Source organism: Capricornis sumatraensis, chromosome 10 (genome assembly GCF_032405125.1).
Source record: "Capricornis sumatraensis isolate serow.1 chromosome 10, serow.2, whole genome shotgun sequence".
NCBI lineage: Eukaryota > Metazoa > Chordata > Mammalia > Artiodactyla > Bovidae > Capricornis > Capricornis sumatraensis.
In genome coordinates, this window is record NC_091078.1 from 36037781 (window position 1) to 36155008 (window position 117228).

Here is a 117228-nt window from a genome sequence, read left to right on the forward strand (position 1 = left end):
GTTGAATATATTCTGAACAGCAGAATATTCACAAAGAATTGGCTTTGTGTTTATTCTGTTCTTTATTTCCAGTAGTCAAACTTAAAAATGTCTGTGTCTCCATCCAAGTAACACTGTTAACAGTCTGTTATGGAGAAGGAGAGCTAGAGAGCAAATGATGCTTAGGGCCGGTATCAGTAACAAAAATTTGTCAATGATTTTTAAATGTATTTAGCCTTGCCTAGCTCGGTGTGTCACCATCTATCATATGGAAGTGTCTGTGTGATGAATGACCCTTTCAATGTATAATTACAGTAGTTACTTAAGAATCCCCAAGACTCCAACTTCAATGTCATTGGTTTTAAGATTTTTACTTGCTATTGTTGTTGCTGTTCTGTTTTGGTCTAAAGGTGAATAAATACCTTCAGCAAAGGTGAATAAGTACCGTCCCCTACGCTACCCATTCAGACTCCCTGGCCTGCAGTGGGCTGGCTCAAGATTCTTTGAGGAGAATCTAGAAAACAGTTTCTGTTGGTTTTGTGTCTCTTTGCCCCTACTCCAAGTTTAGAAATTTTTGTTTGAGAAAACAAAAATGACATAAATACTTAACAGTTTCCATATTGATAAAATTTGAATGGGATTATATGGATTTATAACACCAGTTGGAAACATTATATACACAAAACTTACTATTTTAAAGTAAGCATTTTTAAAGGACTTTATTTTTGAATACAGTCTATGCAATCCTCTCTCAACCTGATTTTCTTTGGTGTTTAAATAATTAGTTCATACTTCTGTAAGCTTCCTTTTTCCTTTTCTTTTTTAGTTCTTTGTATATAAATGAACTTGCAACTTGTACCAACAGATGACTTTCTAAGTTCTAAACTGTCATTTTCTAAACCTGGGATTTAAATATCTTTAATATTTAAAATATTGATTATTGTTAAAGGTGTTAGTGTATATATAATGTGATTAATTTGGAAGGTTGCATCTGTGTAGAAGTAATGCGGGTATCAGTCTTTTATGAAGTAAATAAGTGCTCTTAAATCCACATCTTATCCTGCCAAAGTCTGAAATGTCTTCACTGATGGTTTAGTGGCATATTTGTGCTTAGTTGGTTCATTGTACTTAGTTGGTTCATCCCCCCTTTAAAAATATGTAGCTCTCCCTTGCAGGGATATGGTTGAGGGGGAGTAAGAGCTCACTAGTTATTTTCTTACCCAGTTTCTAACCCTTGTAGACCTGGAGTTTTCATGTTGTTGATGGTGGTGGTGGTATATTTTTGTTGAATAAAACAGACTGATTTGGTTGGAGCCTCCTCCACTTTTTGTTTTCATTTTTAGGGATACAAGTACTCTCTGGTGGGAAAGGGGGACCTTAAGGTAAATTTGTCTAAAAAGTTGAATATCTAGGTAATCTTGCTGGTAAATTAATAAGAATTATTCTTAGTGTTTTTCTAAGAAAATGTGAATGTTTTGCACTTTGTCTATTACTGTAAGTTTAAAAATCTTTTTGGTAGTGTTACTTCACCATTCTCCCAGTTAAAGTCTATTGTTCAAGTTCTATTTCCTGGAAAAAAATCTTTTGTCATTTCCATTTGTTTTCTTTACTGTGATTCGTTTCAAGCTTAGTTAAAATTGTGTCTTAGAGTGAGTTCTAGGAATTAAAAATTCTAGTTAGGGTAAAAAATTCTTTTAAAGGTTTTAACAAATCTTTCACTATCAAGAAAATAAACAAGTGAAGTAGTCTTAAGCTGAAATCTATTTGATTAACTTTACCATAAATGAGATTGTTGGGGGGAACCTACTTTTTTGTGTATGTGTATATTTCTTAAATGAATGTGATAGAAATCTCTGTTTTGTGAGCCTAGTGATGTTTCATGATCCCTGTGATATAAACTTTTTTCCAACTCCTACTTTTTATTGTGAAGTGATATTGGAGTACTGACTGCATTGTGACAATGCTTGGCTGGCAATACCTCTTGGCATTTTGTCTTTATCTCATCACCTAATTTAAAAATCCAGCACTTGATAATATAACTTGACAGAAATGATTGTACCAGCTGATAAAGTAATGAAAATGAAGAGAAGGAACATATTCCTTCCTTCAATAGCGTGAGTTTTTTTTCCCCTTAAGTGACATCTGTGTAAATTAGAAATACTCTGTATTAAAACTGATAAACTTAAATGTTTCTCTTGTGTTGATTCTTAGATTATGAGGAGGATCAGACAGAATATTAGAGTGGTTTTTTACAGTTTTGAAATTTGCTAAGTCAAACGTTTTATTTTGACACTTTAACGTTGTGAATTGTTCAATACTTGTAATCTCTGTATGTCTATGAAACACTGTGCCATATTCTCCAACTTTACCTAGGTGCCACTGTATATAAGCAAGGACAGCTATTTTGATCTCCATCAGCATTGCCTTCATCTGGAAATTTGGGAACAGTTCACAGTAAGCCTCCCAGCAGTTTTGCAAACTGAAGTACCTGCAGAAACCATAGCTATTCACCAAAATACACAGACTGGGTGCATGGTATCATGGAAATTATTCGGTAAAACAAAAACAACACAGACACATACCAGGTTTATGTGTATTCTATTTGAAGTAACATCTACAGGTGCAGCTTTGATTTTGAATAGAATTCCAAATGATTTGCTGTTGTACCCACAAGATTACAGAAAATGTGAATTAAAGTAAATGTTTCTGCAATCTTCCTATCCTGTTTTTTTTAAACCCCTTTTAAATGTTTCCTTTTATGAGATGAAAATTTGGTTATAATTGGTAGAGAATAGAGAAAATAAGTGGTCTGTGGTTGTTTCCTTTTTAAAATAATAATTGCAAGCATTGGCAGCCACTGTTGAAGGGCTTTGCATGGGTTATTTATCTTCTCAGGAGCCCTAACAGGTAGGTACAATTACTTCTCTGTTTTTAAATCAGAAAACTGAGGAGAAGAGAGTCTAAGTAATTTGTCCACAGTCACATTCTAGGTTGTGGGACTAGAACTTGAAACTAGAAAGTCTTACTCTGGTGCCTCTGCTCAGAATGTGGTATATTTGTGTTATTTTAGAAACTGGCTTATTACCAGTCAACTAAAACCTGGGGAGCTTTTAGTATCTTTTGACTGATACTGAATCTCATAAAGCTTTTTAAATATATTTTATTTAATTTTTTGAATAACTAATACATTCACATAGTTCAAAAACCAAAAAAAATATGAAAAGCTATACAGTGGAATGTCTTCTTTCTGTCTTTGGCCCGACTTTCCATACTGCACATCCTTCCCCCGCCCTTACCACAAATAACCTCTGTTCTTGGTTTCTTATATTTCCGTCTATACATTTTTAAGGCATATACAAACAAATACAAATGGAAAGTCTCATTTTTTCCTTCACTTTTACCCAAAGAGTGGTGGTATATACATACTGTTTGCTTTTTTTCACTTAGTTTTTCTTGGTAGTCTTCCCATGTCAATAGATAACTTAATCACACTTCTTTTTTTAAGGTAACTGCTTAGTATTCCATTATATGAAGGTACAGGGCTTCCCTCATAGCTCAGTTGGTAAAGAATCCATCTGCAATGCAAAGACTCTGGTTTGATTCCTGGGTCAGGAAGATCTGCTGGAGAAGGGATAGGCTACCCACCCAAGTATTCTTGGGCTTCCCTTGTGGCTCAGCTGGTAAAGAATCCGCCTGCAATGCGGGAGACCTTGGGTTCAATCCCTGGGTTGGGAAAATCCCCTGGAGAAGGAAAAGTCTACCCACTCCAGTATTCTAGCCTGGAGAATTCCATGGACTATATGGTCCATGGGGTCGCAAAGAGTTGGACACGACTGAGCGACTTTCACACTTCATACACTTCACACCTCACATATGAATGTACAGTTGTTTAGTTAGCCAGTCTTCTATTAATGGGCATTTGGATTGTTTCCAGACATTCTATATGTGCCATTTTACACATATGTAAATATGTACTTGTAGTCTAAATTCTTGCAAATGGAATTTTTAGGTCAAAGACCATGTACATTTGTAATTGTGAAAGATAGTAGTATATGCCCTCCACAGGAGATGGTTACCAGATGATACTCGTGTGCAATTTAAAACAATGCCTGCTTGCCCACAACCTGACCAACATGAGTATTATTAAAATGTTGGATTTTTGCTATCCTGATAAGATGCAAAATTATATATCAGTGTGTTTTAGTTTTTTCCGTATCACAGGTAAGGCTTACTACCTTTCATTTGTTTAAGGTTTATCGTTTATCTTAATTTCCTTTTGTGTTTGTATCTTTTCCCCATTTTTCTACTGCACTATTGATCTTATCAATTTCTAGAAGTGTTTTATTTGTCAGGGATATTAATCCTCTGGGGGCTTCCCAAGTGGCTCAGTGGTAAATAATCTACCTGCCAATTCAAGGAGATGTGAGTTTAATCCCTGGGTTAGGAAGATCCCCTGGAGAAGGAAATGGCAACCCATTTCAGTATTCTTTCCTGGGAAATCTCATGGACAGAAGAGTCTGGTGGGCTACAGTCCATGGGGTTGCAAAGAGTTGAACACTACTGAGCATGCACACCCTTATTAATCCTCTGTCTATAATAAGCTGTACAATTTTTTCCCAATATGTTGTCTATCTTCTGACTTTGCTTATGGTGGTTTTGTCATGGAATTTTTTTTTATTTTTATGCAGTCTAATTTATTGATTTTTTTAGTGACTTCTGGACTTTGATAGTTAAGAATGCCTTGTTCACAGCAATAATTCATCTATATGTTTTCTAGAACATTCATGGTTTTATTTTTTTAGATCTAAATTTTGATTCCTTGGAGTGTATCCTGGTATAAAGTGCAAATTAAGTATCCAACCTATTTTTCCCCCAGATGATTCCCCAGTTATTCCAGCACCATTCATCTTTTCCTCACTAGTTTGAGATGCTAGGTGTAATCATATCTAAAATTCTAGGTTCTCTATTCCATTGGTCTGTTAGTCCTGTACCTGTTCCACATTGTTTTAATTACTCAGGGCCTAGGTTTTAATAGCTACTGCATTCGTCCCCTCAGTCTCCCCCCACACCTCTTTAAAATAATTTTTTTTAAGCTGTTATTTGTTCCATTAATGCTTCAAAAAAAAAAATCCTTTAACATATGAATGATGCTAAAACTCTGCCCACCTCAAGTGTTTGGAGGGTTGCACTTTTAACCACAATATGTCACTGTCCTTTTGATACTTCACTTGATAAAAAATCTACTTTTTACTATCTGCTGTGTTAATCACATCAGTATTCTATTTGCCAGTGCCCAAACAGGTAAGGACAAAGAGACAGAAGATGCAGCTGAGACTCAGCTTCTAAGAATGATTTCAGAATGATCTTGCTATACAATCCTTACTTGCTTTTTTATTCCATTATGGATTCTTTGTACAAAAGTTAGATATCTGTCAAAGATTCATGAAAAAATAGGGAGGGGCCCTTAAATGAGTATTAAACTTATGAAATCTATATGCAGTGGATAAAAATGCAAGTGTAATAAGTCACCTTAAAAAACCCCAATAACTTGTCAGAATAGCAGGATCTGAGTATTCGCTCGCTCTTCTAGGAGCTGGACATATAGCAGTGAACAAAACAAATATCCCTGCCTTCAGGTAAATTCCATAACCTCACTGGGTTATATCTAGTTTATAATAAGAATATACCCAGAGAAAGAATACAGTTGACCCTTGAACAACATGGGTTGGAACTGCATGAGTCCACTTGGAAACACGTGAGTTTTCTTCAATATATACATAGGGGCTACAGCACTACCTAATGTGTGGTTGGCTCAATCTACAAATTTGGAACTACAGATACAGAGAGCTGACTATAAAGTTATACATGGATTTGACTCCCTGGGGCTCAGCCCCCACTAACCTTCATAATGTTCAGTAATCAACTCTATTTTAATAGAAGAGGAATAGGTAACATAGAAACTTGTCTAGTGGAGAAGGTACCCTCCATACCAAAATCACTGCAGACAGTGACTGCAGCCATGAAATTAAAAGACACTGGCTCCTTGGAAGAAAAGCTATGACAAACTTAGCATATTAGAAAGCAGAGACATCACTTTGCTGACAAAGGTTTGTATAGACAAAGCTGTGGTTCTTCCAGTAGTCATATATGGATATGAGAGTTGGACCATAAAGATGGCTGAGTGCTAAAGAACTGATGCTTTCTAATTGTGCTAGAGAAGACTCTGGAGAACCCCTTAGACAGCAAGGAGATCAAACCGGTTGATCCTAAAGGAAATCACCCTTGAATATTCACTGGAAGGGCTGAAGCTGAAGTTCCAATACTTTGGCCACCTGATGAGAAGAGCTGACTCATTAGAAAAGACCCTGATGCTGGGAAAGATTGAGGGCAGGAGGAGAACGGGCCACCAGAGGATGAGATGGTTGGATGGCATCACCGACTCAATAGACATGAATCTGAGCAAACTCCCGGAGATAGTGAAGGACAGAGAAGGCTGGTGTGCTGCAGTCCATGGGGTCGCAAAGAGTCGGACACGACTGAGCGACTGAACAACTGTGTGAATGAATCTTAGTGTCTGCTTAAAAGTGCCATCAATTTGTCACAGATCAATTAAAATCAATTAAAACAATCTACCTACCACCCTTGGTCAGGGCAGAGTCAGCATTCACCACACATCATTCTAATATCATTTAAGTTTTCTATGCTGATTTCCTTCACAGACCATATCACCAAATGGGTAAGTGTTCTGTCCTTTTTGACAGGTTTTCAGTCTGCAAGCCTGAAGCCCAGACTTTGGGCTAGTGAATGCACCAAGGGATAAACAGTGGCATAAACTGAAAGGTGCTGGTAAAACAGCATTTGTTTATGCTAAATGTACCCCGTTTATACTTCAGTTCATCCTTTCAAGGGTACTTATGACTGCAAAGAGACAGGACAGACTGTTGTAGCTTAGCAAGGTTCATGGGAAATAGAGGGTCAGAGTCAAGAAGGGTCAGAGTGACAGGAATCAGTGGAGAAAGAGGCAGATTTTGGAGGTCATACAAGATAAAAAGAAACAGGTCTACCTGAAGAGATCAGGCCACTCATCTGAAGTTTGGAGTGGGCTTTTAAAGTTCAGAGGGAGAATCTGTTCTACAGATGGGAGAGTCTAATATTCTGCATGGCAGGGCAGCCTCTGACCTGTCGAAAGAACAGATCAGAATTGGAGGCTAAAGAAGGAATGCTGGCAAGGAAAACAGAGGGGAGATCCAGCCACAGGTCAAGGGACAGAGAGAAGCAACCCAGCTTTAGAGAAACCAGGCAGATACCATTAGGAGCTCTTGCGTCAATGGGCTTGCACCTAAGGACTCTGGCTGCCAGGTCATCAAGTAGGGGTTTTAGTCTCAGAACCCCACTCGGAATGAGCCCACATCACTGCCCAGGTCCAGAAGACTTGAGTGACAGGAATGAGGAATGCACACAGTTATCTAGGTTGGGGGCACATGGACGACATTAGCTGATGTTCAGGTATTTTGACCCTTTAATGAAAGGGCTCTGCATACATGCCTGCTTAGGGCCAAGAGCAGGGTTAATGTAAGGACTGTGCTGACTGGACCCACAAATACCAAGCCCAGGGTTTAGCACATAGTAAGTGTTCAATAAACACTTAATTCCACTTCCTTACCCTCACTGTCCCTTAAAAAAATGTTAGAAGTTTCCTCACTTTAATCAGTTTGTTTGTAGTCTCAGAATTCCGCTATTTAGCTTGATCATTTCCAAAAGCTCCTCCACCTGCACTTTGAAAAGTCTTAGGTAATACTGTGCACCATTAACAATGCTTTTAATTAACAAAATTCTCACCTATATGGGATAAAAATTAGAAATACATATTAGATGTGTCTTTGATGAGCCTTATGCTAGTCTATATTTTATCATGCAGTAATCTAAAGCAAAGCAAGTTGTTTTTTTAAGTTTCTTGGAAATCTTGACAGCTTCAAATGTTTAGACCCATTTAGTTCTAATACAAGTTCATCTTTATTGTCAAAAAGTAAAAGCAATATTCTTGTAATACTTAACTATGTAAATGTAAATGAGAACCTTTTTCTCAGAGTACTTCTCACGCTCTAGGATTTACTAATTCTTACTCCTTTCCTCTTAAATAGGGGTTAATTGTTCAAGGCCAACAAAGAGCAGTTCTTTTGGATTTTGGTCGAGAAAAAATTGGGGGATACATTAGCAACTGTGCCTGATGTAAGCAGCTAAACACAATAGCCAGCATAGTCATTAACACTGCCTGACATATTCAAGAAAGAACTGGCATAGCTAAATGTGACTGACGTGTATATATTGTCAGAATCAAAACTTCTTAGAATTCACAGTTGTGTGTGAACACACTGGATGTTTTAATCATCAGCTCAATTAAATGGGTTCACTGTAGAAAGGGAAAAAAGCCAATGAAAGGTATCTACAGGCAGACCTCATTTTACTGTGCTTCACGTTACTGCACTGCAGATACTGCATTTTCTACAAATCGAAGGTCTGAGGCAAGCCTATGTGGCTCAAGTCTTCCAATGCCATTTTTCCAACAGCACTGGTGTCTCTGTGTCACATTTTGGTAATTCTCACAATATTTCAAATATTTTTCATTATTATTGTCATGGTAACGTGATCAGTGATCTTTGCTGAAGATTCAGATCATGGTTAACATTTTTTAGCAGTAAAATATTCTTAAATTAAGGTATGTGTATTTTTTTTATATAATGCTACTGTACACTTAAAAGTATAAATGTAATTCTTAAAAAAATGTAGACCATTGTTATTTATTGAATTTGTTACAATATCACTTCAGTTTTTTATGTTTTGGTTTTTTGGCTACTTGGCATGTGGAGTCTTAGCTCCCCAACCAGGGAATGAACCCTCACCCACTGCAGTGGCAAAGGCCTAACCACTGGACCTCCAAGGAAAATCCCTAATGTTTTATGCACTGGGAAACCAAATTTGTGATTCACGTTTTTGCAGTATTTTGCTTTACTGCAGTGGTTTGGAATCACACCTGCAATCTCCAAGGTCTGCCTGTACACAAACCAGTTGGCATTCTTTAGACAGTTAACTCCATAATTAATCCTACTGTGTATATTTCCAGTGGGTGCACAAGAATATTCATATGCGGCCTTTTAGTGCTGAATCAGAGTTAGCTAAATGATGGTACAAAATTTTTGGTGATACGGCCTCTATCCCATTCTTAAACTTTCACATTATGGGTGGGGAGGGGGTAATTTCATCATGTTGCCTTAAAACAAGAGGATGTTTGGGTATTTTAGAACCAATAATCTCCATTTCTTGTCTTCTTGTGACCTTTAGTATTTCACCGAGGAGTAGGGCTGTTAGTGTACTTGGAGCACAAGTAAAAAGAAATTTAAGGGAAACTTAATTTTCCTTTCCATACCATACGTGCAACATTTCAGAGTAAAAGTGATCATTTACTATGAGATAGAGTTTGTTACAATCACAGTTTTTGATATTCTGGATGTGTTTACAATTGTACTTCTTTTAAAAGGGAAGAGAACAGGCACTTAGGACATTTTTATCTTTTCCAATAAAAGTTCAAATAATACTAGCAGCTTAATCATAAAAACAGGCTATCAGTTAATGCTGAGTATTTCAATCTTCCTGCCAATAACAACAGAATAATAAAATATTTGTATGTCATAGGATGAATATAGGACTTGTATGATTTTAGTAATGTTTTAAAAAAATACATCTACCCTTCAATGACCTAATACTGCAGAACTGCATTACTTCCTGAAAGCATGACTTAGAGGATTTTTAAGCATTTTCTGAGTCTGCCTTTAAATTCTAAGTATCATTAACAAAAATAGTATGAGAAGTAGGGTGTTCTTAAAGCTATTTAGAATAACAGCTTATAATATTTTAAGGCAACCTGAATTATCAGTGCAAATTTTGCTTCACTGTAGAGTTTTCCCTGGCAGTAACTATTTTAAATATGTGACCCAAATTCTTCCACATATTGGAAAGCAAAGTTGTTGTGTGATTATGCAGGGTGAAGGTATCCCATACACAAGAAAAACCCTACTGTGATCCACTGAAAACTCAAAATTCTGATTTTAAATACCATCAGGGTAAGAAAAGCAGACTTGATCCCTATGAAGTCAATGCCCAGAGATAAGTTATTTCTGAAGGCCAAACTGGGAAGTAAGATATCAGAAATGGGTTTCTCCATGAGGACAGAACTTACTAAGTTCCTTTTCACCTGCCCCTCCCTCTGTCCCCAAATATGGTACTTTCTCTTTGGTAATAATACTTCCTCAACCATGTACAGCCTCTAATTATAGGCAGTTTTATACCTGCAGGCCATATATATATATATATATATATATATAGTCTTGGAGATCTTTAGAATGGCACTTATGGTTTCTGGAACATGGCGCTTTTCCATGACTTAAGAGGCAGGCATCATGCTATAGAATATTGCAATGCTACTATTAATATCTTTTTAAACAAGCAGCTTCCAGTAGGCTGCTTTCAGAGCTATTTAAAAATAAAAGGTATAATTTTAATATGGTTGGAAACGAAAATAAAACTGTTAGAATTCCACATAGATGTTCTGGCTCAAAGATGCAAGGATATCTGTTATTCATCCCCTCTTAAGAACTTCTTTGTTCAGTCACGAATGTTCAGTAAGCTGGAAAAGGTGCAGTCTTACTGAAGTTTCGAGGTAATGGCTATTAGATTTACTGGGCTGACAAACTATGCAAAAATCTCTGAATACAGAAGAGGAGGTTTAATAGTGTAAATCAATTCTATCCATGTTTCTAATGTTATCGACTTATCATTGGAGTGTGTACATCAGGACCCTGTTGAAAGGAGGATTAAATTTTGGAAAAATGTAGGAGATTCTTTGAGGAACCAACCATCTGTGCTTTTCAACACTGTAAGGAACCAACTACCTACTGTGTAGTCTGCTGACATTCTGCTGCATTATAAATTTCAACACTTGAGTTGCAATTGGCTTCCTAGACGTCAACTATACTTCGAGTCTAACAGAATCTTAGTGACCTGACGAGGTAAGGGTCTGAGGAATACTTTAGTCCAAAAGCCTTTAAAAAAAAAAAAACCATCAGACTATATACTGTATACTTTTAAAGTGAATTATGCATAAAAGTCTGTGCAAACTATGACGTATATTGCAATAATATTCTCAAAAAATCCTAGTATATTTTAGCATTAAGTTATATAAAATACATCTTTATAAAAGTACAGAATTTTTTAAAGTTTAAATTATACTCACGGAATAGGCAGCCAGGCTCACTTTTTAGTACTAAAATAAGATTTTATCAATCTAAATTATTGCTTAGTCCTATAGAGCCATCAGAAACCTGTAACAAATTCAAGTCCTATTTCTTAAGGAAACATGCCCTAAAAATTCAGCTGTCATTAAGTTAGTCTTTCTTAAACGTTTCAACTGAGGCATATCTTCCGTAAAACTGTTAACTGACGCTACCCATGGCTTGGTTTGTCAGGATCCAGAATTGAGTCTGGCTGTAAAGTTCCTACTTGTGCCAGGAAGCTGCTCGCTGTTTGTTGTCCCCAGTCGTAGTAGTCTGGAGCAAAACTTGAAAAGGAAAAGAGAGATTTCAGTGACTTGAAACATTATGCTGACTGCTGATGACATGCCTATTTTAGGTTGACAGAAGTGGGCTTCTATATAGATAATCCTAAAGCTTTTCAAAGTAGTTTCTTGAAGCTAGTTTTCCCACACAACTGTGCTAGCTATGCACAGTGGCTAGAAGACCTCCCACAAAAGTCACCTCAACTCTAAAGAGCCTGGAAGAGTAGTATTACTGATATACATAATAATACCAATCACTATGTATATCACAATGCTTTAGCCACAAATTGTATCTGAATCCTAATGGAGAGTCTAATTCACTACCAGTGTGTTTTTGGACAAACAACTTCTGTGCCTCAATGTTAATATCTGTTAGGATGGGAGTAATATTAGGAACTAACTTGTTGGGCTTTTGTGAGTTAATACCTGTAAAACTTTTAGAACATAACAGTATCTTAATATACGGTCACCACTCAATCATGCACGTTGAATTATTGGTGTTCCTATTACTATTTCCCTCTATATAATGGAAAGACTGGCAGGTGGAGGGTTAGGGCTGCTCCAGCAGACACAGGGGGACATAAATAGGGAGCCGGCACTGCAGGGCGTGACTGGATAAGAGGACAGTTTTAGGGAAGAGAGTTGGGTAGGACACCTTTGACCTCAGGAAGTCCTAGTTCTCCCTTCTTTATCTGTTCTTTAGACCTTCTGACTGGATGGATGGCTCTACTCTCTCTTTTTCCCTATCACCATCTTTTCCTCTATCTGACCGCATGTTTCCACTCCCTGGTCCACTGAGACAGTAAGGTATTCTCCCAGCTTTTCCTGAATTCTCCTGTGCCCACCATAAGGGCTCCTTTCAGACTTCTTATGAGGTTTTCTAAGGATTTTACTATTGGTAATGAAGAGCAGAAAAGCAAGCATATCCTCTCTTTATCATTTTACCCCAGGAGGAAAAGAATTTACCTTAAAATGTTAATGGCAGGTCTTTAAATTCACAAAGGATTACATAAGACTGGCTTTCACTGCAAAAAACCCCACTCGGCCTGAACCTGTCCTTTCATAGGAACAGCGGAGTGGTTCTGGAAGGACCAGCAGAGAGAAGAGAGGAGCTTGGCAAGCATGAGGTCAGCGCTTTAGCCCCAGAGTGAAAGAGGGGACAGGAGCACTGGGCAGTGGAGTGTGGCTGAAACGTCCCTGGGCTGGGGCGGGGGAACAGAGGGGAGACCAGGGGGCAGAGAAGGACCCAGGAGCGACCACACCTCCTGTTTGCAGACCATGACCACAACCACAACCTTGGCCTTGGCAGCCATGGGAAAGCGCATGGTCCCTGGAGGGAGGGTCTCGACGCTGGCTGCAATCAGTCTCACTACTCAGGTGTTCCCCCTCCTTTTTCTGTCTGCCTCACCTCCCAGCTCCAGGGTTTTAAGTAGATATTCTGTGCCACCCTCCCCCTGCCCCCATTTAGTTTGAATCTATCTCGTTGGCTCGGCCTTCAGCCCCCTAGCCATGCCCCTCTAACAGGAACTAGGTAGGGTCTTACCTTCCCTGAAGTCCCTGAGGGGCAATGTTCCAGGCAAGGTCATCATCACTGTCATATCTTCGAGGGTTGTCAAAGAAGTAAGATCTGGGACCGAATCCATGGCTGGGGACCATTCCAGGGTTTGTCTGGAGGGACAGTTTAATTGTTCAGTGTGCTTTCAGTCACTGTGCCTTGCACAAGGCAAAGCAAAACGTCCCTTTCTTTCTTGCAGGAGACTAAAGATGCATTCACCTGAGTGCAGGCACCTGTTCAGCTGGAGTGTTCATTTCAGTTGCTTTTATATTTGAGTATTAACTTTTTCTCTTAGTGGTATGCACAAAATCTTGCAGAGTTCTGCTTGAAGCAGTGAATTGTTGTTGTGTTAACTCACTCGGTCATGTCTGACTCTTTGTGACCCCACGGACTGTAGCCCACCAGGCTCCTCTGTCCATGGGATTTCCCAGGCAAGAATATTAGAGTGGGTTGCCTTTTCCTTCTCTGTGGGATCTTCCCAACCCAGAACCAGGGTCGAACCTGGGTCTCCTGCATCGCAGGCACATTCTTTACAGCCTAAGTCACCAGGGAAGCCCCACAACAATGAGTGATCACTGTTTCAATCTCTCACAGAAAAACCAGACAATACCCCAATCAGCCAAACTAGACAGTCCCAAATAAGATCTAAACCTGTATAATCATGTGGGCATTCACAGCAATGAATTAAAATAATGAAATGATGAAATTTTAAGAGTTTCTTAGCCAGTTTATACAATCTGCCTCTCCTGTTTCTGTCCCCAAGCTGAGTTTACCGCTTAAGAAAATCACAGTTACCCACAGGGCACTGCTTCTAGGACCCCACACGGATACCCAAATCCAAGGATGCTCAGGTCCCTTATATAAAATAACATAGTACAGTCAGCTCTCAGTCTATGCAGGTTCCACATCTGTGGATTCAATCTGGCCTTTGTTTGGCATCTTTGTCCATATCACTAGTGGTACATTTAAAAGTTAACCAAGAGAGTTTGAAAAACGGTTATTATAGGATGGGTATCTATATGTGAATTTCTGCTTTTCTAAGACTAATCTAGCCAAACATAGGAAGCAAAGCAGAACTTATACAAGGTGGAACACCTTCAACTTTACTGTTTGTAGCAGTTCAAGAATATCTCTACATAGAATGAAATTGAACCCTTACCGCACACACACATACAAAAGTAACTCAAAATGGATCTAAGACCTAAACATAGGAGTAAAAACTATAAAACTTTAAGAAGAAAATATAGGGGCAAATCTTCATGACCTGGCAAAGAAGTTTTAGATATGTCACCAAAAACAAACAACAAACCAAACAACATAATCTGGATTTCATCAAAATTAAGTATTTTTGCTTCAAAAGATACCATCAAAAATGTGAAAAGACAGCCACACAGAGAAAATATTTGCAAATCATGTATCTTACAAGAGACTTGTATCTAAAATATATAAGAACTCTTACAACTCAATAGTAAAAAGTCAACTCAATGCAAGAAGCTCAAATCAGGTGCTCTGTGACAACCTAGAAGGGTGGGAGATGGGAGGGAGGTTCAAGAGGGAGGGGACATATGTATACCTATGGCTGATTCATGTTGATGAATAGTAGGAACCAACCCAATATTGTAAAGCAATTATCCTCCAATTAAAAAAAATGTTTAAGTGGGCAAAGGATCTGAATAGCCATTTTTCCAAGGAAGATCTACAAATGGCCAAATAAATACATTTTAAAAATGCTTGACATCTGTAGTCATCAGTGAAATGCAAATTAAAAGCCAAAATGAGATACCTATCACAGTGTCCAGAATCAAAAAGCCAGATAACCAAGCACTGGGGAGGATGTAGAGGAAACTTCACTACTGGGAATAAAAACTCTCTGGCAGTTTTTCAAAAAAGTTAAACCTAGAATTACCAAATGACCCAAGCAATTGTACTGCTAGATACATACTGAAGAGACATGAAGACCTATGTTCAAACAGAAAATTGTAATGAATATTTATAGCAGCATTATTCTAACAGTCAAGAGGTGGAAACAACCCAAATGTCCATCAATGGATGGATAAATAAGATGTGGCATACCCACACTATGAAATACTGGCCATAAAAAGGGATGAGGTACTAACACATACTACAGTGTGGATGGACCTTGAAAACACTCTGCCAAGTGGAAGAGCCAGTGACAAAAAGTGGCATGCTATATGACCCCATCCTTATCAAAGTCCAGAATAGGGAAGTCTGTAGACACAGAAAGTAGATCAGTAGTTGCTTGGGGACAGGGGTATGGGGCATGGTAGATAAAGGGTATGACGCTTCTTTCTGAGTTGATAAAAAATGTTCTATGGTGGTGATAACTGCACATACCTGAATATATCAACAACCATTTAATTACACACATGAAATTGGTAAACCATTTGTTGTATGGAAATTATATCTCAATACAGCTGTTTAAAATATGTGTGTGTGTGTGTCTGTGTGTGTGTATACACACACACATATAAAATGGAGATTCTCAAACTTTACAGTGCATTCAAATCACTTGGGGTGGTTATTAACTTATTTAAAGTGTAGATTCCCAGAACCTACCCTGAGAGATTCTCAACTGAGTCCAGGACATGGCCTAAGCATCAATACTTAGACCAAGCAAGCACCCCTTGGGTCTCTGATGTGGATCCAAAGAGCCACACGTCTAGTACACTGTTACACTGGCTCCAGTGATGTCAAGTATAGAGGCTTGTTTATACCCACTGTGTTCTGGATACAAATGGTAGAGAACATGTTTTAAAAACACCCCACCTGCAGGATATGCTCTTTTAAAAGTCAGTGAGTATTAATTAAATTACAAGTTTCTCCCCAAAAGAATATCTGATTTTTGTCAAATTACAGAAGTTACAGATTGTTATTCAGTCGCTAAGTCATATCCAACTCTTTGTGACCCCGTGTGACTGCAGCACTCCAGGCTTCCCTGTCCTTCACCATCTCCTGGAGTTTGCTCAAACTCATGTCCATTGAGTGAGTGATGCCATCCAACCATCTTATCCTCTATCGCTTCCTTCTCCTCCTGCCCTCGATCTTTCCCAGCATCAGGGTCAAAGTTACAGATAGTAATAGGACTATTACTGAGTCATTAGGAATTTAGTTTCTTCTCCAAACCTTATTATGCCGAGCAAAGCCACAGTGTAGGACAGAATTAAAATCATGGACCTGAATTCCATTTCATGGTGGCGTACAAGGACGTGTGTTCATCTCTTCTTGCAAAAGCACCAAAATTGCAACTAGCTGTTGAAGAACCATTGATAGGAGGATGCCAGAATCCACCAGTAAAAGATACCCCACATCCAAAGACAATGAAGCCACAGCAAGATGGTAGGAGGGGTGCAATCACAATGAAATCAAATCCCATACCCTCCAGGTGGGTGACCCACAGACTGGAGAAGAAGAATACCAAAGAGGTTCTCTCACTGTTGTGAAGACTCTAAACCCCACATCAGGCTTCCCAGCCTGGGGATCCAACATAGGGACTGGGAATCCCCAGGGAACCTGGCCTTGAGGGTCAGCAGGATTTGATTATAGGACTTCCAGAGGACTGGGGGAAATAGAGACTCCAGTTTTGGAGGGCACAAACAAAACCATGCATGCACCAAGACCCAGAGGAGAGGGGCAGTGACCTCACAGGAGACTGAACCCAAACTACCTGCTAGTATTAGAGGGCCTCCTGTGAAGGCGTGGGCTCTCAGGGGCATACCACAGGGACGGGAGGCCCTGGAAGGTACCCCCTTGGCATAAACCCTCTTGGAGTTTGCCATTAACCTTACCATAGAGCCCTTAGACCCCAGGGCTGGGTCGCCTCAGGCCAAACAACTACCAGGGAGGGAGTGCAACCCCACCCATCATCAGATAATTGGATTAAAGCTTTACTGAGCAAGGCCCTGCCCACCAGAGCAAGACCTAGTTTTTCCCAGTTCCTCCCATCAAGAAGCTTACACAAGCCTCTTAGCTTCATCCATCAGAGGGCACACAGAAGAAACAAGAAGAAACACAGTCCCACAGCAGCTAAAACAAAAACCATAGTACAGAAAGCTAATCAGGATGAAAAAGCAGAAAGTTATGTCCCAGATGAAAGGACAAGATAAAACCCCAGAAAAACAACTAAATAAAGTGGACATAGGCAACCTTCCAGAAAAAAAAAAAATTCAGAATAATGATAGTGAAGATGATCCAGGATCTCTGGAAAAGAATAGAGGCAAAGATTGAAAAGATATAAGAAATGTTTACCTAAGACCTACAGGAACTAAAGAACTAACAAACAGATGAATAATACACTAGAAGGAATCAACAGCAGAATAATTGAGGCAGAAGAACCGATAAATGACCTGGAGGATAGAAAGGTGGAAATCACTGCCACAGAACAGAATATAGAAAAAAGAATGAAAAGAAGACAGTCTGAGAGACCTCTGAGACAACATTAAACAAACCAACATTGGCATTATAGGGGTCCCAGAAGGAGAAGAGAGAGAGAAAGGACATGAGAAAATATTGGAAGAAATAATAGCTGAAAAATTCCTGAACATGGGAAAAGAAATAGTCAACCAAGTCCAGGAAGCACAGAGAGTCTCAGGCAGGATAAACCCAAGGGGGAACACTCCAAGACACACAGTAATCAAACTGACAAAAATTAAAGTCAGAGATAAAATATTAAAAGCAACAAGAGAAAAACAACAAATAACATACAAGGGAACTCCCATCAGGCTATCAGCTGATTTCGCAACAGAAACTCTACAAGCCAGAAGGGAATGACATGACATATTTAAAGTGATGAAGGGGAAGAACCTACAACCAAGACTACTCTACCCAGCAAGACTCTCCTTCAGATTTGATGGAGAAATCAAAAGCTTTCCAGACAAGCAAAAGTTAAGAGAATTCAGCACCACCAAACCAGTTTTGTGACAAATGCTAAAGGAACTTCTCTAAGCAGGAAACACAAGAGAAGGAAAAGACCTACAGAAAATCAACCCAAAACAATTAAGAAAATGATAACAGGATCATACATATAGATAATTACCTTAAATATAAATGGATTAAATGCACCAACCAAAAGACATAGACTGGCTGGGTGGATGAAAACATGTGCATGTATGCACTTCCACTCACCACATCATTCTGCTTGATGCTCCCAAATTGTACATAATTATTTTATATTTTTACATTAGTCATGTTCCCATTATGGCTTACAATTATAATTATCTTTTGTTTTTTGTCTGGCTATTGATTGTGAAAACTGATAAACATCTTTTACCATTGTGATTATGTAACTATTACTCACTTAATACCATTGTATCATGATTGGTCAACAGAAAAATAACAGAACTCTCTGTCACCAAAAGTAGGATCTAATAGAAAAACCTATAATCACTTTTTAAAATCCAGATGCATATAAGAATTATCTTGAATGTTTTTGAAAAATACAAATGCTCAGTTACTGCTTTTTTTTCTCCAGAGCTCCAGATATGTTTCTAATGAGCAGTCATGCTTAAAAACATCTGGACTATATGACGATCTTTTACTTTTATCTAGTTTGTTTCACTTTTTCTATTTCATATTCAGTGCTCCCGTTTCATTTAGTTTATGTTCTCCAGTTTCTCCATCTCTTTTTTTGATGCTCTTTCTCAAGTCTTTATCAGGTATAGTAGAAAAGCTTTTATATACATAAATATAAATATGTATATATGTTAGAAAACTTATGAATTTTTGCCTAACTAAAAAAATTATGACATTTTGATTCTACTTGTTTGAGCTAGTATAAATAGAATGCTAGATTTCTAACTAAAAAATAGATAAGCAGCAAAGGTTTAATGTATAGCATAGGGAACTATAGTCAATATCTTGTAATAATCTATGATGGAAAATAATTCCAAAAATAATACATGTGTACTTGTAGAACCGTATCACCTTGCTGGGCACCTGAAACACTGTAAATCATCTATACTTCAATAAAATACATTAAAAAAAAAAATCATGGATCTGGGAGCCAGGATGCCTCAGTTTGAATTGGAGCTCTGTCCCCTACCAGCCATGATTCTGAGCCTCAGTTTCCTCATCTCAAAATGAGTATTATATTCATCTACTTTACAGAGTTACTGTGAGAATTAAATACTTTAGTATATTTTAAATGCTTAGAACAAGACCTAGCACATATAAGTGCTATACAGTTGTTAGCTATTTTTACCAAATACTGTATGTAATAATGCTTTTAACCCTGGCAGTCTTGCCCAGGGGTATTTTATGAACACTGGTGCTTCACCAAGCCAAACCTGATACTCAGATTTACCTGCTAATGAGAATTACTTCATGACTACAATATAAAACATGGGAAGGGCTTCCTATTTATGATTTTACATTGTTCATGCTGAACTAACTCTTTCAGGATGAATCAGGAGATAATGTCCTTTAGGGAATAAAGAATCATTTTCACTCATTAACACGCTACTGCAGATGAGCAGTTATCAGTGTGACCCAACAACTGCTGGATGTTCCCGGGATGCTTTCAAGGATCAGCAGGGTCATACCTATTTGCATAATTAGCATATTAAGAAGCTATTTACCTTTTCTATTGTGTTGACACTGGCACCAGTGATCCAAAAGCTGTAGTTAGCAAAACTGGTGCTGCTTGAGCACATTTCAAAGCAGTGAGCACATTTCAAAGCAGTGACACCAACTGTACTAGCAGTTACTGCGCTCTTCACCACTACACAGTCACAGTTTAAAAAAGATTCACTTAACAAAGCAGAAAAAACTGACTACTGTAATTTTATTGCAAGAAAAAGAACCTGTACAACTCTGAGTTACAGTTACTTTCTGCATGCAACATGACAGCTTCCTGACAACCATGACTTTTCAGCTGTGGACATTTGGCAGACACTCTTGCAAAAATGAATGAACTGAGCTGTAAGTTCAAGGAAAACATGTGACTATCTGTTTTCACTGATCAAATTTCACCTTTTAAGCAAACATTAAAGCTTTAGAAACCTTGTATTCTCCACCGTGAGGTTGACAGGTTCCCAATATTTGATTTTTCTGATGATCAGTGGTGAGATTAATGAATGAGATATTCTTCTTGTATAATGGAAATAGCACTTTTGAAAGATATGCATAAGTCAATAAACCAAAATTTTCCAAATGACCAATACATGACATGACAAAACCATGCATGGGTATAAAGATCCATTCAAAGTGCAAGGTAGATGGGGAGGAGAGAAGACGGCTGAGGAATAGGACAGGAATAGCACACAAATTCATCGAAAGATTATCTGAACGCTGAGCAAATATCAAAGTGCAAGGTAAACCGACAGATGTTAACATAGAAAACAACGTGAAAAGGTCACTGATACAGGTTTAAATTCCAAATTGCAGCTACGAAATCTTAAGAAATCATACCTCATTGAGTTTGGGTATATATTAAAAAATACATTTATATTAAAATGTGAGTCTTGATTTTCTTCATATACTTCAAAATAACATTTCACAATAGAAGCAGATAGGAGAATCCAGCTGTCTTCTAATAAGCCAGACGTTAAAAAGAGTCACAGAATTTAAACAATGAAGAAGAACTAAAGAACCTTTTGATGAAAGTGAAAGAGGAGAGTGAAAAAGTTGGCTTAAAGCTCAACATTCAGAAAACTAAGATCATGGCATCTGGTCCCATCACTTCATGGGAAATAGATGAGAAAACAGTGGAAACAGTGTCAGACTTTATTTTTGGGGGCTCCAAAATCAGTGCAGATGGTGACTGCAGCCATGAAATTAAAAGACGCTTACTGCTTGGAAGGAAAGTTATGACCAACCTAGATAGCCTATTAGAAAGTAGATTATGCTTTTGCCAACAAAGGTCCATCTAGTCAAGGCTATGGTTTTTCCAGTGCTCATGTATGGATGTGCGAGTTGGACTGTGAAGAAAGCTGAGCGCTGAAGAATTGATGCTTTTGAACCGTGGTGTTGGAGAAGCCTCTTGAGAATCCCCTGGACTGCAAGGAGATCCAGCCAGTCCATCCTAAAGGAGATCAGTCCTGAGTGTTCATTGGAAGGACTGATGCTAAAGCTGAAACTTCAATACTTTGGCCACCTGATGCAAAGAGCTGAGTCATTTGAAAAGACCCTGATGCTGGGAAAGATTGAGGACAAGAGGAAAAGGGGACGACAGAGGATGAGATGGTTGGATGGCATCACTGACTCAATGGACATGAGTTTGAGTAAACTCCGGGAGTTGGTGATGGACAAGGAGGCCTGGCGTGCTGTGGTCCATGGGGTTGCAAAGTCAGACACAACTGAGCGACTGAACTGAACTGAACTCTTCTCACTACTTTGCTTTGGAGAATATAGTTCTTTTTCATAAAATAATTATAGTAACACATTATGGGTTTATTTATAATTAATTAACAAATATTTTTTTAAATTACACATATACATACCTCCAAACTAGCTTGTTGGTGTACTCAATAACTTATCAATGTAACCCCAAATAGCCAAAGCAATCTTGAATAAAAAGAACAAAGCTGGAGTAGGCATCATGCCCCCCTGATTTCAAACTATTTTACAAAGCTATAGTAATCAAAACAGTATGATACTGGTATAGAAACAGACACAGATCAACAGAGCAGTATAGAGAGCCCAGAAAGAAACCTATGAATATATGGTCACAGCAATATGTGAACCGTGAACTTCCAGATATTCAAGCTGGTTTTAGAAAAGGCAGAGGAACCAGAGATCAACTTGCCAACATCCGCTGGATCATTGAAAAAGCAAGAGAGTTCCAGAAAAACATCTATTTCTGCTTTATTGACTATGTCAAAGCCTTTGACTGTGTGGATCACAATCAACTGTGGAAAATTCTGAAAGAGTTGGGAATACCAGACCACCTGACCTGCTTCTTGAGAAATCTGTATGCAGGCCAGGAAGCAACAGTTAGAACTGGACATGGAACAACAGACTGGTTCCAAATAGGAAAAGGAGTACGTCAAGGCTGTATATTGTCACCCTGCTTATTTAACTTCTATGCAGAGTACATCATGAGAAACACTGGACTGGAAGAAACACAAGCTGGGAATCAAGATTGCTGGGAGAAATATCAATAACCTCAGATATGCAGATGACACCACCCTTATGGCAGAAAGCGAAGAGGAACTCAAAAGCCTCTTGATGAAAGTGAGAGAGTGAAAAAGTTGGCTTAAAGCTCAACATTCAGAAAACGAAGATCACGGCATCTGGTACCATCACTTCATGGGAAATAGATGGGGAAACAGTGGAAACAGTGTCAGACTTTATTTTTTGGGGCTCCAAAATCACTGCAGATGGTGACTGCAGCCATGAAATTAACAGACAAGTTACTCCTTGGAAGAAGTTATGACCAACCTAGATAGTATATTCAAAAGCAGAGATATTACTTTGCCAACTAAGGTCCGTGTAGTCAAGGCTATGGTTTTTCCAGTGGTCATGTATGGATGTGAGAGCTGGACTGAGAAGAAGGCTGAGCGCTGAAGAATTGATGCTTTTGAACTGTGGTGTTGGAGAAGACTCTTGAGAGTCCCTTGGACTGCAAGGAGATTCAACCAGTCCATTCTGAAGGAGATCAACCCTGGGATTTCTTTGGAAGGAATGATGCTAAAGCTGAAACTCCAGTACTTTGGCCACCTCATGCGAAGAGTTGACTCATTGGAGAAGACTTTGTTGCTGGGAGGGATTAGGGGCAGGAGGAGAAGGGGACGACAGAGGATGAGATGGCTGGATGGCATCACGGACTCGAAGGACGTGAGTCTGAGTGAACTCCAGGAGATGGTGATGGACAGGGAGGCCTGGCGTGCTGCGATTCATGGGGTCGCAAAGAGTCGGACACGACTGAGCAACTGAACTGAACTGAACTGAAGTTACCACAAAGCAGTCAAGAACACACACTAAGGAAAGAATAGCCTCTTCAATGAATGGTGCTGGGAAAACTGGACTATAATCTTACATCATACACAAAAATTAACTCCAAATGGATGGAAGACTTGCATGTAAGACCTGAAGCCATAAAACTAGGAAAAAGGATTGGCAGTAAGTTCCTTGACATTCATCTTGGTGAGGATTTTGGGGTCTAACTCCAAAAGCAAAAGAAACAAAATAAAAAATAAACAAGTGGGACTACATCAAACTTAACAGGTTCTGCACAGCAAAGGAAAACCATCAACAAAATGAAAACGCAACCTACCAAATGGGAGAAAATATCTGCAAGTCCTAGACAAGATAAGGAGTTGATATACAACATATGTAAAGAACTCATACAACTCAATAGCAAAAACAAACTGTACCACTGCACACCTGTCAGAATAGCTACTATCAAAAAGAAAAGTGCTAGCGAGGATGTAGAGAAAAGGGAATCATTGTGTATTGTTGGTGAGAATGTAAATTAATGCAATCACTATAGATGTTCCTCAAAAAATTAAAAACAAAACTACCACATAATCCAGCAGTTCCTCTTTTGCATACTTATCTGAAGAAAATGAAAATATTAATTCAAAAGGATATACACATCCCCATGTTCACTGAAGCATTATTTACAATAGCCAAGATATGGAGACAACCCAAATGTCCACCAATGCATGAATGGAGAAAGAAAATGATATGCGCACACACAAAATATTCAGTCCTAAAAAGAATGAAACCTCCTGATAAACCACGATGGGAAAGAATGTGACAAAGAATACATATATGGATAACTGAGTCACTTCGCTGTACAGCAGAAATTAATACAACATTGTAAACCAACTATCCTACATTTTTTTTAAAAGAATGAAATCTCACTATTTGCAAAAATATGGTTGAACCTTGACAGCACTATGTTAAGTTAAATAAGTCAACCAGAAAAAGATAAAAAGAGATAAATAGCGTATCATTTCACTTATATAGGGAATCTAAAAGCAAACAAACCCCAAGCTCACAGATATAGAGAACAGATTGGTGGCTGCCTGAGATAGGAAGGAGGTGGGCGAAATGGGTGAAAGGAGTCAAAAGATACAAACTTCCAGTTATAAAAATGAATGAGTCATGAGGATTCACATACAGCATGGTGATGATAGTTAATATTGTACTGCATATTTGAAAGTAGCTGAAAGAGTAGATCTTCAAAGTTCCTATCACACAAAAATTTGTAAACTATGTGTGGTAACACATTAGTTGGACCTATTGTGATCATCTTGCAATATATATAAATACCAAATAATTACACTGTATACCTAAAACATTTATATCAATTATACCTCAACAAACAAATAACAACTAATAGTGTATCAGTGTAAAGTATCCTGAGGCCAAAAAGTTTGGGAACCACTGCTCTAGATAATACCCTAAACAGTAGATATATTCAAACACAAGAGCCAAGTAACTCCATATACACACAGGGTGTGTTAAGGCTGCATGTTTCCCTGGATAATGCGACCTGAGAGGACAGAGAGACTATCCATTTTATTCTGTCTTCATTTAACTCATTATTTACCAGGGAATTTTGTAGAAACTAAGGCCTGTGGCTGGCAATTTTTATTTTGGCCAGCCAAAAATTAATTCTGCTTTTTCACTAGCACTTTGTGGGTTGTTATATTCAGTAATTACACCTCTCACACCTGTAAAGTCTCCTCCAGCACCGTGAGCTTCATTTTCACTTTCCATATCAAAACCAATCACTTAGGCTTTCTGTCTTCTTTTGGGCCAATATTCACAACGTCTGAATCAGAACTGTATTTTGCCGAACTATCATCTTTTGAGACACTAGTATACAGGTCACTCAGATAATTAGAGACAGGATTTGCATAAAATTCACCAAAAAATTCTTCATTCAAAATTTCGAGATGCATCATTTTGAAAATTTTACAGTAATACATTTGCATTTATAATATACATAGGGTTGGAACAAAAATCTAATGAAGCAAAACGTGAATGATAATGACAATCATAAGCTATAGAAGGAACCCTTGATTAATTTTAAGCTCTAACAACTTGGCACAGTGATGGCAACTCTATCACTCTCTAAAAACATGCTGTCTCTGGCCAATAATGTTTGGGTAACAAAAGACATATTAATGCATCTCTGGTCAATAACGTGTTGATAAAATAGTACTTTGAATGACAGTCTTTCACTCCTTAGGGCTCAGATATCCAGTCTCTCCTTCAGACTGCCTTGGATTTGGGGAGTATAGTTGCTAAGCCTCTGACATACTAAGAAGTGGTGAGAAGGCTGTGGAAAGCCAAGGAGAAGCATAGAGAGCAGAGGGATTTTTGTTAAGAGGCTCCTCCCAGAAAACTTCAACTTCTTCAGAAAAGGAAGAAAAATAAGGCACTGGACTCTAGCCTAGAGTCCACTGCCCACTCTCCACATGTTTCTCTGCTACCAATGCGGAAGAATTTGAGTCTGACTTTACAGAACCCTCCAAGTGTTTCCAATGCCAGGAATAGTCAGCGGGGGCATCGAATTGCTGTTCTGAAGCTGAAAATGGCAAAAGGAGAGGAGACTGACCCTCAGATCTGGAAAATGGTGCCCACTGCCACTCTATCTTCAGGGGCTCATGGGTCAGGCTGCAGTTCTCCACCAAGCACCCCCTTCCAGTCTTACTTTTATTTTTTATTTTTTCCTATTCCTGGCTCACCAGTGACTATCCAGAGATGAATAAGAAAGAGACAAGATAAAATACAAGTTGGTCATGAAAACCAGTGTTTTCCTTGCCACCCACACTGCTTATGTTGACCAAAAACCATCACTCTACTTTTCTGTGGGTTTCTATGGTGGATCAGACGGTAGAGAATCTTCCTGCAATGCATGAGACCCGGGTTCGATCCCTGGGTCGGGAAGATCCCCTGGAGAAGGGAATGACAACCCACTCCAGTATTCTTGCCTGGAGAACCGGATGGACAGAGGGCTACAGTCCATGGGGTCGCAAAGAGTCAGACATGACTGAGCGAGTCTCACACACACATGTACGTTTCTGTGGGCTTCACAGATCAGTGATTCTCCCACTAGTTCCTCTGGGTGGAATAATCCATGGAGCAAAGCGTCCATGAGCTCCCTCACACTACCAGGTTTTGCATTTTCTGCCCCACTCCCATAAGGACATTTATATGAAGCTGGTTGACCAGAAATGCGACTGAGTTGGGGGAGTGATTTAAGCATTCTTCACAATAAAGTTGTCTTCCCTACCACCCCCTCCCCTAATCACCATCCAGCACGACACAGGGGTGAAGAGCTGAGTTACCATTCTCTCTTTTCCTTGGCTAAAATAAAAGCTTCTATATTTGGTTCATAGCAAGTCAAGTCAAGGCTCAAATACTAGTGAGGTAGCTGTTTCATTAGGAAAAAAGTTAATCACTATCTCCAGGATTCAAGATGCAATGTTTTTGGGTTTGTTTGGTTTTTTCTTGGTAAAATTAAACTGAAAAACAAATTTTCCTCAAAAGATAATGAATGGGAAAGAAAGTCTCAATTAAACAAAGGAACTTTTCATATCAGAATAAGATGGAAGAATCTATCAAAAATCAGAAAAAATTCCAACTGTAGGCTTTGTGATTAGAATTAGGAGATGTTTTCTGCAAAAGAATCCACCTACAATACAGGAGATTCCAGTTCAATTCCTGGGTCGGGAAGATCTGCTGGTGAAGGGATAGGCTACCCACTCTAGTATTCTTGAGCTTCCCTTGCAGCTCAGCTGGTAATCCTCCTGCAATGCAGGAGACTGTGCTTGATCCCTGGGTTGGGAAGATCTTGTGGAGAAGGAAAAGGCTACCCACTCCAGTATTCTGGCCTGGAGAATTCCATGGACTGTATAGTCCATAGGATCGGGAAGAGTCGGACACAACAGAGTGACTTTCACACTCATTTTCTGCAAATACAAAGTGGTTTACTTACCAGGTCCTTCGTAGAATTTCTGACTCGGAAGAAGTAGACTACTAAAGTGGTAGGTAAGAGTTCCCACACAAAGAGGACCACTCCAAACACTATGTATCCGGCATCTCCCAGCTGATTCTTCAAATCTGCCTGTTGAGAAGAGAGGGAGAAAATGGAGAGTCACCAGACTGAGGGCAGAGTAAGTTTGATTCAGTTCTAATATGGCAGAGACTAAATGTAATACAGTGTAATTTCTTCCCCCTAAAACATGCATGTTAAAATGAGATACTATTAATACTACTGTGCCAGGCCTTGGTGGTGGGGCGGGGGTGGGGGGGAGTTATTTAAACCATATAGGATGGATAATTTTAAAAACATTTTATTGACGTAGTTTTTGACTGTGCTGGGTCTTCATTAACGCACAGGGTTTCCTCTAGGCACGGAGAGTGGGGGCACTCTCCCGCTGTGGCGCTCGGGTTTCTCACTGTGGCGGTTTCTCTTGTAGAGCGCAGGCTCTGGGGCTTGCAGGCTCAGTAGTTGTGGCACACCCACTTAGTTGCTCCTTGGCACGGTGGGTCTTCTGGGACCAGGGATTGAATCCATGTCCCCGGCATCAGCAGGCAGATTCTTAACCACTGGACCACCAGGGAAGTCCCAGGATAGACAATTATCTTCTTCAAAATATTCAAAGACAGTAACTGCCAGTCTCTGATGCTTCATTCCTTCACCCTCCAGGAATGAATCTTCCTTACATCCAAATAAAGTCTCTAAGCTGACTTTTCTTCGACAACTGAATAATGATAATGTTCGGCTGCCTTCTCCCAATTCTTCTTTAAAATCACTTTTTGGCTGCACTATGTGTCATGCGGGATCCTAGTTCCCCAGCCAGGAATCAAACCCGCGCCCCCTGCATTAGAAACACGGAATTCTAACTACTAGACCACCAGGGAAGTCCCTCTCCTAATTCTTTTTTTTTTTTTTTAATATTTATTTATTTATTTGGCTGCACCAGTTCTTAGTTGCAGCATGTGAGATCTATCTAGTTCCCTCACCAGGATGCTGGCCTCCTGGAAGCAGATGGGGTGCAGCAGCGCTCTCCTTTCTGTAGGCCAGAGAGAGGGTGGGTGAGGCTATTTCTGGGCAAGTCTATCAGAAAGGCCGGCATTTCAAAGGAAGACAGAAACGTCATCAAACTATAAAGGGCCAATCCCCTAAATGGAATCCTCTCACCTTCTCTACCACATTGTGTTTAAAGTATTTGGATGCATGCTAAGTCGCTTCAGTCTTGTCCGACTCTTTGTGGCCTCATGGACTTGTACCCTACCAGGCTCCTCTGTCCATGGGATTTTCCAGGCAAGAATACTGGAGTGGGTTTGCCATGCCCTTCTCCAGGGGATCTTCCTGGCCCAGAGATGGGACCCAGGTCTCCGGCATTGGCAGGCGGGTTCTTTACCACTAGCGCTGCCTGGGAAGCCTTAAAGTACAGTATCCAAAACCAGTCTCGCTCCTCTTCAGAAAGATGACTCAAACTCTGCACTGAAACTCCACCCACACGTCTCAAAAGTGCGCTGTGTGTGCTTCTACCGTTCTGCACAAATAACCTGCAACTTGGGGCCATCTGCTTGCTCCTAGATTATTTTGGCTGCAACACATAGATCTAGGCATCTATAAACAAACAGCCACCCAAAATAACAGAATTGTGTTGTCTGTGATAAAAATTTGCGATATTTTAAATTCATTGTACTTATAAGCTCATACTTGAAAGAAGCATTGAAATAAGTATTTTGTTAAAACCAAATCCTTATTGTTTAATGGGGGGGAGAGTCTCAGTTTGGGAAGATGAAGACATTCTGGAGATGGATGGTGGTGATGGTTGCATGACACTGTGAATGTACTTTAATGCCACTGAACTGTGCACTTAGAAATGATTAAAGTAGTCAACTGTACCTACATGTTACCACGATAAAAATCCTCTGGGTATTATGAATAAGTCTCTATCACCGTTGAACGTTTAGATTTTTATGTATTTGATTTCTCACAACAGGGAAATTCTTCACCAGCGCCCTGCCCACCTTCCTCCCACCCTACATTTGTGCTGTTGGTTTGATTGGTGGTGATTATGACTATTGTGGTTTGAATCCAGTCTAACGCCTTGCACGAGCTTCTTACGGATTTCATCTTGCCCTCAGTTTTTGTTGTTGTTTTTTGGTAGAGTCTATCTATTTGAGCTGCACCGTGTGGGATTTTAGTTCCCTGATCAGGGATGGAAGTCCCCTGCCCTGGGAGGGTGAAGGCTTAACCACTGACCCACCAGGGAAGTCCCTGCCATCAGTTTTAACTTAGCACGGTTGTTTTCTTCTTTCCTCCAGAGTGTTAATTCAAGGTTTGAGCACTGTTTGGATTTTAGAGGTGGATTTGTCTATAGTTGGATATTCAGTGTTTAGCCAGGAGAATCTCAGGAGCATTTGCAACTCAAGCCCGTAAACTCCTACTATAGACACTTATATTTCTCTGCTGCCATGGCATCTCTGTGTGGCTCTTTTCTTCAGCGGACATAAACTTCTGCATGGAAGGATGGGTCTGTTCACTTTTGTGTGTCTGGCACTTTGTCCAGGGCGGGAGACAAAGAAATGATACTTTTCAAATTAGGGAATGCTGATTCATTCTCATTCTTTTTTTCCTTCTCTTTGTTTGGCCATACCATGCAGCATGTGGAATCTTAATTCCCCAACCAGGGACTGAACGCATGTCCCCTGCAGTGGAAGCGCAGAGTCTTAACCACCAGACAGCCCAGGAATTCCCCTCTCAGTCGTTTACATTTTGAGGTTTTGCGAACATGGATGCCATATTATATTTCATTACCTTTGTTCATTTGTTTACGAATTTCTAGAATACATTATAAAAAAGAAAGAGTTTCCTACTGAGATGTAAAGTGGGCTCTTTCTAACCCCCTAATATCCTTGGTCACTTTTGTCTACATTTCTTTCGCTTACTGCGCCATTAAAAAAACACTTCATCATTTTACGTGTTTTCTAACCTGAATACCATTCATTTTTATCTTTGAAAATTTCACCCTTTAATAAAATCATATTACATTTATATAAAAACACTTAAAAATTTTAAGTACCGCTTGACAAAAGCCCCAGAAAGTAGCAAGGAGAGGTGTGTCTGTTTTCTAATTTTCTCAGAAGACGTGTGAGCTGGAACAAGGCAGGTACTGTGATTCCATCTGACAGGTGAGGATGTAGACACCACCCAGTTAAGTGACTCCCAAGGTCACCCAGCTCTTCAGCAGCAAAAGCAAGGACCTGACAGCTCTCTGCCACACGGCCTGCTGCCAAAGCAAGGATCCAGTGCCCACTGACCTGGTCTGACACATTGTACCAGTCGTAATCAAAGGAATGGACATTCTTGCTCTGAGAGAACGACAAGATGAACAGGTTGTAGCAGGCCCGAGAGGTGTAGAGCAGGATGACGGTCACGCCAATGGCGGTCACCTGACACACGGAGGAGCCCTGTAAAAGTAGGAACTGTGAGCGGGGCCCCGATCCAGGCCCAAGACCACAGTCCCCTCCCCAGCATGGCCTCTGTTCAGAACTGCTAAACCCTCCCAGCTTCTCTTCCACTCTCAGACTCTCAACCCCACTGCAAGCCTCCCCTCACTCCACACCCACCCTAAAACTTCCAATTCTCTTCAGAGAGATGCTTCAAAACCTGAAAACATGAACTATTTGCCTAAGACCTCGGCTTGGAAGAGCAAGACAGTCAGATGACTTACTTGATTAAATCTCTAAGTGCCGCTGCTCAGCTCCAAGGATGCTCTGAGCTTATGAGCCCAGGACCTGCCCCCTGGCTTGGAAACAACAAAACCAGCTCAGAGGGATGCCAGCCTGGGGACAGTGGAGCTGTGGACAGTGGCTCTGGGTGGGGAGCATGTCTTCAAGACCCACCTGTTCTAGGCTGGGAAGGCGGGGGTCCCAATGTGATTCAGAGCTTGGGACTGTGTGAAAATTGGTCATCTGTGCCCCCACTAATGAAGCTATCAATGTCCAAAGTTAGCTAAATGACCTCTAACTGAAAACAGCTGTCATAGTGGTCATTTAGTCTCTAAGTTGTGTCCCACTCTTTTGCAACCCCGTGGACTGTAGTCCACCAGGCTCCTTTGTCCGTGGGATTTCTCAGGCACGAATACTGGAGTGGGTTGCTGTTTCCTTCTCCAGAGGATCTTCCTGACCCAGGGATCAAACCTGTGTCTCCCACACCGGCATGTGGATTCTTTACCACTGAGCCACCAGGAAAGCCCTGGTGTTAAAAACAGTTAACCAAAAAACTGAAATTCATTTTTGAAGTCACTAACTAAATCTAAGCTATTATTTTATTTTGCCAATGGTAGTCTATCAGATTGTTTGCACAGAGGTGATCTAAATCTGACAATCTGACAGTCTAAATCCCTCCTATGAAAACCACAATTCTGTTTTGTTTTGGCTGCACTACAAGGCATGTGGCATCTTAGCTCCCTGACCAGGAACTGAACTTGAGCCGTCTGCACTGGAAGCATGGAGTCTTACCCACTGGACCACCAGGGATGTCCCCATAATTCTGTTTTCAAAAAGCCTTGAATAGACCTTATACAGGAGACAGTGTAAATAATAAAGCTAAGGCAAAGTCAAGTATAAAATTTGTCAACATTTATCAATGAAAAAAGGACCCAGCCACACTAACTTTTCAGATTTTGCAAGAGCTCAGGCAATCACAGGATACCTTAATGTAGAAGGCTTTGTAATTTTGAAGTTGGAGGTACAGATTTTAATCTACTGATAGCTGCTAAAGACCAGGTATCTTAAGAAGCAGAGTGCTCAGGTCTTCAGACCAGCAACATTACAGCCACATGGGTTCCCTGGCAAGGATTAGGGTGCCACAGAATTTCAGAAGCAGAGGAGCTATGAAATCACTCAACTACCTTACATGTGAGAAAACCAAGGCTCAGTGGGCAATGTGCTGGTGGGCCAGGGTCCTGTGGCCAGTGGGAGCCCAGAGCATCTACTATGACCTCCGCACATCACCAGGCTCCTTAATGAGGGGGAACTGGGGACCAGGCTGGTGAGGGACACTTCAGAACCACTGTGCCAAGGAGCACATCTGCCCCTCTCTGTAACTCTGGGGGAAGGGAAGGAGAAAACAGGGACTCCAGGGCTGGGGGCGCAGCAGTGAAACCAGAGAATGTGCAGGGGCTGCCCTCTCGGGGTGTGGCCAGGCCACTCTAGGGGACTATTCTATCGTCTCTGCACATGCCCTGCCCGACCACTGCCTGCTTCTCCTACACGCATTCACACGACTCACCTTCCTGTGGACTTGCCCCCAGGCCCAGCTGGTGACTCTTCTTATCAAAGTGGTGGTGAGTGTCATGCCCCTCTGCTGGTTTCCCTGGTAACTAACAAGCCCATGCGTGCTCAGTCGCTTCAGTTCTGTCTGACTCTTTGTGACCCCATGGACTGTAGCCCACCAGGCTCCTCTGTCCATAGGATACTCCAGACAAGAATACTAGAGTGGGTTGCCATGCCCTCCTCCAGGCGATCTTCCCAATCCAGGGATCAAACCAGCATCCCAAGCATCTCCTGTATTGCAGACAGATTCTTTACCACTGAGCCACTGATCACACCTGACATCAGTTCCCTCTGCAACTGGTCGTCTTCCTTCCCGACCCCCGACACTGGAACGAAGGCCGCTACCATGTCCTGCTGCCGTCCACTGCACATGTGGAATGTTGCTCCATGACCGTGCTTCAGACGTGTAAGATCCCCGATCCATTAAGCCATCGCTGACTCCAGGCTCTTTCTTCAGTACTGAAACTGGGCATGCCCTGGCCTTGTAGGACTACGGGGTACAGCCCAACACACGGTCTGACTCCATCTCTGAACTGTCACCTTGAGAGGCCTGCTGTCCCGAACCCAAGGAGCAGCTCCCCCTGTTAAGGGGGACCCTCATAGGGGCACAGTCAAGGCAGGGGCGCACCTGGATCTGAGTGTCTCTGCACTACGACCCGGTGGTAAAGAGGACAGACCCCAGAGCCCGGAGCCAGGCTGCTGCGGCCACACCATGGCTCTGCATCTCCCGGCTTGTGTAACACGGGCTGAGCCTCTGATGTCTGGTGCCTCCATTTCCCTAGGTAGGTGACACCTACTCCCCCTGAATTTTGAAGGTTACAGTCCTACCTACATGCAGAGTGCTTATAAAAGGGCTAGGAACAAAAGGAATACGAGCTGTGTGTTTCTAACAACATTAGAGCCACAGTCAATGCCACAGGTCCTCTAAACTCTCACTTAAACCTCTGTTTCCAGAAACCAGAGATTTACCTCTCTGCACACCCCAGTAAACCTCGAGCCACCCGGAGTCAATTCTTCTCACAAAGTTCAATGAACTACACGGCTCTGTGTCTTGGCAACACCACCACAGCTAATCATTTGCAAGAGGTCAGGTGGGAGAGGCATTGGTTGATTTCTGTTTTCTGTTGCAAACCAGGGAATTCTTTTTGGTGGAGGTGAGCCTCACTGCACAGTATATGGGATCTTAGTTCCCCAACACGGGATAAAAACCTGTGCCCCCTGCATTAGGAGTGCCCAATCATAACCACTGGACTACCGGGGAAATCCCAGAAAGCTTAATGGCAGGATCTCAACCACGTGTCCGCCTTACCTTAGACTCCAAGTAAATGTTGGCCAAGGACATCTTGGAGATTTTGTAGAGGCAGATGGACAGGGAGACAGCACAGAGCACAAAGAGCGTGTCGTTGACGGCCACGCGCACGGACACGATCACTTTCCTCTCCCAGGTGCCCGTCTTGACCAGCACCGCACAGGTTAGGTTCACCAACAGGAAAACGAGGCTGATGAAGAGCGAGGCCAGGTAGAGGGGCAACCTGGGAAGGAAGAGAGAGAGGCTGAAGGCAGCCTTCCCCACAAGCTTCCTGTACATTCTGGATCAATCCCCAAGGAAACTGTGGCTTTTTGAGGGTTGTTCATTTGTTTGCTTGTTGGTTAAATGCTAGAAGCAGAACATGCCAAAGTTAACACTTAAGAGCTCGGAGTTTGGGGTTGGTAAATGCAAACTATTATATTTAGAATGGACAAACAAGGTCCCACTGCACAGCACAGGGGACTCTACTGAATATCATATGATAAATCATAATGGAAAAGAACATAAAAAAAGAATGTATACATGTGTATAACTGAGCCACTCGGCTGTAGCCTGGAGACTGGCGCACACTGTAAACCAACATTTATACTGTGATGAAAAAAGGGTTCGGACTTTGGAGGGTCCCCAGATTTAAATCAACTATGAACAGTGCCCTCGGGGAGGTCCTTTACCTGAGCCCTGCTTCCCCGTTCCCCGGAGGCTACGAGGATCAGAGGGGCTGTGTGGACGTGGGCTGATGCACGCGCTGCTCACAAGGATGGTAGAGCAGAGCCGGGCTCCGAGGCAGGGCTGGGATTCGGGAAAAGCACCAGCCATTCTGCACACTGAGAGCCTGGGCAAGGTGGCCCTGGGTGAGCCCTAGTGTCACCAGAAAACAGCCTAAATAACACCGACCTTGCAGGCTCTTCCTGAGGATTAGGTGAGACAATGTTTTAAAAGGGTTTTACCCCTCAAAGGCCATCAAGTCTGGACAGCACCCCTTTGCATGGGAACCCTCACTAGTAGTACAGCTATCCCCAAGCTTTTGGGCAACAGGGACCAATTTTGTGGAAGACAATTTTTCCATGGACCGGGGTCGGGGATGGTTTCAGGATGATTCAAGCGCATTTTATTTATTGTGCACTTTATTTCTATTACTATTACATCAGTTCCACCTCAGATCATCAGGCATTATTAGATCCTGGAGGCTGGGAACCCCTGCACTAGCCTTGGGGCAATGGTGGTGGCCATTTTTAACTTGCAGTTTCTCAGAGCTGCATGCTGCCTATGTGACCTGTGCAGGGTCTAGAGAGACACTTCTTACATTTACCAACATGGAGATCAGTTCAAGTTTCTCTCTAGAACTGTCCATATTGTGTTTACTTCAGGTAAGTATCACTCAAGCAGCAAATATTGGTTTGGCTCAAGAATAGACCATTCAGGTACTGATGAACCTATTTGCAGGGCAGGAATACAGACGCAGACATAAAGAACAGATCTGTGGACACAGCCGGGGATGGGAGAGGGTGGGAGGAATTGAGAGAATAGCATTAAAATGTATATATTAACATATGTAAAACAGATAGCTAGTGGGAAGTTGCTACATAGCACAGAGAGCACAACCCAGTTCTCTGTGATAACCTAGAGGTGCGGGATGGGATGGGGAGATGGGAGGGAGGTTCAAGAGGGAAGGGACATATGTATACTTATGGCTGATTCACATGTTGTATGGCAGAAACGAATACAACATTGTAAAGCAATCATCATTTAAAAATTAAAAAAAATTTTTTAAAGTCATATCCTACACTATTTTTTTAAACTTAACAAAAAAGACCATTTAAGTTGAATATGTTTGCATCTGCCCAAAGGGCTGCTGAGGCAAGGGGAGAGAATGGACATAGGGCATTAGCACAACATGTAACTCATGGTAAATTAGCCACAAAACCTTAAATTATGAAGGTTTTCATTAGCTCTCTATACGTTCCCAAAGTGATGGAGGGAATCAGGGGCTTAGAGAGAGACAGAGGCAGGACCAACTGGGAGTTACCAGAAATCTGCAATCTGCTTCCTCAAAAGCCCTATTTCTTATTGTTCTATTATTATCTGCTGTGCTTTTGTGAAGAACACAGTTTGGAAACATCTGGGACCTCTGGAATCAGCCCTACTGTTCTTGACCCCTTGCGGGTGTGTAGGCACACATTCTATCCATGTGACAACAATGAAGCTCCGGAAAAAAGCATAATATGGACGTTCAGCTTTTCCAAAGGACTCCTCCTGGGTGTTGTTTCAAATACTATGCTCTGTCCTGTCCGACTCTTTGTGACCCCGTGGACTGTAGCTTGCCAGGCTCCTCTGACCATGGGATTCATCAGGCAAGAATACTGGAATGGGTTGCCATGCCCTCCTGCAGGGGATCTTCTGGACCCAGGAATTGAACCTGTGTCTCCTATGAGGCGCCTCCTGCACTGGCAGGTGGGTTCTTTACCACTAGCGCCACCTGGGAAGCCCAAAAGTCTTTATTGAATTTGTTACAATATTGCCTCTGTATTATGTTTGGTTTTTTGATCACAAGGCTTGTGGGATCTCAGCTCCCTGACCAGGGATCGAACCCGCACCGCCTGAATCGGAAGGTCAAGTCTTAACCACTAAGGTGGATATAAATTCTTACTCCTCTTTCTTCACTGTGAAAACTCTATTGGACAGTGAGAGGGCACTGGGAACAGAGGAAGCAAAAGACAAGCAGGCCCCGCTTACCACCGCTTACCCCGCTTACGGTGCAGCCCCCACCCTGCTGGAGTGTGGCCCCAGCCACCCACTCAGCTTCTGCTCCCCCTCCTGGCCTCAACTGCTCTGCTTGCATCTGCTGGGTGTGGCCCAGACAGCAAGGGTCACAGATGCGACACCAGGCAAGTCCTCGGCTACTCAGGGCTGCTGTGCCCCCACATTTGTAACACAGAGCTGACCCCTCCTCTCCAGCCTCCAAGAGCTGCCGTGAGAACTCAAGGGACCCTGTGCTTCTCCTCCGATGTCACCCAGGGAAGAGTGAGGCCTCATCCTCACCCTCAAGAGCAACTTCTAGAAAAAGGTGTCTCTTCCTGCCTTATCACCTCCTCTGCAGGTACCCCCTGCTGGCCCCGCCTCCTCCCACTGTCTTCTCCCTGACCTCGAAGGTGTGACCCCCGCTCCATCCTTCCCCCATCTGAGCCTGTCTCTGGAGGCCCTTGGTCCCTCTTCCTCCTCTTCGTCTACCAGAGTGACGGTGTCCATGTCTCTCGGCACTGCATCCTCTTCTTCGGGAAATACATTCCTTCCTCCAGCCTCTGTCATAGCTCTTGTTCAGCCAAGTTCCAGAGCTCTTGCCTCAAACCACTGCCTCTGCCCAAATCAACTCACACTCCAAACAGCCTCTTTTGAGGCCCACACCCAAGCTCAATTCTTAATGTTCCCCCTCCTACCCCTCCCCAAGTTTTCCTAATACAATCATAACTCGGTATCTGCAAGGGACACCTTTCAGGCCCCCACAGCCAACACTGAAACCCAAAGATACTCAAGTCCCTGACAGAAAGCGCTGCAGTGCATGTCATCTAAGGCATATCGGGCCCCCCACCCTCTGTATCCACAGGTGTGGAATCCTTGGATTCCACAACGGAGTGCTGACTGTAAAGCATTGTTACTTTAAACTGACCTTCTTAGAATCAACAGTCTGGCAGAAACGTGAACTGAACTTCTCAAAAAGCAGTGAAGGGACAGACAAAGAGGACAGATTTGTGGTTGCTCAGAGGAAGGGAAGGATTGGGAGTCTGGGATTAGCAGACCCAACCTAGTATATACAGGATGGATAAACACCAAGGTCCTACCGCACAGCACAGGGAATTCTACTCAATATCTCGTGATAAAGCATAGAAAAGGACATGAAAAAGAAGCCATTCTGCTGTACAGCAGAAATTAACACAACATTATCAATCAACTATACTTCGATAAGTTTTTCTCTAAGTAGTGAAGGGAGAAAGCAAGATCAGATGAAAAAAACATAGCACACAAGTCTCATCACTTGTATCCTGGCCTGAGTACACTGTCACCTAACTTCCTGAACTTCAGCTTCCTGGGATGCAAAGGAGGATCAGAATATACACTTTCAGAACTTCAAATGAACAGTCTTTGTGAATTTAAGATGGTACCTGTTTAAATGGTGGCTCAGGCAGTAAAGAATCTGCCTGTAATGCAGGAGACCTGGGTTCGATCCCTGGGTTGGGAAGATCCCCTAGAGAAGGGAATGGCGACCCACTCCAGTATTCTTGCCTGGAGAATTCCATGGACAGGGGAGCCTGGTGGGCTGCAGTCTATGGAGTTGCAGAGTCAGACACGACTGAGTGACTAACGCTTTCCCTTTCAACGTGTTTAAATAAAATATAATAGGAATATAGTTTTACATATTTGTAAAGTAATAAAATAATTAAAATTTCACTTTGACTCCAGAAGGTAAGAGGCCAAAGTCTCCTTCCCAGAAATGTGTGCCTGGACAGTCGAGCTCTCCCGGGCAGGGAACTGACACACCTTGACTCATGTGGCGACTGTCTCATGGCTTCTTGACACCTTGTCTCCCTTCCCATTCTGGCTGAGGCTGACCATTCAAGCCACAGGGGAAGTCAACAGGTCTCTTTGAAAACCTGGGGCAAGTAACAGATCCTGCCCACAGGAAAAATATGCAAGTCCACCTCCTGCAATAAATTCAGCCTATGATTTCAGGCCTCCTCTGGTCCAGATTATGAGCCTCTCTTACTCAGCCCTGCCCAGATCTCAGCTGCACCTGCACCCGGGGTGGGGAGGGGAGGGGGCCGCCTGGCCGCACAGACATCTTCAGGGAGCCCCTCTTCCTTCTGCTGAGGCCCAGTCCATCCCAAGTGCCTCCAAAAGGATTAAACGCCATGTGCACGGCTTACTTCCCTTTCTGCTCTCTGGTAGGAAACACACCAGACTCTCATTTCTTTTTTCATTTTTGGCAGTTCCACGTGGCATGTTGGATCTTAGTCCCCCAACAGGGATTGAACCCGAGTCCCTTGCATCGGAAGCACCAAGCCTTAATCACCGGACCACCGGGGAAGTCCCTACTAGACTTTTGTTTCTAATCAAGGCCAATATGCTGCAAGGCCTGGTAAGTGGTGACCCAGTGAGCAGTGAACTTGACCCCTGACAAGCAGGCAGGTCACAGAGGAGTGATGTGTGAAAACCCTGGCTAGAAAAACGGTTACCTGCAGCCACAAAGAGAATTGCCTTAGGGGGTACTTACCGGTATTTGAGTAATTCTGGAGAATATTTTGACTTGGCTTTAAAAATCACCTGAAATGACAAAACAAAAACAAAAGCAAAAAAATACAGCAAGTTGGGGCCACAATATACTTGTACTGACGAACTAATGTCATTGCTTGGAACTTCTCTTTCCCTTCATGCCCAGGTCACTGTCTCTGTCTCTAAAACTGAAATGTCTACTTTGTAATAAAGTTCGTGAACCTAAACATTTTCTAGGTTGTGCCTAAATTTTTTTAAAAATTGTAATTAATTTATTTTTATTGAAGGACAATTGCTCTACAATACTGTGTTGGTCTCTGCCAAACATCACCAACAGTTGCCCATGGGTGTACTTATGTCCCCTCAACTTGAAACTACCCCCCGCTGCCCTCCCCATCCCACCCCTCTAGGTTGTTACAGAGCCCAGGTTTGAGTTTCCTGAGTCATACAGCACTTTGTCGCTCACATTGTGATGCATGTGGGATCCTAGTTCCCCTACCAGGGGAATCTGTGCCCTCTGCAGTGGAAGCATGGAGTCTTAACCACTGGATCACCAGACAAGTCCTCAGTCAGTCCAGTCGCTCAGTCGTGTCCAACTCTGTGACCCCATGGACTGCGGCACACCAGGCTTCCCTGTCCATCACCAACTCCTGGAGCTTGCTCAAACTCACGTCCATCGAGTCAGTGATGCTATCCAGCCATCTCATCCTCTGTCATCCCCTTCTCCTCCTGCCTTCAATCTTTCCCAGCACCAGGGTCTTTTCCAATGAGTCAGCTCTTCGCATCAGGTGGCCCAAGTATTGGAGTTTCAGCTTCAGCATCAGTCCCTCCAAAGAATATTCAGGGCTGATTTCCTTTAGGATTGAGTGGTTTGATCTCCTTGCTGTCCAAGGGACTCTCAAGAGTCTTTTCCAACACCGCAGTTCAAAAGCATCAATTCTTTGGCACTCAGCTTTCTTTATAGTCCAACTCTCACATCCATACATGACTACTGGAAAAACCACAGCTTTGACTAGACAGACCTTTGTCAGCAAGTAATGTGTCTGCTTTTTAATATGCTTCCAAGCAGCAAGCATCTTTTAATTTTGTGACTGTCATCACCATCTGCAGTAATTTTGGAGCCCAAGAAAATAAAGTCTGTCACTGTTTCCATTGTTTCCCCATCTATTTGCCATGAAGTGATGGGACCGAATGCCAAGGTCTTAGTTTTTTTAATCTTGCACTGTTAAGAAAGTTCTAGGCCCCACAACAGATTTCCCAACCTGGGGATCTGGCAAAGGGACTAAGATCCCCCAGGGAAGTCCTTAAGCTGTGCCTAAATTTTCATTTTCATTTAATTTAAATTTTAAAAACAAAAGTATTTAAAAATGGTTAAACGGCTTAAAAAAAAAAAGTATTATTGGTCTACCACTACCTAGTACCATCTCTTATTTTAAGATTTGCATTTGAGCTTATACTTCCCCCAGAGATAAACAACTCACTCTCACACTTTATCAGGATTTTCATTGGTACCAAAAGAATGTGGTTTGAATATATGTGTCCATCAACTCAGGCCTTAAACTTGGCAGCCCACTGGACTATAGGAGTGTCAAACTCAATCGTTATCTATGGATGAAACATTGCTTGTGGGAATTTCTCCAGATTTTCACAGCCTGCACAATTGTTGATGTGCTCCACCCAGGGGGCAGAAGCTGGCCTGGGAGAGCCTGTGCCAGGCGAGGAAGTGAAGGGAAGACAGAACGCAGGTGTCAGCCCAGGCTCCAGCCCCACCAGACACATGGCTCTTCCCACAGTGTGTGTGAGGGAGCCTGAGGGGGTCACCAGTCGGGGTCCGGCTGGGGGTGAGGAGGGGCAGCAGGACACCTGCTCATACATTTGCTCTCCTGACCCCTGGTGTTTGGGGGGATGGGGGCAGAACAGAGAGAAGGAAAGGAGGGGCATGGGAAAGCGAGGGTATTTGTTCAGAGATGCTCGTGCTGTGGACCGAGGGTACCAGATGGCCTGCCTCCAGGCATCCCCTCTCCAAAGAGCTCCTAACACAGGCCCTGGTCCCCACCTTGCCTCATGCTGGCCCTGAGGGCTGCCGTGACCCTCTGGGAACTCACTGGCCCCGCCCTCCTGGCCCCGCCCCACCTCACTAATCTGCTGGCACTATGTGCCCTCCCCTATCCTCAGTCGTGGGGCCCCTGGTACTTCCCTAGAGATTTGCTCAGTGCCTCCACTTCCAAGCACCTGTCTAAAGGGGAGAAATCATGCCTGAGTGGTAAGAAGCGAAGGACAAGGGGAGTGAGGGCATGGTCCTGGCAATAGGGGAGGAGGGGACAGGCAACTCTAGGGTGCAGTGGTGGGGGGGGGGGGGTGGTCACAGGGCTTTGATACTGTCATCCTGTCTGAGGAGCAAGCAGTGAGAATCAGTTTGCTAGAGGGGTATGTGAACGTAATCTAGGGGAAGCCTTCAGTGGATCCAAATGCCTGATGGTGTGTCTGGGGGTGCAGCCAGATGTCACAAGGGGCAGCAAGCCTCCAGGTGACTCTAGGGGCCAATTCCCATAACCCATGTGCAACAGAAGCAGCCAATTCCCTTGGAATCTTTTTAGAGACACTCTTCTGAGGACCATCAGTAGTAATTCTCCAACTTACATGTGTATAGGAGCTGCCCAGGAAACTTGCTAAAGACGCACATCCCAGGGCCCCACCTTCAGAGATGCCAAGCCAGTGGGCCTGGACTGGGGCCCAGTGCCCACCTCAAGTAATTCAGATCTGCCTAGCCCAAGGACTGTGTGTGCACGTTCATTCGCTCAATCGTGTTCTACTCTTTGTGACCCCATGGACTATAGCCTACCAGGTTCCTCTGACCATGGAATTTTCAAGGTAAGAATACTGGAGTGGGTTGCCATTTCCTTCTCCAGAGGATCTTCCCGACCCAGGGATGGAAACTGAGTCTCCTGCCGCATCGGCAGGTAGATTCTTTACCACAGTGCCGCCTGGAAAGCCCAGCCCAAGGACTACCTCTTAGGAAATATTAAAGAGATTAAATTGCCTGATCTAATATTCTTCTCTCTGGAAGAAGCACAAGCTGGAATCAAGATTGCCGGGAGAAATATCAATAACCTCAGATATGCAGATGACACCACTCTTATGGCAGAAAGTGAAGAGGAACTAAAAAGCCTCTTGATGAAAGTGAAAGAGGAGAGTGAAAAAGTTGGCTTAAAGCTCAACATTCAGAAAACGAAGATCATGGCATCTGGTCCCATCACTTCATGGCAAATAGATGGGGAAACAGTGGAAACAGTGTCAGACTTTATTTTGGGGGGCTCCAAAAAAATCACTGCAGATGGTGACTGCAGCCATGAAATTAAAAGACACTTGCTTCTTGGAAGGAAAGTTATGACCAACCTAGATAGCATATTCAAAAGCAGAGATATTACTTTGCCAACAAAGGTCCATCTAGTCAAGGCTATGGTTTTTCCAGTAGTCATGTATGGATGTGAGAGTTGGACTGTGAAGAAAGTTGAGTGCCGAACAATTGATGCTTTTGAACTGTGGTGCTAGAGAAGACTCTTGAGAGTCCCTTGGACTGCAAGGAGATCCAACCAGTCCATTCTAAAGATCAGTCCTAGGTGTTCTTTGGAAGAAATGATGCTGAAGCTGAAACTCCAGTACTTTGGTCACCTCATGCGAAGAGTTGCCTCATTGGAAAAGACCCTGATGCTGGGAGGGATTGGGGGCAGGAGGAGAAGGGGATGACAGAGGATGAGATGGCTGGATGGCATCACCGACTCAGTGGACGTGAGTTTGAGTGAACTCCGGGAGATGGTGATGGACAGGGAGGCCTGGCGTGCTGCGATTCATGCGGTCGCAAAGAATCGGACACGACTGAGTGACTGAACTGAACTGAACTGAATATTCTTTTCTTAAAGGTAGCCAAATATCAAAATGGTTTTTTGTGTTTTTTAATTGGTGAACCACCTATGGTTTATTGCTTAGAATGCCCTCTCCCCATCTGGCCAGCAGAAATCCTATGCATCTTTATTTTTTTGCTGCACAATATGTGGGATCTTAGCTCCCCAACCAAAGATCGAACTGAGCCCCCTGCAGTGGAAGCACAGAGTCTTAACCACTGGCCCACCAAGGAAGTCCTTCACCCAATATTCTTAAACAGCTTTGCGATCATTCATTTCAAACACTGAAATAGGTGATCACAGTGGTTAGGTGACAGCAAGAGTGCAGGTAGGGGTGCCAAGCACAGAGATCAGGAGACGCTCCGAGTCCATGGGCAGGACCCCCTCCCCAAGTCTCAAACTTACACTAACGCGCCGCCAATCGAGAACTCTCATCGGCAGAATCCACATCTGGGGAAGAAGGGACTGCAGATATTCCCATAGACTTTCCAATAAGCAAATCCACACCTCACTTTTTGAAACACATTTCAGATTGTCACAGGAGAGCATTGCAGACTTACAGAAGAATCATTCTGTTTCTGACATGAGTTTTGTCTCTGTCCTAGATTGTTTTGGGAAGGAGGTAGGAAGTAGGAGTTCACATCGTAAATAAAGTGCCCGGTGATAACACAAAGAGATGACGTGAGTACACCGCCCTTACGTCAAACAGGCCCCTAGCTCAGCTTTCTCTGACAAGCTCCCATGGGACTTTAGGCAACTCACATCACCTCTGGTATTTCTCTTCAGTCCATAAAGAGAAATGTTATAAAAACAACCTCTCTTAGGAATAAGGCATAGATTAGTGACTCCAAAGTTCTGTTACAAAATAAAATCCTGACCCATGCAACATATAACAATGTTCTCAGAAAAACGCTACTAGTACTTGTACGTAGTACATAGTACTTGAGGAATTTGCTTTTAAATAATCAAGAGAATTCTTCACAGATATCAGAGTGAGGAGATGAAACTATAGCATTTTTAAACCTCTTTAAAAATTGAAGTATATCTAATTTACAAATTTCCTGTTAGTTTCAGGTGTACAGCAAAGTGATTCAGTTACACACACACTCATGTCACTGTCTAGGTTTGTCATAGCTTTTCTTCCAAGGAGCAAGCATCTTTTAATTTCATGGCTGCAGTCACCATACATACACACACACACACACACACATATAGAGTCTTTTCCAGATTCTTTTCCATTACAGGTATCACAAGATTGTGAACATAGTTCCCTGTGCTATACAGTAGGTCTTTACTGTTTACCTATTTTATACATAGCAGTTGTATCTGTTAATCCCTGTTAACGCCTAATTTATCCCCATCTCTTCAGTAACCATAAATTTGCTTTCTATGCCTATGAGTCTATTCTGTCTTATAAATAAGTGAAATTGTCTTTTTTTTTTTAGATTCCACATATAAGTGATGTCATATGATATTGATTGAAAGTACAATATCAAGGAAATACACAAATAATATTTTAACACTTTGTGGGGCCTTACTCGGTGGCAGGTAACTCAGCTGACTCTCATACCAGGGCCATCACTGGGCTCCTGAGAACCACCCACAGGTCTATGCTATGGACTCAGCTCTGTGCAAAGTGCTGTCATGGATCGAAGAAAAATTTGAACCCTTCTGCCTTCAACAGGGTTATGGTCCTACTGGCAAGGCAAGACCTGGTCAGGGCAAAGGACAAGAGAAGATGTAACCCAGAGAGGCTGTGGACTCAGGTGGTCAGAGCACAGGAGGCTGATCTGCAGGTCAGAGGCTCAGCCTTGTGGTGGGCACATCGCTTCATACTGCTCATCTCACAGAGACGGCTCTTGGCACAAGGGCACATGTGTGGATCAGAGTCAACTCACGGCCCATCAGGTGCCCAGCTCACTGCCACCACTTGGCCAGAACTGGGTCTTGGGGGCAAAAGCAACTAAGTCCTCCCAACTGAAAGCATAGCCCACCTGCACACCATCCTCCTCTATAAACAAAACAAAAGCCGTTTGTCTACTTCCCACAGCTGGATGGGGCATGAACTAAAAGAGAGTCAGGCATGGGAGGACAGCCTGACCCGAGAGGCTCCTTCCGGCACACAGTAAAGGTCAGGGTTCCCAGCCATGACCATCAGATATCTGGGCCAGGACTTGAACTTTATAAACCATTACATGCTTTGCCCCCACAATTTTCCTTTTAAGAAATGACTCTGAGGCTGGGCGTCTCACGGTGCACTCACAGAACTGGGAAATCACAAGAGTGACTAAGAAAACAGGTCATATTAGGAAACAAATTTAGAACCTGCTAGGCTACCCTGCTTTTCCCTGCAGGAATTCCCAGAGCCTTTATTTATTTTTTTTTTCCTTTATTATTTTTTTTTAATTTTAAAATCTTTAATTCTTACATGTGTTCCCAAACATGAAACCCCCTCCCACCTCCCTCCCCATAACATCTCTGTGGGTGATCCCCATGCACCAGCCCCAAGCATGCTGTATCCTGCGTCAGACATAGACTGGCGATTCAATTCTTACATGATAGTATACATGATAGAATGCCATTCTCCCAAATCATCCCGCCCTCTCCCTCTCCCTCTGAGTCCAAAAGTCCGTTATACACAGCTGTGTCTTTTTTCCTGTCTTTAAAAGGCTTTGCTCTACATTGTCAGTCTTCCAGGGAAATGCACCGTATGCAGCAGTTTTCCAAAGCTATCTGGCCACTGAAGGTGTTCCTAGTGAGTGTTCCAGGAAACAGAGTTTGGGAAACACTGCCTTTAAGGCACTAAACATGGATGGAATGTTCACTGCAGCCTTCATCACCATCATCACTATCGCCACAACAGGAAACAATGATAACTTTAAATCACACTCAGCCTTCAACCCCATGGACACAGGCACCAATCAACCAAGGCACCGAGCACAAGGGGTCCCCCAGGTCAAGCATTCTACCCCAAAGGGGACCCAGAGCCCCACCTCGTAAAAAGATGGGGGAACCCCACAAAACTCATACCCTCTTAAAATCCACATCCCTGGCCGAAGGAGAAAAGTCATTATTACCAGGTAAGGGCACAATCTGATACACAATATTAATAAACTGTTTGACACTCTTGAATTTAAAAGCAAGGGTGACAGATAATGACCTCAAAATAAAAGCCTCCACCATGATTTGTAACAGCTCTGTCCAGTCTGTAATTTGTGGCAATTACTGTTGACTCCTGAACAACAAAGGAATTAGGAGCACCCACCGTCCAAACTGGTGGCTCAGAGGTTAAAGCTTCTGCCTGGAATGAGGGAGACCCAGGTTCAATCCCTGGGTTGGGAAGATCCCCTGGAGAAGGAAATGGCAACCCACTCCAGTACTCTGGCCTGGAGAATCCCATGGAGGGAGGAGCCTGGTAGGCTACAGTCCATGGGGTCGCAAAGAGTCAGACACGACTGAGCGACTTCACTTCACTTCACTGTGGGTTATGTATAGGTGAAAATCTGAGTAGAATTCATCATGGGTCCTCAGTGTAAAGACAGCTTCTATGTATCTATGGATTCTATGGTGTAGTTCTATAGTATCTACTGCAGAAAAAAACCGACATCAAAGTGGACCTGTGCTGTTTAAGAAGCAAATATTTATATCTTGGGACTTGCCTGGCGGTCCTGTGATTAAGCCCATGCATTTCCATTGCAGGGGGCATGGGTTTGATCCCTGGTCAGGGAACTAAGATCTCTCATGCTGCGTAGCACAGCTAAAAAATTAATTATTAAAAACTTTAATTAAAAAATGTTTATGTCTTAAATTCAACTGGGCCTTTTCAAGCTGTACTTAAAAATTTTAAAACTGCCCTGTCCTTCAAGTTAACCCTTAAACCTAAGTTCCTTAAAGCTGTATTTAAATTCCTGGCATTTCAAACTCACATAGTATATATTTAACTTTTGCCCTCACTAAATAAAGTACATAAATGTCTGGACCAAGTTTTTTTTTAAAAAAAAAATCCAAACTCTCCTACTCATCCCTCCCCACTTCCTGTCTATGCTCCAGGGAACTTCATTAAAGATTGATTAGTACCCAGAAGTAGAGCTAACCCTCCTGGGCTGACTCCAGCTCTCTTATCAGGCTGTCCATCTCCTAGAGTCTGTGCTGGCTCCTGCTGACCTCAGCAGGAACTGGCTAGAAAGGGGACGGGGTTCCTGAGGGAGGGGGCAGACAAGGATGAACTATTCCTCCATATTTTACAGCTACTGCTACTGACAAGGTAAGCTCAGGCTCCTCCCTGTAAAACCAGACCCACCAAATTGGAGGGGGATGACAGGGACCATCAGAAGGGCTGGGGGACAAGTGAGACCAGATAACAATTCCAATTCTCCCCACACTCAGACCGGTGGCATTTGTGGTAGATCAACTGACACTGAGCACCAAATCTGAGATTAACAATTAAGAAAAGACGGAAAGACTGGTCCCTGACCTCGGCAAACTCACAACCAGAGATAGACATGGTGTGAGGAGCTATGAGGAGATGTGAGAAGATGTGAGGAAGCGTGAGGTGATGTGAGGAAACCTGATGAAATGTGAGGAGGTGAGAGGAGACATGAGAAGTTGTAAGGAGATTTAAGGAGGTGAGAGGAGACCTGAAGAGGTATAAGGATATGTGAGGACATGGGAAGAGGTAGGAGGAGATGTGTGGAGGTGTAAGGTGTGAAGTGATGCGAGGTGCTGTGAGGAGACATGAAGAGGTGTGAGGAGACATAAGGAGGTGTGAGGAGACGTGAAGAGGTATATGGAGATATATGGAGATATATGGAGGTGTGGGGTGTGAGGTGGTGTGAGGTGGTGTGAGGAGACATGAGGAGGTGTGAGGAGATGTGTGGAAATGTGGGGTGTGAGATGATGTGAGGTAGTGTGAGGAGACATGAAGAGGTATGAGGAGGTGTGAGAAAGTATGAGGAGATGTGAGGTGGTATAAGGAGACATGAAAAAGTATGAGATGTGTGGAGGTGTGAGGTGGTGTGAGGAGACATGAGGAGGTGTGAGGAGACGTGAAGAGGTATATGGAGATATATGGAGGTGTGGGGTATGAGATGATGTGAGGTGGTGTGAGGAGACATGAGGAGGTGTGAGGAGACATGAAGAGGTGTGAGGAGATGTGTGGAGGTGTGGGGTGTGAGATGATGTGAGGTGGTGTGAGAGACATGAAGAGGTATAAGGAGACATGAAAAAGTATGAGATGTGTGGAGGTGTGAGGTGGTGTGAGGAGATGTGTGGAGGTGTGAGGAGATGTGAGGAGGTGTGAAATATGAGGAAATGAGATTATGGGGAGATGAGGCTGTCTGAGGGGAACCTGGACTCCCTGGGAAGGGTCAGGGCGGCAGCAGGCTAGGCTGGGATGCAAGTCCAGGAAAGGAAGGAGGAGGCAACCTGAAGTCAGTTAAGGCAGGTGCATGTCCCTGGTAAGAGATCACAGAAGATTTCAGTAGAATCAACACAATCACAAATCGGAGCTGTGCTTCAAGGTCGGGGGTCGGGGTACGAGGGGACCAGAGTCAAAGGGCCGGCTAGCGGTTCAGAGAGAAGTTTGTGAAAACAGAGGTGGGTGTTTATACGGAAATCGAAGACAAAATGTAGTCTAGAGGATGCCTGGGTCTGGGGGCTTGGGGAGATATGGGGTGACTGCTAAGGGTTCCAGGATTTCTTCTAAGGGTGACAAAATATGTTCCGAACTTTTATGAAACAAAACAGACTCAAAGACATAGAGGAGAGACTTGTGGTTGCCAAGGGGGAGGGGGTGGGAGGGATGGACTGGGAGTTTGGGGTTAGCAGGTATAGACTATTACATTTAGAATGGATAAACGAGGTTCTACTGTATAGACAGGGAACTACATTTGACATCCTGGAATAAACCATAATGGAAATGAATGCAAAAGAGTGTATGTATGTTTGTGTGTGTGTGTGTATATATGTATATGAGTGTGTGGGTATGTACAACTGAATCACTTTGTTGTACAGCAGAAATCAACACAACTTTGTAAATCAACAATACTTCAACTTTTTAAAAATGTTCTGAAACCGATGGTGGTGATGGCTATACAAGTCTGTGAACACTGAACTTTAAATGGGGAACTGTATAGAGTCTGAATTTGTCTCAATCAACATAAAGTAGCAGAAAGGCAGGAAAGGAGCAGGTTGGGGAGGGGTGGGGAACAGCACATGGGTGGGCAAATGGGGAGAAGGAAACCCAGGTGTAGGACCATCAGGGTGTTGGATGCAGCCCAGAAGAGGGACAGGATAACTGCAGAGAGCTGGGCTTGGCTCTGGCGGATGAGAATGCGCCTGGAGGAGGAAGTGGGGATCGCTGGACGGAAGGAGGCAAGAGGAAGTGGGAGCGGGGAGTCTATTCTAGAGCACCATCTACTCTTTAAAAACGTCTTTGTGAAATGAAAGAGAGATTATTCAAGGGAACTAGGACCAGGTTTAAGATCAGCAGCATGGGCCCCGGGATTACAGAGCAGAGGGAGGGAGGGATGCAGAAGACAGAGAGGAGCTGAGCAGCAGTTTCCATGGAAACTCCCATCCTGTGGTGGGAATAATGCATCTTCCTCTCACAGAGGCCTGTTGGTCTCAGCATCATTTCCATGGCCTTTAAAAGTCCTACCTAGAACAGATGCCCACGACAGGAAAGTCAAGTGACATCCTGAAGATTTAATTCAGGTTTGGGGAAGCAGAACTATCATCCCCAAGTTGGCCTGAAGGAGGCTGGGGGAGGGGAGAGCCCACCTCGGTTCCCAGCTCGCCCCTCCCCACTTTCCTCACTCCCCCACCAGCCCCTCACCCAGATGCAGGCTCTGTGCCCTCTTGGCAACCTCAGGCCCTTCCCATCACCTCTCAGATGACGCAGGAGGGCCCAGAGAGCCGCAGCCTATGACGTACTCTCTTGACAGAGGCACAAAGGTTCCAGAAGTGGCCGCTGCCCTGGGCCTCCCTCCCCTCATAAATTACAGCCCCTGTCTGCCTCACTGATTCTATTCCCAGCCTTTGAAGTCCTGCCTTCCTGCCTTTTCCTTCTACCAACCCCAGCTGGCCTTCACTGCTTCACGGTCATTTCTCCTCCGGTCATACTGGCTGTTTCTGGCAGAAAGGTCTGTGGCTCTTTCCTGTGGGGATGACAGCGTCCCTTGTGCATTAAGCGAAACTAAACAAAAGTAACCTCTTCTGTCCCCAGAGGCAGCGGCCGTGACAGCTCAATGAAGCACTGTGCCTCCAGACCTGTACTTGATTCACAATTTCTCTAGGTAGCCATTTTGCTTTACAAATTCCAGCCCCCGCCCCCCTCCCCAAGGCATGACCCATGTCAACAGTTTCCATTTTGGTGCCACCACCTCCTGAAGGGCTGTCCCCTCAGAAGCAAACAGGCAGGTGGACGCTTTGCAACCTTCCCACCCTGAACAGGCTCCAGATCCCAGGCCCAGGCTGGACACTTGGTCCTGCATCTGTGATCCTGCCGGGGGGCTAAGGCCCCTGGAGACTCTCAGAGCAACTGAGAGGGTCTGCAACCCTGCGTGCACCAAACACAGACCCATGTCTAAACCAATCTCTGCCACCCCCATACTATTTTTAAGTGTATGTATGAAAATTCATTTGAAAATGTTACACATTTATGGTAGGTTTAAACTTTACCATAAACCGTGTCACCTACACAAAGAAATAACCTAACCAAAACTCTTGACCCCACCATGAGGTTCAGTTCCTTTGACACTGCTCTGCTTGTTCCAGGGCATTTTCTCTTTTTTTAAAAAGATTTTATTTTGATGTAGACCATTTTTTAAGTCTTTATTGAATTTGTTACAATACTGCTTCTGTTTTATGTTTTTTTTTCTCCACAAGGCATGTGGGATCTTGGCTCCCCAACCAGGGATTGAACCCACACCCCCTACTTTGGAAGGTGAAGTCTTAACCACTGGGTTTCCAGAGAAGTCCTGAATTTTACCTCTAATTAAAAAAGAAAAAACACTATTGAAGCCCCCAGCATCTCTCTCCTTGGTTCTGATTCCTCAGAACAGAGAGAATGTCCACCTCACTCTGGTGTTCTGAGAGCCAGCAGGCTTCTACTTTTTAAGAGGATAAATAACACATAGTCCGATCTTGCATGGCGTCTCACTTTGAATCAATGCTTTCCATCCCCTTCTACAACTTGTCTGCTCACCTGTCATGAGGAGTTTGCAATATATCGATGCTGAAACACGTGGCTCTCGATTCACGTGTTCTCACTAAGGGCGGTAGCCCACTGTCTGTAGGTCACAGATGTGTGTCCATTTCAGCAGAGAGACATTTAAGAATTGTTAAGAGTGTGGGAATTCCCTGGTAACTCCAGTGGTTAGGACTCAGCTCAGAGATAGGGCCCAGGTTTGATCCCTGGTCAGGGATCTAAGATCCTGCAACCCATGCAGGATATATTTAGATATACATAAAACTTAAAAGGGGCTTCCCTGGTGGCTCAGATGGTAAAGAATCCACCTTCGACATGGGAGACCCAGGTTCGACCCCGGGGTCAGGAAGACACCCTGGAGAAGGAAATGGCAGCCCACTCCAGCATCCTTGCCTGGAAAATTCCATGGACAGAGGACCCTGACGACTATAGTCCACAGGGTCACCATGACAAAGAGTCAGATATGCCTAAGTGACTAAGCACACACACACACCAAAAAAAAAAAAAAAAACCTTTAAAAAAGTGTGGACTCTGGAGCTGGTTTCCCTGGGCTTGAATCCTGGCTCTACCAGTGATCAGCTGTGTGACTTTAGAAAAGTTACCAAACCTCTCTCTGCTTCAAGAACCTCATCTGTAAAATGAAACTAATAATAGTGCCCATCTCATAGGTTTCTCTGAGGATGAGGTGAATTCACACAGAGCACTCACCTATCAGACACCTTCTCAGTGTTTACGTGTGTGGCCTCTGCTGATCTGATTATTATTGGTCCCGGCATTTGCTCTCAAACCACAGCTCTAAGTGCACAGCTACCAAACTGTGATCATAAATGCTCTCCTGACCATAAAAGGCACTTTCATACTCGAAAAGGCTAGGAGCCACCGACACATTCACCATGTGTGCTCGTGATCCCTCTGCGCTGCCCACTTCCTGATATATTGGGGAAATTATGCAAAGCCTGAGGCCCCGGGCTCCCTGGCTGACAGTCACTAGTCTGTGTTTCCACATGCTGAGCATCCTCATTCACCAGAGCAGGGTGGCTCGACCTCCATTTTGTTCATTTCTGGAGTCTGCTGAATCCAAATGCAGATGTCTCCCTTTCTGTGCTGCTGCTGCTGCGTCGCTTCAGTCGTGTCCGACTCTAGCAATCCCTTAAGAAGAGCAAGATGGGTCCAGCATTTCAGGTCTCCTCTTTGAGACCGCAGAGGCAGGGGTGACGTCTCTACGTCAGTGGACACTGGCCATGTGTTTAAAGCCACAGGATATATGAAATAGACAACCACCAAAGACCTATGACATAGCACAGGGAACTCTACCCAGTACTCTGTAAAAACCTAAATGGGAAAAGAACTTGAAAAAGAATAGATATATGTAAAATGGAATCAGTTTGCTGTATACCTGAAACACATTTTTCAATTAATTAATTTTAATTGGAGAGTAACTATTTTGCAATATTGTGACGATTTTGCCATACATCAACATGAACCTGCCACAGATATACCTGTGCCCCCTCCCCATGTCTGAACACCCCTCCCACCTCCCTCCCTACCCTATCCCTCTGAGTTTTTCCAGAGCACAGGTTTTGAGTGCTTCATGCATCGAACTTGCCCTGGTCATCTATTTTACATATAGTAATGCACATGTTTCAATGCTATTCGCTCAAATCATCCCACTCTCGCCTCCTCCCACTGAGTCCAAAAGTCTGTCCTTAATGTCTGTGTCTCCTTCACTGCCCTTCATGCAGGACTGTCGGTACCGTCTTTCTGAATTCTATGTATGTATGTTAATATACAGCATTTGTCTTTCTCTTTCTGACTTACTTCACTCTGGATAATGGCATCAGGTTCCTCCACCTCATTAGAACTGACTCAAATGCATTCCTTTTCAGAGCTGAGTAATATTATCACCCTGCTTATTTAACTTATATGCAGAGTACATCATGAGAAACGCAGGGCTGGAAGAAGCACAAGCTGGAATCAAGATTGCCGGGAGAAACATCAATCACCTCAGATATGCAGATGACACCACCCTTATGGCAGAAAGTGAAGAGGAACTAAAGAGCCTCTTGATGAAAGTGAAAGAGGAGAGTGAAAAAGTTGGCTTAAAGCTCAACATTCAGAAAACGAAGATCATGGCATCTGGTCCCATCACTTACTTCATGGCAAACAGATGGAGAAACAGTGGAAACAGTGTCAGACTTTATCTTTTGGGGGGCTCCAAATCACTGCAGATGGTGACTGCAGCCATGAAATTAAAAGATGCTTGCTCCTTGGAAGCAAAGTTATGACCAACCTAGACAGCATATTCAAAAGCAGAGACATTACTGTGCCAACAAAGGCCCATCTAGTCAAGGCTATGGTTTTTCCAGTGGTCATGTATGGATGTGAGAGTTGGACTGTGAAGAAAGCTGAGCACCGAAGAACTGATGCTTTTGAACTGTGGTGCTGGAGAAGACTCTTGAGAGTCCCTTGGCCTGCAAGGAGATCCAACCAGTCCATTCTAAAGGAGATCAGTCCTGGGTGTTCTTTGGAAGGACTGATGCTGAAGTTGAAACTCCAGTAATTTGGCCACCTCATGTGAAGAGTTGACTCACTGGAAAAGACTCTGATGCTGGGAGGGATTGGGGGCAGGAGAAGGAGACGACAGAGGATGAGATGGCTGGATGGCATCACTGACTCGATGGACGTGAATTTGGGTGAACTCCGGGAGTTGGTGATGGACAGGGAGGCCTGGCGTGCTGCAATTCATGGGGTCGCAAAGAGTTGGACATGACTGAGTGACTGAACTGAACTAAACTGAACTGAATATTCCATTGCATATATGTACCACAACTTCCTTATCCATTCATCTGCCAATGGACATCTAGGTTTCTTCCACGTCTTAACTATTATAAATAGTGTACATTGGGGTACATGTATCCTTTTCAATTCTAATTTCCTTGGGGTGTGTGCCCAGCGTTGGGATTGCTGGGTCACATGGCAGATCTAGTCCCAGTTTTTTGAGGAATCTCCACACTCTTCTTCATAGTGGCTGTAGCAGTTTGCATTCCTATCAACAGCTAAAATAGCACTGTAAATCAATAAAAATATTTTAAAAAAATTTTAAAACCATGGAACCCCATGATAGAAAAAGGAGTATGCTGTCCACATCATGTCATTCTGGGTGCAGGAACCAAGGCATGCTCTGTGTCCCTGCCTGGCTGGGTGTCACAGGCCCCCAGGGAGGTGACTGGCTCCCAAGCTCAGGTCCTCACCCTGTCACCTCCTGCCTTTCAACTTGGCAAGTGCAGGGTTCAAGAAGCAAGTCCTGCTCACTGCTCAGTCTCACACTGACCCTTGAGACACAGAGGCCCCCTTAGGTGAGCTGCTTTCATATGCGAGGGGCTTCTCCGGTGACTCAGTGGTAAAGAACTCACCTGCCAATACAGAGATAGGGGTTTGATCTCTGGGTCAGGAAGATCCCCTGGAGGAGGAAATGGCAACCCACTCCAATATTCTTCCTGAAGAATCCTGTGGACAGAGGAGCCTGGAGGGCTACAGTCCATGGGGTCACAGACAGTCGGACATGACTGAGAATGCATGTTTCACATGTGATCTCGGGATCAACAATGACTCTCTTCTCTGAGCTTCAGTAAAGCCCAGAACTCCCTGGAAGCATCCTCAGCCTTCACCTGCCCTCCTGAGAGCTTTCCTGCCCAGTCCTGTCCTGTCCAGCTGAGCCAGCAGCTGACAGCCCTCCTTAGGTTCATGCACGTTTGCATCCTACCCCCACAGCCAGCCTGGGAGCCCCAGGAGACAGGAGCTCAGCCTCATACCTACCCCCCCACTCCTCTCAGGGCCCCCTCATAAATGAAGGGATGAGGTCTCAGTGGAGAAGGGCGTCTCCACCTGCCCCCTCCCTTTCTGAAAGTGCCTCTCCTCCTCTAGTTCCCAGTGGTTCAGCCAAGCTCCTCTCTCCTCCAGCCCTGCCCCAGCGGCTCACCAGAGCCTCCCTGTCCCCATCGACTGAACCGCGGCTCCATCTACCAGCATCTACCCAGGCTGCCCTGCAAGCTCTTGGCTCCACAGTGGCCAAGTCAGGCCCGCAGGCACCACCCACGAGGGCTGGCGACCATCTCAAGGCCTTGGAGAGTACACTCGTCCAAACACGCTCAGAGTCACTTAACACAGCACCAAACTTGCCTTCAGTTGCCCTGCTTTTTCCAGTGGCCTCTCTCACCACGCGAACATCTGCATCCAGGTGTGAGGCTGGCCAGACTGCCGTGAACTTGCCATTTTTGTTGTTGGCTGCACTCGGCTTACTGCATCTTAGTTCCCCAACCAGGGACTGAACCTGGGCTCTCGGCAGTGAAAGCATTGAGTCCTAACTGCTGGACTTCCAGGAATTCCCTGAACCTGCTTTTCTTCTCGTCCCTGATAAACTCACTTTACCTTCCCGGGCCTCAGTACTTCTCGTAAGATAAGGGGGTCAGAACTCGAGTTCCTCACAGTGACTTCTGCTTTTCAAACTGTGACGCAAAATTCTCAAGAGGGCAGCCCCACAGGGACTGGCAGTCTTGCTTCAATTGGAGATGGGCCCAAACTGTTGCGAAAGAGGGAAGGGACGTGGGGCCAGCCACCCCTAGGGCTTCCCCAGGTCCCCTCACTGGTGTGGGTGGAGATGGAACAAGGCCCATGAGCCTTCCTGGCACACATCTCCCTCCCTGGGCTCATGAATGGGAAGGGCTGTGGCCACACAAGGTTACCATCATGGTTATATGTTTCTGAATTGCTCCTGCCATCATCCCAGTTCACAGTTTACCAGCCAGGGCCCTACCCGTAATTGTTCTAAATGTGCTTAAATAAGGTGACACATTGCATGGCAGGATACATTTCTCCACCTGGGAAGCCTAGATGGGTTACCAGCCAGCCAGACCCCAAGGCGCTAGAAGGAAGGTTTTGGTGTGGCTACAGCAGCATCGTGCTATCTCACCACTGGACCCTGATCCTCGAAGCAAATGATGTATAACTACAAAATAGGTTAACAGCGAAGAAGCCTCAGGTTTATTTTTTTCCTGCAGAAAATAACTGTCTGCCTCGGAAAGAAGGAGAATTCTCTTGTCCTTGCTGGAAGCAGGGTGGTATTTATTTTGAACTCTACATCCCCTGGAAATTCACAAGTTGAAATCCTAACCCCCAGGGTGATGGTGTTAGGAGGTGAGGCCTCTGAGCACTGAGGTCACGTGAGTGGAGCCTTCATAGGTGGTATTTGTGCTCTTATCAAAAGGAACTCAAGGAGCCCTCTCTCTGCTCTCTACCACGTGAGGACACAATGAGAGGTTGGCCGTCCACAGGCAGGAAGAGGCCCTTGCTAGAACCTGACCCTGCTGACACCCCGTCCTTGGACAACTATCAGAAAGTCTACAAACAATAAATGCTGGAGAGAGGGTGGAGAAAAGGGAATGCCCCTACACTGCTGGTGGGAATGTAAATTGGTGCAGCCACTACGGTAAACAGTATGGAGGTTCCTTAAACTAAAAACAGAGCTATCATATGACCCAGCAATCCCACTCCTGGGCATATATCTGGAAAAAAAAAATTCCAAAAGATATACACACCTCATCATCAAGACATGGAAGTAACCTAAATGTCCACTGACAAATGAATGGATAAAGAAGATGTGGTATGTATATACAATGGAGTACTGCTCAGTCATAAAAAAGAAGGAAATAAAGCCATTTGCAGCAACATGGATGGACCTAGAGATTATCATACTGTCAGATAAAGACAATATATGACATCACTTATATGTGGAATCTAAAGCAAAGAGTCGGACACAACTGAGTGACTGAACTGAACTGAACTGAACTGAAATAAAAGAGAGATACAAAAGAACTTATTTACAAAATGGAAACAGACTCACTGATTTAGAAAACAAACTTACGGTTACCAAAGGGGAAAGGCTGGGAGGAGAGAGATAAATTAGAGGAGTTTGGGATTAACATATACATACCACCATATTTAAAACAGATAACTAACAAGGGCCTACTGTATAGCACAGGGAACACTATTCAATATTCTGTAATGACTTAAATGGGAAAAGAACTTGAAAAAGAATAGATACATGTATAACTGAAACACTTTGCTGTAGACCTGAAACATGACATTGTAAATCAGCTATACTCAAATATAAAACAAAAATTAAAAAAGAAAGCAATGGATTGATTATAAAGAAAGAAAGAAAAAAAAAAGAAACATCTGGTGTTGAAGCTGCCCCAGTCTGCAGTGTTCCGTTGTAGGAGCCAAACAGACTTAGACAGGGTCAGAGGATGCTCCAGTATCCTGCCCGGAGAATGGCCAGTGGGACCCCCTCCAAGAGAAGGAATGTGGTGACAGAAATTGCTCATGGGAGCAGACACAGGTCTGCAGCTAGACTGCCCCCAACTCACTGTGGGATGACAGGCAGGGGCACATACAGCAACGACCAGGGCGGAGGGGAACAAACTCACATCCCATCAGAAGCAATGAAGGGGAGCTTCTTGGTGGTCCAGTGGTTAAGACTCTGTGCTTCCAATGCAGTGGGGTGTGGGTTCAAACCCTGGTTGGGGAACTGACATCCCACATGCCATGTGGGATGGCCCCAAAAATCTGAAAATAAAAATTAAAAAAAGAAGCAAGGATGGGAACTGAGAACATCACAACCCAAGTAGGGACGACTCAAGAGGAAGCAATGAGTGCCACCAACCCTGGGAAGAGCAGTGTGTTGTGGGAGGGGTGGCACCACTCACAGGGGCCCCAAGGGTCAGGGCCAGCTCTCCCACCTTTGCATCCCTGGTGGTGGCCTAGATCCCAGGAAGCTGCCGTGAACAAAGGAGGGTAAAAGGATTTGACTCACACTAACAGTCGCAACGAGAAACGCTGGGCTGGAAGAAGCACAAGCTGGAATCAAGATTGCCGGGAGAAATATCAATCACCTCAGATATGCAGATGACACCACCCTTATGGCAGAAAGTGAAGAGGAACTAAAGAGCCTCTTGATGAAAGCGAAAGAGGAGAGTGAAAAAGTTGGCTTAAAGCTCAACATTCAGAAAACGAAGATCATGGCATCTGGTCCCATCACTTCATGGCAAATAGATGGGGAAACAGTGGAAACAGTGTCAGACTTTATCTTTTGGGGCTCCAAAATCACTGCAGATGGTGACTGCAACCATGAAATTAAAAGACACTTACTCCTTGGAAGAAAACTTATGACCAACCTAGATAGCATGTTGAAAAGCAGAGACATTACTTTGCCAACAAAGGTCCGTCTAGTCAAGGCTATGGTTTTTCCTGTGGTCATGTATGGATGTGAGAGTTGGACTGTGAAGAAAGCTGAGTGCCGAAGAATTGATGCTTTTGAACTGTGGTGTTGGAGAAGACTCTTAAGAGTCCCTTGGACTGCAAAGAGATCCAACCAGCCCATTCTGAAGGAGATCAGCCCTGGGATTTCTTTGGAAGGAATGATGCTGAAGCTGAAAGTCCAGGACTTTGGCCACCTCATGCAAAGAGTTGACTCACTGGAAAAGACTCTGATGCTGGGAGGGATTGGGGGCTGGAGGAGAGGGGGACGACAGAGGATGAGATGGCTGGATGGCATCACTGACTCGATGGACATGAGTCTGAGTGAACTCTGGGAGTTGGTGATGGACAGGGAGGCCTGGCGTGCTGCGATTCATGGGGTCGCAAAGAGTCGGACATGACTGAGCAACTGAACTGAACTGAACAGTAGCAAGGGGCTTCCCCAGTGCCAATGCAGGAAATCCCGCAGGTTTGATCCCCAGGTTGGGAAGATCCCTTGGAGAAGGACATGGCAACCCACTCCAGTATTCCTGTCTGGGAAACCCCATGGGGAGAGAAGCCTGGCAGGCTACAGTCCATGAGGTTGCAGAAGAGTCAGACATGACTTAGCGACTAAACAATGACAACAAGTAGCAAAGCCACCTGTTCTTTGTCAAGTGTGTGTCCTGCAGGCAGAATTACAGAGATGATGGAGTGAATTAAGGCCCCACCTTCCATCGGAAACATCTCACTCATGGTGTCACCACCATAAGGACTGTCACTAAGTCACAGGGGCCGCTGGCACCACAGAGACAGACTTTACGTGGTCTGTTCTCCCCACTCAAGGTCAAGGTCCCTGAAGGCAGGAACTACATGTGACCATTACCCAGTCTGCACAGCCTGCAGGGAATAACAGGCCTCAGAAGAATGTGTTAAGTGTCCCTCCAAGGATGAGCACATAAGTGAACTGTGGAAGATGCTTACGGTGGCATACCATCCAGCCTTAAGAAAGAAGGAGCTATGACATGGACGAACCCTGAAAACATCATGCTAAGTGAGAGGAGCCAGACACAAAAGGCCACTTAGTGTACGATCCCTCTGATATGAAGTATCCAGAACAGGGGGCCTCCCCGGTGGCACCAGAGGTAAAGAACCTGCCTGCCAATGCAGGAGACATAAGAGATTCAGGTTTGACCCCTGATTCAGGAAGATCCCCTGGAGGACGGCATGGCAACCCACTCCAGTATTCTTGCCTGGAGACTTCCATGGACGGAGGAGCCTGGCAGACTACAGTCCACGGGGTCACAAAGAGTCGAACACGACTGAAGCGACTTAGCATGCACGCGCGCATACACATCCAGAGCAGACGGGTGTTTGCCAGGGGCTGGGGTGAGCGGGGAAAGTGGACTGACTGCTGAATGAGCATGGAGGATGTTTCTGGAGTGACGAAAATGTTCTGGAACTGAACCGCAGTGGCTATTGCATAAAAATGTCAATGCACTACAGGCCACACTAAGTCGTACATATTAAAATGGTTAATTTTACGGCATGTGAATGTCACCCCAATTTTAAGAACACACTTGTCGAGTGAATGAAATGAATCTCCAAATTCATGTCCACAGACTGTGTGACTCAGGATCAGGGTTCAGGGGCCAGCCAGGCTCCCATTCAGCCCACGTGCCTCTGCTCCTGGTCACACATCACCCACAGACCGTCACATCACCTGATGGGCAGCACGACCTCTGGCATCTCTTAGGTCTGGGTAGCAGGGGGAGGGTATATGAGGCAGGGTGCAGGCCAGAGAGCTGATTTCAGCCCTTGTAGACATTTACCCTGTGTTTTACACACTATGTAGCCTGGCTGGTGGGTGTGTCATTAAAAGGCGGGGACCGGAGGACATCATAAGAGATCCAGCCCAAGGCCCCTCACCTGTGTTTCCCCAGGCTCTGCAGGCGGGGAGAGGACCCCGTGGGTGGCATGCGGCTCTGTTTGTGTCTGTCTTCCCCTACAGTCTGGGGCCCCTCGGGGCACAAATCCAGCTGTCTCTGACCCTGGACACCTGCGCACAGGTGACTGATGTGTTCGCTGAGTAAATGACCCTGTAACCAGGAGACGAGAAGCCACGGCCTGTTATAGCTTGTTTCTAAAGTGCCCGAAGGACCTGCCCCCAAAACAGCAAGGTGACACACACTGGACTTGTCCAAAGTTTCTCCCAAGAACTGAGTCCAGCCTGCAATCTGTTATCCTATGGCCTACGAGCTTAGACAAGCTTTTTTTTTTAAACCTTTTTAAAGAGATGTCTAAAAAGAACAAAAAAAATTACGCAACAGAGATCATATGTAGCTACAAGGCCTAAAATATTGATGTGGACACCATCACGACTTCCTTTCCTGTGCTTTCCACACCCAAGTTTAAGGAAACGAGCCACTAAAACCACGGGGTCATCTGTTGTCCTCAGAGGTTACCAGACTCTAAACTTCAGCCATGGGATAAATCAAAAGAAAAATATTTACAAGCTTCTGTAGACCTCCAGGGGCGCATACGTGCCAGGGATGGTCAGCACTGTGTGCCGAGCCCATCCGTCTGGAGAAAATTGACCCGCCACACCCACAACCGAGAGGCTTCTCTCCTCTCCCTGGAGCTGCAAGACAATCAGAAATCGGGGGACGACAGTGGATTTTGGATCAAAAACTATGTCGTTCTCAAAAACCTAAGACCGAGGGATGTCATTCGGATGAGGGGCTGTCTATTTCACCGATGCTGCTCTCCGATCATCCCGCCCCTCGGTGCTTCACCCCGTGCCTCCGAGCTGATGGCTCTGGGGACCGAAGAATGGGGTACCGCACAGCCCTCTGGTGGGGAGGGCACTGCCGTTGGACATGCCAGCACAGCCCACCTGAGCAACCAAGAGCCTTAGGACAGTGCTCTCTCTCTGCCTCCCTGCTAGCTCCTGCTTGTCTGACCGCGGGAAAGTCAGGGAAGCAGAAGGATGCAGCCAAAGCTTACAGGCGTGAGAGAGTGGGGGCCCCAGACTCCGGCTCTCGGTCACGTCCGCCTCTGCGTGTGTGTTCAGCCTCTCAGGCATGTGCAACTCTCTGCAACCCTCTGGATGAGAGCCCGCCAGGCTCCTCAGTTCATGAGCTTTTTCAAGCAAGAATACTGGAGAGGGTTGCCATTTCCTCCTCCAAGGGATCTTCCTGACCCAGGGATCGAACCTGCCTCTCCCGTGTCTCCTGCATTGCAGGTGGATTCTTTACCCACTGAGCCACTGGGGAAGCCCCTCAGATATGCTGAGAGGAGGCTAACTTTTCCCATAAGGGCCGAGGGCGTGAAATTCGGTTCCCCTGATGCTGCTGCCCTACTACACAGAAGCAGCCAAAGAGAACAAAGAGCAAGAGCTTCGAGGAAAGATCTGAGGAGACTGGGCTGTAAAATTAGAAAGCTGGTTTGGGGGGGTGGGGGATTTTTAGCAGTAAAATTAGGAGTTGACTTCCTGGGGGCTGCTGGTGATGAATGGTAGACTGAACGCGAATAAGGAAGACGTCTCATGAACCTCTGCGTGTGTGCATGGACACACTACAGGCGTGTACACACACATACCACACACACAGCTCTGGCAGCTGGGAGCCCACTGGGCGACCACAAGGAGCCAGTGCAGGGGTCAGGAAGCCACAGTGTGGTGCAGACGTGAGGATCCCCCACCCCTGTGCGACTGTGTGGCCCCGGTTCTGAAATAATATCCTTGGGGACCAACAAACTTGCCCTGTGTGTTCCTAAGCTTCTTACTTCTTCATAATCACCAAGAGGCCTAGAAGCTTCCCTCCTCACAACTCCTAGATGAGGGCCTGGCACACAACAGATTCAGTCAACGTTCTTGATGAAATGGACTGCCAAGAACCACAGCGAGATCCACTCCTGCCTGAGGTCCCACCTCCTCCTCCCTTTTCCTGGTGCAGGTTAAGACAGGGTCCCCGGATTAGATTTTCAGATGCTTCCTTCTTTCCTGTCAGCAGAGATAAGGACCAGGATGCATTTCAAGGGGCCAGGGGAGGCGGGGGGCGGGGGTTGTTGTGTGCAGCAAGCACTCTTCCTGGCTCTGTGTGCCTAGCTGGGGACCCCGGACAAATCACCAGGATCCTCGAGGCCTCGGTTGGCTGTGAGCAGAATGAAGGTGGAGCTTCTGGACCTCCCAGGCCCATCAGCTCTTGGGGTCAGGAGCCGCAGCCGTGAGGAACCAGGGACTTCCAACCTCTTCCCAAGGAGAGGCCCAGTGCCACTGCCATTCGACAAACATGAAAGTTGCCGGTTGGAGGAAAAAGTCATTTCAGTGCCACAGTGGGTAATGAAGAGCCGAGCCAGTGCTGGGGCCTGACCTTCAGGACTGCGGTTTGGCCAGTCTGGGCTCTGGCTATTGAAAGATGAGGCAGAGCATCTCAACTGAGGGAGAGGGAGAGGAGGGGATGAGAGACTCCTTTAACCTGCTCCAACCCGGAGGGAGGGCACTAGGGCCGCCCTTGTCCTACAGCAGGTCAGTAACCCAGCTCTGCCCAGAGAGCCCAAGGAGGGCTGGCTCCTTAGGCTCCATCCCCTGATTCACAGGTCTTTGCAAGCTCACCATGACTCCCTGGCCCACCACGAGTCCCAAGCCCTCACTGTGAACTCTAACACCTACCATGACCCCTAGGATCCCACCATGAGATGCAACACCCATCATGACCTCTAGGCCTACACCATGAGCTTCAACCCCCACCTTGACCCCCAGACTCCCACCATGAGATCTAACATCCATCATGACACCCAGACCCCCACCATTAGCTCCAAAATCCACCATGACCCCCAGACCCTAAGCATTAGCTCTAACACCCAACATGACCCCCAGACCTCCACCATGAATTCCAACCCCCACCATTACCCCCAGACCCCCGCCATGAGATCCAACCCCCACCATGACTCCCTGGCCCCCGCCATGAGATCCAACCCCCACCATTACCCCCAGACCCCTGCCATGAGATCCAACCCCCACCATTACCCCCAGACCCCCGCCATGAGATCCAACCCCCACCATTACCCCCAGACCCCTGCCATGAGATCCAACGCCCACCATTACCCCCAGACCCCCGCCATGAGATCCAACCCCCACCATTACCCCCAGACCCCTGCCATGAGATCCAACGCCCACCATTACCCCCAGACCCCCGCCATGAGATCCAACCCCCACCATGACTCCCTGGCCCCCGCCATGAGATCCAACCCCCACCATTACCCCCAGACTCCCGCCATGAGATCCAAGCCCCACCATGACTCCCTGGCCCCCGCCATGAGATCCAAGCCCCACCATTACCCCCAGACCCCCGCCATGAGATCCAAGCCCCACCATTACCCCCAGACCCCCGCCATGAGATCCAAGCCCCACCACGACTCCCTGGCCCCCGCCATGAGATCCAACCCCCACCATTACCCCCAGACCCCCGCCATGAGATCCAACCCCCACCATTACCCCCAGACCCCCGCCATGAGATCCAACCCCCACCATTACCCCCAGACCCCCGCCATGAGATCCAAGCCCCACCATGACTCCCTGGCCCCCGCCATGAGATCCAAGCCCCACCATTACCCCCAGACCCCCGCCATGAGATCCAAGCCCCACCATTACCCCCAGACCCCCGCCATGAGATCCAAGCCCCACCACGACTCCCTGGCCCCCGCCATGAGATCCAAGCCCCACCATGACTGCCTGGCCCCCAGCAAGAGCCTCAGGAGCCCACAGGGAAGCCCCTGCATCCTCCCACCCACACTCTTAAGGCACAGTAGGTGCTGGCTCCTGCGTCACTGTCTGTTAATCAAACCACCTCTTTCCATGGGAGGGTTCACTTCTTTTCCTTCCTCAAACCGGCCTGTAGTGGTAGGAGTCTGTCTCAGGGGTCAAGACAAGGCTGCACCAGGGGGAAGCTGAGCCTGCCACACTCCTTCACACCCAGGAACCCCAGGAGTCTGAGGTCCAGGCCCAAAATTCTAGTGGGGGACAGCTGGGGGACATACCCACCCAGGTGTCACTGAGCTGCGAGGACCCTCCGACAGTTCTACAGACAGACCTACCTCGCAGGGGACTTCACTGGCCCAGAAGCTGGTGGCCTTGGCCCTGGTGCGTCTACCATATAGCCTGGTGGGCGGAGGGCTTACCACACCTCATGCACAGAGACCCCTGTGCACCTCAGGTCTCAGGGTCCTGCCCCCTCTAAGACCCCTTTAAAAAGCAAATGAGCACTGAGCTAGAAGAACAGATTCTGGAGTGTATGCCTCCACTCCAGCCTCGGCCCTGCAAACTCCTAGAGCAGCAGGAGCTGAGCAGGAGTCTGCTGGACCTAGCAGGGCCCGGAGCTGGAAACAACTCAGTGCCTGGGGCTTCAAGGAGAGCTCAGACGCTCGGAGCCAGACGCAGACACACAGAGCCTGCTAATGACTGAACCAGTCCCACCAGGAGCTGGAGAGAGGAATCTCCTGCAGTCTTCGGAACTGAAATATACTCTCCCTTAAATCCCTTGACTTATTACTCAGCTGTGTTGGATGTATACTTGGCATCTCCTCAATTGGATGCCAAGCTCCCAGAGGACACGATGTGACATTCACAGGAGGGTACGCTTTCCCACTGTAAGATGTTTCAAATACTGTACCATGAAGGACAAGCCTGGCACTCTGATGTCACAGATGTGGGTGTGACTCCTGGCTCCAGGGCCGTGTGACCCTGAGGGAGTCATATATAACCTCCCTGGCCCTCCTCTGAAAAACAAGGACACCATCCATCCTTCCTTCAGAGGGTAGTTGGGAAGAATAAATAAGACCGCTCAGAATCGTGCCTAGCACACAGCACAGGGTTCTTCATTGTTAGCCACTACCCACCAGCCTCCAAAATCTGATTTACATTCTCTAAGACGGGGCTCAAGCCACAGTAATCCTTAATGCTCCCCCAGCCATTCCAGTAGTTGAAGAGCCTGGCCTAACAGAAGGCACATGGGAGGGGTCGGGGGAGAGGGATGTTGGAGCTGGGAGTCAAAAGGCGACCCCTTTAAAACACCCTGGAAGTATCAGACTATTTGCCAGGAAGCCAGGAAACAGCTCATCTGCCAGGGTGTCTGTGATGCCAGCAGTTAGTACCACCTCCTCCTGCCAGCCACCCTGGAGATATAAAGAAAACAAGACCTGGGAGTCATCAAGAAGCCAGGGCGGTGGCTTGTGGCCTCTCGGCTTGCGAGGCTGTTGGCCTGGTCACTCTTTCCCTCACTCAGCATTTACTCGCCAACCAGCAGATGGTGCAGAAAATGTGTGGCTCTGCGCCTAATCCAGCTCTGAGCGCAAACTTTGCATGTGACTACCAGACAGCCAGGGCCCTGCTCTAAGCTGTCCTTTTTCCTTCTCAAAAAGGGACCTGACCACAACATGCCATCAGACCACTGTCACAGTTCTTGAAGGAACATCAACATACCTGACTTCTGAATCTTCCTGGAATCACCCGCTTTGGATCCAATTAAAAAAAAAGAAGTCAGAGTGTCTGCACTGTAGCTGACTGCCTGAACTGGTTTTTGGATTTAAAAGCTGTATTTGGACAGATGACATACATGACTCGTGGACTGGAAAATATGCTGATACATTGGACGGAGGAGACTGCTTTATCTATAGATCCCTTTTGATAAAATTACAATAGCTACTTATGCTAGCTTTTAGCCAAAAGTATTTCCTCCAAATTGTCATTCAGGGGCTCCCATTACACCAGAGTAATTCTTATTCTACCTTTTCTTCCTTTTTTTTTTTCCAACAACAGCATTTTTTTTTAAGGTTTTTTTTGGATATGGACCACTTTTAAAGGTTTTATTGAATTTGTTACAATAATGCTTCTGTTTTATGTTTTGAATTTTTGGTTGCAAGGCATGTGGAATCTTAGCTCCCCAACTAGGGATCGAACCTGCACCCCCTGCATTGGAAGGTGAGGCCCCAACAGTATTTTAATAAATAAGGACACTATTGAAAGGAATGTAATACTTGCTGGCACAAAGCGTCTAGCCAAGCGACAGTTCTTAAACTCCCCTTGCCAGGTGATATCATTGGCCTTCCCTCTGGACAGGGTCCTAGTGAAAATGGACACTTTAGTGCTTGGAAAGCTAATGGGAAGCAGAGATGCTGCTGCTGATGACAGTATTGTGCTATTACACCTTTATACAATACTTCACACGCTCTTTGCGAGACACTTTCCAATTACTGTACTTAAGGCAAGCGTCGCAGCAGCCAAGTCAATTCGCACGTTCTCCCATTAGCTTATTAACAATCTGCTCATAAAACGACTCCCCAGTGCCTGTAAAAGGGCGCCAGGAAACTTTCGGCTTTTTCTCGGGGCCTCTCAGATGAGCTCAGGGCAACCCTGAGCTCTCGAGGCATCAGCTCGGGAGCTGGGTGCTACCCCGACGGCTGTGTAGCAATCCTGTGGAATGAGTGAGCAGGCTGCCCTTCAGCAGGACTCCCAGGCTGGAGGCTCCAAACATTCCATCCAAACCAGGGCAGTCCCACTCTGTCCTCAAAAAAGCCAGCGTCTGGCCCCAACCTGGAGGCCAAGGTGGCAGCGACTTTTCCAGGCTGGTGGTCAGATGCTTTGGGACGAGGGGGCAGAGGGGAAACTGGAGTGCCAGTCTCCTTGGTGGGCACATCTCCCATCAGTACCGAGTCTGATGTGTGCACGGAGATGCTGCCGCGCCCTGCGCGCTGAGTGATGCCGACTTGCGGGCAGAGGATGACGGGTGGCCGCCAGCCCTCACTCTCCTTTCCCTTCCCCTTCTCCCCCTTCGGGAATGAGACGGCGTTACCTGGGACAAAGGCCTGCAGGTGGGACAGGGCTCGGACCACCCCAGAATCAATGCTTTCCACACACACCCCCCCGCCACGCACACAGCCCCAGGGCTCTGCGACCCGCTCCCGCGGCTGCCGTCGCCCCCGCCAGGTGAGCACCCCCAGGCGTTCCCGCCGGCGGGGGCGGCCTCCCGCGACTCACCTGCGTGAAATACAAGTTCATCAGCGTCAGGGTGAAGAACTGGAGGCACACGGGGAAGCAGTAGAGCAGCCAGAAGACGAAGGGGCTGAGCGCGTTGGCCGCCACAAAGTCTTTGAAGTAGAAGGAGAAGAGGACGGTCCGCAGGGAGGCCCAGAAGAGGCAGAGGAAGAGGAAGACGCTCTGGTAGCTGAGCCGCTTGTGGCGGTAGCGCAGCACCAGCCAGAGCTGCGCGTAGATGAACAAGAAGAGCAGCGAGTAGAACACGGTGTAGACGACAGTGAGGCCGAGCTTCACGTAGGGGGGCACGGCCGGGGTCAGTGTGGGCGGCAGCGAGTCGTTGCGGAGGGGGTCCCACGGCGGGGCCTCCATCGGGCCGGGGGCGCTGCGGCGCGGCCCGCGCGCTCCGGCTTCATCTGGGCTCGCGGCCGCCGCCACCCCCGCGGGGGTCTCCGCGCATCGCGCTCCACCCGGAGCCGGGCGCCTGGAGGAAAGAAAACAAGCCGCACTTCCTCCCCCGGCACCACATGATTCACTGGGGCGGCCTTTGTCTGCGATTGGCAGCGCCGCGCCCGCCGCCCCCGCGCGCCCGCCGGCCCCGCGCGCCCCGGCTCTGCCCTGCGCGCCCCCACGAGCCCCGCCCCGCGCGCCGCGCCCCCCGGCCCGCCCCCGGCCCGGCCGCCGGGCCCCCGGGGCCCCGCCCCCCGGCCCGCGCGCCCCCGCGCCCCTCCCGCCCGGCCCCGCCCCCCGCCCCGCGCGCCCCCGCGCCGCCCGCCTGCAGCCCCCCAGGGCCAGCCGCTGCAGCGTCGCCCGCCGGGCAGACCCCCGCGCCCCGCGCTCTCGGCTGATGGTTAGTTGTTGTTTTGCAACAAGAAGTTATTTTCTTTCAACAGCGACAAACGTTACAGAAAACATTTTTTTTAACTTTCAAAATAAAACTTTGCGACTCTGTGGCAATGAAGTCACTGCCGTTTTTCCTTTTTCATACTGGAGTGATGTTTATTTCTAAATCCAGAAATGCCAAAGACAGGGTTTGTGTTTTTGAGGTCAGGTTTGTATACGCCGGGTGAGGAAAAGAATGGTCCCTGTGACTGCCTCCTGGTCTCGGTGGTAAGCAGGTCTGTTTTCTCCCGGAGAGCCACAGGGAGCGCCCCACACGGTGCTTCCCACACGGTGCTTCCCACACGGTGCTTCCCACACGGTGCTCCCGCGGCGGGCTGGGGATGCTCACCCCTCACCTCCCGGGAAAGCAGCTGGGGCAGCGGAGGGAGACCCCCGACCTCAGAGTGCGGGTGACCGCCTCTGATTCCGATGCAACCCCTGCCACCCGTGCAGCAGGGCGGTCTGCGCATCAGAGAGACAAGCCCTCTCCTTTTGCCGTGGCAGAGGAGTCGCTCCTCGGAGGCCATGACTCAGTTTACATCCCAAGGGGGCCTCTCCAGCATCACCTTAAGGGTGCTGGAATTGTAGAGTGCCGTGGAGGAGAGGGCTCGCCAAGCTGCCCTCTGGAAGCCGTTCTAGGCAAGCGGTTTCGGTAAACAGAAGAAAGAGACTGATATCTCCAAGACTCCAGTAATATCTTGTGATTTATTTTTTCATCTCAAGTTAATAGTCGACTTTGTTCCTAATCGTGTGTTCTCTTTCGTTAAAACAGCGTCCTCCCCCTCCCGGCCCCGCACCGGTGGAACATCGACCAGCCATGCTTTTCCAACCAATTATTTAGTGCTTGCACCCTGCTCATACGTTTCAGGTGATTCATCAGGTGTCTTTGGTGTCAAGCTCCTTTTCTAGTTACTCTCTCCTTTCCCTTTCTCGCTTGCCCCTCATTGTTCTGAGGATAAAGTCCAAACTCCTACCCTAGCTCGCCTCATTGACTTGTCCCTTAAGAGGTGTTAATGAATGTTAACACCTCTTAACTACTGTTGCCAAGGAAACCTTTCCACCCCCTACTCCAACAGCTGGCCAAATCCTATTCCTTGTAAGGGGGTTGGTTACTTCCTCCAGAGAGTCTTTCTTAACCACATCACCATGGACTCAGTACTAGGGTGGGTGCAAGAAACAAGGTTTCCCTGGTGGCTCTGTTGGTAAAGAATCTGCCGGCAATGCAGGAGACCACCTGCAAGGCAGGTGACCTGGGTTCTGCCCCTGGGTGGGGAAGGTCCCCTGGAGAAGGAAATGGCAACCCACTCCAGTATTCTTGCCTGGAGAATCCCCATGAACAGAGGAGCCTCGCAGGCTATATAGTCCATGGGGTCGCAACAGTTGGACACAACTTAGTGAGTAAACCACCACTATCAAGAAACAAGTGACGTGAGTGACAGTTATGTAAGGATGCCTTCGTCTTCACATGTGTTCTGTGTCCAAATTTCCTCTTTATACACTAACTCCAGGGCTTCCCTGATAGCTCAGTTGGTAAACAATCCACCTGCAATGCAGGAGACCCTGGTTCGATTCCTGGGTTTGGAAAATCTGCTGATGAAGGGATAGGCTACCCACTCCAGTATTCTTGGGCTTCTCTTGTGGCTCAACTCGTAAAGAATCCACCTGCAATGTGGAAGACCTGTGTTCGATCCCTGGGTTGGGAAGGTCCCCAGAAGAAGGGAAAGGCCCACTCTAGTATTCTGGCTTGGAAAATTCCATGGACTGTATAGTCCATGAGGTTGCAAAGAGCTGGACACAGCTGAGTGACTTTCACTTTCACCAGTCATGTTAGATTAGGACCCACTCTAATGATCTCATCTTTTATTATTGTTATTATTAACTTGGGTAAATTTATTTAATATATTATTAACACAAATATAATATAACATGCATATAACACAGCAAGGAATTGAGTCCTCAGGCCCTCTAATCTCCCAATTCTTACTCTTTCCTGTTGGTCCCCTAACCATCCATGAGAGACAAGAGAAGGTTTTGATTAAAGTCGGATATTTTAAGTCAGGAACCCGCATAACCTCTCTTTTGGTTTAGTTGTGGTTGCAAAAGATAAGATACGATTTTAGCATAGTCAGTGAAAGACCCTAGTTTCCAGACTGCTTGGAACTAGAATTTAAGATCCTGTCAAGGGCTTTCCCGGTGGCTCAGATGGTAAGGAATCTGACTGCAATGCAGGGGCCCCGGGTCCGATCCCTGGATGGGGAAGATCCCCTAGTGAAGAGAATGGCTACCCAGTATTCTTACCTGGAGAATCCCTTGGACAGAGCAAAGAGTCAGACATGACTGAGTGACTAACACAACTACAATCACTTCTTAAGCCTTCTGGACTTAGCATCAGCCACTCCACCCCACAGTTTTCCAATCCTTTGTGCCCTTCATGCTGTTCCCTGGCAGCCACCCCTTGGTTTCTCAATGCCTTAACTTTAATGGGACCTCCACTGTGCTGGGTGACCTTCACACAAGCAACCACAAGTTGACATTGTGCCTGTCTTAATACAACTTGAATTTTAACTGCCCTTAGATCCAACCAGACAATCAATATCAAATTCAATCCCATCCCCTGAAGGTATGTGGCTGTCGCTAACCCTGCTGTCAATTTTGGTACTTCTCAGGATTCTTGATTACACGCAAGAGAAATAAATTTTGTTTAATTTCTTTTACCCCAGTCTCTGCCTTCTTCTTCACATGTGTTCTCTCTGTGTCCAAATTTCCTCCTTTTCTACTGACTCCAGTCATAGTGGATTAGGACCCACTCTATTGACCTCATCTTTGATTATTAAACTTTGGCAAATTTAAGCAGAAAAAGAATGTATTAAAATGTACTTTATGTAGCTCACAAAATCCTCAGGAGCTCTGGAGGAGTTTGGAAGCTAAGAAAGGAGAATGACACCCAAGATAATGCTGCGGAACTGGTTCTGTAGGAATACTGTTGCTGCCACTCCAGGCTCTTACGTGGTAGCTTGCACCACAGACCTCCCCAGTGCTGGACGTTGTAAATGGCCTCTACCAACTAGGAATGAAGATAATGCAAATGACAGAAAACCTGGCTAATAATGGCTTAAACATAAATGCTTATTTTTCTCATCTATCTAGAAGTCAGTAGCTGCAAAGGTGGAATCAACTCTAAAAAATCTGCCAGGAATACTGGTTCTTTCAGTCTGCTTTACTACCCTTAGCTTATTGGCTTTAATCTTCAGAGTTGTTCCCTCCTGGTTGTGAGATGGCTGCTGCAGGCCTAGATATTGCATATACATTCAAGGTAGAAATTGAGAGAAGACAGAAAGGGTGATTCCTATATCAAAAAGGCAAAAGTTTTCCAGAAATCTCAAGACAAAGCTCCATCTATATCTCCCCCAGCCAGAAGTGTGCCATACAGCCATCCAGAGAGAAGAAGTTAGGAGTGCATGCCCAGCCTGGATGAGGCTTAGAAAAAGGTTGGTAAAGGGTGTTGGGGGAGTGAATCCCTCTCTAGAATAGAGGATGTAGGTCATGCCGCTTTGAATCAAGAGCTTCCAATTCGAAGTCTGGGGCGGATCCATTTGATTGACTGAGACTAGACCACGTGCCCGCATCCCAGCAGCTATAGTGGCTAGGAACATGAGAATGTAGCATCTTCTGCTTCCACGGTGGGTGCTTCTACTTCCGAGAGTAGGAAACTCCCCAGTGTAGCAAGGGAGTGCAGATGCTGGGGGTACAAACTGGTGGCAGATAATTTCCTATACAGCTATAGACTTCCCCAGTTGATTACACATGTGTGCATGCTCAGTTACTCAGTCGTGTCCAACTCTTTGTGACCCCATGGACTGTAGCCTGCCAGGCTCCTCTGTCCATGGGATTTTCTAGGCCAGAATACTGCAGTGGGTTGCCACTTCCTACTCCAGGGGATCTTCCTGACCCAGGGATCGAACCCACATCTCCTGTGTCTCCTGTACTGGCAGGCAGGTTCTTTCTCCTGTACCACCCGGGAAGCACTAGAAGATTATACGCACATAGTTAAAAGTTTAGATGTAACTTTTTGAAAAAGGAATATAACATTTGCATGAAATTATCTCTTTTAAATTATCTGCCAGCTATCCTCAGAAATTCCTGTTTTTTTTTTTAATTGTGGGGTGTTTTTTTTCTTTAATTTCTTACCCATGCCCTATGGCATGCAAGATCTTGGTTCCCTGATCAGGAATTTTACCTGTACCCCCTGCAGTGGAAGCTTGAAGTCTTAAGCACTGGGCTGCCAGAGAAGTCCCTCAGAAATTCTTTTAAATATTTAAAGGGTGAGAAGAAGGCAGGCCAAAGAAGGAATTTCTGTTTTGCCTCTTGGCTGGTCAATGAGATCCAACTATTACCTGGCATCTCTCCCAGCTCTGAACTTCCTGTCTTGACCGAGTGCCCAGGTAGCCAGGACCCCCAGCGGTGCAGCTGCCCGGGGCCTAATGACCCGAGCAAGCCCGGCCTCAGACCTTTGTCACACCTCCAGCCAGGCTCCACACCAGGTTGAACGTGTCTGTCTGTGTTCCACTTCAGAGAACTAGAATTTCCAAGGTGGTAAGTATTAACAGCTCAGTGTGCATGCTCGGTCACTGAGTCGTGTCAGACTCTGCGACCCCACGGACTGTAGCCCATCAGGCTCCGCTGTCCATGGGATTTCCCAGGCAAGAATACTGGAGTGGGTTGCCATTTCCTCTAGAGTAGCTTATTTCAATAAATAAATCTTTGTTGGCATTTTCCTGGGAAAGAGCACTCCTCGGTACTGCTGATTCCAGCTAGAGAAATGTATGATAGTTAGAAACAACAGAACTAACCACAGCCTGCTCAATCTAGGGCACAATGACAGACACCTAGAAGGGGCGTACTAACCAGGAACTGGGTCAGGTAGAGAGGGCACACCCCCTGCACAATGGACACTAGGCTTATTTGTATTCATAGACGTAAATTGTTAGATGAAACTGCTCAGCCATTACAGCAGCCACAGAATTATTGCTTTTCTACATTTTTAAAATTCAACCCCTGAAAACTTTGTGTCATGTGGCTTTCAGCCTTCAGATTCCACTCCGAACAAGACTGGCTTTATTGGTTTGGTCTGGTATTTGCTCTAAGTGACATGTCCTGCTTTGCCAAATGTAAAGTGATTTTTTTTTAAAATGACAACCCCTTCATGTCTATGATTAACACAACACATAGTTAGGTATGTTTGATTAATTACTGAATGAGCAATGAATTTGCTGGCAGTAGTTTGCTTAGCAATTCAGGACAAAGTAAACATCACTTGTGAGGTTTTTTGTTTGTTTGTTTTTTTTGGTCTAAATTGCAATCAAACTTTGAAAGCTAAGGGTGTCAAAGGTTTCAGGAATGCTAAGAGTCAAGGGGTGAGATAGCAAAAGCGATAAGGGTTTTGCAAGCTGATTCTCATGGGAAAGTTTTGTTTCAACAAATACGTCTCATGTTTTATGAAATATGATTCACTTATCTACTCTTCTCAATCTCATGTTTGTAATTGCTAAATGTAAAGACCCTGAAACATATCAGAGTTTTAAAACAACTTTATCGGATCATAAAATTCACCCATTTCAAGTGCACAACTCAATGATTTTTAGTAACTTCACCTCGTGGGGCAACTATCATCATAAATCTATGTTGAACTGTTTCATCCCCTCCCCGCCAATAATAAGCATAACAGATTTTAATTCGGCCAGGTATGGGATTATTTATAGCAAAGTCTAAAACCAAGGCAATCCTTAACCACCGTCTAAGCAAACAGGCAGATGATACAGCCCTCCTAGTATTGCTCAGAAGTACTCTTTTATTGATTCAATCATCTTATTAAAACTTTGGCATTAAGTAGACCTGAGGTAGAAAGGGAACTTAGTATAAATTGACGCCAGTGGTAATCAGGAGCATGCAATATTGCTTATTTGCTTGAAAACAGAATGGAATGTTTCCTTCCAGCAAATCCCAGAAGCATGTTCACCTCATACTCTGCTCCAGGGAAGGTACTGTCAGAGGTTTCCTCAAATTTCTATGGGGAAAACTAGATCCAGTTCTTTCCAGAAGTTTTTTTTTTTTTCATTTTGTCCATGCAACATATGGGATCTTATTAATAGTTTCCCAACCAGGACTTGAACCTGAGCTCCTGCACTGGAAGCAAGAAGTCTTAACCACTGGACCATCAGGGAAGTCCTTTCTAGGGATTCCTGGAAAGGCATGGTGCTGGCTAACGTTCTGTGATCTTATAAGCCCTTTCGTCTCCAGAAATAGCACTTCAGGTAGCTTGACTCCAAGAGGACAAGGATTCTACCCATGGAACTTCATTCTGTCTCACGGCCTGAGAATGGCCACATCTTATTTTCAGGGGTGTCTGTACTGCAGGAAAATGGTCTGTTACGATGGCACCATTGGTCTTCCTGTCATACATATGGTCAGCCCCCAAGAGGGGTTGGAGTTTCTAGGTCCAGTGAACTATGGAGATAGACTGGCTGATACCCCAAGGGCAGAACCAAAAGGATGAAGGATAAATCTCTTGAAAATTCTTCTGGATTTCCCTGATGGTCCAGTGGTTGGGAATCCACCTGCCAATGCAGGGAACATGGGTTCCATCCCTGGTCTGGGAAGATTCCATATGCCATGGGGCAACGAAGCCCATGCGTCACAGCTACTGAGCCCGTGCTCTAGAGCCTGTGAGCTGCAACCACTGAGCGCATGTACCCTAAAGCCCACGCTCCACGACAAGAGAAGCCACCACAGTGAGAGGTCCAAGCACTGTGACTAGAGAGCAACTCGAGAGCTGCAAGGAAGCACTGCTGCTGCTGACTCGCGCCAGTCGTGGCCAGCTCTGTGTGACCCCACAGACGGCAGCCCACCAGGCGCCCCCGTCCCTGGGACGCTCCAGGCAAGAATCCTGGAGTGGGTTGCCATGTCCTTCTCCAATGCATGAAAGTGAAAAGTGAAAGTGAAGTCGTTCAGTCGTGTCCGACCCCTAGCCACCCCATGGACTGCAGCCCACCAGGCTCCTCCGTCCATGGGATTTTCCAGGCAAGAGTACTGGAGTGGGGTGCCATTGCCTTCTCTGAAGACTAGTGCAGCCAAAAAATAAATAAATGTTCATCTTAAAAAAATAAAAAACTATTAAGATTTTTCTTAAAAAAAAAATCCTTCTGAGAAGGCAGTTCAAGAGGTTGAACTACATCCAATTTCTGTGAGTCCTGAAGCTTCTTCTTTACTGTTAGAGATCTTCTTTAGGAAAAGAACAACAAAACTACAAATACAAAACTGGGTACTAAAGTGAATTATTTATTTAGAATAACACATCACATTTAAGAAGCCTAACAGTCCCCCAAACACCATAAAATCCAGAAGAATCGTTAAATATTTTCACTTATCTGAAGCATCTCTAAATACCCTTTCCTTACATTTTTTGGTCTTCATACTCCTCTTCATATAACTCCTCTTTCTATAATAGACAGAGAATTCTTTTCTCTAGCCCAGTTGATAAAACACTGCTTTTATTATTGAAGTTCAGGAGAGTTTCAGCCACACAACTCGTTGTTGTTAGTCATGGGGATTTTTAGGATTGTTGTCAGTTTGGGAAAACCTCAATGAGCTTTTTTCTTTGTTTTTTAAACTTTCTTTTCAAAATTAGTTAATTCATTGGCTGTGCTGGGTCTTCGTTGCTGTGAGGGCAGGGCTTCTTCTCGTTGTGGTGAGCAGGAGCTAGTCTCTGGTTGTGGTGCCTGGGGTTTCCATCGCGGCGGCTTCTCTTGTGGGGCACATTCTCTGGAAGCACAGGGCTTCAGAGCTGAGGCTCCCAAGCTCTAGAGCATAGGCTTAATAGTCGTGGTCCACGGGCTTAGTTCGGGGGATGGTGGGGGGCAGAGAAGCCTGGCATGCTGCAGTCCATGGGTTCGCAAAGAGTCAGACATGACTGGGCGACTGGACAACAACAGCAACAAAGGGCTTAGTTGCCCCCAAGGTATGTGGGAATTTCCTGGTCCAGGGATCAAACCCATGTCTCCAGCATTGGCAGGCGGATTCTCAATGAGATTTTTTCACTTGTGATCTGTAGCTTTCAGGGCATCTCAAGTTTTCTTGTGTGGTGATACATCTTAGGGAGTCTTGGAGTTGGTGGCAGTCTTTACCCAGTGTGCTGTGAAGTCCAGGTCATGGTGTATTGAGTTTTGAGGTCCCTCCATATTTCAGGCCAGTCAGCTGAAAATGAAAACAAAGGTCTCCCTAAGGAAAAATGCCTGCCAGCTCCTGGAGCCCAGACTCGCCACATCCAGAGCCTCATTTGCAGTTTTCCTCTGTGAGACAGTGCATAGAGATTGCTTTGTGTTTAGAAAGGGAAGAATGAGTTCCTTGCCTGCAGTGCCAGGACGCTGCCCCCCACATCCTCTGGTCCTCCATCTGGAGACCAGGGAAAAGGGAGGAAGAGGATGCAAAGAAAGCAGTCCAGGTATGAAGGCCGGGCTCTGGGGGTCCGGGCAGGGGCGGGCAGGATCTCAGAGATGCCCTGGGAATGGACCAACACTTCTGTAGTAGATAGAAAATTTAAAATTGACCCAAGAGAACCCAGAAGCAGATCCTTTACAAGGTGCTTGCCCGTTGTGCTCTCGAACTGTGAAAACAGCCCCTGGGACAATCATTTCAACCTTTGTATATTGACTTGGACCGAGAATAAGGAAACTAACTGTATTAGTTTGTAAGGGCTGACATAACAAGATACCACAATCTGGAGGCTTAAATGACAGACGTTTATTGCTCAGTTCTGGAGGCTGAAAAGTCCAAGCTCAAGGTGCCAGCATGGTGGGGTTCTGCTGAGGATCTCCTTCTGGTTTGCGTGTGACCATCTTCTCCCTGTCCTCCTGTGGCAGAGAGAGAGTGAGTTCTCTGGTCTTTTCTTTTAAGGGTGTTAACCTCATCATGAGGGCCCCATTCTCATGACCTCACCTAACCCTAATTATCTCCCAAAGGTCCCGCATCCAAATATCATCATCTTAGGGGTTAGGGCTTCCATGTGTGAATTTTAGGAAAGGGGGAGACACAATTAGGTTCTTAGTAGCACCAACTAAAGGGAGGGAATGGAAAAACCTGGAAAAAAGTTCAGGTGTGTTGGGGAGAAGCAGAGTCATAGGTATTGAGAGGCAGCTTGGGGAGCAGATGTGTGGGTGAACGGCTGCTCCCCTCTACTCACAGTGACAGCTCAAAGCCACACCGTAGCCACAACAGACTCAGCCTGACCAGCAAGTGCTGCCTCAGCACGTCCAGGCCCCGGGAACACTGCCAGCCTTCTGCTTCGACAAGCCCAACAACCAAGCTGCAGAGCAATGATCATGGTGATGCAGGGAGTAAAAAGTGAAGGTGAAAGTGTTAGTCGATGAGGGGTGTCTGACTCTTTGCAGTCCCATGGACTGTAGCCCACCGGGTTCTTCTGTCCATGGAATTCTCCAGGCAAGAATACTGGAGTGGGTAGCCATTCCCTTCTTCAGGGGATCTTCCCAACCCAGGGAACAAACCTGGGTCTCCTGCATTGCAGGCTGACTCTTTACTGTCTCAGGCACAAGGGAGGCCTGGTGCAGGGACAGCCCCCCGCCAGCTCAGGGCAGGCAGCCTGAGCCCCTCCCAGCAGTGAGCTGAATAGGTGGCTGTGGAGATGTGAGGCCATTGGCACCCCTGGTGCCAAGCTGTTAGGGCAAGAAAGGGGTTGCTCTGGCCTCTGTCCGTGATGGATACCTGTGCCTCATGGATTGACTGAATTTTTTGTTGGCCGTGCATGTGGGATCTTAATTTCCCTCACCCCCTGTGTTGGAAGCACAGAGTCTTAAACACTGGACCACCAGGAAAGGCCCACCTCATTGATTTAAACACAGCCTTGCTGATAACCATAGTTCTTCTTGTCCAGACTAAGTGATTAACCTCATAGGGCTGTTGTGAACATGAAACAAGATAATGCATAGGAGCACGTAGCCCTGGATCTGGAAGAGCCCACCCACTGGGAATGGTGAGAGGTGTCAATGCTGAATGTCAGTCCAGCCGTGCAGTGGACAGGGACCGCCTTTACCTTAGGATGTGGGAGTGCACTGGCTCGTCCGTCTCCTCTTATCTGGTTCCCTGTTGTAACAAAAGAGACTCTGCTGGAAGTTCCCTGGTGGTCCAGTGGGTAAGACTCTGTGCTTCCAATGCAGAGGGAGTGGGTTTGATCTCTGATTGAGGAACTAAGATCCTGCATGCTACACAACGCGGCCAAAGGGGAAAAAAAAAGTGACTCAGCTGCAGGTGGCCCCGAGCTGAGCAGGCACTTGGGAGCTGTGTCATCCCCCAGTTCCAGGACCAAGAGTCACGAGGGCAGGATGGAAGGAGAAGGAAGTGTCTAGAGTTAGGGAGGACTCAGGAAACAAGGAGTGTGAACAGAAAGAGAAACGTTTGGCGAACAGCCGAGAAGGGTCAGGTATCACAGGTCATGACAACTGTAATGGTGGACAACAGGCAGGTTTGGGATTATCCCAAGGAGGCTTGGACAGAGGAACCTGGAAAACTACAGTCTATAGGGTCACTAAGAGTCGGACACGACTGAAGTGATTTAGCATGCTTGAATGCATGAGGAGGTCAGAACATGAGGAGATGGGGATGGGGAGAGCCAGGGATAGAATTAAATAGGCTCGAGGAAAACCAAACCAACCAAGCAACCACAAACACTTTTAAGGTGTTCAAATAAAACATTTTCATGCCTAGTATTTCAGTCATTCCTAAGCATGTCCCCATTAATTTATAACATGGTTCTCTCTGGCTAATGAGTGATGAAAGGTTCGAGAGGTTAGGGGGCTTCCCTAAAGGCATACGGCACACTGAGGGCAAAGCCGGCCCAGAAAGCCCCATGTCTAACTCTGAGCTACCACACAAGGCAGCTCAGAGAGCACGGGAATGGCCCACACCTTCGTCTGGGGTGAGACCACAGTCGCTTCCGTGGGCTGCATGGCCACAGCACCAGCCTTTGGAGCTGGTGAGTTTACGAACCGTAACATCTTCTGTCTTTTAATGAGCAGCCAGGAGCTGAACTCCGGTCAGCTCACAGAGGGTAGAAAGCCCAGGCCAGCAGGCAGGCAGCTCAGTTCCGCTCCAGTATGAGCTGCCCAGTGACTGCTCTGCAAAAAGGCATCATAGCCATGAACTTCTTTACAGGCTTGTTTTGGGTCCCACATGACTCTTTAATAGCAGACACGTGAGATCATGGCATCCGGTCCCATCACTTCATGGGAAATAGATGGGGAAACAGTGGAAACAGTGTCAGACTTTATTTTGGGGGGCTCCAAAATCACTGCAGATGGTGGCTGCAGCCATGAAATTAAAAGACACTTGCTTCTTGGAAGGAAAGCTATGATCAACCTAGATAGCATATTCAAAAGCAGAGACATTACTTTGCCCACTAGGGTCCGTCTAGTCAAGGCTGTGGTTTTTCCAGTAGTCATGTATGGATGTGAGAGTTGGACTGTGAAGAAGGCTGAGCTCCGAAGAATTGATGCTTTTGAACTGTGCTGTTGGAGAAGACTCTTGAGAGTCCCTTGGACTGTAAGGAGATCCAACCAGTCCATTCTGAAGGAGATCAGCCCTGGGATTTCTTTGGAAGGAATGATGCTAAAGCTGAAACTCCAGTACTTTGGCCATCTCATGCAAAGAGTTGACTCATTAGAAAAGACTCTGATGCTGGGAGGGATTGGGGGCAGGAGGAGAAGGGGACGACAGAGGATGACATGGCTGGATGGCATCACCGACTCGATGGACGTGAGTTTGAGTGAACTCCGGGAGTTGGTGATGGACAGGGAGGCCTGGCGTGCTGCGATTCATGGGGTCGCAAAGAGTCGGACACGACTGAGTGCCTGAACTGAACTGAACTGAACTGAGAGACAGTCATCTGAGAGACCCGATGCTGGCCCAGGGCTGCTGTCTGTGAGCTCAACCAGACTCAGGGGAGTGAGCAACAAACCACCAGGGACACAGGAGAGTGTGCACAGATGTCTCCACAGTTGTTGATGCAACACAACACAAGCTGGGCCTCAAGGAGCCCAAAACAGACAAGCTTACAAGGCCCTGTGACACGTGCAGCCCAATAGAGGGAAGCTCAGCTGCTGGTGGAGAATCCGAGCCACGTCCCTGGAGGGGGTGCCTGGGTGGGTGTCAGCAGGCACTGCACAGCGAGGGTGGCTCTTCTGGTGGAAGGCCTGTCTGAGTGTCCCAGGGGTGAGAGAAGCCCCCAGATCCTGGAGCATCCTTGCACCACCAGGGCCACAGGGAGAGGGAGGCTGGAGCCCAGCCAGCAGCTGCTGAGTGAGGACCTTATTCTGCAGAGATGTATTTGTCAGGATGCTCTGCAAACATAGCCTGGTGGCTCAGTTGGTAAAGGACCTGCCTGCAAATGCAGGAGAGGGAAGAGACAAGGGCTCAATCCCTGAGCCGGGAAGATCCTCTGGAGAAGGAAATGGCAACCCACTCTAGTATTCTTGCCTGGAGAATCCCATGCACAGAGGAGCGTGGCGGACTACAGTCCATGGGGTCAAAATGAGTCAGACATGACTGAGTGTGCACACCATGTTTGCAAACTTAGACACCATCTTGATTCACTTAAGTACAAAGAGGTGAGTCAAGGGGTCAAAGCTCAGGGCAGGCAGAGGTGGGGAGAAGCAGGCAGGCAGAGGTGGGGAGAGCCCCTCAGAGAGGTTGGGTGAAGGCAGGACTCCAGACAGGCATCTGCTATGTCTCCTCTTTTGGGGTCAGCTTCTCAGACAGGTCAGTGGCTGCCACCTCTCTGCACACACACCTTCAAGGAGCTGGCCAGGAGGGTGTGTCCTTCCCCAGGCACAGCTGAGAAATCTTGGGGCAGCATTGAGCAGTCCACCCTGGAGTGCACATTCCTCCTGCCCCCCTTCTGGGTGGGAACACCTTCACAGACGCCTGGCGTACCTTTGTGTCCTGTGATGGCAGGCACCTGGCTCTAAAAGCTAAACACAAGTCTTCTCTATTTTAATATGTTTGGGAAATGAAGGGCTAAAATGGGTGTCTTCATTTGCACAGGCTTCCGTCACCAAGTCCCACAGAGTTGGTAGCTTAAACAATCGAAGTTCCTTGTCCCATAGTTCTAGAGGCTGGAAGTCCCAGACCAAGGTGTCAGTAGGGTTGGTTTTTTCCTAAGGCCTTTCTCCTTGGTTTTTCAACAGTCATCTTCTCCCCATATCTCTATATCTTCTTCCATATCGCCACATGGTCTTCCCTCTGAGTGTCTGTGTCCTAATCTCCTCTTCTTATAAGGACACCAGTCAGGTTGGATAACTTAATGACCTCCTTTTACCATAATTACCTGTCTAAGGACCAAATCTCCAAACACAGTTGCTTTCTGGGGCATGAGGGTGGGGAGGGCCGTAACATCTGAACTTCAGAGGGACAGAATTCAACCCATGATGCAGAATTAATAGGTCATCTGAGGTAGGATGTAGGAGTAATAATAATTCCTAGTGATCCCAAGGTTTTGTCTTTGTGCCAGACTCTGTTCTAAGACCTTGACATGATGTCACACATTTTATCCTTGTAACAACCAAGGAGTTGAGATGTTCCCCCAAAACTACTTGCCTCCATTAAAAAGATAATAAAGTAAAAAGCTGAAGGAAACAAAGGTCCAGATGTTGGGGTTAGTCTTGGATGGGAGCAGGAAAGATGTAGGCAGCTGGGACAGTCTGAATTCAGCATGAGCATCCACTCATCTTTAATGCATATCATGAAGTCATGTTCCTTCTTGTTCAATTTTTGTTACAATTGTGTGTAGTTGTTCAGTCGTGTCTAACTCTTTGAGACCCCCATGGACTAGCCCACCAGGGTCTTCTGTCCATGGGATTTCCCAGGCAAGAGCACTGGAGTGGATTGCTACTTTCTTCTCCAGGGAATCTTCCCGATCCAGGAATCGAACCCTCATCTCCTGCATTAGTGGAGATTCTTTACCCATTAAGCCATCGGGGAAGCCCACTAGTGTCACCTAGGAAACTACTTTTATTATAATACCCATTAGTTACTCAAATTCATCAACAGATATTGGTTGCAGACTCACTCAGTACTGGACCCAGAGTAAGGTAGTTGGAAAACTGCAAGTGTTAAGACATACTCCCTCGAGGGAAAATCATTTCATGTTTTTGTTTGCATGTGGATAAAGATGCTCTGGAAAGTGACAAGAGGGATGCATGATAGTGTTAGCTGTGGGGACAGAGGATTCAAGATGGATTGTCACTTTACACCTTTTTGTATAACTATGTATCTGTATGGGCTATTCACAAAATGAAGGTTTTAAAAAAAGAGTGAAACATGAGCTCAGGGAATTCCAAGCAGCCCAGTGCTTTCACTGCCGTGGCCCAGGTTCAATCCTTGGTTGGGGAACTAAGATCCCACAGCTGAGCATGGCACAGCCAAAAAAGAAAAAAATTATTCCACTATCTTCCCAAAGAAAATGTAGGCCCAGACCTGTTATCCTTGCTTTGCAAGTAAAACACTGAGGCCAGGAGAGGGTGTGGATGCGCCGACTCAGCCAGGGGCTCACTGACCCTAAACTGGGGGACAGTTCTCCGATTCCTCTGCACTACACACATGGTTGGTTCTTACAAAATGAGGACAGTGGGCATTACTATTATCAATTATTCAACAGGAAACCCTTCTGCACTGCTGGTGGGAATGTAAACTTGTACAGCCACAGTGGAGAACAGCATGCAGGGTCCTTAAAAAACTAGAAATAGAGCTACCATATGAGCCAGTAATCCCATTCCTGGGGGTGTATCCTGAGGAAACCATAATTTGAAAGGATACACGCACTCCAGTGTCCAATGACTATTTGCAGTGGCTAGGACATGGAAGAAACCCGAATGTTCATCAGCAGAGGAATGGAATAAGAAGGTGTGGGACACATGTACAATGGGATATTACTCAGCCATAAAAAGAATGAAAGGATGTCACCTGCAGCTACACGGATGGACACAGAAACTGTCATATTGAGTGAAGTCTGTCAGACAGAGAAAGACAAATATCATGATATCACTTACATGTGGAATCCAAAGAAATGGTATAAGTGAACTATTAACAAAACAGAAATATAGTCTCAGATGTAGAAAACAAACTTTTGGTTCCTAAAGGGGAAGGCAGGGGAAGGACAAATTGGGAGATTAGAACCGACATAAACACACTACAATTCATAAATAAAAAAGTAATTAGGACCTATTGCATTTCACTGTTCACTTCCATGCATTGGAGAAGGAAACGGCACCCCACTCCAGCATTCTTGCCTGGAGAATCCCAGGGACGCAGAGCCTGGTGGGCTGCTGTCTATGGGGTCGCACAGAGTCGGACACGACTGAAGCGACGTAGCAGCAGCAGCAGCAGCATAGCACAGAGAATTATCTTCAATATTCTGTAATGACCTATATGGGCATAGACTCTAAAAAGAGTGGATATATGTGTATGTGTAACTGATTCACTTTGCTGTACAGCAGAAACAAACACAACCCTGTAAATCAACTCTATTCCAACAAAAATTAATTTAAAAACTCATTCAACAAATACATTTTGAGTCTCTGGTTAACTAAACTCACATAGTCCCCAACCTTTGGGGTTTACCTTCTGGTGGAAAACAAGTAGATACTCAAATGAGCATATAATTACATGTCATGGCAAGTTCTATAAAAGAGAATAAAGAAATACCATGAGAAAACAACAGAGTATATTTATATCTGATGTTATGGTGTTAAATATTCATAAATTGCTAGTAAGTACAAAATGGAAAATCCTCCCAGTAAACATTTGAGCCTAGTAAGTGTCGCTGTCTATACACGTTAAAAGTCCCTTCCTTAAAACCAAATCATCATTGATCAGGATGCCACACCCATCGGCCCTTGGACCAGGGTACTTCCCTGTTGAGGTGGATAAGAGGACCTCTTGAGCCACCTGCCAATCAGGAGCTTATCAGATGACATCCAGAGGGCAAAAAAAAAAAAAAGGAAAAAACAATCAGGGCATACCATAGGAGAAAAAAAAGCCTTCTTCTACCTATCACAGGTTCTCAGATGAAACTGTATAATACAAAGACAGATTAGCAATAAAAAGCAAAACAAGTTTGTTAACATGTTTATCTTATACATACATGGGAAAGGATAACTGGAAAAGAGGTGGCTTAGAGTTCTTGCTTATATAACACCTTCAACAACAAGAACAAAACAATAAATTGATAGGGAAATGAAAAGAAGGGAGACCAAGAGAGAGACTAACCAGGGATGGCACTTGATGTTGGGCGGCCTGGGAACAGGATGGCGTTTGTAGGTGCTCTGCTGGCCCATCACCTGTCCCACATGTAGTAATGTGCTCAGCTTGGCACCAGGTTTGGGGAGGGAAAACACAGTAGAAAACACGCTCCTTGACCTCAAAAACCTGCCTGGAGAGCTGAAAGTGACCTGTGGATCAGAGAGGTGTAGAAAGAGGGGGAATTGGGGAAGAAAGAATGAGGGATGGAGCTGGGTGTGATTTGTTCAGTAGATGGCGACACAGCAAAGGCCTGATGGGCAGGAATTGAGGCTGGTGGATCTGGTTATGCAGAAAGGCAGAGCAAGGCCCTAGGTCAGTAGTGACGCCTCCATGCACCAGTGGAGTGACATTGGAAAGTTATGTTTTCTCTCTGATCCTCAGTTTCTTAACCTAGAAACGAAATCTTATGTTTATTACTCCTTATATGGTCGTGAATAAACATGAAGTAAGATTTATGCGGGGATTTGGAGGGTGAGATGCCCTTGACTCACAGTCGTCTAGAACCTGGGGGTGCAGCCCCTCCTGGGGCAGCCCTTTGTCAATTTCCAGTGTCTGCTGCAGCCACCAACTCAGCCTTCGAGCTGGTGAAGACCCAGTCTGGGGGCTGGCAAGTGGTCCAGAGCTGTGCCACCTGATTACCTGTCTTGGTTAAATGAGAGGGGGGATTTGTGCGAAGCATGATCTAGGTCCATAAAGGAACATCAGTCCTCTCTTTCTCTCTCCCCCATCCCTTCCCCACCATTTCCCCCTTCCCCCTCCTTCCTCTTCCTTTTCTTCCTCCCCTCCCCCACTTCTCTCTCCCCTCCCCCCACCCTCCTTTCCCTCTGGGCAGCAGCTCAGGTCTCCTTCAGTACAGCCATCTTTCAGAGAACTCTGAGCAGGAGCCTTCTCACGTGGATTAATCAAATATGTCATTTACTTCAACTCATAACACATGAAGATGGTGAAAACCAAGGGTGCAATTAGAGTTCTTTCTTGCAAGGAGGCTCCTTGAATGACCTGGGCACTCACTTATGTGAGCACAGGGGAGGCTGTGAGTACTACCGCAGAGAGAGGACTCAGCCTTTGCTTTGATATCTTGGAAAATGAGGATTCATTTATCCTTAAAAGCGTGCAACAAGCCTTTGAATGCAAATGTTTCCTGTTTCTGAATTTTAGAGTTGAAAGAGATCTATCTAAATATCCTTTGTTTTACACATGAATAAGGCTCCTGGGCCTCATGAAGTCACATGGCCAGTTAGTGGTGGATCTAGAAACCCACAGAATTTGAATATCCCGATGTAGACAAGATTTTGTTCAGCTACACTGCTCTGCCCATATTATGTAAGTTCTTGTGGGCTAAGATTAATTAAGAGGTAGACAGAGCCCCCCTGGCCTGGGGAAGACAGAGTGACCCCTCCCCCATGCCCACCCACCAACTGCTCCTCCTCTGGGGGACGGAGTCAGGAGAGGAGCCCCTTCAGCCCTGGGTTTCTTCACTATTGTGGCATGGCCTTCAAACGCCAACTGTGGTTAAATTATCCAGTTTGGGGGTATTTGTAAAGTGCTTTTGGATAATAAGTCTTTCTAAGTGTAGGATTTCTGACTCTGTTTTCTTTCGCCTCACCACGGGGCATGAGGGATCTTAGTCCCTCCCCCAGGGATTTTCAGATCACCATCCAGACACCAATCTGTTTTCTAGAGCTGCTTATATTTATTTGCTTATTGTACAAATGAAAGCTATTATATACTCAACACTGAGATATAAAGAGGTTAAGCAAGATCTTTGCCATCCAAGAGCTTGCCCTGCAGTGGGAGAGAAACAGGCAATTATGACACGATTTCTAGGATGGAGTGACCACCTGTATGGAGACACTGAGCCATGAGGCAGTCTGGTTTGCCAACGCCGGAAATCCAAATGGTTCTGTCTTATAGTTCATAAAGGGGCGAGGGTAAGGATAGTGTTAGGGGTCACCAGGGGCCATATTACAAGGAGCATTCTGCACTTAACTAAGGAGGTTAGTTTTTATCCTGTCAACTGAAGCCACATTTGCAGGCCTGAGGGCAGGATTTGGTTTCCCTGTTAGAAAGATCCCACTTGTCTAAAGGGCAAGCCAAGAGGCAGCAAAATCAGCCAGGCAGTTCTTGCAACCATCTACGGAGTAGGGATGAGTTTCTGAGCCAGGAGGAGACATTAGAAGACTCAAGAGGTGGGAGGAAATCCAAGGGAAAATGTGTTACAGAAATAGTAGAGGAGATTTGCAGAAAGGACTGAACCTGAAAACTGACCTTTTCCAGTCCTGTGACCACTGCTGAGTTTTCCAGATTTGCTGGCATATTGAGTGCAGCACTTTCACAGCATCATCTTTCAGGATTTGAAATAGCTCAACTGGAATTCCATCACCTCCACTAGCTTTGGGGTGATGCCTCCTAAGGCCCACTTGACTTCCCATTCCAGGATGTCTGGCTCTAGGTGAGTGATCACATCATCATGGTTATCTGGGCCGTGAAGTTCTTTTTTGTATAGTTCTATGTATTCTTGCCAGATCCCAGATGATACAGACCAGAAGCCAGACATAACCAGGACACAGCCCCATAAGACTTGACCATCAGGAAGGGCTGGCAGCCCCACTGGGACCAGTTCCAGGGCAGTCATGGGCAGAAGCCAGGCTGCAAGTTTGAAGGAGAAAATGGGAAGGGAGATGAGGGGAGAGGAAGAAAGCCTCGGGTTCCTCACCTCACCAGTAATAACATGTGTTATGAGACTGTGGATTCACCAGCTTCCAGAGATATAAGAACATCCTGGAGACGGGTGGTAGTGATGGCTGTACAACAGTGCGAGTGTACCAAATGTCACTAAAGCGAAAATGGTTAAAACAGTAAATTTTATGTTATGCATATTTTTACTACAGTTTTTTAAAAAGTAAAAAAGAGTTTATAGAAAACTATAGCATTCTGTGCACATTTTTATTTATTTGTGTAAAATATCTCAACAATAATTTGGCCTATGGATTACATGTGTAAATGCTAATATTTAGGATCTATTGCACAATAATGGACAGAAATAGTACGGACCTAAAAGAAACAGAAGATATTAAGATGAGGTGGCAAGAATACATAGAACTATACAAAAAAGAACTTCATGGCCCAGATAACCATGATGATGTGATCACTCACTTAGAGCCAGACATCCTGGAATGGGAAGTCCAGTGGGACTTAGGAGGCATCACCCCAAAGCTAGTGGAGGTGATGGAATTCCAGTTGAGCTATTTCAAATCCTGAAAGATGATGCTGTGAAAGTGCTGCACTCAATATGCCAGCAAATCTGGAAAACTCAGTAGTGGCCACAGGACTGGAAAAGGTCAGTTTTCATTCCAATCCCGAAGAAAGGCAATGCCAAAGAATACTCACACTACCGCACAATTGCACTCATCTCACACACTAACAAAGTAATGTTCAAAATTTTCCAATCAGCCTTCAACAGTACCTGAACCATGAACTTCCAGATGTTCAAGCTGTATTTAGAAAAGTGAAAATGAAAGTCACTCAGTCATGTCCGACTCTTTGCGACCCCATGGACTATGCAGTCCATGGAATTTTCCAGGCCAGAATACTGGAGTGGGTAGCCTTTCCCTTCTCCAGGGGAATCTTCCCAACCCAGGGATTGAACCCAGTTCTCCCACATTTCAGGTGGATTCTTTACCAGTTGAGCCACAAGGGAACCCCAAGAATACTGGAGTGGGCAGCCTATCCCTTCTCCAGCAGATCATCATAACCCAGGAATCAAACCGGGGCCTCTTGCATTGCAGGCAGGTTCTTTACCAACTGAACTAACAGGGAATTAGAAAAGGCAGAAATCAAATTGCCAACATTCACTGGATCATTGAAAAAGCAAGAGAGTTCCGGAAAAACATCTACATCTCCTTTATTGACTATGCCAAAGTCTTTGACTGTGTGGATCACAACAGACTGTGGAAAATTCTGAAAGAGATGGGAATACCAGACCACCTGACCTGCCTCCTGAGAAATCTGTATGCAGGTCAGGAAGCAACAGTTAGAACTGGACATGGAACAACAGACTGGTTCCAAATCAGGAAAGGAGTATGTCAAGGATGTATATTTTCACTCTGCTTATTTAACTTATATGCAGTACATCATGAGAAATGCCAGGCTGGATGAAGCACAAGCTGGAATCAGAATTGCTGGGAGAAATATCAGTAACCTCAGGTATGCAGATGACACCACCCTTATGGCAGAAAGTGAAGAACTAAAGAGCCTCTCGAGCAAAGTGAAAGAGGAGAGTGAAACAGTTGGCTTAAAGCTCAACATTCAGAAAACGAAGATCATGGCATCCGGTCCCATCACTTCATGGGAAATAGATGGGGAAACAAGGGAAACAGTGACAGACTTTATTTTGGGGGGCTCCAAAATCCCTGCAGATGGTGACTGCAGCCATGAAATTAAAAGACGCTTGCTTCTTGGAAGAAAAGTCATGACCAACCTAGACAGCATATTAAAAAGCAAAGACATTACTTTGCCAACAAAGGTCCATCTAGTCAAAGCTATGGTTTTTCCAGTAGTCATGTATGGATGTGAGAGTTGGACTATAAAGAAAGCTGAGTGCTGAAGAATTGATGCTTTTGATATCTGGTGTTGGAAAAGACTCTTGAGAGTCTCCTTGGACAGCAAGGAGATCAAACCAGTCAATCCTAAACAAAATCAGTCTTGAATATTCACTGGAGGGACTGATGCTGAAGCTGAAGGTCCAATACTTTGGCCACCTGATGTGAAGAACTGACTCATTGGAAAAGACCCTGATGCTGGGAAAGATTGAAGGCAGGAGGAGAAGGGGACAACAGAGGATGAGACGGTCAGATGGCATCACCGACTGGATGAACATAAGTTTGAGCAAGCTCCAGGAGCTGGTGATGGATAGGGAAGCCTGGTGTGCTGAAGTCCATGGAGTCGCAAAGAGTTGGACATGACTGAGTGACTGGACTGAACTGAACTCACTGGGCTACATAAGCTATATTATTAAAATTATTACCACATTTCTGGTGGCTCAGATGATAAAGAATCTGCCTGCAGTGGAGGAGACCTGGGTTCAATCCCTGGGTCAAGACAATTCCCTGGAGAAGGGAAGGGCAACCCACTCCGGTATTCTTGCCTAAAGAATTTCATGCACAGAGGCTACAGTCCATGGGGTCACAAAGAGTCGGACACAACTGAGAGACTAACACACACACACACACACACACACACACACACACACAAAACCCTTAAAATTATATATGGGGTTAAGCTTTGCAATTTGAACTACATTTTTACTGGACTGTCTACCTTGGACTCTCAGACAACATGGAAGATTCTGTGAATTCACTGCGTGTGTGTGCATTTTAGGCCTCATGGTAGGCACTGCTCTAAAGGACCACAGAGAAGGGGGCCAACTCTAGCCACAGGTATCCTGAGTGGGGTAACTGGCTATAGGACATCAGTCATAGAAAGGACTTTAGAAAAAGTCAAATCAATAAGTCTCAGAAAAAAATAATGACATTTTGCCATTTGCAGTGACATGGATGAACTTGGAGGATATTATGGTAAATGAAATAAACTAGAGAAAGACAAATAACTTACACGTAGAATCTAAAAAATACGACAAACTAGTGAATATAACAAAAAAAAGCAGCACACTCATAAATTCAGAGAACAAACCAGGTGACCAGTGGAGAGAGGGAAGGAGGGAAGGATAAAAAAGGGCTAGAGGATTAAGAGGTCCAAACTATTAGGTATAAAATAAGCCTCGAGGACACATTTTACAACACAGGGCACTGAGCCAATATTTTATAATAACTATAAATGGAGCATAACCTTTAAACACTGTGAATTACTATAATACACACCTGTAATTTATACAATATTATACGACAACTATACTTCAATTTAAAAACAGAGTCAGGGACTTCCCTGGAGGTCTGTTCAAGCTTTCTCTGCTGTGGGTGGGGATTCCAGGAATAAGATCCCACAGCCCTTGTGTAGTGGGCTCCGCGTCTTGGGGGTGCAGTTCTGATATTCTGCTTTCCGTGACAATCTCTAGCCCCAGATCCATTTACTCACAGGCAGTTTAAGAAGTTAAGTGTCGGTTGAGGCTGGAAGGGCTTCAGAGATTTCAAGATGTTTCCCAAAAGGAAGAGTCACCCAATGAGGTGGGAAAACATCCGTTTGGCAGATGAGAACACCGAGGCCCCAGAGGCAAACACCCTTGTGTTAAATAACACTGTTCACTCTGTCTACATCAAATTTTAAAAATGAATGTTCTGACTCCAGGAATGATGTCTTTGAGGAATTATGATTCACCGTTGGAAATGTCTGAGAAAAAGAGTTGGTAGAGACCAGAAGGCAAACATGAGATGAACATAATTAAAGCGACCACTGATTGGGATAAAATGCTTATTTACCCCAGGTAGCTTTCAAAGAGAAAAGTCAAAGAAACCAAGCTGTCAGTTGAACATTAAAAAAAAGAAAGAAAAAGAGGAAACAAGTCAAAGAAAAACTACCATGCTGGAGTAAGTAGATACATCAAAAAGCCAGAAAGAAAATTAAAGATGAGACTCTAATTACAGTGTATATAAGTTTAGACTAATAATCAAAACCTCTGCAAACACATTTGGAAAGAGAAAGAAGACAAAAATGTTGAATTTATAGAAGGAAGTCCCACTAGCGCAATTACTTCATTTCCCTGAACCTCGATTTCCTCATCTATAGTGCTCTCCAAGATCCCTTTAAAATTCACATTTAGGATTCAAGTTACACAACAGCTAACTGAAAAATTTTATTGTTAACTCAAAAATCACATAGCTAATTTTTTGTAGATAAAGTAAAAATTACACCTGAGGAGGAAAGAAAAGTAAAAATCATCAATATTACCACCCAGAGAAAGATACTGTGACTATTTTAATGTATAATCTCCCAGATTACACACATATACACATATGTATTATGTATCTATACACATATATATATGTGTATAGATACATAATATGTATGAATTTTATTATCTCTTTTTCCAGTCACCAAAATATTTCAAGGATATTTTCTTGTCATAGTTTTGTTTCCATGCCATTGTCGGTTATGGCTGCCATATATTACAGTTTAAACAAAGGCATCAGAGTATAATATTAGTTGTAGGTACGTTATAGTGCAAATGTGGGTGTGTGCAGATAGGAAGAGATGAAGTTGAGGAAAAAACTGAATGACATCTTCTAATTTACAAAAGAGTTTTATATAAAAGTTTTATAATTTACAGAAGGTTTTTACATATTCTCTACAACTGCCTAGCAACCACAGTGTCTAATATATAGGAACCATCAATAAACACTGATAAAGTGAAGAAATAAATGTGCATTACCTTAGGTATTCCTCATATAGCTGCGATGAGATAGGCACAATTGGGATCATTTTACAAGTTGCCCCTGTTATGTTGGTAAACTCCATTATGATTTACATAGCATTGTCAGTGGTGAAGAATCCACCTGCCAATGTAGGAGGCACAAGAGACTCGGGTTGGATCCCTGAGTCAGGAAGATGCCCTGGAGTAGGAAATAGCAACCCACTCCAGCATTCTTGCTTGGAAAATTCCATGGACAGAGGAGCCTGGTCAGCTACAGTCCACGGGGTCGTGAAGAGTTGCACACGACTGAACACACACACATACATTGTACAAACCCAACTCATTTGAGCTTCACAACTGCTCTGTAACTAAGCAGGATTTTAGTCCCATTAAAAAAAGATTTGATTTCCTAAAAGAAATCAACCCTGAATATTCACTGGAAGAATGCTGACCATCTGTTGCAAAGAGCCAACTCATTGGAAAAGGCCTTGATGCTGGGAAAGATGAGGGCAGGAGGAGAAGGGGACGACAGAGGAAGAGATGGTTGGATGGCATTACTGATTCAATGGACATGAGTTTGAGCAAACTCCAGGAGACGATGGACAGGGAAGCCTGGCGTGCTGCAGTCCATAGGGTCACAAAGAATCAGACTCTACTGAACAACTGAACAACGATAAAGAAAGATGGATCATAACACTGTTAGACGGCTATACTCCAATATAAAATGAAAAGTTTAAAACTTAAAATAATTTTTAATTATTAAAAATTAAAACTGTGGCTGAAGTAGTCAGGGCCAGGTAGTCAATAAGTGAAAGAGTTGGACCTTGACTCCAAAGTGAAAGTTGCTCAGTCGTGTCCCACACTTCGTCACCCCATGGACTGTATAATTCTCCAGGCCAGAATACTGTAGTGGGTAGCCATTCCCTTCTCCAGGGGATCTTCCCAACCCAGGGATCAAACCCAGGTCTCTCATTGGAGTGGGTAGCCTATCCCTTCTCCACCGGATCTTCCCAACCCAGGAGTCGAACTGGGGTGTCCTGCACGGCTGAGCTACTAGGGAAGCATGCCTTTTGCTATTGCTTCCCACCTGTGAAATGTTCCACAATTTGCAGTCCTGGAAGCTGCTAGCTACACGAAGCAAAGCTACAATCCTTGGGGCTATTTTTCCCCCTAAACATCTTACTGGGGATTTTCTACTGAAGATCTTCACTAGAATTGGTCTGTGCTGTTACAGAAACTGTCACTTTTTGAGGCGGGTAAAACATGCTGACTGTGACACGGTAGAGAACAAGGAGCAAGGTGGGGAAAAGGTAGACTTTGGCGCCATCTTCTGTGAGCTGCTGTTTTTACAAGCCATGCATGAATGAAGTAAAATCGACAAGAAATTTTGTATTCTATTCTCTGATACGCGATTTTGAAAATCTCTTGTAAGAAGAAATATGGAGAACAGACACCTAATAAAACATTAGTTAAATGCTAAGCTTCTCCCCTACTAAAACACTGATCAAATCTGCTCCCAGATTGAAGTTTTACTATGCTTACTTTCCCCTCCAACCTTCCCCTCAAACGCTAATGTCCTGTAGAATAGCAACGACTAGAGAAGAGAGAAAGGGAAAAAAGCAAAGACTGTGTAAAGCCACGGACCTGGAGAACCTGAGAACTGATTCTAGACGCAAAGCTAGCGCAACTCGCACTCTTGGGGGCAGGAGAGACACGTACTTCCAGCAACTTCTGAAAAACAGGTAACCACAGCAGAACGGAATCGAGGAAAGACAGGCCAGCTGCCTGCAGCAGCAAGCCTCACTCGCAGCATCTTGGCTGGAGAGCCTCTCGCGCTGCTGTCCGGGGCCCGGAGCTGGGATCTCCGGGTCCTTCCTTCGCGGCTGCTCTGAGCAAGTTATCTCCGCGGAGCCGGACCTCGCAGCTTCATTTCACACCGAGGAGCAGCTTCAGACAAGCTCAGGATACTTTTTCTCCTTTTCCTCTCTTGAGTTTAACTTCATTCACGTTTATTTTCAACGACTTATTTGTAGGACACTGATCATCACCCCCCCTACCTTCCACCCCGGAAGACTAAACCTATTTTCCCAGTGATATTACCCGGTACTCGCGCATTGTTTGATGCTTTTCAAAGGCCGTCAAGGTGTCAGCTCCCAGCACCCCGCGAGGTGGGCAGGAAGGTGCTGCTCTGCTCCTACTGCCACGCGGGAGAAACCGAGGCTCCGAGAGGACGGAGTGCGTGGTCCGGACGCCGCAGAGCCATCGCCCAGGGTGCCTCGTGGGGACCCGGCGGCTTGTGCGGTGTGGAGTGGAGACGGGGCCACCTTACCAAGCCTGGGTGGCCTGCTCTTACCGCCACCCCCTACCCCAGGCTGCCGGAGCCGGTGCTCGTGGAGCGGGAGGCAGGCAGGGAGGGAGGAGATCCGGGAGAACCTGCTGAGAACACCTGAGTTGAGCGCGGGATGGATTCACCGTCACGGGCTGATGGTTGAGCACCTTCCAGGAGCTGCTGCTCCAGGAACCCGAAGCCGGGCTGGGCCCCGTGCTGTCCTAGGGGCTTTCGGTTACTTGGGGGCACAAAATGGTTACAAATAACCGTGATACAAAGCAGAAAGCCGTCATTATCATAAGAGAAGAGGTTTTCTTTCCGCTGGGAGCTGGGCCGGGGTGGGGGCGGGTTGGCGGCAGGGGAAGATGGGGGCAGGGGTAGAACCAGGAGTGGGGTTAACGGGGGCCTGGAAATGTGTGAGGGATGGTGTGAGATCAGACGCACACACTCAACCACACTCACATATACTCACACGCACTGACAGAGGCACCCTCCGCGCCTGGCCCAACCAGGGGCCAGCTCCACGTAAAACCCTATGGAGCAAGTCACAGGTATTGATGAGGCTGAAATTCATGAAGATTTTCTCCACAACTGACGATGGCAAAGGCCTTTCTCGCTTCACTTTTTCACACTGTGGATCTGTTTTGGCTTTGCTGGAACCGTGTGTGATGGACTGTAGCCCTTCAGGCTCCTCTGTCTGTGGGATTCTCCAGGCCAGAATACTGGAGTGGGTTGCCATTCCCTTCTCCAGGGGATCTTCCCGACCCAGGGATCGAACCCGAGCCTCTTGTGTATCCTGCATTGGCAGGCGGGTTCTTTACCATAAGGCCACCTGGGAAGCTTGCTGAGACCAGGCTGTGCAAAGTGTCACTGGCTTGGGCCAATGAGGCAGCTTGGCCTGGGTTCTGGAACCAAGGGGCCTGGTGGTGAATTATAGGCCTGCGAGCTATTTCTGTTTGCCGGGGTCTCCAGAGGTTCCTGGAGATGGGATAGTGATCACTGAAATTGGTCCACGGTGGAGTGTGTGCATCTGGGCAGCAGGAACTCTCCATCAAGGGGACACTATGCCTGTGACGTGTGTGTCACCCTCTCCCCTCACACCCCTTTCTCCCCTCCCCCATGGCATGACTGCTTAAGGAGCTTGGCAGGTGGAGCAGGTTCCTGAAAACGCCTGTGGCAATTCCTCTTGGGTGTTTAGAACACAGGAAGCAAGGAAGTGATTTCAGGTATTCAAAAGTGAACTGCAGTTTCCATTTGGATGTTAAAAGCATCACCAAGATCCAAGATAGGTTCTGTCAGTGGGAGAAAGCAAAATCCTACCTTCCTTGGCCTGTAAAATCTCAACCTAATAGTATCAAGATGGCGGTGAGGTAGTTCCCTGGAGGTCTGGTGATGAGGACTCTATGCTTTCACTGCCAAGGGCACATGTTCAATTCCCAGTTAGAGAACTAAGAGTGCACAGGAAAAAAAAAAAAAATCCTAATTTAAAAAAAAAAAAAGATTTTTATCTGGGCCTCAAGCCAGGGGCCCCTAAATAGATCATGTGGGGATCCATTGCTGCGAGTACAGTGCTCGTCCCCAAAGTGTACTTTGGGGTTTTCTTGGACTCCTCTGTGGATGTTAGTTTGAGAACAGGAGGCTGGTCTCTCAATGGAGATTTTTATTCTTGTTCTTCACTTCTGTTTTCAATCCATAAATTGGATCAGAAGTAGAATTCAGATTTGTTCATTCATTTGACATTTTTTAACACTTACCCGGAGCATGCCTTATCTTAAGCATTAGAAATGTAATATGCATTTAGAACCTGGTCCCAGGCCTATGGGATTAGTTACATCCTAAAAGCGTATTTGACATGAATCAAGGACTCGTCAGTGCCTTCTCCCTGTCTCATTTTCCACCCCTTGTGCTTAGCACAGTGTCTGAGGTTTAAGTGAGGGAGCTCAGGTAGGGTTTATTTAATGACTAATTGGCCGACTGAGAATCTACTTGTAACCATGGCAAAAAATCTGCTTGAGAAGAGAAATGACAATTCTAGGGTAACTAACACCCAGATAAAGGATTGATCACTACTGCTTATTAAGAAATAAAGTAATATGAGCACAGGGGGAAAACATTTAATTCTGCCTGGGAGAATTGGGATGTCACAAGAGAAAAACTCACTGTTTCTCTTCTACTGACCACTCTCCGGTTGATACATCTGGCTACCAAATATGAGAGGGGTTTTCTATACCAAACGATTCTCCAACACCTGTTGCGTGTCCTACAGTTCAATTCAGTTCTGACACTATCTCCCAGAGATGGCATCAGCTCCCACGGGTTAAGGGCTCTCTCCCACAAAACTGACCTCCTGCCCTCACTTCAGACACCAACCTCAAGTCCAGGTTGTTACCCATGCTTCTGACCGACTATAAATTGAGGATTCCCACGAACCCCTCTTTGGGTTCAATAATTTGCTAGAATGGCTACAGAACCCAGGGAAACAGTTTGCTTACTGTTAGATTGTAGTTGTTGTTTAGTCACTAAATCATCTCCAACTCTTTGCGACCCCCATGGACTGTAGCCTGCCCCCCAGGTTCCTCTGTCCGTGGAATTTTCCAGGCAAGAATGCTGGAGTGGGTTGCCATTTCCCCCGCGAGGGGATATTCCCCACTCAAGGACTGAACCTGCATCTTCTGCATCGGCAGGCAGATTCTTTGCCACGGAACCACCAGGAAAGCCCCACTATTAGGCTGCTGTTGTTCCATGGCTGAGCTGAGTCCAACTCTCTGCAAACCCATGGACTGCAGCAAGTCAGGCTTCCCAGTCCTTCACCATCTCCTGGAGTTTGCTCAGACTCATGTCCATTGAGTCAGTGATGTCATCCAGCCATCTCATCCTCTGTTGCCCTCTTCTCCTCCTGCCCTGATTACTGGTTTATAATTTAAAAATGCAACTCAGGAACAGCCAGAAGGAGGAGATGCACGGGGTATCTGTGAAGGGGAGGGGCACGGAGCTTCCCATGCCTTCCCTGGGACTCCTTCCAGCATCTCCCTGAATAGCAGAAAGTATCTGAATAGCATCCCTTAGGGATTTTCACAGAAGCTTTATTACATAGGCATGCTTGATAAATCACTGGGCATTTGGTGATTGATTCAACCTCCAGCCCCTCACCTCTCCCTGGAAGTTTGGGGGCTGACAATTCCAACTCTCTCATCTATCATTAGTCCCCTGGGAACAAGCACCTATCCTGAGGGACTTCCGAAAAGTCACCTCATTAACATCAACTCGTGTGTGGTTGAAAGGGTCGTCTGATAAACACAAAAGACACTTCTTTTAATTATCTTATCACTTCAGAAATCCCAAGATTTCAGGAGCTCCATGCCAGGAACTGGACTGGACAAAAACCAAATAGATCTTTCTTATTATACACTACAGAATCACAGATGTCTTCACAGGGAAATTCCCATCTAAGCTGAGTCTTAATGGACAAGTAGAATCATAGAAGGTAGAAAGGCAGGTCCCAGAGAGTAAATAACTTGGGCAAAGCCCATAAAAAGTGAAAGGTCATAACCCCCATGGAGCAGATGGAAATACAGGACATATGTGGGCAAGCAGGGAGATGATGCTGAGAATCCGGGCAAAGGAATTTGTCAGTCTTTCTCTTATCAGTTCAGTCTCAGTTCTGTTTGGCTGTTTGCCACCCCATGGACTACAGCGCACCAGGCTGTCCATCACCAACTCCTGGAGCTTACTCAAATTCATGTCCATCAAGTCAATGATGCCATCCAACCATCTCATCCTCTGTCGTCCTCTTCTCCTCCTACCCTCAATCTTTCTCAGCATCAGGGTCGTTTCAAATGAGTCAGTCCTTCACATCAGGTGGCCACAGTATTGGAGTTTCAGCTTTAGCATCAGTACTTCCGATGAGGATTCAGGACTGATTTCCTCTGGTATGAACTGGTTTGATCTCCTTGCTGTCCAAGGGACTCCCAAGAGTCCTCTCCAACACCACAGTTCAAAAGCATCGATTCTTTGGCACTCAGCTTTCTTTATAGTCCAGCTCTCACATTCATACATGACTACTGGAAAAACCATAGCTTTGACTAGATGGACCTTTGTTGGCAAAGTAATGTCTCTGCTTTTTAGTATGCTGTCTAGATTGGTCATAACTTTTCTTCCAAGGAGCAAGCATCTTTTAATTTCATGGCTGCAGTCACCATCTGCAGGGATTTTGGAGCCCCCCAAAATAAAGTCTGTCACTGTTTCCCTGGTTTCCCCATCTATTTCCCATGAAGTGATGGGACCAGATGCCATGATCTTCTTTTTCTGAATGTTGAGTTTTAAGCCAACAGTTTCACTCTCCTCTTTCACTTTCCTCAAGAGGCTCTTTAGTTCTTCATTTTCTGCCATAAGGGTGGTGTCATCTGCATACCTGAGGTTATTGATATTTCTCCCAGCAATCTTGATTCCAGCTTGTGCTTCATCCAGCCTGGCATTTCTCATGATATACTCTGCATATATGTTAAATAAGCAGGGTGACAATACACATCCTTGACATACTCCTTTCCTGATTTGGAACCAGTCTGTTGTTCCATGTCCAGTTCTAACTGTTGCTTCCTGACCTGCATACAGATTTCTCAGGAGGCAGGTCAGGTGGTCTGGTATTCTAATCTCTATTATAAGAATTTTCCATAGTTTGTTGTGATCCATACAGTCAAAGGCTTTGGTGCAGTCAATAATGCAGAAGTAGATGTTTTCTGGAACTCTCTTGCTTTCTCTGTGTTGGAAATTTGATCTCTGGTTCCTCTGCCTTTTCTAAACCCAGCTTGAACATCTGGAAGTTCACGGTTCACATACTGTTGAAGCCTGGCTTATAGAATTTTGAGCATTACTTTGCTTGCATGTGAGATGAATACAATTGTGTGGTAGTTTGAACATTCTTTAGCATTGCCTTTGAGATTGGAATGAAAACTGACCTTTTCCAATGCTGTGGCCACTGCTGAGTTTTCCAGATTTGCTGGTATATTGAGTGCAGCGCTTTCATAGCATCATCTTTCAGGATTTGAAATAGCTCAACTGGAATTCCATCACCTCCACTAGCTTTGGTCACAGTGATGCTTCCTAATGCCCACTTGACTTCCCATTCCAGGATGTCTGGCTCTAGGTGAGTGATCACACCATCGTGGTTATCTGGGTCATGATAATCTTTTTTGTATAGTTCTTCTGTGAGTTCTTGCCTCCTCTTCTTAATATCTTCTGCTTCTGTTAGGTGCATACCATTTCTGTCCTTTATTGTGCCCATCTTTGCATGAACTGTCCCCTTGGTAGCTCTAATTTTCTTAAAGAGATCTCTAGTCTTTCCCATTCTATTGTCTTCCTCTATTTCTTTGCAGTGTTCATTTAGGAAGGCTTTCTTATCTCTCCTTGCTATTTTTTGGAACTCTGCATTCAAATTTTCTCCTTTGCCTTTCACGTCTTTTCTTCTCTCAGCTATTTGAAAGTCTTCCTCAGACAACCATTTTGTATTTCTTTTTCTTGGGGATGGTCTTGATCACTGCCTTCTGTACAATGTCATGGACCTCTGTCCATAGTTCTTCAGGCACTCTGTCTATCAGATTTAATCCCTTGAATCTATTTGTCACTTCCACTGTATAATCATATGGGATTTGATTTAGGTCATACCTCAATGTTCTAGTGGTTTTCCCTACTTTCTTCAATTTAAGTCTTGAATTTTGCAATAAGGGGTTCAAGACCTGAGCCACATTTAGCTCCTAGTCTTGTTTTTACTGACTGTATAGAGCTTCTCCATCTTTGGCTGCAAAGAATATAATCAAATAGAGTCTTCTCTTGTGTTGTTGGAAGAGGGTATTTGCTATGACCAGTGCGTTCTCTTGGCAAAACTCTGTTAGCCTTTGACTTGCTTTGTTTTGTACTCCAAGGTCATATTTGCCTGTTAGCCTTTGACCTGCTTTGTTATATACTCCAAGGTCATATTTGCCTGTTAGCCTTTGACCTGCTTTGTTATATACTCCAAGGTCATATTTGCCTGTTACTCCAGGTATCCCATGGAGAAGGAAATGGCAATCCACTCCAGCACTCTTGCCTGGAAAATGCCATGGACTGAGGAGCCTGGTAGGCTACAGTCCATGGGGTCGCAAAGAGTTGGACACGACTGAGCAACTTCACTTTCACTTTCCAGGTATCTCTTGACTTCCTACTTTTGCATTCCAGTCCCCTACAATGAAAAGGACATCTTTTTTGGGTGTTAGTTTTAGAAAATCTTGTAAGTCTTCATAAAACCATTCAGCTTCTTCAGCATTATTGGTCAGGGCATAGACTTGGATTATTATGATATTGAATGGTTTGCCTTGGAAACAAACAGAGATCATTCTGTTGCATTTGAGATTGAAATGCAAGTACTGCATTTCAGACTCTTTTGTTGACTATGATGACTACTCCATTTCTTCTAAGGGCTTCTTGCCCACAGTAGTAATGGTCATCTGAGTTAAATTCACCCATTCCAGTCCATGTTAGTTCACTGATTCCTAAGATGTCGATGTTCACCCTTGCCATCTCCTGTGTGACCACTTCCAATTTGCCTTGATTCATGGACCTAACATTCCAGGTTCCTTTGCAATATTGTTCTTTACAGCATTGGACTTTACTTCCATCACCCGTCACATCCACAACTAGGTGTTGTTTTTGCTTTGGCTCCATCTCTTCATTCTTTCTGGAGTTATTTGTCCACTTTCTCTTATAGGTGGTGCCAAGACATTGAAAGGTTTTAGATCTCATTAACAATATGGAGGTGGAGGCTTGAAGCTGGAGAATTAATAGAGGGTAGCATTGGTCAATGAGAGAAATGATGCAAGCGAAAAACAAGGCCATCCCAGGAGATGGAAAAAAAGGATGCAGAGGAGAGACTGTTTAGGACAAGTGATCAAGGCTAGTGCAAAGAGCTTGAACTTTGGAATTAAATAGATCCAAGTTTCAGCCCAGCTGTCTATTAGCTCTGTGACCTTAAGCAAGCAATCTCTGTGCTGGTCTCCTCATGTATAAAGCACTGCTAATAAAAGTACCTACCTTGTACAATGGGTGTTTCAGATGAAAATGTGTGGGATTAGTATACTAATGTGCTCATTCAGTACTGGCTGTAATTACTACTACTGATTGGGCTTCCCTGGCAGCTCAGCAGTAAAGAATCTGCCTGCAATGCAGAAGACTGGGACTTGATCCCTGGGTCCAGAAGATCCCCTGGAGAAGGAAATGGCAACCCACTCCAGTCTTCTTGCCTGTGAAATCTCATGGACAAAGGAACCTGGTGGGATAACTGGTTCACGGGGTTACAAGAGTCAACCACAACTCAGCAACTAAATCACCAGTCACCCCTGTCACTACTAATTAGACGTGGGGGTGGAAGGAGATGAGAAGGGAGAGGCTGAAGACTCAGGTTTTGAGACAGAAAGCAGGGGAAAGACAGTGTCCAGACCAGGTGAGGAATCCAGATAGAAGAGCACACTTGAGGGCGGGAGTTTCGAGTTCTGCGGGACATTAGCGGAAATGTCCAGCGGGCATTTGGTAGAGAGATTTGGGCAGGAGTTGGAGAACTGGAGGACACACAGCACAAAAGAGGCAGTTTAAGCCAGTAGAGCTGGGGTCCCCAACCTCTGGAATCTGATGTCTGATGATCTGAGGTGGAGCTGATGTAATAATAACAGAAATGAAGTGCACAATAAATATAATGCACTTGAATCATCCCGAAACCATCTCCCCCTCTCTGGGTCATGGAAAACCTGTCTTCCACAAAACTGGCCCTGGTGCCAAAAAGGTTGGGGACTGCTGCTGGACTTCTAAATGGAGTCATTTAGAAAAAGGCCTTCAAGAAGGCAGAGGAGAAAACTTGGAGGACACCAACATGAAGAGGGGGCAGAAGAAGTGCCCCCAACAAGGATGCTGGGATAGTTGCTGATGGAAGAGAAAGGCCCCCCTAGAAGAGGTGCTGCCATCCAGTGGGTGGGTGCCTGCTTTTTGCAGGGGAGCTCCCAAAGACAGATGGGACAAACATTTAAAAGAAGAAGCTTACAAGAATGCTCCAGGAGCCCCTAAAACGTCCCTTGAATGGGCTGCGATTCTGTTTCAGTTCCTCTTTGCTTTCTTCTCTCTTCCTTATGAATTTAAAAAAAAAACAACTTCACTTACAATTTTTCTGCCTGTCTCTGCTCATAAGGTGGAGGCTGTGTAAGCCCCCATGTAGAGGGCAGATCCTCTGAATGCATTACGTGGGCGGACCAGGGAAACCAGATGTCCCACGTCACCTTCCAGCCCCAGACAGTTGTTACTTTGAGAAGTGGGTTAAATACTCTAGCCAGGAAGGAAGGAAGTGTTGGAGGTCTGTGGGAATGCAATGCAGTTGCTTTACCATCTTTGGCATTGCAGAGGACACATGCATTTCAAATTAACTTTAAAGCTTGTCTCATTTTGCGACAATGCCATGCATGTCTGGGGCAGGCAAGAGGCTATATTTATGTAATTTGATTAAGTATAACTACGTATTCAGAGTTTGACTGAGTGGAACTAATGGATGGGAACCCTTAATATTTGTTGCCACTGTCAGCAGATTAGTGTGGAGCTCTTCCTGGGTTCCTAGGTGATGCTAGTGGTAAAGAACTGACCTGCCCATGTAGGAGGCCTAACAGACATGGGTTTGATCCCTGGGTTGGAAAGATCCCTTGGAGGAGGTCATGGCAACCTACTCCACTATTCTTACCTGGAGAATCTCATGCACAGAGGAGCCTGGTGGGCTACAGTGCATGGGGTCGTGAAAGAGTTGGGCACAACTGAGGTGACAGCACACACTACCTCTGCTGCTCCACTGACTGCCAAATTCTGCCTCCCAGCATGAAAGGGTGTCCTACTGAAAAACTGCAAAACTGCAAAAGCTGCTCCTTAGAGCTCCCTCCATGGACTAGACAACTGTGTCTCAGAATCAAAGGCTGGGGTACTTGCCCTAGGATGGCTCATGTCCCCTTCTATGCTGAGTGTGCACAGACCCTCAGTATCATCTGGACAGTTATTTTGGTTACTGTGCAAGGAAATCTTGGGATGCCAATGAAATCCAGTTTAGTTGACTTCTAGATCCATAGTGATGAGGATGAGGGGGAAAGAATAGCAAACCCATCCCTGATGCTTAGTGGACCCAGACATTATTTATAGTATTTTACATGTAATAGCTTCATCCTTGTGAAACAGGAGGGAAGGGGCAGGGCAATCCTTTTCTTACCTATCACTTTGTCTCTTACTGAATTCTTTCTGTGACCAGACATAAAGAACTCAAGCTTCATTAAGTCCTGAGACCAGGTGTGTGATTTCAATTAAAAGACAGTGGGTTCAAGTCCCACTGACAGGGCCAACTATAAATTAAGATAATCATGTATGGGTGGGGAGGGCCACTGTTGCTCCATACCCTCTCTCCAAGGTTTTCAGATGGAAACAGTTGTCACTCCAAAGGGGTGACATGTAGATATGATGACATGAAGACTCTCTTATATTGTTCGTGCTCATGCTCAGTCACTCAGTCATGTCCGACTCTTTGCAACCCCAAGAACTATAACCGTCCAGGCTCCTCTGTCCGTGGGATTTCCCAGGCAAGAATACTGGAACAGGTTGCCATGTCCTCCTCCAGGGCATCTTCCCAACCCAGGGATTGAACCCATGTCTCTTGCACCTCCTGCATTGACAGGTGGATTTTTTTTTAAACCACTGAGCCACCTGGGATGCCCTGTATTGTCATGAGAGCACAAACTGGTACAATATTTTCAGAACAGAATTTCACGGTATGCAAAAATTGTAAATACATATGCTCTTTTCCTTAGCAACCCACTTCTGTAACCCTATGACATGGAAGTGCTAGCAAAAAAATATCTATGTAGAAGGATGCACGTTGCCCCTTTGTAAGAACGAGGGTTGAAAACAACTTCAATGCCCATCGCTAAGGTTTGGTTCAATGAATGTCATTCATGACATTCATTATATTCCATTTCCTGGAATCTAGTGAGCTAACAGGCAACATAAACTAGCTTTGTCTATTTTAACATAGGGAGACCTACTCAATGTATTGCTAAATGGGAAATCTATGTCTGGAATGACGCCATTAATATTACTAATAGTATCATTAAATGATACCATTAAAGAAAGTGTGGGGGGCAGAGATAGCTAGTTGTTTGCAGGATCCCTTCTTTATTTCCTTTAGTAATAGAATTCAGGTCTCCTCCCACTCTTGTCCATTTCATTAGTAAGTGGGTAGCTCAAGATGATATTGGGTTTCCCTGTGGCTCAGATGGTAAAGAATCTGCCTGCAATACTCGGAGACCTGGGTTCGATCCCTGGGTTGGGAAGATCCCCTGGAGAAGGGAATGGCTACTCACTCCAGTATTCTTGCCTGGGGAACCCCGTGGACAGAGGAGCCTGGTGGGCTACAGTCCACGGGGTCGCCAGGCGTCGGACATGACTAAGCAACTAATGCACAAAGACCAGGTTAGCCTAGGTTGGGGGATGTAGCCCAATCCTACATTTATGTGGGTGATCAAAGCTCCTTTTAGCCAGCTTTGGCAGAGAGCCTAAATTCTGGCCAATGGGATGTGAGCAGAAGTAATTTGTGCAACCAAATGGTCACATCCTTCTAAAGGAAGTTAGTGGTTCACTTCCTCTATCCCCTTCCTGCAGCTGTGCCCAGAGATAAGGCTTTGATGCAGACAAGGACCCCTAGTAGGGGATGAAACCTCATGGAACAGAGGCAACTACCTGCCCTCTACCACTCCTCCAAACACTTCTAGAAAGAGAAAGAAACATCTATCTTGTTTGATTTACTATAACAGTTAACCTTATATTCTAAGTAGCATGGTATGTATTTATAGTATTACCACTGCTAAGAACCGTAATGGACATACATCTAGTGCTTGTTACGTGCCATGCTCTACTCCAGCCACTTTACATGCAATAGCTTGTTTAATCCTCACAACAGCCCTATGAGGTGAATACTGTAATTGTCCCCATTTTACAGATGCAAAAACTGAAACATGAGGAGATCAGGGGACTTGCCCAGGGTCTTCCAAGAAGCATGGCAGAGTTGCACCCAGGCACTGATTCCAGAGGCCATGTTCCTAACTAAGAGAAATCCCTAATAACCTCTAGAGTATGGGATGCAGGGAGCAGAAAAGAGAAACTTTCTTTTTAACATTATACAAGCTAGAATGTTTGAAGTTTTTATAATAGGCATGCACCTATTTTCATAATTTAGAAAAGGGAAGTTTAAATCTGATATTTTAGTGGAAAATACACACCATGGAGAGAGGTAACATTAGCTTAAAATGCAGCTCAGAAAAGAAGACAGGGATTTCCCTGGTGGTCCAGTGGCTAAGACTCCATGTTCCCAATGCAGGGGGTCTTGGGTTCAATCCCTGGTCAGGGAACTAGATCCCTTATGCCACAACAAAGACCTGGCAGAGCCAAACAAATAATTTTTAAAAAAAAAATTTTTTTTTAAATAGAAGACAACCCACTTCTGGGTTCTAATGGCTCCCTCAGCCTCAGAGAGAGCAGGGAAGTACGTGGAAAGCCCTGGTACTGTAACAAGACAGTAATAAAGGGTGGGTCGAAAGCTAAGACGAGCAGAATGAGACTGAACTGCCCCACAGATGGGCCAGACTAGCCAGCTGGTGAGATGTTGTCCAAACAACCTGTTCAACACGCTTCTCATTTTTCATCATTTGTTTTGCCGTAATCTATCATTAGTATAAACCTAGAAAGCAAAAAAAAAACGTCTCAGCTAAACACTCCTCCCCTGAAAGGATCTCAGGCGTACTGTCTCTCTTTACATCTGTAAATATTTAGCACTCAAGTTCCTGGAAGAAGAAAAGTACTTGACTTTCCTAAACCTCCCAGGGCTGCAGGACAAGCCCATGGGGCACATGTTCTGAACCAAAACGTCACACCTTATTTGGGCTGAAATGAGTGGACGGCTGATGGTTTTTGTTTCAGATCTTCTAATTCGAATGAAAACTATTAGGTCTACAGTTACCAGACATAAATAAACTGTATAAACTGTATGGGTAGTAGGTCTGTACACTCACAAAAATAAATGACCTCAGGGGTTTCTGGCCATTTATTTATCTGCAGGGTTTCAAGGCCAAGAGAAAATTCATGTGCGTTACACACAACACCATGGGAGCCCCAAGCTGGCAGACATATGTAGTTACATACACGTTTCTATATTCTTTATGTGAGTCTTCCCTGGTGGCTTAGCAGGTAAAGAATTGGCCTGCAGTGCTGGAGATCTGGGTTCGACCCCTGGGTTGGGAAGATCCCCTGGAGAAGGGAAAGGCTACCCATTCCAGTATTCTGACCTAGAGAATTCCATGAACTGTATAGTCCATGGAGTCGCAAAGAGTTGGACACGACTAAGTGACTCACTTTCACTCCCTGGTGGCTCAGATGGCAAAGAATTTGCCTGCAATATAGGAGACCCAGGTTTGATCCCTGGGTTGGAAGATCCCATGGTGAAGCAAATGGCAACCCACTCCAGTATTCTTGCCTGGAGAATCCCATGGACAGAGGATCCTGGCAGGCTACAGTCCATAGGGTCACAAAGAGTCAGACATAACTGAGCACCTAACTCTTCCACTTTTCCTTCTTTATGTAAAGTGTATCTTTCATAATTAACCATATTCAGTTAAAAGAACTCTTCTTGATTCTGACCCTGTGTCATTCCTATATTTGAGTGTGAAATTGTCCTGTCATTTATCAAATGATGGTGATGACAACTGAAAGCTGCTGATTCTATGTTGAGCCCCTCAAATTTCACTTTAAATTTCATAGGTCTCAGGATTCCACAATTCTGGGAGCTAGTAAAAGAGATATTAATAATAGGGTCCCAGCTGGCCTGGCTACACTAGGTGAGACCCTAAAACAGAGAGCACCATCTGTGTTCCCCTCCTTTTGGTACACATAAGGCTGGGGGTTAGGGGTGGGGTGGGTGTTTCCTTTCCCAGGAAGTGGTTCATTTTTCCCTCCTCCAGTAAAGATCCTGAAAAACAACCACCCAAAATATCCATTCCCCTCCCATTTGTCCTTTCACCTCTAATAGGAAATCCTTTATATTTTCCCTTCATTTCCAATCTGAGAGGTTAACTGATGTTCTAGTGAGTTTTTGACTCCCCCTTAAAACAGAGGCCCTGCTCATTAGCTTGTACTCTTCCCCACAGACCAGGAGAAGCAGCAGGCCTGGGTCAAGCCATTGCACAAACTGGAGAGAATCAGGTGAGATGACCCTGGGCCAGGACTCATAGCAGATCCTCTATGGTTTAATTGGGAGGAACAGAACAGAATCAGGCTCAGAAAATAAGGCAGAATTCAGACACCAGGTGGTGGCCCTTCCAGCAGTTGCTCTTCACACGCCAAACACCACAGAAGCACACATATACACACCACACACCCCACATATACATGCACACACACATGAGTCTACACCCTGACCTCACCTACCACTCCCCTCTCTCACCCTGGCTCAGCCACTCTGACTGCCTCACATACCAGGCTTGTTCCTGCCTCAGGACCTTTGCACGGACGGCTCCCTCTGCCTCGAATACTCATAGCTCATTCCTTGGCTTCCTCTTAGTTTTCCCTCAGTTGACACCTTGACAGTGAGACCTTCCTTGACCACCTTATTTAAAACCCACACTTCACTATGGCAGAAAGTAACCTAATATTGTAAAGAAACTATAATTTGATAAATAAACAAAATCCACACTTTCCTTCTATCACTACATTTCCAATATCCAGCTCATCTCTGTTTTCTTAACAGCACTTAGCCCTTTTTACATAACAGATAATTTACTTATTATATTTATTCTCTGTCTCTCTCAATTAGAATGTAAGTTCCATGATAGAAGGAAAGTTCACCCTTTCATTCAACGCTCTATCCCCAGTGCCTAAAACCAGGGGTCGGCATATAATAGCCAGTGGCCAAATCCCACCCACCCTAGTTTTAGTAATAGTCAGTAAGCTCAGAAATATTTTTACATTTTATTATTTTACTATATTTATTTATTTTGATGGAAAAGCAGCTTAATGAAATGATTAAAAAATAAGCTTATGTGAAATAACTATTGACTTAGCCAGGGATATAGAATGCCAAGACCAGTGAATTTCTAAATTGAAAGTTGAAATAAGAACTTTAAAATTTCTTTTAAGTTGTAAAAATAGCTTCCTTTTTTTTTTTTTTGAAGACTAACACGATTCAATATTTAGTCTCAGAATCCGCAAGCGTTCATGATATATTCAGAATATTAAGACCAATTTAGACCATTGTTTAATTTATTAGAGAGCTCACTCACACATCGGTATCATTATCTATATTTCATTTGAATATAGATTTAATAAAAGCTTAATGCAGAAATGTTTTACATTTAAAATGTTTTTTTAAAAAAAAAAAAAACAAACCAAAATGACAACAAAAACTCACTATTTAGCCTTTTGGAGAGAATGTTTTAAGAGCTGAGGTTACTACCTCTTGACCCACAAAGACTAAAGTCTTTACTATTTGGCCCTTTACAGAAAGCATTCACCTATCCCAGCCTAAAACAATACCCAGCACATAGCAGATGCTGAAAGAATGAACACATGAATAAATGAACACCATTTTCCTTTTAATCAAATAACTCAATAGAGATCAGACCTGTGGTTGCCAAGGGGAGGTATGGACTGAAACCCACCAGGCTCCTCTGTTTGTGGAATTCTCCAGGCAAGAATATTGGAGTGGGTGGCCATTTCCTACTCCAGAGGATCTTCTCGACCCAGGGATGGAACCTGGGTCTCCTGCATTGCAGGCAGATTCTTTACCATCTGAGCTACCAGGGAAGCCCAAGTTTGAGATTAGCAGCCTCAAACTGGTATGCATAAGATGGAGAAAAAACAAGGTCCTACTGTATAGCACAGGGAACTATATTCAATACCCTATGATAAACTATAATGGAAAAGATATGAAAAGTAATATATACATATGTATAACTGAATCACTTTGCTGTATAGCATAAATTAACCTAATGTTATAAATCAACTATCCTTCAATAAAATAAACTTTAAAAAAAAGTGAAGAAAAGTTGAAATGCCCCTCCTTGATCTCTTTCCATTGTCTGGGTTTAAATTTTTTTTGTTCTTACAACTTCTTCATTTGTGGATAAGGAATGGGTCATTTGTAACCAGAACTAAATGGAATCATGGGAATTATCTGGAATGGAGCCTAAGGACAAAGTTCAGTCCCAACAGTCAGTAGATGGTCAGTTTTGATCAATGATTCTCCATCTGTCCAGCCCCTTCCTTCCCACTTTGCTGTCCCACCTACTTCCCAGACCTGGGCACACACCCAAGCTTACTGGAATCCAGGGAAGGGAATTCTGACCCCACACCCCTTCTCCTTGCCTCTCTACCTCTCAGCCCACCCTGCTGGGAAGCACTCTTCTAGAAGACAGTGTTTTTTTGGAACCTGGTGGAGTTTCTGAAAGTTGAAGAGGCTGCCCAGCCAAGTGTAGAAGTCAGCATTATTTCAAAAAGCCAATGTAGCCAACTCTTGGGCAGCAGCCTCTTCGGACAAAGAGCAAATGGTCACTATTGATCTGAGTGGTCCTCTTATAGCTCTTTAAAGGGAAGAGCTCTGCCTTTGAAGACCAAGCAGTGCCTTTTGCTAATTGAGTGTCCCTGAGCCAAGTATTTAGTCTGAACCTCAGTTTCCTCATCTGTAGGATGAGGTTTATAGTACTCCTGCAGAATATGTGAGATTGTAGATATACTTTGTAAACTAAAGAGTTCTTGGCCAAGATGAGATGTTGCTATAATCATTGATCTAGTAGAGGGTGAGTGCTTCCCTGGTGGCTCAGCAGTAAATACGCCTGCCAATGCAGGAGACTCAGGTTCGATTCCTGGGTCAGGAAGATCCCCTGGAGAAGGAAATGGCAAACCACTCCAGTATTCTGGCCTGGGAAATCCCATGGACAGAGGAGACTGGCAGGCTACAGTCCATGGGGTTGCAAAGGGTCAGACACGACTGAGCACCCACGCACACACACACACAGAGAGAAAAAGTAAAAGGCACATGTCTCATTTCTCCAGTGTCGGTGGTGATTTTGTCCACATTCTACCTCTCACCTCTCCCTACCCTCACTCCCAACAGTGGCAATACTTTACCAAAGACCATAAAAACGTTCACATTCTTTAAACCAGTAATTCTATTTGGGGAAGAAGAGTGGAAGAAATAATGCCCAGAGAGAAAGAGCAATATTCACTGCAGATGTTTTTAAATAATAGTGCCCCAAAAGGAAACACTCTAAATGTTAACAGATGGGAAATGCTAAGATTAATTAAGTGCTAATAGGTGCAATGTTTGCAAAGTAATAATTATGAAAGCTTTGTCACAACATGGACATTATCATGCTATCTAGAAAAAAAGTGAATATAAAGTGGTGGTGGCTCAGTGGTAAAGAAACCGCCTGCCAATGCAGGAGATGCAGGTTTGAACCCTGGGTCAGAAAGATTCTCTGGAGAGGAAATGCAACCCACTTCAGTATTCTTGCCTGGGAAATCCCATGGACAGAGAAGCCTGGTGGGCTACAGTCCATGGGGTTGCAAAGAGCCAAAGGCAACTTAGTGACTAAACAACAATGTAAACTCTAATGGCAGCTCTGTATAGAATATTTGCATATATGAGCAGATTAGAATAGCAAAAAAAAAAGTTGTATTTCAGCAATGGTCTTCTGTTCAGTCGCTCAGTCATGTCCGACTCTTTGTGACTCCATGGACTGCAGCACACCAGGCTTCCCTGTCCATCACCAACCCCCAGAGCTTGCTCAAACTCACGTCCATCGAGTCAGCAATGCCATCCAACCATCTCATCCTCTGTCGTCCCCTTCTCCTCCTGCCTTCAATCCTTCCCAGCATCAGGGTCTTTTCCAATGAGTCAGTTCTTCACATCAGGTGGCCAAAGTTTTGGAGTTTCAGCTTCAGCAGCAATCCTTCCGATGAATATTCAGGCCTGATTTCCTTTAGGACGGACTGGTTGGATCTCCTTGCTGTCCAAGGGACTCTCAAGAGTCTTCTCCAACACCACAGTTCCAAAGCATCAATTCTTCAGCACTCAGCTTTCTTTATAGTACAACTCTCACATCCACACATGACTACTGGGAAAACCATAGCTTTGACTAGGCGGACCTTTGTCAGCAAAGGAATAGTCTCAGACTGGCTTAAAAAATGTTTACACAAACACTTGAATATCATTACATGATTACTCTTTCTACAAGAGTATCCTGCTTGCCGTTAGAAGAAGACCACATTCTTTAACCTCAGCTATAACATTTATTAGCTATTGAGACACTGGGCAACCCTTTAAACTGTCCTAGTTTCCTCACCAGTAAAATGAAGACTATCATATCCCCTCACAAGGCTGCTGTAATAGTTAGTGCATGTTCAGTCACTCAGCCATGTCCGACTCTATGCGACCCTCATGTACTGTAGCCCGCTGGGCTCCTCTGTCCATGGAATTTTCCAGGCAAGAATACTGGAGAAGGTTGCCATTTCCTACACCAGGGAATCTTCCCAACCCAGGGCTTAAACCTGAGTCTCCTGTGCCTCCTGCATTGGCAGGCCAATTTTACCACTGGGCCACCTGGGAAGCCCTTTGATACATACGAGGTTGGTCAAAAAGTTCGTTCAGATTTTCCATAAGCGTACAGAAAAAGCTGATTGAAATTTTTGGCCAACCTGAGTACTTTGTGAATGGCACAGATGTAACCATCCTCTTTGACCACCAGGTGATAAGTCAGCTGGTCCCCAACCTGGACCCATTTTCTTGGGCTTGAGGAGGATCAAGGGGGCAGGAGAAGGCAGGGAGGACCATCAGACTCAGTACAGGTCTCACGCCTGTAACAGGAGACGGGGGAAGTGGGAGGATGGGTGGGAAGACACTCAGGCTGTGGGTTGACTCTTGGTCATATCACCTGAAGGAAGTAACTGCACCCTGCAAGAGTGGGGCTGCTCATCAAACTCAGGGAGGTGGGGCCACGGCCTGATATGGCAGTGGGTGCCGGGGGCTGCAACCAGTGCTGTCAGTCAGCTGTCCTCGCTGTATCAGATCAGAGCAGCACAACTCCACGGCTACCACAACCCCCTGTTCCTTTCTCTCCTGCTTGAGTTCATCTCCATAATGGACTGATATCTTTCCATTATCCCAGACACTCTCGTTTTCATGACATTTCTCCATTAATTCCATTTAAAGCACACTGATAGAGTAATCTTCTCAGAGGACAACTGCACTTATGTCGCCACTCAGACACTATCAGTGGCTCCTCATTGCCTGAAAATATACCCCCATCTCCGACCTGTGTGAGAAGCTGGGCCAGGCCTGCTCTTCCAGCCTCTTGACTTCCTAGACTGACCTTTCTTATCTATTGACTGATCATCAGGACGTAGCTGCAATGTGATTGTTCCTAGGGTTGTTATTTAACCCACAGAAAACACAGAAAGTTGGTTCTGGTTATGCAGTAAGAAATTGTACTTGGATTTTATCTTCAGGGAATGAGGGCTTGCTTTTGCAACCCAGTAGAGTTTCAAGAGGAGTGAATGGGCGTGTAAGAGGTTTGATAAGACCCCACTTGAGGTATTCTACAACTTGGCAGCATTTCACCTGGAGAGGTGGAAAACCACCAGCAAAAATTACCTTCTGACAGCAAAGAACTCACTAGAAAAGAAGGATACTGAAAGCCAGCCAGTGGAAGTAAGTTCGGAGAGGTACATTAGGGTCAAACTCAGCAGAACTCTGAATGGTCAGAGGGACAGCTGGGAGACCTGCCTAAAGTGAGGGTTTTGACATAGAAGTCTTATACAAGTCAAAGCTGACTAGCACAAGCACATTCCCTTTCTGGGAATGGCTGGCTGAAGAATTTTCTGGAATATCATTTCCCAAATCACCCCAACTGCCTCATGGAAAACCACATGGGCTGGTGGTTACTGAATTATTTTCAGGCGATGGCCAACTGTCCAAAGCCCTTACTGGGGCTCACTCAGCTCTGCCTCCCTGGCCCAACTGCTATTCTTTGAACAGAGGGAGTCCATTGTTGTTCAGGAACTTGAAATCTGCAGTCCCTGGTGCCCCAGTGCAGCCGTGCCCAGACATTCAGCTGGAAATCTCCGTCACCCTGCACCACTACAGCTCACTCCTCCCTTCCTCAGACCTCTACTCCAAACACAGATCCTTGAATACGGCTTCCCTGATCACCCCAAATCAAACTATCTCTCACACCCACTCGTGTAAACTCTTTTTAAAAATTGGAGCATAATTGGTTTACAATGTTGTGTTAGTTTCTGCTGTACCATGAAGTGAATCCGCTATGTGTATACATATATCCCCTCCCCCACGGACCTCCCTCCCAAACCTCCATCCCACCCATCTAGGTCATCACAAAGCACTGAGCTAGGCTTCCTGTGACTGTGGTTCAGACCATGAACTCCTTATTGCAAAATTCAGACTTAACTTGAAGAAAGCAGGGAAAACCACTAGATCATTGAGGTATGACCTAAATCAAATCCCATACGATTATACAGTGGAAGTGACAAATAGATTCAAGGGATTAGATGTGATAGACAGAGTGCCTGAAGAAATATGGACAGAGGTTCATGACATTGTACAGGAGGCAGTGATCAAGACCATCCCCAAGGAAAAGAAATGCAAAAAGGCAAAATGGTTGTCCGAGGAAGATTTACAAATAGCTAAGAAAAGACGCGAAAGGCAAAGGAGAAAAGGATAGATATATCCATTTGAATACAGAGATCCAAAGAATAGCAAGGAGAGATCAGAAAGCCTTCCTCAGTGTTCAGTGCAAAGAAATAGAGGAAAACAATGGAATGGGAAAGACTAGCGATCTCTTCAAGAAAATTGGAGCCACTAAGGGAACATTTCATGCAAAGATGGGCTCAATAAAGGACAGAAATGGTATGCACCTAACAGAAGCAGAAGATATTAAGAAGAGGAGGCAAGAACTCACAGAAGAACTATACAAAAAAGATCATCATGACCCAGATAACCACGATGGTGTGATCACTCACCTAGAGCCAGACATCCTGGAATGGGAAGTCAAGTGGGCCTTCAGAAGCATCACTGTGACCAAAGCTAGAGGTGGTGAAAGCATTCCAGTTGAGCTATTTCAAATCCTTAAAGATGATGCTGTGAAAGTGCTGCACTCAATATGCCAGCAAATCTGGAAAACTCAGCAGTGGCCACAGCATTGGAAAAGGTCAGTTTTCATTCCAATCTCAAAGGCAATGCTAAAAAATGTTCAAACTACCACACAATTGTATTCATCTCACATGCAAGCAAAGTAATGCTCAAAATTCTATAAGCCAGGCTTCAACAGAATGTGAACCGTGAACTTCCAGATGTTCAAGCTGGGTTTAGAAAAGGCAGAGGAACCAGAGATCAAATTTCCAACACAGAGAAAGCAAGAGAGTTCCAGAAAACATCTACTTCTGCATTATTGACTATACCAAAGCCTTTGACTGTATGGGTCACAACAAACTATGGAAAATTCTTATAATAGAGATGAGAATACCAGATCACCTGACCTGCCTCCTGAGAAATCTGCAGGTCAAGAAGCAACAGATAGAACTGGACATGGAACACCAGACTAGTTCCAACTTGGGAAAGGAGTATATCAACGCTGCATATTGTCACCTTGCTTATTTAACTTATATGCAGAGTACATCATGCGAAATGCCAGGCTGGATGAAACACAAGCTGGAATCAAGGTTGCCGGGAGAAGTATCAATAACCTCAGATATGCAACTACTGAGTCCATGTACCACAGCTAGTGAAGCCCGCACGCCCTAGAGCCCACGCTCCCCAACAAGAGAGGCCGCTGCAATGAGAAGCCGACACGCTGCAACTAGAGAAAAGTTCACACGGCAACAAAGACACAGCACAGCCCAAAGTCAGTTTCTGTTGTTGTTCAGCTGCTAAGTCGTGCCTGATGTTTTGCTACCCCATGGACTGCAGCACGCCAGGCTTCCCTGTCTTTCATTATCTCCCGGAATTTACTCAAATTCATGTCCATTGAGTTGGTGATGCTATCTAACTATCTCATCCTCTGCTGCCCTTTTAAAAGAATATAATATATGCAAGGGTTTACATATCCAGCCGTAGAAAAAAACTGGTGTAATCATGTAACAGTGAGCACATATATGAGATGGTTGGATGGCATCACTGACTTGATGGACATGAGTTTGAGCAAGCTCCAGGAGTTGGTGATGGACAGGGAGGCCTGGCGTGCTGCAGAACACGGGGTCAGACACAACTGAGCAACTGAACTGAACTGATTGCTATTGCAGATATCAAATGATTCTTTAAAGTACTAGGGAATCCTGAAACTGTTGACTTTTATTAAAGGTTGCGTACAGCATTGGGTTAGGCTCCGTGAACTTTGGAAAAGAAGCAGAACACATGATCCTCACTCCAAGAAGCTTATATCTGGAAAGAAAAAACACAAAAAACAACTAGAGAGAAACATCTAGGTGTTAAATACACTTAGATAATGACCAGAGCAAAGTATGAAATTAAATATTCTATGATGTAGACTGTGATTACACCCTAGATGTATTTGAAACTATAAATTCTAGAGTGGCTGGCACTCAGCCCATATTGTACTAATGGGAGGCACAGCATAGATGTCATGTTTCCCCAGCCCACAAAACGTGCCGTGAGTGCAGGGCTATAAATAGGAAATGATAGATAGTTTACAGTACACCCCAGATTTAGGAAGCAAGATGATATTAATGACATTAGGGAACAGACACATATGTAAATAGGCTTCCCTGGTGGCGCTACTGGTAAAGGACCCGCCTGCCAACGCAGAAGAAGTAAGGCCTAAGGGTTCAGTCCCTGGGTCAGGAAGATCCCCTGGAGGAGGGCATGGCAACCCACTCCAGTATTCTTGCCTAGAGAATCCTATGGACAAAGGAACCTGCCAGGCTACAGTACATAAGTTTACAGAGAATCGGACACAACTGACATGACTTTGCACACACTTAGCAAGCATACATTAAATAGAGCATAAACACTGTGTATAATAAACAAGGGAGCAAATATATTTTGCAGATGGAAATTGAGGATGAAAGCTCTCCATCTACAGATAAGCAGGAAGGTGTGGTAGAAATACCAGCTTTGGTTTCAGATGCACTGGGATTCAAACCCGGCTCTTCCACTAACTGTGTGAAACTGGGCGTGAAGGAGTCTTTGCCTTTGAATTATCTAACTTTTGAGAAAATAAAACAGAACTTTAGGTTCCGCCCTGATGCTCTAGGCCGGTTGCATCTATCTGAGACTTATCACCCCCTGTCCAGAAACCTTCCACCCGCTACACCTGCCCAGAAGACTTATCAGCCCCTGCCCAACTACAAATGCCATCTCAACTAAAGTACACCCAAAACATCCCACCTGATTAACGTTTCCCTTATCACTTACACAAGCCTCCCTATAAATAGGGAGCCTCCCTGATCCCTCTGCACTCTCAGCCTGGTCCTTAGGCCCTCTGTCACCTCTCCTTGCCTGAATAAAGGTAACCTACTTCTGTTGAGGTCATCTTTCCTCTTTCTGCCTCGGCAGAACTATACCTTACATTCTTGGTGCCGAAACCTGGAAAGGGGCAAGGCACTCAGTTCACTCTCTCACTCTCCCTCACTCTCCCTCCCTTTCACTGTTTTCCCTTTTCCCGGAGTCTGAGTCTGGGAGCGTGAACATCCGCCAAGCTCACTTTTCTGCCAGGGCTCAAGTTCCCCTCAGGGACGCCTAGT

General features: G+C 45.2%; 1 protein-coding gene across 1 annotated transcript; it reads right to left on the reverse strand.

Annotated features, from left to right (window-relative positions):
* Positions 1-10393: 10393 nt before the first annotated feature.
* On the reverse strand, positions 10394-67816 carry GPR137B (G protein-coupled receptor 137B). The gene is made up of 7 exons (XM_068982371.1): positions 67430-67816; positions 38993-39042; positions 33727-33949; positions 30399-30548; positions 27055-27183; positions 13131-13255; positions 10394-11590 (listed from the first exon to the last, which is right to left on the reverse strand). Exons 1-7 carry the CDS (start codon positions 67796-67798, stop codon positions 11476-11478), a joined length of 1161 nt encoding a protein of 386 aa, XP_068838472.1. The 5' UTR covers positions 67799-67816; the 3' UTR covers positions 10394-11475.
* Positions 67817-117228: the final 49412 nt, after the last annotated feature.

Coding starts and splice junctions, on each gene's coding strand:
- GPR137B (XM_068982371.1), bottom strand. CDS start 67,798: ATGGAGGCCCCGCCGTGGGACCCCCTCCGCAACGACTCGCTGCCGCCC. Junction 33,950..38,992: donor CCAGAATTACTCAAATACCG/GTAAGTACCCCC, acceptor CTTCCTTCCCAG/GTTGCCCCTCTACCTGGCCT. Junction 13,256..27,054: donor GAAATTCTACGAAGGACCTG/GTAAGTAAACCA, acceptor CTGTCCCTCCAG/ACAAACCCTGGAATGGTCCC.